Source organism: Salmo trutta, chromosome 1 (genome assembly GCF_901001165.1).
Source record: "Salmo trutta chromosome 1, fSalTru1.1, whole genome shotgun sequence".
NCBI lineage: Eukaryota > Metazoa > Chordata > Actinopteri > Salmoniformes > Salmonidae > Salmo > Salmo trutta.
In genome coordinates, this window is record NC_042957.1 from 51,373,863 (window position 1) to 51,512,325 (window position 138,463).

The 138,463-nt window shown below is 42.2% G+C and overlaps 15 protein-coding genes, 1 long non-coding RNA gene and 2 pseudogenes across 21 annotated transcripts in view; 8 read left to right on the forward strand and 10 right to left on the reverse strand.

Moving 5' to 3' along the window:
* Nucleotides 1-7,689: 7,689 nt before the first annotated feature.
* LOC115198952 (hemoglobin subunit beta-1-like) lies at nt 7,690-8,602 on the reverse strand. Its single transcript, XM_029761395.1, has 3 exons — nt 8,436-8,602; nt 7,995-8,217; nt 7,690-7,887 (listed from the first exon to the last, which is right to left on the reverse strand). The coding sequence occupies exons 1-3, from the start codon at nt 8,525-8,527 to the stop codon at nt 7,759-7,761; spliced, it is 444 nt and encodes a 147-aa protein (XP_029617255.1). The 5' UTR covers nt 8,528-8,602; the 3' UTR covers nt 7,690-7,758.
* Nucleotides 8,603-9,873: 1,271 nt separating this feature from the next.
* On the forward strand, nt 9,874-10,767 carry LOC115198961 (hemoglobin subunit alpha). The gene is made up of 3 exons (XM_029761407.1): nt 9,874-10,044; nt 10,257-10,464; nt 10,576-10,767. The coding sequence occupies exons 1-3, from the start codon at nt 9,950-9,952 to the stop codon at nt 10,702-10,704; spliced, it is 432 nt and encodes a 143-aa protein (XP_029617267.1). The 5' UTR covers nt 9,874-9,949; the 3' UTR covers nt 10,705-10,767.
* A 2,835-nt stretch (nt 10,768-13,602) lies between these two features.
* Nucleotides 13,603-14,556, reverse strand: LOC115198944 (hemoglobin subunit beta). Its single transcript, XM_029761384.1, has 3 exons — nt 14,389-14,556; nt 13,990-14,212; nt 13,603-13,852 (listed from the first exon to the last, which is right to left on the reverse strand). The coding sequence occupies exons 1-3, from the start codon at nt 14,478-14,480 to the stop codon at nt 13,721-13,723; spliced, it is 447 nt and encodes a 148-aa protein (XP_029617244.1). The 5' UTR covers nt 14,481-14,556; the 3' UTR covers nt 13,603-13,720.
* Nucleotides 14,557-16,383: 1,827 nt separating this feature from the next.
* Nucleotides 16,384-17,299, forward strand: LOC115198968 (hemoglobin subunit alpha-4). Its single transcript, XM_029761416.1, has 3 exons — nt 16,384-16,554; nt 16,752-16,959; nt 17,051-17,299. Exons 1-3 carry the CDS (start codon nt 16,460-16,462, stop codon nt 17,177-17,179), a joined length of 432 nt encoding a protein of 143 aa, XP_029617276.1. The 5' UTR covers nt 16,384-16,459; the 3' UTR covers nt 17,180-17,299.
* A 23,351-nt stretch (nt 17,300-40,650) lies between these two features.
* Nucleotides 40,651-41,615, reverse strand: LOC115198982 (hemoglobin subunit beta-1). Its single transcript, XM_029761456.1, has 3 exons — nt 41,449-41,615; nt 41,002-41,224; nt 40,651-40,848 (listed from the first exon to the last, which is right to left on the reverse strand). The coding sequence occupies exons 1-3, from the start codon at nt 41,538-41,540 to the stop codon at nt 40,720-40,722; spliced, it is 444 nt and encodes a 147-aa protein (XP_029617316.1). The 5' UTR covers nt 41,541-41,615; the 3' UTR covers nt 40,651-40,719.
* Nucleotides 41,616-43,452: 1,837 nt separating this feature from the next.
* On the forward strand, nt 43,453-44,345 carry LOC115198975 (hemoglobin subunit alpha). The gene is made up of 3 exons (XM_029761445.1): nt 43,453-43,624; nt 43,825-44,032; nt 44,142-44,345. The coding sequence occupies exons 1-3, from the start codon at nt 43,530-43,532 to the stop codon at nt 44,268-44,270; spliced, it is 432 nt and encodes a 143-aa protein (XP_029617305.1). The 5' UTR covers nt 43,453-43,529; the 3' UTR covers nt 44,271-44,345.
* A 1,366-nt stretch (nt 44,346-45,711) lies between these two features.
* On the reverse strand, nt 45,712-46,723 carry LOC115198993 (hemoglobin subunit beta). The gene is made up of 3 exons (XM_029761477.1): nt 46,552-46,723; nt 46,154-46,376; nt 45,712-45,961 (listed from the first exon to the last, which is right to left on the reverse strand). Exons 1-3 carry the CDS (start codon nt 46,641-46,643, stop codon nt 45,830-45,832), a joined length of 447 nt encoding a protein of 148 aa, XP_029617337.1. The 5' UTR covers nt 46,644-46,723; the 3' UTR covers nt 45,712-45,829.
* Nucleotides 46,724-47,879: 1,156 nt separating this feature from the next.
* LOC115199010 (hemoglobin subunit alpha-4) lies at nt 47,880-49,031 on the forward strand. The gene is made up of 3 exons (XM_029761498.1): nt 47,880-48,050; nt 48,522-48,729; nt 48,818-49,031. Exons 1-3 carry the CDS (start codon nt 47,956-47,958, stop codon nt 48,944-48,946), a joined length of 432 nt encoding a protein of 143 aa, XP_029617358.1. The 5' UTR covers nt 47,880-47,955; the 3' UTR covers nt 48,947-49,031.
* Nucleotides 49,032-58,674: 9,643 nt separating this feature from the next.
* Nucleotides 58,675-59,922, forward strand: LOC115194294 (hemoglobin subunit beta-like). The gene is made up of 3 exons (XM_029753939.1): nt 58,675-58,798; nt 58,952-59,166; nt 59,270-59,922. The coding sequence occupies exons 1-3, from the start codon at nt 58,708-58,710 to the stop codon at nt 59,396-59,398; spliced, it is 435 nt and encodes a 144-aa protein (XP_029609799.1). The 5' UTR covers nt 58,675-58,707; the 3' UTR covers nt 59,399-59,922.
* Nucleotides 59,923-61,434: 1,512 nt separating this feature from the next.
* Nucleotides 61,435-62,280, reverse strand: LOC115199016 (hemoglobin subunit alpha-1). Its single transcript, XM_029761512.1, has 3 exons — nt 62,170-62,280; nt 61,854-62,061; nt 61,435-61,667 (listed from the first exon to the last, which is right to left on the reverse strand). The coding sequence occupies exons 1-3, from the start codon at nt 62,262-62,264 to the stop codon at nt 61,539-61,541; spliced, it is 432 nt and encodes a 143-aa protein (XP_029617372.1). The 5' UTR covers nt 62,265-62,280; the 3' UTR covers nt 61,435-61,538.
* A 1,238-nt stretch (nt 62,281-63,518) lies between these two features.
* On the forward strand, nt 63,519-64,393 carry LOC115199003 (hemoglobin subunit beta). Its single transcript, XM_029761487.1, has 3 exons — nt 63,519-63,660; nt 63,850-64,072; nt 64,176-64,393. The coding sequence occupies exons 1-3, from the start codon at nt 63,569-63,571 to the stop codon at nt 64,302-64,304; spliced, it is 444 nt and encodes a 147-aa protein (XP_029617347.1). The 5' UTR covers nt 63,519-63,568; the 3' UTR covers nt 64,305-64,393.
* Nucleotides 64,394-66,500: 2,107 nt separating this feature from the next.
* Nucleotides 66,501-67,397, reverse strand: LOC115199023 (hemoglobin embryonic subunit alpha-like; annotated as a pseudogene).
* A 1,769-nt stretch (nt 67,398-69,166) lies between these two features.
* On the forward strand, nt 69,167-69,680 carry LOC115199028 (uncharacterized). The gene is made up of 2 exons (XR_003879338.1): nt 69,167-69,330; nt 69,486-69,680. It is a non-coding gene; the product is annotated as an uncharacterized LOC115199028 (long non-coding RNA).
* A 4,380-nt stretch (nt 69,681-74,060) lies between these two features.
* Nucleotides 74,061-74,928, forward strand: LOC115198988 (hemoglobin embryonic subunit alpha). Its single transcript, XM_029761467.1, has 3 exons — nt 74,061-74,194; nt 74,299-74,506; nt 74,704-74,928. Exons 1-3 carry the CDS (start codon nt 74,061-74,063, stop codon nt 74,830-74,832), a joined length of 471 nt encoding a protein of 156 aa, XP_029617327.1. The 3' UTR covers nt 74,833-74,928.
* A 2,143-nt stretch (nt 74,929-77,071) lies between these two features.
* Nucleotides 77,072-77,880, reverse strand: LOC115199033 (hemoglobin subunit beta). The gene is made up of 3 exons (XM_029761545.1): nt 77,748-77,880; nt 77,416-77,638; nt 77,072-77,313 (listed from the first exon to the last, which is right to left on the reverse strand). The coding sequence occupies exons 1-3, from the start codon at nt 77,837-77,839 to the stop codon at nt 77,185-77,187; spliced, it is 444 nt and encodes a 147-aa protein (XP_029617405.1). The 5' UTR covers nt 77,840-77,880; the 3' UTR covers nt 77,072-77,184.
* A 933-nt stretch (nt 77,881-78,813) lies between these two features.
* Nucleotides 78,814-80,120, reverse strand: LOC115199038 (hemoglobin embryonic subunit alpha-like; annotated as a pseudogene).
* A 7,495-nt stretch (nt 80,121-87,615) lies between these two features.
* On the reverse strand, nt 87,616-117,794 carry LOC115199047 (KN motif and ankyrin repeat domain-containing protein 2). 2 transcript variants are annotated; one of them, XM_029761576.1, is made up of 13 exons: nt 117,619-117,794; nt 107,174-107,270; nt 95,542-95,611; nt 93,645-95,090; nt 93,122-93,334; nt 92,913-93,027; nt 92,044-92,802; nt 91,829-91,916; nt 91,336-91,555; nt 90,934-91,076; nt 90,351-90,551; nt 89,937-90,035; nt 87,616-89,819 (listed from the first exon to the last, which is right to left on the reverse strand). In XM_029761576.1, exons 3-13 carry the CDS (start codon nt 95,579-95,581, stop codon nt 89,763-89,765), a joined length of 3,381 nt encoding a protein of 1,126 aa, XP_029617436.1. In that variant the 5' UTR covers nt 95,582-95,611; nt 107,174-107,270; nt 117,619-117,794; the 3' UTR covers nt 87,616-89,762. The 2 variants fall into 2 exon arrangements, with proteins under 2 accessions (XP_029617436.1, XP_029617427.1); XM_029761567.1 differs by lacking the exon at nt 117,619-117,794 and adding an exon at nt 107,708-107,843.
* Nucleotides 117,795-120,110: 2,316 nt separating this feature from the next.
* LOC115199061 (dedicator of cytokinesis protein 7-like) overlaps nt 120,111-138,463 on the reverse strand; it is a 48,159-nt gene continuing 29,806 nt past the window's right edge. For 2 of the 5 annotated variants that reach the window (XM_029761618.1, XM_029761601.1), the window contains exons 20-45: nt 138,113-138,277; nt 137,441-137,616; nt 135,617-135,703; nt 134,928-135,023; nt 134,535-134,675; nt 134,190-134,303; nt 133,630-133,800; nt 133,326-133,465; nt 133,034-133,203; nt 132,409-132,557; nt 131,803-131,985; nt 131,535-131,661; nt 131,355-131,436; nt 130,963-131,194; nt 130,712-130,864; nt 130,077-130,336; nt 129,452-129,644; nt 127,585-127,728; nt 127,210-127,356; nt 124,108-124,233; nt 123,874-123,963; nt 123,469-123,705; nt 123,145-123,288; nt 122,937-123,043; nt 122,578-122,757; nt 120,111-121,641 (exon numbers count right to left, since the gene is read on the reverse strand). In XM_029761618.1, the coding sequence (XP_029617478.1) occupies nt 121,599-121,641; nt 122,578-122,757; nt 122,937-123,043; nt 123,145-123,288; nt 123,469-123,705; nt 123,874-123,963; nt 124,108-124,233; nt 127,210-127,356; nt 127,585-127,728; nt 129,452-129,644; nt 130,077-130,336; nt 130,712-130,864; nt 130,963-131,194; nt 131,355-131,436; nt 131,535-131,661; nt 131,803-131,985; nt 132,409-132,557; nt 133,034-133,203; nt 133,326-133,465; nt 133,630-133,800; nt 134,190-134,303; nt 134,535-134,675; nt 134,928-135,023; nt 135,617-135,703; nt 137,441-137,616; nt 138,113-138,277 (3,857 nt within the window). In that variant the 3' untranslated portion in view covers nt 120,111-121,598. Of the gene's footprint in view, nt 121,642-122,577; nt 122,758-122,936; nt 123,044-123,144; nt 123,289-123,468; nt 123,706-123,873; nt 123,964-124,107; nt 124,234-127,209; nt 127,357-127,584; nt 127,729-129,451; nt 129,645-130,076; nt 130,337-130,711; nt 130,865-130,962; nt 131,195-131,354; nt 131,437-131,534; nt 131,662-131,802; nt 131,986-132,408; nt 132,558-133,033; nt 133,204-133,325; nt 133,466-133,629; nt 133,801-134,189; nt 134,304-134,534; nt 134,676-134,927; nt 135,024-135,616; nt 135,704-136,337; nt 136,440-137,440; nt 137,617-138,112; nt 138,278-138,463 lie in introns of all 5 variants that reach the window. The other 3 variants (XM_029761594.1, XM_029761585.1, XM_029761607.1) reach the window with 2 other exon arrangements.

Sequence of the window (138,463 nt, forward strand, 5' to 3'; positions counted from 1 at the left end):
GTGGCAGTGTTTACATTCTGTTACAATGTCTAAAATCTAGGGAATGGAGGGTAAGTGTGTGGGGGGGGTATTGAGTTATTGTCATTCAGTAAGAGCCTGGTAATGTATAGTCGCGTTAAGTACAGAAGACTTCTGTGTCTTTAAAACAAATATTTAATCTACAGATATGTGCTGAGTTTCATCGCTTAACTAATCAGAACCGGAAGCGATTGTTCTTTGCTGCACTAGACCATTACACTGAACGCTTGCTGGCTTTATCCCGGGAGGTGCATGTGTAACCGATGTGAAATGGCTAGTTAGTTAGCGGTGATTCGCGCTAATAGTGTTTCAATCGGTGACGTCACTCGCTCTGAGACCTGAAGTAGGGTTTCCCCTTGCGTTGCAAGGGCCGTGGCTCTTGTGGCGCGATGGGTAACGATGCTTCGGTGGGTGTCAGTTGTTGATGTGTGCAAGGGTCCCTGGTTCGAGCCCGGGTTGGGGTGAAGAGAGGGACGGAACCTACACTGTTACACATGGGGAGCTTTGGACTTTAGCTTTCTGCCATTCTGAAGATGTATGATGAAATGGTTTGTTACATTCTAATTTACATATTTGGTCAGTTTCCTTGGTTCTGTGCGGGCACTCCCCCTATTTAAAAAAAATTTACCACCTGCAGTGTACATAAAATTGGTTTGGGGTGAAATGGTAGTCAAAGGGGTGTTGTCTCGATTAGTGATTGAGCCTATGGATAGCCATATTGGTTTAAAGTCACAGTGCCTATATACTTTTCCCATTTGTCCTCTGCAAGTTGATTTATTAATATTCTGTCTGTGTCCTTTTAGCAATCAAGGCATGTGAATGTCAGGCGAACGGCTGCCCTTCATTGTCTTCCAGCACTACTTCGTGAAAGCGACTCGGAGGTGTTCAAAACCTACAAGGTTGGTTAATATACTTAAGGGTTATTACAGAGTTTAAGACTACCCCTTTTAATATTGACTTGCCTTGCCCAGAAATCACAACACGTCTCCCGCATTGGTTGATCTGTATTTCACACTCTTCCGGTTGTCATACTGTAGGAACGTGAGTCAAGAAATCCTGGTGTCCTCATTGGTCCAGTCTGCGTACTTGCTATCATCTCTGATGATGAAGATGCAGACTCCCTTCAGCCACACCAAGTCTCCATCATCCACGAAGATAGAGTGGTGATGCACAGTTTCCAATCCTGGCCAGATGCTCTTCTTGCTCTTTTTGGCCTGGTTTATGCTCTACATCTGGATTACCCAAAACCCATGTCCAGCTCATTTCTATTCATTCAGCAAGTGTTCCTTAACGTTGATTGCGAAAAGCTCAAATCAAGTTTTGGCCTTGAAAAATAAACTGTAACCTAATTATAACCTGTTTTCAGGTCAAATGTGCCTGTGGTAAGACAGATGTTTTTTCTCTTTTTTTTCTTCAACCTTAGAAAAGAGAACTTGGTGATTTGTTGGAACAAAACAAAGTTGGTGTATGTTTTTTTTTGTTATTTCCTTTCATGTGGGTTCTCTTGAAATGTAACCAGAGGAACAAAAATTGACTGACAACTGTGAATCTCATGTGTTTGAAATGTTGTTGTGGTATTCTCCAATAATAAATAATATTAATTTGTACAGTCCAACATGAATTGTTGTGGTATTCTCCAATAATAAATCATATTCATTTGTACAGTTCAACATGACATTTACACCTGAACCTAAATTATCTACATGGAAGCACGCTGGGAGGGATTGGCTTGTGTGTTGTTGTCTTAGCAAGGAGGTAGGCCTAGTAAACTATGACTGTGCTTTTGCAGACTTTGTAAAAAATAAATGTAATGTGTACTTTTGAAGGAGTTAAATTTGTTTTACACAATAATACTTCAGCTATTATGTTTGTTCTAGGTTATATTGCCTAGCCAACAAATATTCACAATCATTATTTGAATTATCAGACGTCAATACTCTTAATTAACTTGAAGTCATTAGACGTTTACAAAGCAAAGCATGATGAACCGCTAAAGGGCTTGGCTTTGAACTTTGCTCCCTGGTTTGCTTTGAGAGAACATGCCATCATGATAACCTCTACGTAGAGTTCTAATACTGAGCACATTCATATAGCAGTCTATACACTAATATACTCAGTCATCTGTCTGTGTTATAATATTGTGGTGTTGAGGGAGCTCACCGTCTCCGGGTACTACTTCAGGCAGTGTTAACAGCAGAGCTCCAACGAGAATTGATTTTGGCATGTTGTGTGGCATCTGCCTGTTCGTTGCACAGCATAAAATTGGTTTCCACAGCAGGGTTAACTGGTGCATCTGAATATCACTGTTAGTAGGCGCAACTTCTAAGACACACCATACACATCATTTTGAAACTAGGGAAATGGAACAGTTAGGAAAGAGGTGGCTAGTGAGGTCTAAGTTAGTCTCTCTTCCTGCCTATCGTTCATTCTCCTCTTATGCCTTGTCATCTTACTTGCCTCCTATTGTCTCCTCCCACAACACACATCAGCCACATGTGCATACAGCCAGATAAGGAATTGAAAGGGTGTCGAAAATGGTTGGTGAGATCTTCTCATGCCCTCTACTCTTTTGTCAATTTTTTATGCCTTACACAATTTGTCCTCCCTATAGTCTGCCATCAGACAGAGTAAATTGTGCTGATGTACTGTCCTCTGCAATGACTTGCGTGCTGATCCTAGTCTGGCCCTGTATAACATTGTACTGTCAGTGCTTGTGGTGTATAGCTGGTGGACATGCTTACTCTCTGGCATGATCTAGGTAGAATTATGTAGGCACCTTAAAGCCTAACGATGAGAATAATACAGATTGCTAAATGTAGTAATGCCCCAATTGTTTAGGGCCAAACCTATTGGAACGGTGACAGGGTGAGGATGGAGGCCAACTCTAAATGTTGTCAGGATGCCTATATTCCCCAAATTATGGCGCAATTACATTACAGTTCAATGTGTCCAGGACATGGTCCTTAAGCTCCTGGTGTCCAATTCAATTTAGATTTTAAAACTGTTTTGCATCTGATCAAGGAAGTGGTCTAGTGTTGATTAAATGTAGCTTGCACCTGGGCCTAAAAGTGATAAACCTGGTGTTAATTGGTCATTGGTAATTATTAGATTAGTTGTGCGTAAAGTGTCACTTTGGATGTCTGTCTGTCTAACGGGAAAATGTGGCGTATGAAGCCCTGAATTTAGAGTAATGTTTATATTCAAGTTATATAACCTCTAAAGAGCTAGCTGCATGTCATAAAAAAGACGGTTAATTTGACATTTTGGGCGGGCATCTGGAAGGATGTATTCTTTTAAACTGAAGCCCGCTCATCGGCCAAAGGCAACATCTCTTCTGTGATCATACTGCACTTTCTCCAAGTGCGTGTGCAGTAGTATACGTCACACACAGGCGGCTTACTTCCCGCCAAGGTTTGTACGATTAAGTATAAATAATTTAAATCTACATTGCAATTGAGAGCTAATTGTGAGCACGGAAATCTAATGTAGTCTCATTATTTAAGTTAGGGAGGAAATTTCCGGAGCCTGACGATGTAGCGTAGGTAACGTTAACATTAGATGGAGTTGGTTACCTTTTCAGCAGTTCATGTTAGCCAATTACTTTAAGGAGAAGTGCTGCTGGTTTTCATGATCTAGCCTAGTTAAATACAAAATTACCCAAATGGTAAATCTTTTTTTTTTAAAGAAAGTTATGCGTAATATATTACATGATTGTTATAATGTTAGTTGCTGAACATTGTGAAAACTCTGTGGCTAGCTTTAGCAAGCATGACTAACGGGTAACGTTAGCTAGCTAGCCAACTCTGACTGATCAATGCACGTGTAACAGGCTGACTACACCGCTCGCGTCGCCTGCGCGAGAGTTGCAAAATAAATTTAGAAATCAATGTTATTCAATTATTGCACCCACACTGCTGGAGCTCGCCAACGAGCGTCTGCGTTGCAAAGGGCTAAAATATAAGTAATTTCTATTTCTGACGCAGATCACGCTGCAAGTCCTGCCTCTCCCATCTCCTCATTGGTTTATAGAAGCAGGTACCCATGTGCCATCTCCTCATTGGTTATACCCACGTTGGTGATTGAAAGATGGACGTAATGCACCTAATTTAGGAAAGTTGCCAATCACAATATAAAGTCAAGAGAAGAAAAAGCCTGGAAGGAGGAGAGATGACTAGAAACGATTCGGTTGACTGTTTTATGTGTGGATTAATTGTCGGAGTAGAGGGCCTTGTGCATTTCAGGTAAAATAACAACTCAATATTTATATCCCAGGACAAATTAGCTAGCAACAGTAAGCTAGCTAAAAAGGACAAATTAGCTAGCAAATGCAAGCTAGCTAGCTAAATTGCCATAAATGTTTAATGCTTTTCGACCTGTCCCCAAATTAATATAATTGGTTCAGAGTTTGTTTTGAGATATTTTAACCTGTGTGTTGTGATCGCGTTTGGTGTGGGGGGACAAAAATACATTTATGGGTTCCGTGTAACGTTAACGCTGATAATTTGATGTTACAATCCATCTGCCGTGACATGTGCATATTTATTTGATGTTTTACTGGTTGTCAGCCCGTCTCAACAATTAGCTAGCCTAGCTAACGTTAGTTTGTAGAACAGAGATGCCTCTAATGCATGTCAAATGCATTACTTGTCCACAGAGCTATGGGGACAATGTAAATGGTGTTTTGGCTAATGTGTCAAATGCATTGCCTTTGAGAGTTAATGTTAAGCCTGCTCTGGGATTCGTTTTATTCCATGTTGGACCAACACACAGAACGCTTGCTAGCCGTATCCAGAGAATCAGGGAGAGACGGGAAGAAATGGACAGAAGATAGCTGCCATTCTGAATTTGTACAGCCAGGTATAGAAATTAAATCAGTAAGCAAAATGTAAAGCAAATTAATTGATTTAAATGTTACATTTTAAGATCAGTGATACCCTTACACAAATATATAGTTCATGTTTGTCATGTCCCGTGTGGCTCAGTTGGTAGAGCATGGTGTTTGCAACACCAGGGTTGTGGGTTCGATTCGAATGGGGGACCAGTACAGAGAAAAATGTATGAAATGTATGCATTCACTACTGTAAGTCGCTCTGGATAAGAGCGTCTGCTAAATGACTAAAATGTAATGTAAATGTTTCTCTGTAGCAACCATGTGATGTGAACACAGATTGAACTGTTGTCCTCAGATGCCTTCCAGCAATACTCCAAGAGGATGACTCTGGAGTGTTCATAACTTGCACTGTGGGTTGTTTGTGTGTGAGGTTATTAAAATATTCTTTGACCCAAAATGTATGAGGGGAGAAACTACTTGTGTGTCTTCATAAGAGTTTATTGTGACATGAGAATTACATTTTCATGTTCTTTCTCATGAGGGAACATCCCAAGACCCAGCAGCCATCATCTCAGTCATTGATGACGATGGAGATGTAGCTGCTGTGCCAGTCCATCCAGGAAGAGTCTACGTGGTCCTTGAGGAGAACGTGGTTATGAAGGATTTCCGGTGTTGGCCTGATGCATTTGTATGGTTGTACGGGCTAATGTACTCACTCCAACCTGGATACCCGAATTGCACGAAGAACACGTTTGGGTTTATACAAAAAGTGTTGTTAAACTTGGAGACAGAATGATGCCAAAGGTCCTTGCTTTGAAAAACCAACTGTAAAATACCAATACCAAAAAACATTTATGGTGCTAAACAATTGTAAATAGCTACGTTATCCTATAAGGAAAAGAGATTTAGGGATAACAATTTTAAAAAAAACTGAAGACTAAATGTTTTGTAGACAAATGGCAAGTAAAATGTCTGCCTGCATTTGATTTGATCTGTGCCTGTAGTCAAACTGATCACAAAAATGAGAAAGTCATGCAATGCTATTGGCCTTTAATCTTAACACGTACAGAGATGCAAGAGTAACTTGACTTCAGTTGGTGTAGAGTTTAATTGAAAGTGGTACTGTTTGGGAAAACTGAACATTGACATTGTGAAGTTAACTTACAAATCCTTGTATATAGGAAGCTTTAGAGGCATTGGCCACAAATCTCACATTGCTGACGTCATCATATGAAAAATGGCCGGTCCCAGAGGATGAAAATGGAAAGGGGATCTTCATGGAGTTGTAAGGAGTGGTCGTTTGCATACCTGTGTAGTGTTGTTGACCGGTACATATAAGAACGTTGGGGAAACAACGTTCACACACTGTCTACTTGCATTTAGAACCTTAGTCAGGAATGAAGGTTTAGGACCGAAACATTGCGTGCTTAAGTACATTTTATAATCTGTAAGTATTACTTTGTTTTGTAAACATAATGGAGTGAAAATCGTCGTGGAGGAAGAAATGTAAATTGTCAACATTAATCTTCATTTTAAACAGTTGAATGTAGACAAGTTGTTAGACTGAAATGGATGTCGGCACATCACTACCTCGTTATTTACATTTTAAATCCTTCCGCGCAGCTTTTAGTTGAGTGGAAGCTACCACTTCAGTTGAACGTGTTAATTAGAGAAGGAAGGGTCATTATACTGTGTTTATGTTTTAATAGTTAAGTTATTGATGGGGAATGTTGCAGTGTTACACAATATTGAATCGATTGAAAGTTGGAGGTTTGTTATCTGAGTATTTTAAATGTTCTGTTCAAATGAGTCATGCTGTACAGAAATGGCGTTCATCTATTGACGGATGCTAAAATAGATGAATCATGTTTGGTGCATTCATGTAATTAGAGATGTGTGTTTCTGAAGACGCAGTGTTAAAATATTGTTTTATGTTTAATTTACTCAAAAGTTGTTTGCAAACTTGAACATGTTGATTCGGTATTTGTTGAATGCACTCCAAAGAATAGAATAACTAAAGTCATTAATTACAGTGATACAACATGAATGATTTAAGTTATTAATCAAGTGATATTAACATATACAATAGTAATATTACTTGGAATTGTAAGTTAGTTCCGCCAAAGTTACACAGTTTGGATATTTAAACAATTTAATTCACTGTGACATGATAGAACCAAGTTAAGTGACAAGTTGTTATGGCTTTAATGTTTTGAGTACAAACATAACTTTACAACTAAAGTTATTGTAGGGAGTAAAAGTAAGTTAATGGACAGACATATTTTAAGTATTCTGTACTCAAAAAAATATACTTCAACATGTTGCCCAGACTCCAAATATTTAGTAGATCTAGGTCAAACTACTATGTTTAGGTAACTCTAAAATGACCATTAGTGGACAGAAATGATTTAAGTGTGTGTTACACTACTAATCTACTTCATTAGCAAACTATGTTGAGTACAATGTACTTAAAAGACTTCTCTACTTACTAAAACGTTTTGTGTTTAATCAACTTTAAATTGTGGCCCATTTGGGATCATGTGATACTTTTAGTTTGAGGAAAGCCAGCTCTAACGTTGTAATGAACTGTACTCTAGAATACTAGTGCAGCGGGTTTCCACAAAACTGTAGGGTAATGATAACTAATATGGGTTTACAGTGCAGCCGCCCTTCATTCACACAATAGTCCATGATCCTAAACCATCCGTTCCCCATCGGTCAATGCCCATCTCTACATAGCCTAAATATTGATGTTAAGAATTTTGTGGTGGAACTGTCCCTGCCCCCCCCCCCCCCCCCCCCCCATAAAAAAAACAATTTGTATAGATACAAAAACAATAGTTTGTTTCGATGTCTTTATTTTCACTCAGGCAGGGATGTCAGAACATAATCACTTGTCTGGAAGGCATTTAGAAGTACCGACTGCCCATGGCTGCGACAACCACTTTCATGAACTTCTGCCAGGTTGCTTGGATTTCAGGAGTGAAAGAGGCTCCGAACTTGGCGGCAATGACAATTGTGAGGACGTCAGCCAACACCTGTGGACAAAAGACAAAGAAGGAAGATGTTAAATTAGACTGCCGTTTTTGTTTTACCCTTGTTATACGTGTAGCCTAAAACATATTGCGCAAGACAAAAGGCCTACCCTGAAATTTTCAGGGTCGACGAAGAGTTTGTTGGCGTGGGTCTCGCTCAGTGACTTGTATGTGGCCAAGATGTTTCCCATGTTCTTCACAGCTTTGTCCAGAGCTCCACACACGACCTTGCCGTGAGCAGCAACTTTGGGGTTGCCCATGATTGCTGCGGGAGTGGACACATCTCCGAAAGAGCCGAAATAACGCTGAGTCCAGGGGTAGACGATCAGGACTCTGTTATTGCAAGAACACCGAAATATGTGGATTATTTTCAAATGTATTTCAATGATGCCTAGTTAATACTCTAACATGCTCCATTCAAACTTAACAATATCAACTCAATAGTAATAAGATAACAGGACAAGTATAATAGTGTTATAATTACTCATGATCATCTCCACTATAAACTATTTTAGATAATATATTTGAATGAGGCTGAAGCCATGACCTACCTTGCCAGAGCCAGTGGTCCGACCTCATTGATATCTACTTTGCCCCAGACAGCACTGATGGTGCTCTTCTCAGCGTCTGTCCATTCAGCCATGTTGTCAGTGTTTGTTTTCAGGTTTTGCAACAAAATAAAACAAATTAATGTATTGTGTAGGGAGACACTTTGTCTGCAACTTATATTTATGAGTGCACTCCGCCCACTGGAGGCGGCGCATGTGATTGGCTCTGGAAAAGATCAGTATTGGCCAAGTGTTTCATGAGCGCTTCACCTCTTGTACTTGATGTTATTGAGAATTCAGTTTCAAAATCCAATAATTGATCTCTAAAAAACAACCGTAAATGCTAATGTATTAGTTGTTACAGAATCAAGTCTGTAGGTTAGATGCTAAAATCTGAAATCACATGTAAGTAGGCCTATACAGTTTTATCTAGATTACCAACGTTTAAAAATTCGTATGATCAATAGCTGAACAGTTTTGTTGATCCAACTGATGCAAAATTATGGCAAAACTATTCAAAATGTATTCATTGCACTGTATAAGGCTATTTAAATAAACGTTTTTAAAGGGACGCAATTACTTTATTAATTTTTTTAATGAATTTTGATAAGTTTGATAATTCAAGCTAATTCCGGCCTACAATTTGGCACAGTTTCTTATCTACGACAAAATGATGGCTTCCTTTTTTATCGGGGTATTCAGACCGTTCCGCCCATTTTAAGTGATTAATTTCAAGACATTAAAAATGATAAGCAGGAATGTCCTGTATTATTTGCAGATAGGTGGGTACCCATATCTTCGCATGACTTCTGACTTTTTTTTCGATCATCATTCGAAGTCCAATCAACCTTTTAATTGGGGATCATATCCAACTTTAATTGAACAAATGTCAAATATGTCACCTTGAATAAACATTTTCCAATTGAATGCAGGTCTTTGAAGGTGGATTTGATTTGTACAATTTAATTTACTAAGGTGCATCGTAATTTTAAATAGCTAATGAACTAGCAATGAAATATTTTGGCAAAAGCAGCTTTAGAATTAGCCTATTGGAAATATATGATTGATTATACAGAAACATTTCGTTTTATGCAACGAAATAAATAAATTATTATTATGCATTATTATTGTTATATTTATCAATCAAACAAATTGTAAAATTGTTGACAGCTCTGGTCCAATTTATTGTTTCACAGTACAGTCAGAAGACGAAAACATAGGCAAAAATGTTTCAGAAAAACGTTAATGATGTATATTATTACAAACATAGACCTCTGACATCTTATGGGAGGGCCTAATATAGAAATTCTAACTTAACATTTGATAAAAGCCAAGATAACGTTTCTTCCTCTTGGATTTTGATCAAGATGGTTGCAGTGTAGGGGGGGTGGGTGTACCATAGTAGCTGGGCGTGTCTGCCGCTCTACTGTAATATAAAGGGTCCTAGTTGTATAGGCAGTCATCTTGTTAGGTTAAATTCTTGTAGATTTAATACAGGTCAATCAAAAAGGAGCAAAATGAGTCTGACAGCAAGGGACAAATCTGTGGTCAAGGCCTTCTGGGGCAAGATTAGTGGAAAGGCAGATGTCGTCGGCGCTGAGGCTTTGGGAAGGTAAGTCTTCTTAATGAAAGACTGATGAGAATGGTTGTGTTTAACCTGCTGACAGCGGCCTATGTGCCGACCCCAAATGAGCCTTTTAACATACAATAAGTCAACTACTTTCATTACATTGTAGACAGACGATGGGAGGAGTAAGATACGCATAATGCTTAAAAGTTAAGGCGTCTAAATACGCCTAAAATGGTATACAAACTCATTTGCAGGATGCTGACCGCCTACCCCCAGACTAAGACCTACTTCTCCCACTGGGCTGACCTGAGCCCCGGCTCTGCCCCAGTCAAGAAACATGGAAGTACCATCATGGGTGCAATTGGTAATGCTGTCGGACTGATCGACGACCTCGTCGGAGGACTGAGTGCTCTCAGCGATCTGCACGCCTTCAAGCTGCGCGTTGACCCTGGAAACTTCAAGGTTGGCGCCCAGATAACTTATTATCTTTATATTTATCACTCTCGACTTCAACTCTAAGTCTGTTGCTATGGCTTAATTCGTCAATATTAACTTTTAAAATGTACTTTTCAGATTCTGTCCCACAACATCCTTGTGACCCTGGCTATTCACTTCCCTGCGGATTTCACTCCCGAAGTGCACATTGCTGTGGATAAATTCCTTGCAGCCTTGTCCGCTGCCCTGGCTGACAAATACAGATAAATTATAGTTCAGTTCCTGCGCTGTTGTTATCACAATACAATAAACGGGCAATGAATTAAGTTATGTTCTGTGTTTGTGTCCTTATTCCGCCACATTTCACCATCAAGGTCATATTTGAATGTTAGCAATACAACAGACTAAATACAGTAGATTCACACATAAAAAAAATTGAATGACAAAGGAATGAAGACATTATAAAAAAATGGTGTTTTAGGCCCGCCATGCGCTATCTCAGTATGTTGTTTCCCATCATTTTGCCGAGCCTATCTAATACGTGTAACATTTATTTTGATGAATGTGGAGTAGTTGCTGAAAAGGATACTACTAGAGACAGCATAGGCACAATGAAAACCTCGAGATGGATAATATTTATTTCACATGAATTTAAAATATTCAATTAGGATTGTTTTGAGTATTTTGTCACTTGTATTGGGGTAAAATCAAGTGTAACTTGTAACAAGATACTTCAGAGAATGGTATTTAGTATTTTCAATGCAGTGAATTTGGTCCAAAATTGGGAAGTGGACTATACATTGAAAGCGAACACGTAATTTACGGTCATTCTGAAAGTCCTGCGCACCCTAAAAGATTACGTGTTGTTTGGTTGGCAAAACTGCTGGGCTGCTGGCGTTTGGTTACTTAGTTAGGTTGTTTTCTTTAAAAAGAGCAGTGTTGGGTTGTTGATGCTGGGTTATTGGTGCTGGGTTATTGAGATGTATAAAATGGGTGGTTCGAGCCCTGAATGCTGATTGGCTAAGAGCCGTGGTATATCAGACCCTATACCACGTCTATGGAAAAAATATGTATTTTTACTGCTCTAATTACGTTGGTAACCAGTTTATAATAGCAATAAGGCACCTCGGGGTTTGTGGTATATGGCCAATACACCACGGCTAAAGGCTGTATCCAGGCACTCCGCAATGCATCAGAACAGCCCTTAGCCGTTGTACAGTTGAAGTCAGAAGTTTACATACACTAAGGTTGGAGTCATTAAAACTCGTTTTTCAACCACTCTACAAATTTCTTGTTAACAAACTATAGTTTTTGCAAGTCGCTTAAGACATCTACTTCGTGCATGTCATGTGTCACAAGTCATTTTTCCAACAATTGTTTACAGACAGATTGTTTCACTTATAATTCACTGTATCACAATTCCAGTGGGTCAGAAGTTTACATACACTAAGTTGACTGTGCCTTTAAACAGCTTGGAAAATTCAAGAAAATGATGTCATGGCTTTAGAAGCTTCTGATAGGATAATTGATATTATTTGAGTCAACTGGAGGTGTACCTGTGGATGTATTTTAAGGCCTATCTTCAAACTCAGTGCCTCTTTGCTTGACATCATGGGAAAATCAAAAGAAATCAGCCAAGACCTCAGAGAAAAAATCATCCTTGGGAGCAATTTCCAAATGCCTGAAGGTACCACGTTCATCTGTACAAACAATAGTACGCAAGTGTAAACACCATGGGAACACGCAGCCATCATGCCGCTCAGGAAGGAGACGTGTTCTGTCTCCTAGAGATTAACATACTTTGAGGCGAAAAGTGCAAATCAATCCCAGAACAACAGCAAAGGACCTTGTGAAAATGCTGGAGGAAACAGGTACAAAAATATCTATATCCACATTAAAACATGTCCTATATCGACATAACCTGAAATGCCGCTCAGCAAGGAAGAAGCCACTGCTCCAAAACCGCCATAAAAAAGCCAGACTACGGTTTGCAACTGCACATGGGGACAAAGATCATACTTTTTAGAGAAATATCCTCTGGTCTGATGAAACAAAAATGGAACTGTTTGGCCATAATGACCATTGTTATGTTTGGAGGAAAAAGGGGGAGGCTTGCAAGCCGAAGAACACCATCCCAACCGTGAAGCACGGGGGTGGCAGTGCTTTGCTGCAGGAGGGACTGGTGCACTTCACAAAATTTAATGACATCATGAGAAAGGAAAATTATGTGGATATATTGAAGCAACATCTCAAGACATCAGTCAGGAAGTTAAAGCTTGGTCGCAAATGGGTATTCCAAATGGACAATGACCCCAAGCATACTTCCAAAGTTGTGGCAAAATGGCTTAAGGACAACAAAGTCAAGGTTTTGGAGTGGCCATCACAAAGCCCTGACCTCAATCACATAAAAAACTTGTGGGCAGAACTGAAAAAGCGTGTGGGAGCAAGGAGGCCTACCAACCTGACTCAGTTACACCAGCTCTGTCAGGAGGAATGGTCCAAAATTCACCCAACTTATTGTTGGAAGCTTGTGGAAGGCTACCTGAAATGTTTGACCCAAGTTAAACAATTTAAGGCAATGCTACCAAATACTAATTGAGTGTATGTAAACTTCTGACCCACTGGGAATGTGATGAAAGAAATAAAAGCTGAAATAAATCATTCTCTCTACTATTATTCTGACATTTCACATTCTTAAAATAAAGGGCTGATCCTAACTGACCTAAGACAGGGCATTTTTACTAGGACTAAACGTCACGAATTGTGAAAACTGAGTTGAAATGTATTTGGCTAAGGTGTATGTGAACTTCCGACTTCAACTGTATATTGGCCAAATACCACACCCCCTCGGGCCTTATTGCTTAAATTACCCAGTGGGTCAGATCATCAGCTAGCCCAGTGGTTAAGAGTGTTGTTAACCGAAAGGTCGTTATGCTTGAGTACTTAACACTAATTAGGCAGACTCTCTGGATAAGAGCGTCTGCTAAATGTAAAATATGTGATCGTTTGTCCACGTTTTAGGAAATCATTTATTTTTCAAACTTGAAAATGTGTAGACTAGGTATCGCTTAGTTGAATCCACTGAAGGCCTAACTAGAACCCATTTGCCATCAATACAATTGCAGGAGAGTGTTTTTCATTAAAAAACAATACTTCAAAAAGATAAATGCTTTTACATGTATTTTATTATTTTCAATATGTGTAGCTATGGCACAGCTTCCAGCCTAACAGACTGGAGTTGGAGTGTCGTCTCTCTTCCATATTGATGCTGTCGAGTGATGCTCTAGTGGTACTGTCTGCCAAGAGCGGACACAACGACAGCCAGGAACTTCTGGAAGGCTTCCTGAATATCAGCACTGAAAACGGCTGGACCGAGCTTGGCGGCCACGCACACGGTGATGCAGTCGGCGAGGAGCTGTGGAGAGGGGACGTAAAGGAACCAGATGGAGAATGTAATATTAGAATAAGCTTTACATCGGCTCATAACGCTATTTAATTCATAAGACTATTTATTTTGTATTTTGTTTCAGTTTGCTAAAGTGTAATACTCACCCTGAAGTTATCGGGATCCACGTGCAGTTTCTCGGAGTGCATCACGCTCAGTGCTGAATAGGCGTTCTTGATGTCATCCAGGTTCTGCACAGCTCTGTCCAGTCCGTGCATCACGGTCTTTCCGTGCTTGGCCACGGCGGGGTTACCCATGATGGCAGCGGGTGTGGACAGATTGCCGAAGGTGCTGAAGTGTCTCTGAGTCCATGGAGACACGATCAGAAGTCTAAAAAGAAATAAAACAGGCTGCCATTACAATTATACTTCACAATCAATATGGTCTGTATCGCACCAAAGGTGAACACCGCGATTTCCTACTACGCAATTAGTGCTAAATATTCTAGGTAGCCTATTATCGTGTTATTATTTAATGATGTCTACATAAATGTTATAAGAATGTACCTGGCCAGGGCCTGTGGTCCGATCTCATCCACGCTGATCTTTCCCCACAGGCCTACGATGGCACTGCGCTCAGCATCTGTCCAGTCGACCATGTTGACGTTTGTTTGTTGATTTCCGTTGGTACTTGCAAAATGTTACAAGGGATCCCTGAGCTTTTTGTCTCCCGGGACGTCCAATTTATTGATGTTCAGTATCTCCGCCCTGAACAGGACACAGAAAATGATTGGATGAATGTCTTGAGGGGGCAAGGTCCTCGAGTGTGGCACATATCGGCATTGTGCCAACTTCATCCCACCTTTAAAGATAATGCTTGGTCATTTAGGCGTTGCCAAATTCAAATGATTATGGATGGAATAAACAAGTCATGATTAGCCTTCATCGGCATTTTTGTCAAAATGTAGTTATTGACATAGCCTTGTTCTGTTCAATGTTCTCTACATACTACATATAGTACTTAATACCCCAATTCATATAGTTAAGTTCAAAATAATATCTAACTCAACCCAATGAAGTTTCAGAACTTTAATGCCAATTATCTCAGCATAGAACCTTTTTTAGCACTAAATTCTCTTTTCATTTATCGTTGTAATATTCACATTGAATTGCAATATTATCTATATGAAAAATTCTTATTATTGATGTAAGTGTTTATTTAGGGTCTCGTTTAAAAAAAAGAAAAGCCTAGATTGGGAGTAAACTATTAAAGAAAGAGCATGACTCAAAATGTGTTTTATCTTCATATTCAGACGGCCCCACCCATTTGAAAGTTCCATATTTCTGGTCTTTTTGAATGATTGATCGAAATGTCAGTTGGTGACAAGTCGTTTTCTAGGCCTTCATCAGGGGAATTGATAAGTTCTAACTGGACACTATTCAATGTGGATATTAGCCTATTTCATTCAATGAAACTACAGCTTTTTGTTTAACTCCACTGAAATACAATGCATGTAGCCTATATATTGTTACAATGTTTAGTGATAGGCCTAGGCTACACTTTGCAACCAAAACAAAACCTTTCCGATTATCAGGTCTATAATTTGTCTCAGTATTTATGTGTTAACTGTGAATATTGACTACATATGCCAAATTGGATATAAGCCAACACGTCTTGATTTGGTTGCTAGTTGCCAATCCAATCAGTTGCAAATATTTGTCAGTGTTGTGGAAGCTACTCTGAAAATAAAATTTACCAAGTTAGCAGTTACTTCACACTGGAAGAAATGAAGCTACATTAAAGCTACCCCTAAGAAAAATATAAAGTTACTATGGCAAAGAAGTTCACTATCCAAACTACTTCGTAAAAAATTATCATATGTAAATCTGAAATGTCATAGAGTAAAAATTGAAAGTCAGAGAACTTTGAGGAAAAATGTTGACAGTGTGTATTTTAGCCTATTAACACAAACACGATGTTTCAAGTCAGACTTAGGCAGGTCTAACGCACCAAAAAAGTAAATGATTGCATACTTCATATTTTATTTTATTTAGCAAAAAAAGTGTGTGTAGTTCCAGTAGTTAGCTGCTACATGGGGGGAAAAAGTAGTTAACTACTGCAAACCCTAACTAGATTTCAATGTAGTTCATCTCTCACCAAGCTCATGCAAAATGTAGTTTCCTTACTAGTTGAACTACATGCAGTCCACTACTCCCCAACACTGCCTTGTGTACAGAATCACATAGCCTAAACTAACCAATGAGTATAGGCAATATTAGACCGTACGTCTGAACCTTAACTGTAAAGAAAACATTCAGGTATTAAGTGTTTCAAAAATGTGTTATTCAATCTATATAAAATAAATACATGCAATGTTATGACAGCATTTTTACAAACGAAATCGATTATGTGCAATTGTCATATTTTAGGCATTACACGAATTGGCTCAGGTCCATAACATATATAAAAAAACATGAATCATGTCTTGGAAAAATGCCCAATCAGAGGAGGAGCCGAGATAATATCGGGGTGTGCCTTTTCTTGTGCCTCAATAAAAACAGCCTCTGAGTTTTCTACGCTCACAAGCTTCTTTTCTCAACATCTTCATTTAAGTGGATAAACGGACAAGACGCAGCTATGAGTCTCTCAGCCAAGGACAAAGCCAACGTGAAGGCCATCTGGGGCAAGATCCTCCCTAAATCCGATGAGATTGGAGAACAGGCTCTTTCCAGGTAATTACATAACGATGTATGATCAATTCTAGACTTTAACATGTATTCAAATTATTAACACATAACTCCTCAATCAATTATATGGAAGCTATGAATGCGTATAGCTATCTCAACAAAAATATGGACGGGATCCCCGACCGTGTGAATGATTATTTCAAATGAATTTTGGCTCACCTGATTTCTAATATCCACGACAGGATGCTCGTCGTCTACCCCCAGACCAAGGCCTACTTCTCCCACTGGGCTTCCGTGGCCCCCGGTTCCGCTCCAGTGAAGAAGCACGGCATCACCATCATGAATCAGATCGATGAATGTGTTGGCAACTTGGACGACCTTTTTGGTTTCTTGACCAAGCTCAGTGAACTGCACGCCACCAAGCTGAGGGTGGACCCCACCAACTTCAAGGTAAAAGAAAAAGACACTAAAAAAACACTAAAAAAATCTGACTTTTTACCTGTGTGAAGGTGAAATAATCTATTTCCATTATCCTTTGCAGATCCTGGCTCACAACCTGATTGTGGTCGTTGCCGCCTACTTCCCTGCCGAATTCACCCCCGAGATCCACCTGTCCGTGGACAAGTTCCTGCAGCAACTGGCTCTGGCCCTGGCGGAGAAGTACCGCTAAACCGGAGTTCAGCTGTCAAGCTGTCACAGTCTTACATCAGAATTAGACATTCATCCATGTTTCTCAAACGTAATGTCCTTCCGATATTGACACACTGACAATAAACCTAAATGAAACTCATACTGAGGTGTTTGTTTTTCATTTTCTTTGTCTCACATTCAGTGGGGCCATACCCCCTCAGATTTGTCCTCTTAAAAAACGAAATAATGATGATAATAATAACAATAATTTCTCTGTAATACTACCAGCCATTTAGCAATGGTATGAAGTTGGCTTTAGCTAGCTCAGATCGGTTCCCAATCTCCCAAACTCCTAACTATCTACCAATAAGCCATTTCAGGCTATCAATCAAGTTAGAGAAGCAAGTTTGTCAAAATTCTCCAATTTAGGGACCACCCCACAGCCATCCTCACTTACTTTGTGTCCCCTCAGATTTTTGCGGTGCATGAAGCCCCTGCTCACATTGTCTTGTGATTTACAGTGCATTCGGAAAGAATTCAGACCTTTTCCACATTTTGTTACTTACAGATTTATTTGAACATTTATTAAATCGTTTTCCTGTCACGTCCTGACCAGTAAAAGGGGTTATTTGTCATTGTAGTTTGGTCAGGGCGTGGGACCTTTTACTGGTATGTTTTGTGTGTTTTGAGGTTTTTGGTTTAGGTTCTATGTTTTCTATTTCTATGTTTAAATCTAGTTTTCTATTTCTATGTTGTTGTTTTTGGTAGGACCTCCATTTAGAGGCAGCTGGTTGTTGTTGTCTCTAATTGGAGGTGAGGTTTTTTTCACTTGTGTTTTGTGGGTGGTTATTTTCTGTATAGCCTGTGTGCCTTACGGAACAGTTTTTCGTCGTACGTTTATTTTGTTTAAGTGTTTTCATCAAATAAATTAAGTATGAGCACTTTACCTGCTTGGTCCAATCCTCAAGACGGTTATGACATTTCCCTCATAAATCTACACACAATACCCCATAATGACAAATCAAAAACTGTTTTTTAGAAATGTTTGCAAATGTATTAAAAAAACTAAAACTGGAGGAGTCATGTGGGACCGCCAAGAAAGATGGCAGCATTTTAGAGAGCTCCTACCAGCATGTAAATATTGAAATTCAACCACATACACTTTCATTTTTGTCTTAATATATTGACTTGAAGTACAGTTTAATATAAAGATCATTTACATTTTGAAACATCTCGCTAAAGTGGCGTTATTGGAATGTCGACACACGCTAAAAACGTATTCAAGCCTAACACACGGTATTCACAGAAGGCCACATCCGCTAGCAAACAAACAGCAAGTCTTCCCGAACACCCCCACCAAGACATGGAAAAACACGTAAACCCCGAGAAATCGGTAAACTTTAGGATCTATTTGAGCAAATGGGAAATTGAACACGATTTTGTTGGATGTTGCATCCGATTTCTCCACGATAAACACAAGCAACACTGTCTCACATTCAATTCGTGCACATATGTACATAATGCATTACAGCAAATTTCGTGCGTTTAAATTTCGTGCGTTTTTGTGTGGCTTAATTCGTGAGAAAAGACACGAATTTATGTGCTTCTTAATTCGTGCAAAAAGACAAATTTAACCAGTAGGCTACACACAAGCAATTGCAACAACCATATAGACGCGATAGTCTATATTTCATTTTTGTTCTTCTTTATGGCTAATTCAACGTTATGAATATACAAAAATGTTGTCTTTGTTTAACCATGTTTTAAAAAATGCCGTTGTATGCCAATATGTACTGTTTTAGACTTGCTGAACAGACATTTTGAGAAAACACATTTACGTGCGACTTAATTCCTGGGATTTTTAAATTATTAATGCCAATGCTGTTTTCTATGCTTGATTTCACTTAATACTTTGGCATACTGGTGCATTTGTAATCAGAAAGGCCCATTTTTTCGTGTAGGCAACACTACACGATTTTCTTCATAACCCATTTCATATTTCGTCGAGCCTAAATTACACAATTTTCTTCATAATGCATTTATTACATGTTAAACAGGTTAATGTAAAATAATGAATCATGTTATATACTTGGGATACTGTAACGCGTTCAACCAGTTAGCAAGTCAGAAATATCAGTTTCATAGTACCGACTAGCACTTGAATGCAGTATTATGCTGGCTTCAAATTCTCGTGGGAAATGGGAAAATGGGAAGTTGTAGCTCCAACATGATTGTGTTCAAGTGCTTTTGAAGTCGCAACAATTCGTAAACCAATAAGATTGGCAACATCATTTTCTAACTTCCCACTTGTAATTCCTATTTGGAGGGTCATTCAAGAGAAGTTAGTATGTGTAATAGACAACAGTAGGGTCTGGGTCGCGACGTGTCCAGCCCTCATACCCATTCACGACCACCGCGGACTGAATGTCAGTATCCTACTATGTGTCCGTTCAGTTAACTAGTATAATTATTGTTTGTGAAGTAAGTATGGTGATTATCATTAAGGTTCTGGTTGTCTGAGATACAGGCTATACAACAAACAATATAACTATAGAATTAAGAAACTAAAGTAAATAAAGTAATAATGAAATAAATGCAAAAACTAAAATATAACATGAACAAATGTTTGGTTGCTTTAAGACTAATAAGTCATGTCTACACAATAATATTGGAGCAGTTCCAATGTTTAGCCTACATCCAATGTTTAGCCTACATCCAGTGTTTAGCCTACATCCAATGTTTAGCCGACATCCAGTGTTTAGCCTACATCCAATGTTTAGCCTACATCCAATGTTTAGCCTACATCCAATGTTTAGCCTACATCCAATGTTTAGCCGACATCCAGTGTTTAGCCTACATCCAATGTTTAGCCTACATCCAATGTTTAGCCGACATCCAGTGTTTAGCCTACATCCAATGTTTAGCCGACATCCAGTGTTTAGTCTACATCCAGGGTTTAGCCTACATCCAATGTTTAGCCGACATCCAGTGTTTAGCCTACATCCAATGTTTAGCCTACATCCAATGTTTAGCCTACATCCACTGTTTAGCCTACATCCAATGTTTAGCCGACATCCAGTGTTTAGCCTACATCCAATGTTTAGCCTACATCCAATGTTTAGTCTACATCCAATGTTTAGCCTACATCCAATGTTTAGCCTACATCCAGTGTTTAGCCTACATCCAATGTTCAGCCGACATCCAGTGTTTAGCCTACATCCAATGTTTAGTCTACATCCAATGTTTAGCCTACATCCAATGTTTAGCCTACATCCAGTGTTTAGCCTACATCCAGTGTTTAGCCTACATCCAGTGTTTAGCCTACATCCAATGTTTAGCCTACATCCAATGTTTAGCCAACATCCAATGTTTAGCCTACATACGTTATCAATGGCAAATACTGTTTTCTATGCTTGATTTCACTTCAAATGTGTGGGTGTTGTTGCGCTCATTGCAGTCAGAAAACATATGTTGGCCGATCAAAACCCCTGTGGGTGATGTTGCTTTCTCTCCCCAATGTAATGTTTCTGGTTAACATCTACACACCTGATTAAACTAGTTTGAGTGGTTAATTACTTTAATCCACATGTGTCAAACTCCTACCATGGGAGGTTCCGAGTGTCTGCAGGTTTTTGCTCCATCCTTGATTGATAAATGAAGGTCAGAAATGACTAAGGAACTCCCCTCACCTGGTTAGGTTGTCCAGGTGTTCATTGAAATGAAAAAAGATCTCAGATCTTTCTCTCTCTCTCTCTCTCTCTCTCTCTCTCTCTCTCTCTCTGTCTCTCTCTCTCTCTCTCTCTCTCTCTCTCTCTCTCTCTCTCTCTCCCTCCCCCCCCCATCCTCTTGATACAGATCTCTTGATCCATCCTCTGGCTGCATTTTAAGTAAGTGGAGACTTTCTCTCTTTTAATTCAGCTTTCTTCCCATTTCTTGTGTTTTCAAAACCAAACCAGGTTGTAGTTTAAAAATACAAACCAACTGGAGGAGATTATTACAAATTTGTAGCTTAAAATAAGTAACCAAATCTCATTGGCCCAGGTAGTGTTTCATCTGTCAACCAACGACACACTATGCTCCTGAAGCTATGGCAGGTAGCCTATATCTAGGTTACAATAGTAGTCAACAGTTAGTATGACACATTTTTACGTTACAGTGTGGCATGTAGGGTAATGTTAAAGCCTCAGGTTTAGCTTTAGTACCAGGCGAGGTCCATTATCGGATCTGACCCATATGATTGCGTCATTGAAACCTATATCACCTTCGAACACACACATAGCACTGCCTTAATGGGTTTGAGAAGGGTCAGGGCTTGACGTTTAATGTGAACTCAACGTCAGCTCCTTAGTTGGCCAAACAAATTCCATCAGTCAAAGTTATGTGTATAGGGCTATTTTTTCGGACACTTTCATATCCACCTTTCATGCAGAATGGCTCCTGTCTCCAGCCGTAAGCTGTGTCCTAGTTGTAACACATCAATAGGAGGAGCATCAAAGAAGTGCAAGTTCTGTGGTGCCAAAACACAGCTAAATGTAAAATTAGAGGCCCAAGAAATGAAGGCAACAGATGAATGGGCAAATAAGACAATGAAACATGGAAGATATGCAACCTTGGTTAATGAAGCAAACAAGCCAGGTAAGCTTTATTACGTTTTCCTCTAAAAAGATTTCTGTATTTCTAGCTTAGGGAAATGATAGGCCCTATGCACTTATTTGTTGTTGTCTCATTGTTGTTATCTCATTTAAGACTGTAAATCTAAATGTCATTATTTGACTGATATTTGTTATGTTTCTGGAAGTTATTTTGTCATTAATGATTCCAGGTACATAGGTTCCACAAGGTAGGAGTGTACCCGCTGCTACTCCTCAGCAAGAGGAGTAGCAGTTATTCCACTTACGCAAATTCGCCAAAGTCAGCCCCTCCCTCTCTTGTCCTGCCGGCTGAAACTCTCATCCATGCTTTCATCTTCTCTCAAATACACTATTGCAATTCACTACTCCCCGCCACTAACCTCCAAACTCACACAAACTCCCTCGATAAGCTCCAAATGGTTCAAAACTCAGCAGCCCATCTTCTAACCCACACTAAATCATCCTGGCAGCATACCACCCCCATCCTCTGTGAACTCCGCTGACTCCCTGTCTCCCACCACATTAACTATAAGATCCTCCTGACCTATAAAGCTCTCCTCCACCTTGCTACCCCTTACCTCTCTGACCTTCTTCTCTCCTACAGTACCAGCCCTCATGCTCTCTCCGCTCAACCACAGTTGGCCACATTGTCATCCCCAGGTCCAAGCCCCAGAGTTTCAGTGACAGGGCCTTCTCCAGGGTTGCTCCTAGGCTCTGGAACTCCCTCCCTCCAGCTATCCGTGACTCTGAGTCCATCATCTTTCAGTCCCGCCTAAAAACCCACCTCTTCACCATGGCCTACCCTTACCTCCCCCTCCACCATTCCCACACACACCTCTTCTGTTTCACACAGTCGCACACACGCTCACACATACGTGCAACACCTGCTCGCTCACTCACCTGCTGTCTCAATCACATACTCACACATCACACCCTTTCCTTGAGCCCTTCTTACCTCTATTTAGCCCCGTTTATACCTGGTTCTAACATGCATTATATGTCCTGATCTTGTCCACAGTCTGATTGTGCCCACATTTTCAGACGGGTGTAGAGGATTAAAAGAAGCGTTGTGATCAGATCTTCCTGATCACGTCTGGAGTTGACAGTGAAACCCTTTCAATCATCCTGCCTTCTAAAATCATTGACAGGTGCCACCATTGACTTATGGAAGATATATGTGTCTTAAAATAAATAAATAAGTATTATTTTGAAAGAATATCTGTCAAAGAATTAGTATACAAGGACGCATGTTCGCGCCAAAGTATTTTGTTTAATGTTTTTCTTCCTTTTGTTTAGTCTGCTGTTGTTTAGTTAGATTGTTCATTGTTTGTTAGTTTCTACAATTTTAAAGCTATGTATGTTTCATGTATAATTAATGTTATTATTAAAGTAGAGGAGGAAGTTCAGGCAAGCAACATTTCAACACATTCGTTTCACATATCCTGTGTAGAAGTTTATTTATAAACTGGGTGGTTCCAGCCCTGAATGCTGATTGTCTGAAAGCCTTGGTATATCAGACCGTATACCACGTGTATGACAAAACGTTTATTTTTACTGCTCTAATTACGTTGGTAACCAGTTTATAATAGCAATAAGGCACCTCTGGGGTTTGTGGTATATGGCCAATTTACCACGGCTAAGGGCTGTGTCCAGGCACTCCACGTTGCTTGGTGCATAAGAACAGCCCTTAGCCGTGGTATATTGGCCATATACCACACCTCCTCAAGCCTTATTGCTTAAATATACATGCTCACCTCTGCCAATTGGAAACTGTTGTCCACTTGTCTGTCCCATTTCCTTAATATGTTATAGGCCCCCACACTACAACCCTCCAACCCTCCTCCTGTTGCTGCCCAAGAACTGTCTGATACAGTTGACCCCCAGGAGAACAGCTACACCTGGATCCCCAATCAGGTTGAACCCCCAATATCCCCCACGGCCCAGGAGACCAGCTACACCTGGATCCCCAATCAGGTTGAACCCCCGATATCCCCCACGGCCCAGGAGACCAGCTACACCCCCATCCCCAATCAGGTTGAACCCCCGATATCCCCCACGGCCCAGGAGACCAGCTACACCCAGATCCCCAATCAGGTTGAACCCCCGATATCCCCCATGGCCCAGGAGACCAGCTACACCCCCATCCCCAACCAGGTTGAACCCCCAATATCCCCCACGGCCCAGGAGACCAGCTACACCCCCATCCCCAATCAGGTTGAACCCCCGATATCCCCCACGGCCCAGGAGACCAGCTACACCTGGATCCCCAATCAGGTTGAACCCCCGATATCCCCCACGGCCCAGGAGACCAGCTACACCCCCATCCCCAATCAGGTTGAACCCCCGATATCCCCCACGGCCCAGGAGACCAGCTACACCCAGATCCCCAACCAGGTTGAACCCCCGATATCCCCCACGGCCCAGGAGACCAGCTACACCCCCATCCCCAACCAGGTTGAACCCCCGATATCCCCCACGGCCCAGGAGACCAGCTACACCCCCATCCCCAATCAGGTTGAACCCCCGATATCCCCCACCGCCCAGGAGACCAGCTACACCCGGATCCCCAACCAGGTTAAACCCCCAATATCTCCCACCGCCCAGGAGACCAGCTACACCCAAACCAAACCAAAGAAGATGGGGAGAAAGTCCTGTCACCCTCAAGAAACCCTCCAACCCGCTGAGCATGACACAGTCAACCCCATCCAACCCTATCCAACTCCGACCAAGGAAGAGGAAATATGACTACATGCAAAAAGGTAAATTAGTATCTAACTTATATTGTTTATTCATAAATGTTAATGATGTCGATAACTTCAATTATGGTTTTAATAAATTAATAAAACAATTCCAGTGATTGATGGTCCCCTACTTTTCAGGAGGGAGGCATACTGTACGGTCTTAGAAAAAAGGGTTCCAAAGGTAGAACCCTTTTTTGTTCCAGGTAGAACTCTATTGGGTTCCATGTAGAACCCTGTGTCTTAAGGGTTCTACATGGAACCAAAAGGGTTCTACCTGGAACCAAAAAGGTTCTACCCAGAACAAAAAAAGGGTTCTCCTATAGTGACAGCCAAATAACCATTTCTAAGAGTGTAGTCTAAGGCTAGGCATAGATGTAAAATGAATAATGCAAATGACTGTCCGCTAACTTTATTAGTGTTCTGGTGGATGGAAATTAAATAAATACATGGATGTATTGTTTCAGAGTGTCCAGTGCATCTGGGACAAACGATTTTCCCTTTTCTCAAAATTCTTGCCAATAGAACTTCAAAGGAGGTAAATCTGCAGAACATTGAAATTCCTGTGACTGTATTTACAGGCTAATCCTAGTGCAACACCAATTGTAGTTAACTTGCAGTGCATAGACCTTGTAGTTAAAGTGGCAATATGTAACTTTTTGGGTGGCCCGACCAAATTCACATAGAAATGTTAGTTACAGATCATCATTCTACTTGAAGCAAGTCTAAGAAGCAGTAGATCTGTTCTACAGTGTGTGTTATTTCTATGCTTCCTGTTCCTAAGTTTTGTTATTGAGTCTTTCACGTTGGTTTTCTACAACAGCTTTGAACAGCTGATATTAGCGACCATGACATTGCGGTGCGATTTCAGCATAGTGCAGCTTTAAAATAAAACAGACATTTGTATTTGTTGCATAATAAAGGGTCAGGAGCAGAAAGTGAGGTGGAAGCCATGCTCTGGATGGTGAGTTTACTTCAACTAATCTCCTAGAATGAATTGAGGATATACTGTACACTCAACACCATATGTATTTTGACAGTGAAGCTAAAATGTACAATTTGACCCTAAACTCCAGCATTTTGGATTTGAGATCAAATGTTTCATATAAGGCGATAGTAAAGAAGGTCACCTTTTTACAATTTAGAAATGAAATCACTTTATGTATATAGTCTCCCCAATTTGAAGAAGCCATACGTATTTGGACAAATTCACTTAAAGTGTATTAAAGTTATACTACATGAAACCTTTTATTTAAAATACTAAATTCTGGAGTATAGATCCAAATTTCACATTTTAGCTTCACTCTCCAAATACATATGGTTTTGGCTGTACCTTGGTATTGGACATTACAGAGCCTTGCAAAAGTAGTCATACCCCTTGGAAACTCCTTTGACAGTGATTACAGCTGTGAGTCTTCTCGGGTAAGTCTTTTAGAGCTTAACACACCAGGATTGTGCAAAATTAGCCCATTATTCCTTTCATAATTCTTCAAGCTCTGTCAATATGTTTGGGATCATGTCTAGACAACAATTTAAAAGTCTTGCAATAGATTTCCAATCAGATTTAAGTCCAAACTTTAACCTGGCAACTCAGGAACATTCCCTGTAGATTTGTCTGAAAGGTGAATTCCTCTCCCAGTGTCTGGTGGAAAACAGGCTTTGCATTTAGGCAAAAAAGTATATTCCTTTGCAGCTTTTTTCAGTATTAACTTCAGGGCCTTGATGCATACAAGATGCATGATTAGATTGTTTTAAATTCTGTATATTTGTATTCTTCTTTTCACTGTAGTTTAAGTCATTATTGTGGCGTTACTACAATGATGTTGATCCATCCTCAGTTTTTCTACCATGACAGACTGTAACTGTAAAATCACCAGTGGCCTCATGGTAACACCCCTGAGCAGTTGCATTCATGTCCTGCAGCTCAGTTCAGAAGGACGACTATCTTTGATGTGTCTGGGTGCTTTAATACATAATTCACACCATAATTATTAACTTGACCATGCTTAACGAGATATTCAATGTCTGATTTGTTATTGTTACCCATCTACCAATCACTGCCCTTCTTCATGAGGCTTTCGAAAAGCTCCCTGGTCTTTGTAGTTGAATCTGTGCTTGAAATTCAATACCTGACTGAGGGACCTTACAGATGTTCTATGTATGGGGTACAGAGGTATGGGTAGCTATTCAAAAACAATGTTAACCCCGATTGAGTCCATATAACATTATGTGATTTGTTAAGCCAAATTTAACTCGTGAACTAATTTAGGCATGCCTTTATAAAAATAAATCAAAATTTTCTTCCACTTTGACATTAGAGTACACCATTTTGAGTTACTTGTTGACCAAAAAATCTAAATTGAATCAATTTCAATCCAACGTTGCAACACAATAAAATGTGAAGAAATCCAAGGGGTATGAATACTTTTGCAAGGTACTTTATGTAGTTTAAATATTATATTTGAGAGGAGAAGAAGGCACTTGACCAACGTGAGATTAGGTGCAACCAAAAAGTAATAAAACCCTTTGAAAGGAATAGGTGCAACCCTTGCTCGCGATTATATATTGAATTATTTATTTTCTATTTCTGCTGAGAAACACTTCATTCATTTTCATGTTTTCTTTCTTGTCTTACAGTGGCAAGAAATTGGACGATGACTGGATCAAGGCCGAGGACCGGGTTTCTCCAGTTTAAACTACTTTATGCACAAATGTATTCCTCATTCTCCCTTCACATGTATCACTGTCAATCATAAATGGTTGGCCAAATTGATTTACCATTGAAACATTCATTGAGCATCAGCATGCCAACCATTTGATCTCAATCAGTTTCATGAGAATATGCATTTAGATATTCTTCATATAAAGTGAGCTACAAAAGTATTGCAACAGTGACACATTTTTTGTTGTTTTGGATCTGTACTCCAGCACTTTGTATTTGAAAGTATACAATGATTATAAGGTTGAAGTGCAGACTATCAGCTTTAATGTGAGGGTATTTTCATCCATATCTGATGAACCGTTTAGAAATTACAGCACGTTTTGTACATACCCCCACCCCCATTTTAGGGGACCAAAAGTATTGTGATAAATTCAGTTATATGTGTATTAAAGTAGTCAGAAGTTTAGTATTTTTGTATTTTATGTTTGCATTGATTCATTTTACTATGTTATTAAATATATACGTTTAATTTCTCTCTATGTTCACGTTTTACCATCAGTCTATGCCTATTTCTATAACACAATGCACATAGCTGATTATCTTATGGAGTAGGTACAATTATATTTACTAAAGAGACAGTTCATTTACAAGTTTAATAGTCTATGGGCTCCAGATCAAACGTGTTGGTCTTTCAGCCAAAGCTCCCCATACAGAAGCAATCAGTTGATATAATAATGAACAAACATTAAAAAAAGATCAGGCTATATGAATCAGACAGTAGTAGGTCAGATGGTAGAAAATCACAGATTCATATCGTGATTTGAAATTGCAATGTTTACAGTAGGCAAAAATCATCTTGTGGTCTTCGTATTTGTTGTTAGTGACGCTCTCCAGTCTCCGCTGCCGTGGTTCTGAACTCGCCACGGCATGCCTTGCGTTTCTCCTGCACGAGCTAACAGTAGCTGTCCGTGGTCCTGAAATAAAACGCCGGCGCGCTATTAGAAAAGGCGTACAGGTTAAAATACACGGTTCTTCATGTTACCTGGGTCTTTTCCAATATAGTAAAGCCACAACATTCTGTTTGGAACAAATTAATGCAAATCTGAGACTTAAAGGTCACTTGTTTCTACTAAGAATGTTAGTTCAATGGATAAAGGTACTGGATCATGTCTTTCCGAATGCCACCCTATTCCCTTGAAAGTGCACTACTTTTGACCAGAGGCCTAGGCACGTACTACAACGTTGATACATTAGTTATGAGCAGTGGATTGGGCTGAACAACTTTAGTACTTAGTGAATGTGTCAGTAATGAGAAAAGAATCATCAAAAGTGATGAGAACGTTACATTTTGGCCGACTGACCTTGAACTTCTCAATTCATATCTAAGTTTATTATAGGTCTATAGGCTAGGCTTAGCCTTTGAAAAGAATAGGTGCAACCTTTGTCACGCTATATATTATAATACATAGGCCTACGTGTATATCAACATAGGTTACATATATATATATATACAGTATATATAAAGCTATTACATATATTACTCTACCTGCATTTTTTTCTGTTGGATATAGGCCTACCCCAGAGTAATATTGACATGCAGCATGTTTAGCGCATAGAGGCAGACCATCTATCTGCTTGGTCTCTAGACTAGTTGTCGGTGGGAAAATATTTAATGAAGGTGAAAGCCAAATCCTTCCACAACTGCTTTTTTTGAATAGGCAGTGAGAATGAATTTTCATCATTGTTGCTTATCAGGAATATGATGTGCCGAGGACCATGGCAATAGAGGTGCGGTTATAAAGCCATGTGGGTCATGGCCATAGGGGTTGAAAGGCCACATATAGACTGTTGAATGTCTATTTTTGAACTTCTAGAAGTGTCAATATCGATGTAACAACGTTTATATAAGCATTTCTATACATACACTTGTTTTCTGCCATGAACCTTTATACACCCCTAGGTGACCTTTGTAAGAGTTCAACTCTGGTCATAGAATCCCCAAAAATATGTTTTTATTGTTTTTTTTGTAGCTCAGTCTTATGGCTTGGCACAAATTATCCTTTGCATGAATTAGACATACTTATGCAATCCCATACCCCTGGTGGCCATGGGGTGCTCAGCAGCGCCACCAACAGTTGACTTTTCCCCAAACATTGATGATTTTTTTATCAAGAATAGATTAACATATCTGAACGTTATTTGACATGAAGGTTTAGTAAGGAGACCTTATTAAATCAAAATAATCACACGTCTAACTTAAATAGTGATGACGAAAAACACATTTCAAAAAGTGCACTACTTAAGACATTGAATTGGCATGTGGTGATGCAGTACAGCCTTGTGTATGTCCTAATGAATGTACACATCCTTCTACACATCAATTAGAATGATATTGGCGAATATATTGATAAAGAACAAACCGGTTAGCGTTAGGAAAAAACTACAAAATAGCGCCACATTTGTAGTTCACAACTTTTCCGGTTTCTGTAACATAATAATGTATTTGTTACATCAATTACTTAATAGAATCGGACAATGTATTCGACATTCAAATGAAAGTAACATTGCGCAATAATTGTTTATGAAAAGTTTAAAAATCTAATCAGAAAATTCAGAAACATAGTCTATCACGGCACGGGCATTGCGACGCACATAACCAAAACAAACTCTGACCGAATGACCAAACCAAAGACGTGGCCAAACGCTGTGACAACACAGATATATATACGTGCATGTTCACAATTCTCCCACTGTGTCAGACCTGCCTGCATAAATGCCATTTTTTCATCTAATTAAAAAAATAACGAACAAACGCGAACTTGCTCCGCTGTTGTTAATAGTCGCAGTAAGAGTATGTCACTTGCAACTGGCCTGTTCAGGATGGGACAATGCATTTCAATATGAACATTTCCAAGTTTGCAGTTTAACACACAAGGGCTATGCATTAATCTTCCCAAAATATGTCATGGGTCATCATAATTGGGTCAGCATAATAAAATACAATAATCACTTCAATCATTCTGTGTCCATACTTTTGATGATTCAGTGTGAGTGCCTGTAGATTCTAGGAAACATTATTCAACTAACCTGTTTCATCTGCAGCTGATGGGAGTCAGTTCTTGTACTCACGTACAAGTAAAGTAGCCCTCTCGAAAACTACTTGAGCGAGAGTAAAGTAGTAACTGGTCAAAGTACTCAGTACTAGTTAAGCATTTGTACATCTCATACATACATAAGGAATTGTTGACTTAAAAGCCCATGACTAATGTACTGATGTAGCTCCATCAGGTTGCAAATGATTACTTGAAGACAAGGATAACCTTTTTTTGTTTTTTATTAACTAAACTAATAAGCACACACAAGCACAGGAGCACATTACAGTTTAACAATGTTTAAATCGGCAATCACCAGGTGAAACAATAAATCGTTCTCCCCGCCAATGGTTCTGTAAAAAGCAGAGGGATGGGGCTGGAGAAATGGAACCATAGTTTAAACCATGTTTCCAGGCTATAGTCCAGTGGTTCTGTAAAAAGCAGAGGGATGGGGCTGGAGAAATGGAACCATAGTTTAAACCATGTTTCCAGGCTATAGTTCAGTGGTTCTGTAAAAAGCAGAGGGATGGTGCTGGAAAAATGTAACCATAGTTTAAACCATGTTTCCAGGCTATAGTCCAGTGGTTCTGTAAAAAGCAGAGGGATGGGGCTGGAGAAATGGAACCATAGTTTAAACCATGTTTCCAGGCTATAGTCCAGTGGTTCTGTAAAAAGCAGAGGGATGGGGCTGGAGAAATGGAACCATAGTTTAAACCATGTTTCCAGGCTATAGTCCAGTGGTTCTGTAAAAAGCAGAGGGATGGGGCTGGAGAAATGGAACCATAGTTTAAACCATGTTTCCAGGCTATAGTCCAGTGGTTCTGTAAAAAGCAGAGGGATGGTGCTGGAGAAATGTGCAAGACCTTACTTCACATGTGGCACTTGACCTAAGCAGGAAAAGTAGGGGAACTTTCATTAATATGTACAATTGATGTTGGCATCCTGTAATTGCTATTGTATTTAAGGAATACTTCATTGTATTTACCCTACACATTACGATTGTTGGTGTTAGGCTGGCAATTGAATCAGTTGGAAGCTGGGAGCAGAGGTCTCTTCTCCATGCTTCAGAGGAGAGTCAGCCGCCTCAGAAGACACCAGGACTCTTGTCAAATGGATATACAGCAAAGCTATGGGCCAAGACACCTCCCTCCTAGAAAATAACTTCATAGATGACCTCCTGGAAGAGGACCTAGATGACATCTATGACAGCATCCACTACACCTCTGATGACGAGGAATCTATCACAGACTGACGGTGTTCGTTTGGGTGGGCGCAGTTTGCACTGGGTGAAAAGTGATTCCATTCGTTTTGCATATGTGCTTTATCTGCCTTTCTAAGGAAAAATAGTGTGAACATTTTATGGAAATTAAACTTTTATGTTTCTTCCTTGTTGACAATGTGATCATGTGGCACAGATTTGAGAAGGGCGCTCGTCTGTTACTGCTTTTGCCCGGTTACATGACCAGGTCTGATGCACCCCTTTAAATGGCCAATCTGCAGTTGCTATATCCACTTTTGGATTCTTGAAGAACATCATTTATAAATGCCTCATGAACATAGTTTAACAGCCGTACCCCATCAGAACCCCAAATATAAGCTTTTTCTACTCCAATGTTTGTAAACAAAGTAAATGTCAACATACGCTCTATAGCATGTGTCAAACTCATTCTACGGGTGAGCCGAGTGTCTGCGGGTTTTCGCACCTCCCTTGTACTAATTACTAAGGAACTCCTCTCACCTGGTTGTCTAGATCTTAATTGAAAGGGAAAAACTAAAACCAGCAGACACTAGGCTCTCCATGGAATGAGATTGACACCACTGGACTATAGCCTGGAAACATGGTTTAAACTATGGTTCCATTTCTCCAGCACCATCCCTCTGCTTTTTACAGAACCACTGGACTATAGCCTGGAAACATGGTTTAAACTATGGTTCCATTTCTCCAGCCCCATCCCTCTGCTTTTTACAGAACCACTGGACTATAGCCTGGAAACATGGTTTAAACTATGGTTCCATTTCTCCAGCCCCATCCCTCTGCTTTTTACAGAACCACTGGACTATAGCCTGGAAACATGGTTTAAACTATGGTTCCATTTCTCCAGCCCCATCCCTCTGCTTTTTACAGAACCACTGGACTATAGCCTGGAAACATGGTTTAAACTATGGTTCCATTTCTCCAGCCCCATCCCAAAATTGTTGTCAGGGGCACAGGAGCAAGGGGTTTAGCCTAGATAAAGAAGACAAGGTAAAATACAAGTTGAATTGTATGCCGTTTACTATTCAAATGAAGGTAGCCTATGTGTTTGCAGGACTCTGGGGAGTGTTACTAATTTAGCCTTTCAAGCTCATCTTTGACCATAAGGAAATTTGAGTTGAGACTGCAGGTTATTTTCTGCAGCATCAAAGACAGTTCTGTGATGATTGACTCATCGAGAAGCAACGTTACGTTCCTAGTTGCTTTGTTTTATTTTGGGATTGGTTTTCTACGTTTATTTACGCTGTTTTATTGTACAGCTAGAGCATATTGTGAAATGTTATATCATGATGTTCATTAGAGTTGTCACGTGTGTTAAATGGGACACTAAACGCTCACAGACTATAATTACTCAGCACAAATATGGTTATGTAAACACAATCTCATGGAGTATAAATGGTTGTGGTAACCAAGTGAAGAGGAAAAAGATGTTGACAGGTGGATATTGTGTTTATACAGGAATCACATTTAACAGACACAGAGGCACTGAAATTTAGAGGAGGCTGGGTTGCAGAAATGCATCATAGCTCATTTAATTCCAAACAAAATGGGGTGATTATTCTGATAAGCAAAATACTTAATTTTGTAATGTTGAGGCAACACTCTGATGAGTTTAGCAGGCTTATCTGCATTGAAGCTTTTATAAATGGGATTAAGGTAGTGTTATGCAACATATATGCTCCCAACAAGGAGGACCCTGATTTTAATCATGAGGTCAAAGTCATACTGGGAAATATGGAGGGGCAGATTGTTCTTGCTGGAGACATCATATGATTGATAGAAGTACATTTACAGGTAACTCCACACCACGGGATAGACTTGCAATACGTATGCTAGCAGAAGATATGGGCCTTACAGATATATGGAGATTAGTCCATCCTAATGATAGAGAATATACTTTTTTCTCCCACTGTTATAAGACACACTCCAGAATAGATTTCTTCTTGATATCTAATTTCATGGTTAATAATGTGATTGATTGCAAGATTGGGCCCATTGCCCTCACAGATCATGCTGTAGTAGAGTTACATATTGATATAAACTCCAACATTTGAGGAAGGGTAGATTTAGTCTCAACACCATCACAAGATGTGATATTTATCCACTCACTAGCAGATGATCTTAGATCCTTTTTTGAGATCAACATCAACTGAAAATATTTCCACAGTATGAGAAACCTCTAAAGCATATATTAGAGGGAAAATAATAGCACAAGCATCCAAAAAGAAGAGTGAAGGGGCTGAAGCAGTAAAAAGATTAGAAACCAAGATATGTGGTTTGGAAAGGGATTTGGCAAGACATTTCACAGAAAGCACATTTTAGAAATTAAAATTAAAATTTCAGTTGCATGAAATGTATAACAAAAAGGCAGAATATGCACTATTTAGACTTAGAAACAGTTTTTATGAGGGTGTTGAAGACAGGCAGGCTACTAGCAAGACAACTAATAATGCAGAACACTTCTAACGTAATTTCAGAAATTAAGAAGGGCAATAAGATGGTGAGCTCATCCAAAGAGATAAACAGTGTGTTTCAATGTTTTTATGAAGATTTATATACATCCTCCTGTTCAGCGAGCCCCATAGATATGGATACTTTTTTGTCTGGTATAGGATTATCAAATAGCCAGGTAGAGGACCTGGACTGTAATATAACAGAAGAGGAGGTTAGAGAAGCCATTTTATCTATGAAAGCAGGGAAATCACCTGGTCTGGACGGCCTTCCTGTAGAATATTATAAAAAGTATATTGAGATAGTTGTATTGTCAGTTGTTTACCAGGAGGTATTTAAAAATGCCGGACACCTTTAATGAGGCTTTGATATCGCTGAATCCTAAAAACGATAGAGATACTACAGAACCTGGGAATTTTTGAGCTGTCAGCCTCCTTGCGATACACTTACCTTATAATGAAAGGAATTCATACATGGTGACCAAGTAGGATTTATTAAGAACAAGACCTAAACTGATAATGCATCTCATGTGGTTAAACCTCTCAAATATAGTTTCTATCGCTGCTGTCTCCTTAGATGCCGAGAAGGCATTTGATAGGGTAGAGTGGGCTTTCTCTTAAGAACCCTAGAAAAATTTGGTTTTGGACCTGACTTTTATAAATAAATAGGGGACCTTTTTCCAATCCTGATGTAACAGTAATTACGACTGGAATTATGTCTCCTTTTTTTGTCTTTCTAGAAGCACAAGACAGGGTTGCTCGCTCTCCCATCTCCTGTTCACCGTAGCTTTAGAGCCTCTTGCAACAATGATAAGAACAGTTCCAGATATTAGGGATGTACAGTGAGGGAAAAAAGTATTTGATCCCCTGCTGATTTTGTACGTTTGCCTGCTGACAAAGAAATGATCAGTCTATAATTTTAATGGTAGGTTTATTTGAACAGTGAGAGACAGAATAACAACAAAAAAATCCAGAAAAATGCATGTAAAAAATGTTATTGATTGGTTTGCATTTTAATGAGGGAAATAAGTATTTGACCCCCTCTCAATCAGAAAGATTTCTGGCTCCCAGGTGTCTTTTATACAGGTAACGAGCTGAGATTAGGAGCACACTCTTAAAGGGAGTGCTCCTAATCTCATTTTGTTACCTGTATAAAAGACACCTGTCCACCGAAGCAATCAATCAATCAGATTCCAAACTCTCCACCATGGCCAAGACCAAAGAGCTCTCCAAGGATGTCAGAGACAAAATTGTAGACCTACACAAGGCTGGAATGGGCTACAAGACCATCGCCAAGCAGCTTGGTGAGAAGGTGACAACAATTGGTGCGATTATTCGCAAATGGAAGAAACACAAAAGAACTGTCAATCTCCCTCGGCCTGGGGCTCCATGCAAGATCTCACCTCGTGGAGTTGCAATGATCATGAGAATGGTGAGGAATCAGCCCAGGATCAAGCCCAGGATCTTGTCAATGATCTCAAGGCAGCTGGGACCATAGTCACCAAGAAAACAATTGGTAACACACTACACCGTGAAGGACTGAAATCCTGCAGATTCCGCAAGGTCCCCCTGCTCAAGAAAGCACGTATACATGCCTGTCTGAAGTTTGCCAATGAATATCTGAATGATTCAGAGGACAACTGGGTGAAAGTGTTCTGGTCAGATGAGATCAAAATGGAGCTCTTTGGCACCAACTCAAGTCGCCGTGTTTGGAGGAGGAGGAATGCTGCCTATGACCCCAAGAACACCATCCCCACCGTCAAACATGGAGGTGGAAACATTATGCTTTGGGGGTGGTTTTCTGCTAAGGGAACAGGACAACTTCACCGCATCAAAGGGACGATGGACGGGGCCATGTACTGTCAAATCTTGGGTGAGAACCTCCTTCCCTCAGCCAGGGCATTGAAAATGGGTCGTGGATGGGTATTCCAGCATGACAACGGCCAAGGCAACAAAGGAGTGGCTCAAGAAGAAGCACATTAAGGTCCTGGAGTGGCCTAGCCAGTCTCCAGACCTTAATCCCATAGAAAATCTGTGGAGGGAGCTGAAGGTTCGAGTTGCCAAACGTCAGCCTCGAAACCTTAATGACTTGGAGAAGATCTGCAAAGAGGAGTGAGACAAAATCCCTCCTGAGATGTGTGCAAACCTGGTGGCCAACTACAAGAAACGTCTGACCTCTGTGATTGCCAACAAGGGTTTTGCCACCAAGTACTAAGTCATGTTTTGCCGAGGGGTCAAATACTTATTTCCCTCACTGTACATGGAGGAAAAGAACACAAGCTGCTTATGTATGCAGATGATATTCTACTGCTGGTCTCTGATCCTCTTCAGTCTGTACCATGATTACTTACTTGTATTGAATCATATTTTAGTATGTCAGGCTACAAAATGAATTGGAATAAGTCGGAAGCAATGCCAATTAATACCATATGTTACTCTGGAACTGTTACCCCCATTTAATTTCAAATGGGTTCCTAATGGGATGAAATATTTGGGTATTAAATTGAGCTCAAATTTGGAGGAAGTGATTTTGATTTGATCCACTACTAGTCAAGATTAAAACCAATGTAGAAAAATTGGAAAAGATAAAACTTTCTTTATGGGGAAAGATCATCGTGATTAAAATGGTTGTAGTCCCACCATTTAATTATATCTCTGCAATGTTACCTATGAATAATCCAGACCAGTATGTTAAACAATATGACAAATTAACTAAATACTTTTTGTCGGATAGGAAAAAACCCAAGATTAATATGAAGAAAATGTGCTCACCAAGGGATGTAGGAGGGTTGGCTTTACCAGATGTTAAATTGTACAATTTATCATTTGAAATGGTTAAATTGGTGAAGCATTGGGGCAAAAGGGATGCTGGCTTGGATAACAATAGAACTGGAACTACGTTATCCTTTCACCCCTGTTGATACTCTGTCACGTAGTCTTACAGGGCAGAGGTCTGTTGAAACTCCCAACCCAATTTTGTTACACTCAAAATAGGTGTGGAGAACAGTACACAACATATGTGGAATTTCACATCTAAAACAAGGATACTCATCATAGTGGCACAATCCTAGGCTACGGATAGGAAAGAAGTCTGTGTACTGGAACAGTGGCCAATGAAAGGAATTCCTACTATAGGTGATTTGTACAATGAAGATGTTTTAATGTCATACTCAGATTTGGAACAAAAATATGATGCGGGAGACAAGGGACATTTCTGTAAATATTTAGGCTATCAACAATATTCGGGAAAGAACCCAATAGCTGAGTATTTGGAATTACCCAAACGTAAAGCAGCCATTTTATACTCAATATTTAGTCATTTGCAGAGTAAAGACTGTAAAAACCTCAGAACAATATGGCATATTGACCTAAAGTGTGAAATTGAGGATGATACCTGGTTGAAGATCTTGTCCAGCTCAGGGAGGAACATAAGGGAAGCCAGGGGGAAACTTACTCAAAATAAGATATACATAGGTTTTATTGGACCCCAGCAAGGCTTCATAAGAGGGGGCTGACCAACAATTCTCTGTGTCTGAAATGCCAAAAAGACACTGGGACATCTTTACACGCAATATGGAAATGTATATTAGTGCTACTTTTCTGGAAGGATGTTTTGAAATACCTGGAGGAATGGTGGGGCTTAACAACTCCAGTTTCACCGAAAATATGTCTCTTGTGCGATAGAACAGTTACCTAATGTAACAAATTAGGAATTTGCACTGATCACTGTTGGTGTGGTTACAGCAGCTAGAGTAATCCTTAGAGTTTGTAAGGGTCATTCCACTCCTACTCTGAAACAGTGGATAGAAGCAATGTTGGAGGCAGCATCTATGAACAAATGCTTGCTAGGATCACTGGTAGAAACGAAAATTCTAGAAGCTGGACACATTTTATTTGTCATGTTTCTAAGACTGGGAGGTGATTACTTGTGCTTGTCCATTTAGTTCTGTATTGTAACCTGTGAAATACTATTTTACTGTGTATATGTGCTATGTTGGAGGATATGTCTTGATGTCATGCTCAATGTTTTTATGCCGTACAATGTTTTATTTTTATGTTTAATAAATACAACTTTAACAAAAAAACTGGAAATATCACATTTACATAAGTATTCAGAACCTTTACTCAGTACTTTGTTGAAGCACCTTTGGCAGTGATTACAGCCTCGAGTCTTCTTGGGTATGACGCTACAGGCTTGGCAGACCTGTATTTGGGGAGTTTCTCCAATTCTTCTCTGCAGATCCTTTCAAGCGCTTGTCAGGTTGGATGGGGAGCGTCGCTGCGGCACAGCTATTTTCAGGTCTCTCCAGAAATGTTTGACCGGGTTCAAGTCTCTGGCTGGGCCACTCAAGGACAATCAGAGACTTGTCCCGAAGCCACTCCTGCATTTGAATTTTTTTTATTTAACATTTATTTAACTAGGCAAGTCAGTTAAGAACAAAATATTATTTACAGTGACGGTCAACACCGGACGACACTGGGCCAATTGTGTGCCACCCTATGGGACTCCCATTCACGGCCGGTTGTGATACAGCCTAGATTCGAACCAGGGTGTCTGTAGTAATGCATCTTCAAGACCGCTGTGCCACTCGGGCTGTGTCTTGGCTTGTCTTGGCTGTGTGCTTAAGGTCTTTTTCCTGTTGGAAGGTGAACCTTCGCCCCAGTCTGAGGTCGAGAGCGCTCTGGAGCAGGTTTTCATCAAGAATCTCTCTGTACTTTCCTCCTTTCATCTTTCCCTCAATCCTGACTAGTCTCCCAGTACCTCCCGCTGAAAAACATCCACCCAGCATGATGCTGCCACCACCATGCTTCGCTGTAGGGATGGTGCCAGCTTTCCTTCCGATGTGATGCTTGGCATTCAGGCCAAAGAGTTCAATCTTGGTTTCATCAGACCAGATAATCTTGTTTGATCTTGGCAACTCCAAGTGGGCTGTAATGTTCCTTTTACTGAGGAGTGGCTTCCGTCTGGCCACTCTACCATAAACGCCTGATTGGTGGAGTGCTGCAGAAATGGTTGTCCTTCTGGAAGGTTCTCCCATCTCCCCAGAGGAACTGTCAAAGTGCCCATTGGGTTCTTGGTCACCTCCCTGACCCGAGGCCCCTTTCCGCCGATTGCTCAGTTTGGCCAGGCGGTCAGCTCTAGGAAGAGTCTTGGTGGTTCCAAACTTCTTCCATTTAAGAATGATGGAGGCCGCTTTGTACTTGGGGACCTTCAATGCTGCTGAAATAAGACAGATGTGTGCCTTTCCAAATGTCCAGTCTATTGAATTTACCACAGGTAAAGGATGATCAATGGAAACAGGGTGCAGCTGAGCTCAATTTGGAGTATCATAGCAAAGGGTCTGAATACTTATGTAAATAAGGTATTTCCGTTTTTATACATTTGCAAACATTTCAAAAAAATTGTTTTCGCTTTGTCATTATGGGGTACTGTGTGTAGATTGAGGAAAAACAATTTAATTGTTTTTAGAATAAGTCTGTAATATCACAATGTGGAAAAAGTCAAAGGGTCTGAATACTTTCCGAATGACCTGTATGTTGTGGCCAGACATTGTTCTGTATTGTCATATAGCCTACACGCAGGATCACGTGATTGATGTCCCTGCTGTAACTGGCCAGATAACTGTTATGGGTGTAACATTCAAACAATAACCACACAAGGCCATTTATGGATCTATTGTGAAATGGGGCGATCTCGGGAACTTTCCCCCCAGTTGACTGCAGCATACCAACCTTATTTGCTATCTTGGGTCAGACTCGGATCATAGCCTACAGCGCACATCTTTGTATAATTTAAAAAAATTTAAGAAACAGGACTCAAACAACCTTGTTTAACATGAAAATATGATGTAAGATGTCTTCAAGATGTACGATGACAACACGGTGTAACATTTTACATTTCAGATTTGAAGGCAATTCATTATCAGTGAGAGAAGGCTACGTTTGCTATGCAGAGGTCAGGAGCTTGTTGGTATTCCAATAGGCCTGTGTTGTAGCGGCCTATACCAACAATGTTATTACAATAATGTTGATTTAGTGATAATTAACCAGATTTGTAATCGACAATGGTCAAGAGCTCATAAATGACTTAATTAATAAGATTTGACTGCTTATTTGACCAAGTCAGACTTGACTACAGGTAAAACTAGGTTGTGTAGGCAATCACTTTGACTATGTCTGCAAATAGCCTATTGAGGCGACTTATTATGCTTTACGCAATAATAATGGACTAAATCACAAATTGAGCACATCAATGCGCACATGTCACACATCATGAAAACATTGAGGCAAAAAGTACACAGCCTATTGGCAAAATAACTCGATTGAACATGAAATTGAGGCTAATTTAATATTATTATGTAGGCTGTTTTAATACAGTCATCTCGGTTTTCATTTGAAGCATCATTTTATCCTTCACTTGTTAATAACAATTGCAGATATTTAGGCAACATTTTTTGAAGTCAGCTTCTTTCTGATGTTATCCGCACTTCGTTCTGATATCGCAGACTAAACATCTTGATTCCATGTTTAGCAGAGATCTTCTGTAAATGAAGTGACGCGGAAGGGCAAAAAAAGCATCTAACCATGCACGTTGGCCGCTCTATTACTGGTCTGTTGATGTTAAGAATTGTCGTGGAACTGACCCCCCCCTTAAAAAATAAGCACTTTTTATGAATACAATAGTTTGTTTCGATGTCTTTATTTTCACTCAGGCAGGGATGTCAGAACATAATCACTTGTCTGGAAGGCATTTAGAAGTACCGACTGCCCATGGCTGCGACAACCACTTTCATGAACTTCTGCCAGGTTGCTTGGATTTCAGGAGTGAAAGAAGCTCCGAACTTGGCGGCAATGACAATTGTGAGGACGTCAGCCAACACCTGTGGACAAAAGACAAAGAAGGAAGATGTTAAATTAGACTGTCGTTTTTGTTTTACCTTTGGAATTATACGTGTTGCTCTGATTGTTATATGTGTAGGCTTACATCAGGAAAGCCTAAAATATAAGCCTATTTCTCAAGACAAAAGGCCTACCCTGAAATTGTCAGGGTCGACGAAGAGTTTGTTGGCGTGGGTCTCGCTCAGTGACTTGTATGTGGCCAAGATGTTTCCCATGTTCTTCACAGCTTTGTCCAGAGCTCCACACACGACCTTGCCGTGAGCAGCAACTTTGGGGTTGCCCATGATTGCTGCGGGAGTGGACACATCTCCGAAAGAGCCGAAATAACGCTGAGTCCAGGGGTAGACGATCAGGACTCTGTTATTGCAAGAACACCGAAATATGTGGATTATTTTCAAATGTATTTCAATGATGCCTAGTTAATACTCTAACATGCTCCATTCAAACTTAACAATATCAACTCAATATTAATAGTAATAAGATAACAGGACAAGTATAATAGTGTTATAAATACTCATGATCATCTCCACTATAAACTATTTTAGATAATATATTTGAATGAGGCTGAAGCCATGACCTACCTTGCCAGAGCCAGTGGTCCGACCTCATTGATATCTACTTTGCCCCAGACAGCACTGATGGTGCTCTTCTCAGCGTCTGTCCAGTCAACCATGTTGTCAGTGTTTGATCTCCGGTTTTGCAACAAGATTAAACAAATCAATGTATTGTGTAGGGAGACACTTTGTCTGCAACTTATATTTATGAGTGCACTCCGCCCACTGGAGGCGGCGCATATGATTGGCTCTGGTAAAGATTAGTATTGGCCAAGTGAGCGCTACAGCTCTCGAACTTGACAAATTATAATCATTTATCTGTTAAACAGTAAATGTTAATTTATTAGTTGTTACAGAATCAAGTCTGTAGGTTACATCTTAAAACCTGGAAGCATATGTAAATAGGCCTATATCGTTTTATCTAGGTTACCAACGTTTCAAAATTCGCATGATCATTATCTAAAACAGTTTTAATTTATCCAACTGATGCAAGAATAAAAGCAAGGTTATGTCAAAAATCTTCCGTAGATTACATTTCCTTCATTGCAGTGTATAAGGCTACACAAATGAAAAAAGAGAAAGTGATGCAATCACTAAACATTTTTATGAATTTGGAAAATGTGATAATTTCAGCCAATTCCGGCCTACAATTTGGCAGTTTCTTATCTACGACAAAATGATGCCTTCCTTTTTTATCGGGGTATTCAGACCGTTCCGCCCATTTGAAGTTATTCATGTCAAGACATTAAAAATGATAAGCAGGAATGTCCTGTATTATTTGCAGATAGGTGGGTACCCATGTCCTCGCCTGACCTGTCTGTCTCTGACATTTTCTTCTTCCAATCATCATTCGAAGTCCAATCAACCTTATAATTGGGGATCATATCCAACTTCCAACCCCAGAGTAGGAATATCACAGATACATACAGGCCGTCATTGTAAATAACAATTTGTTCTTAACTGACTTGCCTAGTTAAATATAGGTTAAATAAGAAATAAATGTGAAACACGTCACTTTGAAGAAATATTTTCCAATTGAATGCAGGTCTTTGAAGGTGGATTTGATTTTTGCAATTTCATTTACCAATGTAAGATCTATTATAGAACTCTACAATGAAATATATATAGTCCACCTTTAATTATTTAACATTATGTAGGATAGAACGACATTTGCGTCATAATCTAGGCCTATACAATTTCAAATAGCCAATGAACTATTAATGAAATATTTGTCTATTTTGGCAAAAGAAGCTTTATCTTTTGAATTAACTTATTGGAAATATATGCTCGGTTAGGCTACTCTGAAAGACTTCGTTTTATGCAACGAAAAAATAAAATAATGGTAATAGTTATCTTTATCAAAACATTTGTAAAATTGTTGACATCTGTTTCATCTGGTGCAATTGATTTAAATGCATTGTGTTACACTACAGTCATTAAATTGTAGACTACAAAAAGAAACAAAGTTAATTAGGCCTAATGATGGATATTATTATTAACATAGCCATATGACATCTTATTGAAGGGTTTAATATGGAAATTCAAACTTAATATTTCATAAAAGCCAAAATAACGGTTCTTACTCTTTCATTATTTAACGTTAATTGGCAAAATTTCATTTTATATCCTAAATAACTATAAATGAAATATTTGGCTATTTTGGCAAAAGCAGCTGAACCTATTGGAAATATGCTTGATCACACTGAAATAATTCGTTTTATGCAACAAAATAATCTTTATCAATCAAACTGTACATTTGTTGCATCTGGTAGGCCTACAATTCATGTATTTACATTGCGCAAAATAACAAAATTAATGATGGATATTAGAAACAGACCTCTGACATGTTATTGAAGTTTAATATAAAAACGCTAACTAAAGCTTTATGGGGGGCTTTTATCAAATATGAATATTTGATTAAAAAAAACAGATCTTACTATTGGATTTTGACCAAGATGGTTGCAGTGTGGGGGGGGGGGGGGGTGTACCCTAGTAGCTGGGCGTGTCTGCCGCTCTACTGTAATATAAAGGGTCCTAGTTGTATAGGCAGTCATCTTCTTCAGTTCATTTCTCGTAGATTTAATACAGGTCAATCAAAAAGGAGCAAAATGAGTCTGACAGCAAGGGACAAATCTGTGGTCAATGCCTTCTGGAGCAAGATTAAAGGAAAGGCAGATGTCGTCGGCGCTGAGGCTTTGGGAAGGTAAGTCTTCTTAATGAAAGAATGATGAGAATGGTTGTGTTTAACCTGCTGACAGCGGCCTATGTGCCGACCCCAAATAAGCATTTTAACATACAATAAGTTAACTACTTTCATTACATTGTAGACACAGACGATGGGAGGAATCTGATACAGTAGCATCTAATACAATAGTACGAACTATTCTGTACCTTCCTTTGCAGGATGCTGACTGCTTACCCCCAGACTAAGACCTACTTCTCCCACTGGGCTGACCTGAGCCCCGGCTCTGCCCCAGTCAAGAAGCATGGAGCCGTCATCATGGGTGCAATTGGTAATGCTGTCGGACTGATGGACAATCTCGTGGGTGGACTGAGTGCTCTCAGCGATCTGCACGCCTTCAAGCTGCGCGTTGACCCTGGAAACTTCAAGGTTTGCCCCCAGATAAGCTATTGTCTGTTTATTGATCACTCTCGACATCAACTCTGTTTGTTGCTATCGCTTAATCCTTCAATATGAACTTTTAAAATATACTTTTCAGATTCTGTCCCACAACATCCTTGTGACCCTGGCTATTCACTTCCCTGCGGATTTCACTCCCGAAGTGCACATTGCTGTGGATAAATTCCTTGCAGCCTTGTCCGCTGCCCTGGCTGACAAATACAGATAAGACCATCATGAAGTCCAAAATTGGACTCCAGTTCCTGCTCTGTTGTTATCACAAAATAAACAGCCAATGAATGAAGTTATGTCCTCTGTGTCCTTATTCCACCACAGTTCACCATCAAAGTCCTGTTTGAATTTCATCACTATCACATCTAGATTGAATTGAGAAAGGAAGGGATTAAGTACTAAATATTGCTTTAGGCGCACCATCCACTGGCTCACTATGTTCTCCATAACTTTGGTTAGCCTATCTAATACGTGTAACATGAATTTTGATAACCTCATTTAATATGTGATGAATATGGAGTAGTTCCAGATAGGGCTTGGTAAACTGAATGGACTGTATGAAGACGGTAGAGGCACAATGAAAACCTATTCAGAGATAAACAAATGTATTTTAGACCTATATGAATTCAATATTTTAATAACTTTGGAAAATGACCATGTATTTTGCAGCAAGATACTTAATTTGCAGCAAGATACTTACTAGAATAGGCTATTTTGTATTTTCAACGCAGAGAATTTGGTGGGGGAACTGAAATCGACTCTGAAAAACGAACACAAACACTCATTCTGGAAGTTCCATGCCTCGAATTTCTTTCAACCAAAACACCTTTCGGCACCGTGGCATTTTGTAGTTTATTTTGATACATGAGTATTTTTTTAATTTTGTAATAAAGTTTCCTTGCGCATCTCCGAACCTAAATGTCTGTAAGTTAAATGGTTTTACTATTTCGTACAAACGTGTATTGTTTAATACATTTGTTGATATTTAGTCTAGTAGGCTTACTACTAGACTTTTCTGGATTTATGGTGGGAACTCGGGAAAAACAGCCACTCCATTGAATAACAGGCTAACGTTAGTGGTTTCTTTGCAACGCTTGCAGTTATCCACTGATTCCTTTCAAACGACTCATTGTTGAATTTGCGATTTCCAACTTGTTGTGTAATGTTTATGTCCAACGGCCGATAAGCACCGAAACGTTTTATCTATGATTTCTCTTCGTTATTTATCTTCATATGACAAGGATTAAAAAGGATTTGCCAGTAGATTGTCAACTTGATGACAATTGATGATGACTGATGATCAGTCCAATCAAAGCTATTGTAGATATAACGTGATTTGATGTCGTTCTATCTGTGGCCAATGACCTTGAGCCTTCTTGGATGGGCACTTCTAATATAACTCCATGGCAGAACCCAAGGGCTAAAAAGATGTTTGTATGCGGCTTTATTAACTCAATTACATTTTGTGCCATCCTCTTTCCTTACCTCAATGCATATCCCATAGGCCTCTACATTATGGACAGAGTACGTGTATGAAAACCATCATCAAAACAGTTTTTTTCATTCACATTCCCCAATCATTAGAGTGTAGAAACCTTGTGCCATCAGTACAATTGCAGGAGAACGTTTTCCATAAAAAACAATACTTCAAAAAGATAAATGCTTTTACATGTATTTTATTATTTTCAATATGTGTAGCTATGGCACAGCTTCCAGCCTAACAGACTGGAGTTGGAGTGTCGTCTCTCTTCCATATTGATGCTGTCGAGTGATGCTCTAGTGGTACTGTCTGCCAAGAGCGGACACAACGACAGCCAGGAACTTCTGGAAGGCTTCCTGAATATCAGCACTGAAAACGGCGGGACCGAGCTTGGCGGCCACGCACACGGTGATGCATTCAGCGAGGAGCTGTGGAGAGGGGACAGTAAAAGAATATTGGCATAAACTTTACATCGACTCACACCGCTATTTAATGCATAAGACTATTTTCTCCTAAGTGTCTCGTAGGCTAATTGGTCATATCTTTTAAAAAATTATAACAATTGTATGAAGAACAAAATAGTAGGCTATATGTATTTTCTGATAACGTTTAGTACTCACCCTGAAGTTATCGGGATCCACGTGCAGTTTCTCGGAGTGCATCACACTCAGTGCTGAATAGGCGTTCTTGATGTCATCCAGGTTCTGCACAGCTCTGTCCAGTCCGTGCATCACGGTCTTTCCGTGCTTGGCCACGGCGGGGTTACCCATGATGGCAGCGGGTGTGGACAGGTTGCCGAAGGTGCTGAAGTGTCTCTGAGTCCATGGAAACACGATCAGAAGTCTAAAAAGAAATAAAACAGGCTGCCATTACAATTATACTTAACAATCAATATGGTCTGTATGCACCAAAGGTGAACACCGCGATTTCCTACTACGCAATTAGTGCTAAATATTCTAGGTAGCCTATTATCGTGTTATTATTTAATGATGTCTACATAAATGTTATACGAATGTACCTGGCCAGGGCTTGTGGTCCGATCTCATCCACGCTGATCTTTCCCCACAGGCCTAAGATGGCACTGCGCTCAGCATCTGTCCAGTCGACCATGTTGACGTTTGTTTGTTGATTTCCGTTGGTACTTGCAAAATGTTACAAGGGATCCCTGAGCTTTTTGTCTCCCGGGACGTCCAATTTATTGATGTTCAGTATCTCCGCCCTGAATAGGACACAGAAAATGATTGGATGAATGTCTTGAGGGGGCAAGGTCCTCGAGTGTGGCACATATCGGCATTGTGCCAACTTCATCCCACCTTTAAAGATAAAGGTTGGTCATTTAGGCGTTACCAAATTCTAATTAATACGGATGAAATAAACAAGTCATGATGAGCCTTCAATAACATATGCATACTTAATGAATCAATCGAACATAATTTCAAAAAGTAAAATGTACAGACCTTTAAAGGATTTTGGTTCCTTTAGCCATAAATGCTCTTTTAATTGATCGTTGTAATATTGACATTGAATTGTAATATTATCTTTATAGAATGCTAATTCATGATGTAAGTGTTTATTTCGGGAAAAGCGTAGATTGGGAGTAAACTATTAAAGAAAGAGCATGACTCAAAATGTGTTTTATCTTCATATTCAGACGGCCCCACCCATTTGAAAGTTCCATATTTCTGGTCTTTTTGAATGATTGATCGAAATGTCAGTTGGTGACAAGTCGTTTTCTAGGCCTTCATCAGGGGAATTGATAAGTTCTAACTGGACACTATTCAATGTGGATATTAGCCTATTTCATTCAATGAAACTACAGCTTTTTGTTTAACTCCACTGAAATACAATGCATGGAGCCTATATATTGTTACAATTGATTGTGAGACTGTGTTGGATAGGCATCGGCAACGTTTTGCTACCAGAACAAAACCTTTCCATCGATTTTTCCATCGAACCTTTTGAAGGTTACAGAATCACATAGACTATACTCACTCACCAATGAGTGCTGCAAAATTAGACCTTAATAGACCTTAATATTAGACCTTAATATTAGACCTTAATATTAGACTTAACTTTAATTGTAAAGAAAAATATTAAGGTATTAAGTGTTTCAAAAACCCTTTGTTGTTCAATCTATATGAAATAAATGCATGCATTGTTATGGCAACATTTTTACAAACGAAAGTATTATGTGCTAAGGTCATATGTTGGACATTACACAAATTGGCTCGGTTGCATAATTATAAAGTATAAAAAACATGAATCATGTCTTGGACAAATTCCCAATCAGAGGAGGAGCCGAGATAATATCGGGGTGTGCCGTCTCTCATGCCTCAATAAAAACAGCCTCTGAGTTTTCTATGCTCACAAGCTTCTTTTCTCAGCATCTTAATTTAAGTGGATAAACGGACAAGACGCAGCTATGAGTCTCTCAGCCAAGGACAAAGCCAACGTGAAGGCCATCTGGGGCAAGATCCTCCCTAAATCCGATGAGATTGGAGAACAGGCTCTTTCCAGGTAATTACATAACGATATAAATTCTAGACTAAGTACATGTAGGCTGTTGAAATTATTAGTGCAAAATGACTCAGTCAATTTGGAAGCTATAAACGCGTAGCCTTCACTCTTAGAAAAACAGGTGCTATCTGGAACCTAAAAGGGTTGTTCAGCTGTCTCCATAAGATAACCCTTTGAAGAACCCTTCTTGGTTTCAAGTAGAGACCCCTTTTGGTTCCAGGTAGAACCCATATTAGTTCCATGTGGAACCCTTTTCCCAGAGGCTTCTACCTGAAACACAAAGGGTTCTACTTGGAACAATAAAAGGCTCTAAGTGGAAACAAAAAGGGTTATCCTGTAGGACAGCCGAAGAACCCATTTGGATCCACTTTTTCTATGAGTGTATGTAGGCGAAAATAAGGTGCGGGAGCCCTGAACGAATGATTATTTAAGATTCATTTTGGCTCACCTGATTTCTAATGTCCACGACAGGATGCTCGTCGTCTACCCCCAGACCAAGGCCTACTTCTCCCACTGGACTTCCGTTGCCCCCGGTTCCGATCCAGTGAAGAAGCACGGCATCACCATCATGAATCAGATCGATGACTCTGTTGGACACTTGGACGACCTTTTTGGTTTCTTGACCAAGCTCAGTGAACTGCACGCCACCAAGCTGAGGGTGGACCCCACCAACTTCAAGGTAAGATCATTTAAAAAAATAACACTAAAAATATCTGAGTTTTTACCTGTGTAAATGTGAAATAATCTACTTCCCTTTTTCTTTGCAGATCCTGGCTCACAACCTGATTGTGGTCTTTGCCGCATACTTCCCTGCCGAATTCACCCCCGAGATCCACCTGTCCGTGGACAAGTTCCTGCAGCAACTGGCTCTGGCCCTGGCGGAGAAGTACCGCTAAACCGGAGTTCAGCTGTCAAGCTGTCATCCGAGGAATAATGTCCATCCAATATTGGCACACTGACAATAAACCTAACTGAAACTCATACCGAGGTGTTTGTTGTTTGTCATTTTAATTGTCTTACATTGTCTTGTGATTTATACTGTAGGCTATATTTGGATTATCTTGTAGAATGTATTTGTCAAGTCAAGTATAAAATAAAGTTAATAGCCTATTTCACAGTATTTCAAAGGCATCTCATAAAAATGATGCACTTCACAATAAATGTATATTCTTACTCCACCTTTGCATACACCTTGACCTTAATAAGTCCTAAATGAATGTGCCTGAGACCAATATGTTGTGCCCAGACATTACGGTCCATCATGGACGTTACCAGGACCTGGCTTTCAGGGCTTTAGCCCGCTATGAATTTGGGTCAGCCTTGAATCTTTTGCGCTGCTGCCATGGTTTAAAAAAGAGTGTAGTCAGCAGAATGCGCCACTTAGTTCATGGAGCTGTGGTTACTCGAAACCCTCGACGTCATCCAACAGTTATAATCAGGAGTGTAGTGCTGCGGGTGTACAGCGGAGCGACGCTCTGCCACTTCTTAAAATGGTGACGTGTCTCGCAAGATCACTTCATGATTAATTAGTATTCTACATAACAAACCGACAATAATAGCATGATAATGTCAGGCTACTGTTATACCAAAAACACCATGTCATTTCTTATGATAATTTAGGATGATTGTGCTGAAATGTTTTATTTTTTTTAATTCTCATGTGGTGGCTGTGTTGATTTACTCCGTATGTCCTAAAATGTGATTAGTTAGGCCGGTTAGCCACCCTTACATCGTTCAAGAAAGTCGAAATGCACTTTCCCATGAAACTGATTGGGATCAAATGGTTGGCATGCATGCAGCATGGACGTTTCACCTGTGCAACGTGAAGAATGATCATTATCATTGACAGTGATGATGGCCTAATTTATAATAAGGTAGGCCTAATTTGGTGTTTTAGCCACTTACAGTATGTGTAGGCATAGGCAATCATGCAGTTTGGATGATGCGTTGTATGTAGCCTACATTCTAGAATTATTTTATCCAATGATGGTATGTGTGGTTAACTGATAATTCCAGCACCGTTTTGATTGGACAGCATCACTGCGCTGCTTTGAGAGAAGGAACTCAGCTTGATAAATCAAGAAATCAATCAATGTCAGATTTTTGTTTTCACTGGATCTCCGTTTGGATATTTAGTTACAATTAGTCTGGGAAATGTTCTCATGGTCATTAGTCTAGTAACTGAAAGCAACGCAGATCTTCTATACGCACATACATTAGGCCTACTGTATAGCCTACCTGATGAGATTCCCTGATGTTTTCCTGAACTTTTCAATACCTTTCTGATGCATTTCAGTCATTTAGCCTACTGATGCGAATACACATTTTTACACTTTTCTCATAGGTTAGTCATTTGACGTATTTTTTACTGTTTAGAAATGTCATAAGGCCTACATCATTTCAACAACAATATAGCTGAAACCCCTATTGGCTTCATTGATTTACTGAGGCAACTTGCTGATAGATTATTTCAAATATTATTGTAACAGTAGGCCAACCTACACAATAACCTCATATGGCGTTACTGACCACAATCCATTGAATTATTAAGAAGTGTTAATTAATTGATTTGGCCTTGGGGAGAGCACAGCGCATGGAGGAAAACATAGCGCTACAGAAAGGGAAACTGGAAGTGATGCAGAGAAATTTGAATACATTTGCCAAATTATATAATTAGGTTGAGTATTTGTAAAATGTGAAACTTTCTGAAAATGTTTTTTGCAGAACACCTTACAGAATCCTCTCATTGTCTTAACCCCTGACACGATACCATTTTAAATAGCTTACAAACTCTTCTACACTATACAAAAGAAAAAATGAAGGGACCACATTTTTTAAGTCGATACTGGCAAATTGGGACACCTCGATTGGCAAAGTGGGACACTTAATTCGTTATTGTAAAGAAGGATAAATTAAAGAGTATGAGTAATTTCAACATTTTAATGATAAACTTCAATTATTCATACAAATTAAAAGATTATTTATTTATTTATTTTTGGGGATATTTTATTATGGATACGAATATAGCTAGGATTTTTTATGTTGGTGAGGTAATATCTTTCTAAGTAAAATGCAGCTATGCAATATTTTTCTAGCAAGCTAGCTGATAGCAGATTTGAGGAAATTTATGTTGTACATTTGATCCTATTTAAAAAAATGATTTCTGTTAAGAAATTCTGTATTTCATAATCCCCAGAAAAAAAATTCGGCATTAAAATGGCCTAGAGGAGGTTCCCAGTTTTACAGTAATAGTGTGTCCCAGTTTTACAGTAATAGTGTGTCCCAGTTTGACAGTATATATATAGGCGATTAGAATACTGCAACACTCCAAATGTCAATATTCTAAAAAGGTTGGGATAGAAACAAAACCATACACAGAGATACATACAAAGCTCTCCCTCGCCCTCCATTTGGCAAATCTGACCATAATTCTATCCTCCTGATTCCTGCTTACAAGCAACAATTAAGCAGGAATACCAGTGACTCGGTCAATATAAAGTGGTCAGATGAAGCAGATGCTAAACTACAGGACTGTTTTGCTAGCACAGACTGTAAAATGTTCTGGGATTCCTCCAATGGCATTGAGGAGTGCACCACATCAGTCACTGGCTTCATCAATAAGTGTATTGATGATGTCATCCCCACAGTGACTGTACGTACATACCCCAACCAGAAGCCATGGATTACAGGCAACATCCGCATTGAGCTAAAGGGTAGAGATGACGCTTTCAAGGAGCGGGACTCTAACCCAGAAGCTTATAAGAAATCCCGCTCTGACCTGCAACGAACCATAAAACAGGCAAAGAGTCAATACAGGACTAAGATCAAATCGTAATACACCGGCTCCGACGCACGTCAGACGTGGCAGGGCTTGCAAACTATTACAGACAACAAAGGGAAGCACAGCCGAGAGCTGCCCAGTGACACGAGCCTACCAGAAGAGCTAAATAACTTCTATGCTTGCTTCGAGGCAAGTAACACTGAAACATGCATGAGAGCATCAGCTCTTCCGGACGACTGTGTGATCACACTCTCCGCAGCTGATGTGAGTAAGACCTATAAACAAGTCAACATTCACAAGGCCTCAGGGCCAGACGTATTACTAGGATGTGTACTCTGAGCATGCGCTGACCAACTGGCAACTGTCTTCACTGACATTTTCAACCTCTATGTCTGAGTCTGTAATACCAACATATTTCAAGCAGACCCCCATAGTCCCTGTGCCCAAGAACACTAAGGTAACCAGCCTAAATGACTACCAACCCATAGTCCTCACGTCTGTAGCCATGAAGTGCTTTGAAAGGCTGGTCATGGCTCACATCAACACCATCATCCCAGAAACCCTAGACCCACTCCAATTTGCATACCGCACCAACAGATCCACAGATGATGCAATCTCTATTGCTCTCCACACTGCCCTTTCACACCTGGACCAAAGGGACACCTATGTGAGAATGCTATTCATTGACTACAGCTCAGCCTTCAACACCATAGTGCCCTCAAAGCTCATCACTAAGCGAAGGTCCCTGGGACTAAACACCTCCCTCTGCAACTGGATCCTGGACTTCCTGATGGGCCGCCCCCAGGTGGTAAGGGTAGGTAACAACACATCCGCCATGCTGATCCTCAAAACAAGGGCCCCTCAGGGGTGCATGCTCAGTCCCCTCCTGTACTCCCTGTTCACTAATGACTGCACGGCCAGGCACGTCTCCAACACCATCCTTAAGTTTGCTGATGACACAACAGTGGTAGGCCTGATCACCGACAACGACGAGACAGCCTATAGGGAGGAGATCAGAGACTTAGCCGTGTGGTGCAAGGACACCAACCTCTCCCTCAACGTGATCAAGACAAAGGAGATGATTGTGGACTACAGGAAAAGGAGGACTGAGCATGCCCCCATTCCCTGTAGGGGAGCAGGTTGAGAGCTTCAAGTTCCTTGGTGTCCACATCACCAACAAACAATCATGGTCCAAGCACACCAAGACAGTTATGAAGAAGGCATGACAAAACCTATTCTGCCTTAGGAGACTGGAAAGATTTGGCATGTGTCCTCAGATCCTCAAAAGGTTCTACATCTGCACCATCGAGAGCATCCTGACGGCTTGCATCACTGCCTGGTACGGCAACTGCTCAGCCTTCGACCGCAAGGGACTACAGAGAGAAGTGAGTACGGCCCAGTACATCACCGGGCCAAGCTTCCTGCCACCCAGGACCTCTATACCAGGCAGTATCAGAAGAAAGCCCTAAAAATGGTCAAAGACTCCAGATACCCTAGTCATAGACTGTTCTCTCTGCTACCGCACGGCAAGCGGTACCGGAGCTCCAACTCTAGGTCCAAGAGGCTTCTAAACAGCTTCCACCCCCAAGCCATAAGACTCCTGAACATCTAATTAAATGGCTGCTCAGACATTTACATTTTAGTCATTTAGCAGATGCTCTTATCCAGAGCGACTTACAGTAGTGAATGCATACATTGTTTTCCGTACTGGTCCCCCGTGGGAAACGAACCCAAAACGCTGGCGTTGCAAACACCATGCTCTACCAACTGAGCCTCACGGGTTGACCAAAGTTACCTCCTAACTCAAACTTTGGTGTTATGTAGGCCACACGGGTGGCTCAGTTGCATACTATTTGCATTGCCCCTCCCCCCTCCCTCTTCTATGCTGCTGCTACTCTCTGTTATCGTCTATGCATAGTCACTTTAATTGCCACACATTGACTCTGTACCGGTACCCCCTGTATATAGCCTCGCTATTGTTATTTTACTGCTGCTCTTTAATTATTTGTTACTTTTATTTCACACTTTAAGGTATTTTCTTAAAACTGCATTGTTGGTTAAGGGCTTGTAAGTAAGCATTTCACTATAATGTCTACACCTGTTGTATTCGGCGCATGTGACAAATAGAATTTGATTTGATTTGCAATCACTTTGATTTACAATTACATCCCATTACTAAATATGTTGTAATGAGACACTGAATATCCTTTCTTAGTTTTTATAACTTCAACATTATTTACCTCATGCCACACATTTTTAGCAAAAAAAAAAAGACACACCATCGGCCTCCATAATCCCACGACCTCAACTAAAGTGAGATGGTTTGGGATGAGTCGAACCGCAGAGTGAAGGTAAAGCAGTCAACGAGTGCTCAGCATATGTGGGAACTCCTTCAAGACAGTTGGAAAAGCATTCCAGGTGAAGCTGGTTCAGAGAATGCCAAGAGTGTGCAAAGCTGTCATCAAGGCAAAGGGTGGCTACTTTGAAGAATATGAAATATATTTTGATTTGTTTAACACTTTTTTGGTTACTACATGATACCATATGTGTTATTTGCTAGTTTTGATGTCTTCACTATTATCCTACAATGTAGAAAATAGTAAAAATAACAAAAATCCTTGAATGAGTACGTGTGTCCAAACTTTGAATTAATATTAGAGCTAATCATTCCAAGTCCACATAACTAATAACAACCTAATGGAAAATTACGTCCCTTAGATTTCAATGTGATAATTTGAGGTTAGTTAATTTATTGTATTTACAAAACACTTTTCATGTCCTTTTTTAAATGTTGAGGTGCCGGTTTTTGTTCAATAGTCTAGGTAACCATGTTGCTGGTAGCCTGTGTGATGAAATGATCCTTCACTTGATTGCAACTTGTGCATATGAACATCTTTGAGACAAGTCCAAAGGCTCTATTGAACAAGGACAACCATATCTACTAGAGTGATTGTGTGATCTGCAATCGGCTAAACACAAAGGCCACAATAATTGCTACAAAACATTGCTCCATTCATTTTTAGATCAGACAGCAGGCTCAAACAACCAATGACATCATTGGTTGAACTCTCCCAGGTTCAAAAATGAAATAAATACATAATTATGTAGTTTCCCTTTAAGGACAGACGTTCCGCTAGCGGAATCCCTAGCCAACAGCCAATGGCATCGCACGGCGCGAAATACAAAACCAACTAAAATACCACAATTCAATTTTCTCAAACAATCAACTATTTTACACCATTTTAAAGAGAAGACTCTCGTTAATCTAACCACATTGTCCGATTTCAAAAAGGCTTTACAGTGAAAGCAAAACATTAGATTATGTCAGGAAAGTACCCAAATAATCACACAGCCATTTTCAAAGCAAGCATATATGTCACAAAAACCAAAACCACAGCTAAATGCAGCACTAACCTTTGATGATCTTTATCAGACGACACTGCTAGGACATTATGTTATACAATACATGCATGTTTTGTTCAATCAAGTTCATATTTATATCAAAAACCAGCTTTATACATTAGCATGTGATGTTCAGAACTAGCATACCCACCGCAAACTTCCGGTGAATTTACTAAATTACTCACAATAAACGTTCACAAAAAACATAACAATTACTTTAAGAATTATAGATACAGAACTCCTTTATGCAATCGCGGTGTCAGATTTTAAAATATATTTTCGGCGAAAGCACATTTTGCAATATTCTGAGTAGATAGCTCGGCCATCACAGGCTAGCTAATTTGACACCCACCAAGTTTGGTTCTCACTAAACTCAGAATTACTATAAGAAAAATTGGATTACCTTTGCTGTTCTTCGTCAGAATGCACTCCCAGGACTTCTACTTCAACAACAAATGCTGTTTTGGTTCGAAATAATCCATAGTTATATTAAAATAGCTCCGTTTTGTTCGTGCGTTGAGGTCACTATCCGAAGGGTGACGCGCGAGCGCATTTCGTGACAAAAAAAATCCAAATATTCCATTACCGTACTTCGAAGCATGTCAAACGCTGTTTAAAATAAATTTTTATGCTATTTTTCTCGTAAAATAGTGATAATATTCCAACCGGGCGACGTTGTATTCATTCAAAGACTGAAAGAAAAAATGGAGTAGTCTCGTGGACATGCATCTCCAGTGTCACTGTCCCCAGGCAGGCCAGTAACAAACAGAGCTGCTGTACTTAGCCCAGAGACTGCAGACCTCTCATTCCACTTTCTGGTGCCTTCTGAGAGCCAATGGAAGCCTTAGACAATGTCATGTTACAGCACAGATGCTGTATTTTCGATAGAGAGTCTACAGAAGGACAATAAATTGTCAGACAGGGCACTTCCTGTATGGAATCTTCTCAGGTTTTGGCCTGCCATATGAGTTCTGTTATACTCACAGACACCATTCAAACAGTTTTAGAAACTTTTGAGTGTTTTCTATCCAAATCTACAAATTATATGCATATTCTCGTTTCTGGGCAGGAGTAGTAACCAGATTAAATCGGGTACGTTTTTTATCCAGCCGTGAAAATACTGCCCCCTATCCCAAACAGGTTAAAAACAAACACTATAGATTAATAATATTACATTGTATTGTATTGTATTACACACTCTAAACTTATTCCACGGATCCCTTGGACAAAATTAGTTTAATCTGTTGTTAGAAATACTGATTTTGAGATATGTCTGCGGAACCCCGCAGTACCTCCATGGACCACACTGGTTTGGCTTGATCCTCTGTTCCATATCTGGCCTACAGAAGCTCCGCGACATGAACGTGAGCTCTCATGCAGTAAGTTCTGAGTTCTCTGGTGTGCCCATAGAGAATGATAGAGGCCTCTAGTTGCCAAAAGGATGTTTAAGTATGGGCAGCGCCGTTGAGGGCTTCCACCATGCTTCTGCCATTTTAAAGTAGGCCTAGTCAAAGTAGGCAACTGGGTGGGGATTCCTATGGGCTGTAGGCTCAATGGCGCTGCTGTCACAGAGGCTAAAATGGCACAGATATAAAGAGTCCTCTATCTATATCTATGAGTGTGCCTCTTTGATAACTCCATGGTGTGCTTAGGTATCTGTTATATGAAAGGTTGAGAGTGCCCTCTGCTGGAGATTTGATTGAGGGGGGAAATTATCCAGGAACTGCTACCAATAAAAAGAAAGCTCCACAAAGTTCCCGTATTGTACACATTTCTGACCATATTTCAACTCTACTAATATGGAACTTATTAGGCCTATGAGAAACATGAAACGTGTCGTATTGGCTATTGAGGATCATTATTGTCAGTTTGCACTTGCCCACGAACTTACTTTAGTATCCTGTAATCGTCCTTTATTGAAATTAGAGTGTTCTTAAATATCCATAGGCCTATACCCTACAGGCCCAATAGGCACAATCAATAAAGGAAGAGAATATGTCTAACTCCAAATCCTCCTTGCCAGTTTCCGGTCTATAACGATATGTTGCTATGAGTTAAATCATATTCAAGTGAGTGTGGTACTTGGGGCCCTTGATAAAGTCATCGGCACTATGGACTTTACCAAGTACCAAGACATTTTAGCCAAAACCCTGGTTGCCTCTGCCAAGAGGTTGACATTTGGCCACAAGTGGATCTTACAGCAAGACAATAACCCCAAGCACACATCAAAATCCATAAAGAAATGGTAAATTGACCACAAAATCAATATCAGTCTCGGGACTTGAACCCCATTGAAAACCTGTGGTTTGAATTAAAGAGGGCAGTCCATATGTGCAGATGAAGGAGATCAATGATCTGGAAATATTCTATATGGAGGAACGGTCTAAGCTAAGAGGACCAATGTGTTCTCCAATCTCATTAAACATTTGAGAAAAAGGCTAATTGTCGCTATCCTCGGAAGGGGAGGGTGCTGGGGTACTGAAAACGGGGATGCCAATCATTTTGACCCCTAGATTTTTATATGTTTTATTACTTGTATACTCTTTCTCTGAGCAATTATATTAGTAGGCCTATAAGATGAGGGAAAAAAGAAGAAACCGCATACTGCTCTTGCTAATATCACTGCTCTTTATTAAGCTTTACCTCTCGGCCTCAAGGCCTTGGTGAACTAGAGATAGCTCAGATGTGAACTAGAGATAGCTCAGATGTGAACAAGAGATAGCTCAGATGTGAACTAGAGATAGCTCAGATGTGAACTAGAGATAGCTCAGATGTGAACAAGAGATAGCTCAGATGTGAACTAGAGATAGCTCAGATGTGAACTAGAGATAGCTCAGATGTGAACTAGAGATAGCTCAGATGTGAACTAGAGATAGCTCAGATGTGAACTAGAGATAGCTCAGATGTGAACTAGAGATAGCTCAGATGTGAACTAGAGATAGCTCAGATGTGAACTAGAGATAGCTCAGATGTGAACTAGAGATAGCTCAGATGTGCGAGTGCCTGATCAATTTGGAATATTAGTAGGCCTATAAAATAATATAATTGTCCCATTTTAGCATACAATGTAGCTCAGTATTTGTATTATTTATTTTATACAGTATTTTGTGCACATCTTTATCAAATCAAATTGTATTTGTCACATGCGCAGAATACAACAGGTGTTAACTTTACCGAGAAATGCTTACTTACGAGCCCTTTCCCAACAATGCAGAGAAAAATGTAAGAAAATGTAAGAAAAATGTAAGAAAAATGGGTGCCAATCACTTGGTCAAAAGTAAACCTTTCCATTCACATTATATTATCTCAGTAAAATCTGTGACGCTTGGCTTTACAGCCTACTAACATGACCCCACCCATCGCTGTCTTTAGGGAGGAGTGTACTTTAAAAACGCTGCTCAAACAAAGTCTACGTGCACAGGATTCCTTAACCTCCATTAAGAACCCTGTCAAAGGAACCTCATAGCCAGCAACATGGTTGAGTGGACAGACTTTGAGCGCGCCACAATCCAAAGCATCTTCTCAAAGATGGACTACGATGACGTGGGCCCCGCGGCTCTTTCCAGTTAGGCTACCGTTTATACCCTATTTGATGTAAGCGTTATTGTGCCTTAAACACGGTGGCTTACAAATTATTGGAATTAGTCATGTTGTTAACGGTTTTCAAGACGGGTTATTATTTGACATAAGCGCGTAATTTACGCGTAATACACATCTCCAAACGACAAAATCATTTATTTCTGTACGTTGAGTGTATGCATATATCACAACGCCGCTGCCATCCAGGGAAACACAATGGTCGCCGTTCACGGAAAGACCGTCCTGCACGGACTGGACCGGGCTGTCAAGAACATGGATGACATCAAGGCCACCTACGCAGAGCTGAGCGTGCTGCACTCCGAGAAACTACACGTGGATCCCGACAACTTCCGGGTAAAGTTAAATGTTCGACTTCACACAAGGTACTTGCCTATCTATTAAAATAGTGTGCTAGAATACGTTTTCTTACATGTCCATTTGCTCCTTTCTTTTGCAGCTGCTGGCTGACTGCCTTACTATTGTTGTTGCTGCGAGAATGGGTGCTGAGTTCACCGCTGATGTCCAGGGTGCTTTCCAGAAGTTCCTGGCTGTCGTGGTGAGCTCCCTGGGCAAACAGTACCACTAGAGCCCCTCCACTCAGAGACGGACGACCATCAGAGGACCAACAAGCTCAGAGGACCAACAAGCTCAGAGGACCAATAAGCTCAGAGGACCAACAAGCTCAGAGGACCAACACACTCAGAGGACCAATAAGCTCAGAGGACCAACAAGCTCAGAGGACCAACAAGCTCAGAGGACCAACAAGCTCAGAGGACCAACAAGCTCAGAGGACCAACACACTCAGAGGACCAATAAGCTCAGAGGACCAACAAGCTCAGAGGACCAACAAGCTAAGAGGACCAACAAGCTAAGAGGACCAACAAGTTCAGAGGACCAACAAGCTCAGAGGACCAACAAGCTCAGAGGACCAACAAGCTCAGAGGACCAACAAGCTAAGAGGACCAACAAGTTCAGAGGACCAACAAGCTAAGAGGACCAACAAGCTCAGAGGACCAACAAGCTCAGAGGACCAACACGCGCTGATTATTTGTTTAGAGGCACATGTTGTTCCTTCTACTAAAGCAAATAAAATCAGCAAATTAATATTTTTTATCTGTGCCTTATTTTTCTTGCATGAACATCAATATGGTGGCACATATGGTAGACTACTGCATTATGAACTAAGTGTGTAAATATTTCCACCTTGTTAATCAGATATTGATAATGTGCAATATATACAAATATATAGCAAATAACTAAAATATTGTCCAATTAATCACACGGACATGCTACATTAGCCGTGCATGAACTAACCAAATGCAACTAATAAATACAACCTTGTGTTTAATGGTGTAGAATTGATACAATACGTTTAAATGATATCAGGATTGCAATGATTAATTCCTGTTCAAACTCACAATCATCTAATTCATAAAAGTTGAAGAGAACTTTTCAGAACAGATCTGGTATTCAATGTTAGGTTCATGTATTAGTGTGGCAAGAAATTGTTGAGTGATCGAGAGTTTAAACCCAGACTCCCTAGTTGCTACATCGATTTGGGGAATGAATAATATATACCCATTGATTCTTAAAGAATATAACTTGTAAATGTCTCATGAGCTCAGTTCAACTGTCGTACCCCATCAGAACCCAACATATAAGCTTGTTTTACTCTTTTACTCAGTTTGCAAACAAATTAAATGTAAACAGACACTGTATAGCCTCATAACATGGTTAAAACTATCATTTTTGATATCATGGATAGTCAGTCCTTGCATCCATAGCTCTGTCTATGATTTTGAGAGTGGTCACATTTCTCCAGGCCCATCCCTCAGCTGTTTACCTAAACAGACCATGCTTTGTTATTGTTTCAATTAAGGATTCTAGCTTTAACCAGATCAACATGAGATACATTTTTATTTATTAATAACAATAAATCAGTTAGTCAAAAGAACCCTATAAAATACAAAATATATTTATTAGAGGAACCTCCTGTCCTTGACGACTTTGAGTTTAGGAAATTGTATTAATAAATACTAACAATTCATTCCTAAAATTTGTTTTATAATAATAATAAAAATTATATATATATATATATCATTTTTATTTTTATAATTGTTTTATAATATATTTTAGCCCTTAATTAGCCTACTTATATAATATATACTATTCTGTTATATTATATTATTCTGTTAAATATATTATTCTGTTATAATAAATACTATCAATATATAATTAGCCTACTTATATAATATATATTATTCTGTTATATCAAATCGTTTTTTCCATTTTGTTTATGTGGTCCTATGTCAAATAGTTTGTTCAATCTTGTTTATCAGTAGCAAGTTCTAAGCGAGCCGTTTGATTAATCTATAGGCTACTATTTAAACTTTGTTCCCCTTCTCTGATTTAGTTTTTTTACTTTTTAAACTTTTACTGCTAAGTTCTCTGAGGACCGCTTTTTGTGTAAATGTTTTGCATGTAGTCTCCATTTTCTATATGAATACCTTTTTGCGTTTCGATGTCTTTCAGACTTGCAAACAGCAACATATTCAATCACATCAGGTCATGTGCTCTACAACACAACTCATTAAAAACCCAAGTAAAGACCAAAAAACGTAATTATGCGCGTTTGAACATTTAATAATATTTTAGAACAATACAGAGCTGAGCACAGTGCTGATCAATGCTGCAATCCGTCTGGTCTGATGCCTTCTGTCCACATCTTATCGGTACTTCTCAGACAGAGCCCGGCCCACCGCGGCCAGGAACTTGTCCATGGCCACATGAGCTTCCGGGTTGAATTCATTGGGGAACAAGACAGCCAGCACCACCAAGATGTTGTGGGACAGGATCTACAGGACGAAAGGAATGGAAATTAGTACGCTACATGTTTTAATAGGCTATTTTATTTAATAATCTACGTTGTCCATTTTACTGTAAAGAGTACCCGACATATTTGAAATGCATTTTAACTATACATTTTGATTTGGTGTCAACGGTAAACAAATGATTATAAATAATGCTGTGACTGTCCTGACCTTGAAGTTGGCGGGATCGACACGCAGCTGGAAGGCGTGCAGCTCGCTGAGGGCGAGGAGACCGGCGCTGAGGTCGTCGATGTTGGCCACGGCTAAACTGATGCCTCCCATGATGGTCCCACCGTGCTTCCTGACTGGGGCAGAGCCGGGGCTCAGGTCCTTCCAGTGGGAGAAGTAGGTCTTGGTCTGGGGGTACACAACCAGCATCCTGCACCGGAAGAAAAAGACACGTCAAGAAAGATGAAACGCTAACACCAAACAGTCTACATTTTTACTTCAAAAACAGCTATAAGATTAGCAGCACGACAGCCATTACCGAGACAGAGCATCGCAGCCGATGTCCTCAGCCTTGCCGGACACCTTGGCCCAGAAGGCCTTGACCATTTTCTTGTCCTTAGCGGTGAGACTCATGGTTGTCGTTTAAGACGATGCTGGAGTAGAAGTTCAGTGATGAGCTCTTACAAACCAAGGCTTTTTATATTAGCCGCGAGCCCCACCCAAAGCAGACCCACCTCCAAGATAAACAAGACACAACATCTCTTTTGTTAATGTTCAATAGGCACAATCCCTCACAAGTTATTTCATTGATTTGCTTATTGTACTGGACAAAAACACAAGTTGGTACAATCCTCCATACAAGACTTACAAAGACATTGTTAGCACCTTCTGAGCAACACACAATATCAAACATAAAACACACAGGGTAGAGATGGATAAAAAAACATGAAAAAATACATGATTATCACAGTCATTGAAGTCTACAAAGTTATTTAGTATTAGAGATGTGTTGAGTTTTTTTAATGCTGGTAGTTTTTACAAGGGACTCAGTCATTTCCATATTTTATTTCAATACAAAATAATTCAATATTCGTTTATTTATTTATTTCTCACTCTGGCTTTATGGTATTCACCCATTAAAGAGAAAAGTCTAATTGTATTGTCAATAGCTGAATTGCCTGTATCATAAGTAAGGAATAGAAGCCTGTATTCAGAAATATGGAAAAGTTGACCGTAGAGATGCATTATTCCAAAATAGATTGGAATAGTGCAAATCTAAAAATAAATATTAAATGGGTCGACCTTACTAGCACAGAATGAACATAGAGCTGAAATATCAATTCATTTGATTAGAAATGTATTACAAGGATAAAAAATAAGAAATATCTTAGTAGACTATTTAATATATCTTAGTAATATATTAATATCGTAGTTATATCTTACTAATATCTGACTATAGGCGTACACAGAGATAGTTGAAAAATGTTTCTCAGACAAAGTAATTGAATCCCCACCAAGTGTAATTAATGTGCAATAGACCTATAACTTCAGATAGTAGGCATATTACACATGTATTTGCATGTGTTGAGAATTGTATATTTCCCCACTATTTTGGGCTTATTTTTGTTCATATTTCTAATAATGTTAATGTAATAATTGTTATGGAACTTAATACTTAAATGAATGATTTCATAATTGATTTTAGGACAGTATGTTATTGTCAAATTGTTTTTAAACATATATGTTAAATAGTCAACCTTCACGTTATTATCTGAGTAAAATCTGTGAGTCTTGGCTTATACAGCCCACTACCATGACCCCACCCATGACTGTCTTTAGGGAGGAGTGTTCCGATCCTTTTAAAAACGCTGCTCAAACGAAGACCAAGTGTATACGATTCGTTAGCCTCTGTGAAAGAAACTTCAACAGCTCCCAACATGGTTCAGTGGACAGACTTTGAGCGCGCCACCATTCAGAGCGTCTTCGAGAAGATGGACTACGATGTCGTAGGCCCCGCGGCTCTTTCCAGGTAGTGCGTTTAAAACTGTGGTCTACAAATTATTGGAATTATTCATGTTATTATATTGTTATTATATTAGCATGCGCTTGTTATTATGATTTTCAAGATGAATTCGTATTTCATCATTGATTTCCATAAGATATGTGTGTATGCAGATATCACGTTTCTGTCATTCTTGACTGTTTATTATTTCTACAGGTGTCTGGTCGTGTACCCCTGGACCCAGAGGTATTTCGGTAACTTTGGAAACCTGTACAACGCCGCTGCCATCCAGGGAAACCCAATGGTCGCCGCTCACGGAAAGACCGTCCTGCACGGACTGGACCGGGCTGTCAAGAACATGGATGACATCAAGGCCACCTACGCAGAGCTGAGCGTGCTGCACTCCGAGAAACTACACGTGGATCCCGACAACTTCCGGGTAAAGTTAAATGTTCGACTTCACACAAGGTACTTGCCTATCTATTAAAATAGCGTGCTAGAATGCGTTTTCTTACATGTCCATTTGCTCCTTTCCTTTGCAGCTGCTGGCTGACTGCCTTACTATTGTTGTTGCTGCGAGAATGGGTGCTGAGTTCACCGCTGATGTCCAGGGTGCTTTCCAGAAGTTCCTGGCTGTCGTGGTGAGCTCCCTGGGCAAACAGTACCACTAGAGCCCCTCCACTCAGAGACGGACGACCATCAGAGAACCAACAAGCTCAGAGGACCAACCAGCTCAGAGGACCAACAAGCTCAGAGGACCAACAAGCGCTGATCATTTGTTTAGAGGCACATGTTGTTCCTTCTACTAAAGCAAATAAAATCAGCAAATTAATATTTTTTATCTGCGCCTTTTTTTTCATACATGAACATCAATACGGTGGCACATATAGCAGACTAATAGGTCTAATATGGTAATATGATAGGCTGGGGGTGTGAATATCGCAAAAACCTTGTTAACCAGATATGGATAATGTGCAATATATATACAAATATTTAGCAAATGAAAACATTTTTTTTGCAATTAATAGACTGACATGACATTAGCTGTGCATGAGCGAACCATATAATGAAGACAAACGTGTGTCCAATGATGCAGCATTGAGTCAAATAAGAGCAGAGCTGCAATGATAAATTCCTGTTCAATTACACACAATCGTCATTCATAAAGGTTCAACATAACTTTTCAGAACATATCTGTTATTCAATGTTTGGTTGATGTATTAGTGTGGCAAGGGATTGTTGAATGGTCGAGAGGTTAACCAGATCAAAATGATATACATTTTCACCTTTATTTAACTACGCAAGTCCGTTAAGAACACATTTTTGTTTTCAATGACGGCCTAGGAACAGTGGGTTAACTGTCTTGTTCAGGGGCAGAACAACAGATTTTTACTTTGTCAGCTCGGGGATTCGAAGTTGCAACCTTTTGGTCACTAGTCCAACGCTCTAACCACTAGGCTACCCTGCCACACCATTTACGAATAATAATAAATCAATTGGTCTATAGAACCCTATAAAATACTAAATACATTTATGAGAGGCACCTCCTGTCATGGCCAGCTTTGGAGCCATGATAACCGTACAAAAAGTGTTCAGATAGGAATCTATTAAAGTCATTAATAATAGATTATTCAATCAATGGATTAATCAACCAATAATCTTAAGAAATTCAACAAGATATACTGTCTGTGTATTTCATTTGACATCATGTATAAATGCAACATGTAACTTTTCACATTTTATGAAAACTTAACCACATTGGTTTATAAAAATGCATTAACAATATGTTACAATTCTAGCATGATCAGCAAAACTACTAGGTTATGTTTTACACGTTATATACGTTGTGATGTGTATAGGAAATGTTCTTAGGAAATATTAAGTGTATAGGAAATGTAATTAAGAAATAATATCAAGCCATTCATAATATATATATATATTTATACGTCCTTAATTAGCCTAATCATCTAATATATATTATTTTTGTATATCAAATAGTTTTTGTTTATGTGGTCCTATGTCAAATAGTTTGTTCAATCTTGTTTATCAATAGCAAGTCCTAAGCGAGCCATTTGATTAATCTATGGGCTACTATTTAAACTTTTTAAACTTTTACTGCTCACTTCTCATGAATAATAGACTGATGAATCAATTAATTAATCAACCAATATTGCTAAGAAATTAAACAAGATATACTGTGTATTTCATTTCAAATAGTGTAAAATTCGACGTTTAACTGTTGACATTTTATGGAAACTGAACCACATTGGTTCATAAAAATAAATGAATAATATGTTACAAATATAGCATGATCAGCCAATCAAAATCATTAGGCTGTTTTACGTTTTAGTATTATAGATCATATCTGCTTATAATCTATTCATAATATTTACAAATAATATGTTGGTAGTCTATCAAATCCTTTTTCGATGGTGTTTACAAGCATTTCGCTACACACGAAATAACATCTGCTAAACATGTGTATGTGACAAATATCATTTGATTTGTTTGTATGTCAAATTGTTTGTTCAATCTTGTTTTTCAATAGCAAGTTCGAAGAGGGCTATTTAATTATTCTATAGGCTACTGCCGGTATTTGTACTTTGAATTTATCGTTACCCCTTTTATATTATTAGACTACCTACGAAACTGTTTTGCGTTGCCTAAGTTTTCTTTAAGAATGCGTTTTAGCATTTCGTCACGATTTTGAGAAATAGTTATTTCAGACTTAAAAATAGCAACGCATTTCATCATATCAAGTTCAGACGCTACAACACGACTCATTAAAAAGCAAAGTAAAGACCAGATAACGTGGTTATGTGCGTTTGAACATTTATTCATAATTTAGAACAAGACAGATCATCGACCACATGCTGCCATATGTCTGATCTGATCATGCCCCACAGTTTATCTGTACTTTTCGGCCAGAGCCAGGGCCAGGGCGGCCAGGAACTTGTCCACGGACACATGAACCTCTGGGGTGAAGTCGCGGCGAACAAAATGGCCAGCACCACCAATATGTTGTGGGACAGGATCTACAAGAGGAAATACATGGAAATGAGTTCGTATGCATCTTTAATGTAGGCTATTTTAGCCTATGTTGTCTATTTTACTGTAAAACGTAGCCGATTGAAATGTTAAAAAATATTTGGCTGGATCTATACGCAGCTGGAAGGCGTGCAGCTCGCTGAGGGTGAGGAGACCTGCGGTGAGGTCGTCGATCTTGGCCACGGCTTCACCGACGCCTCCCATGATGGTCTTACCATGCTTCCTGACCAGGGCAGAACCGGGGCACAGGTCCGGCCAGTGGGAGAAGTATGTCTTGGTCTGGGGGTACACCACCAGCATTCTGCACGGGAGGAAAAATACATCTCCAGATTTAAGGCTAGCTAACACCAAATTGTATATTCTAAAAGAACAATATAGCAGTTGGATAATTCCATTACCTAGAAAGAGCATCGCATCCGACGTCCTCAGCCTTGCCGGACACCTTGGCCCAGAAGGCCCTGACCACCGCCTTGTCCTTGCCTACATAGGCCCATGCAGTCATCTCGGTTTTATCCTTCACTTGATTGTAACAATTGCAAATACTTTGGCAACTTCGTATTTTTTGTCGACTTCGTTCTGAAGTTATCGGCAGTCACAGTCAGACAGATGAAACAAGACCCTGCTTAGTAAAATATCGTATTTTGGTATTGGCAGATTGGGTGAAAAAAAGAGAAAATACTATAATTTGACCCATTTACTTGGATAACATAATAGTTATCGAATATGAGTTCATCAGGTTTTTTGCTCAAAAGTAATAGTCTAAGTGAACCAATATAAAAGGAAGTATCTAAAAACGATATCTGGAAATATACTGTACAGTATCCATTAATGTGTTTTCAAAATGATTAAATTACTTTTCTAACCTCGTCGTTAGGTCGTAAATAAAGTAATACATAGGTTGTGGAGATGAGGATAGGAGGCTCATGACTTTGCAGATCTTGAATAACTTACATCAAGATCAAGATTTTTTTTTTCTCCGTACTGGTCCCCCGTGGGAATCAAACCCATAACGCCAGGGTTGTGGGTTTGATTCCCACGGGGGACCAGTACGGAGAAAAAAATGTATGAAATGTATGCATTCACTACTGTAAGTCGCTCTGGATAAGAGCGTCTGCTAAATGACTAAAATGTAAATGTAAATGTATCACTCAATAAACGTATTTCTTTAGCTACTATCTATAGAATGGCTTTTGCGTAAAATTACATGAATGGAGAGAACGTAATTGAATTTAAAATATACTTTGCGACGTATTAAGTATAATTAGTCAAATAAATATATATATATATTTTTTTTTACTGATGGTGTAGTTATTTATTTGGCCATATTGGGGGACAGGCTTGTGGGGCCAACATATGACAGAGGTTTCGTTTGGTATATGTCATATATATTTGATGCGTAATTATCGTGAACAATGGGTTATAATTGGAATAATCATTTTGTATGATTTTATATGAGCGAGACTGATTTAGATTGACTGAAGTGAATAAATTGATTTCTAATCCTGACCCCGCAATTGATTAATGTCAAAAAAATGATTTACTTATCAGTTAATACCATGTTGACAAATACATTCAACGTAAGGAGATGATTGTTGCCAAGAAAAGGGTGTTTCTAATGGCTTATCAGAACAAGGCAACCAAATGGAGCTTTTACGCAGAGGGTGGAACTCATTCAGAACGGAAAGATAAAACGTGAGCCTATACTTCCCTGATAAGCAGCCCTTTAGCTCGGTCCCTTTCAAGAAAGTCAACATCTTTCTGTCTACCACATTTTGCAGTGACTGGTGGTCATTTCCAATCTTTGTTATAGTAATTCACGAAGCAAGCAATGAATAATATAAACCTACTGTTAACTACACTTTACGTCTTCATGGTGCTTTTATAAGGTACTAATAAAACAGCCACATATTACCGGTGTGAAACTTTTCCATAAGTCGACCTCCGTTGCCGTTTGGGCATTTGGCAGAACTATGAATATATGGTGTTGGTCGATAAGACCAGCTGACTGGCAAGGAATGATAGATTACCATTAACGTTTTGCGGACCTTTGATGTCGTTTTTGGAATGAATCCTCTACATTGTATTCGTCCATTGGGTCGGAGGGATTCAATATAAATGAAAAAGCTCCAGTGACCGACACTGACAGATCTCACAGATCAGACACACAACACCTTCAACATGGATGACTGGACAGTTGAAAAGCGGAAGCTCATCATAGAGACCTGGGGAAAAATCAACGTCAAAAGTGGTCGGACCCCATGCTTTGAGAAGGACGGCGAATAATAATGAAAGGAAATAAAATATATTGATAATATATCATTTTACTTTTCTAGTCTTGTTTTATATGTGTGCGCAATTCTATGGATTCATTGGATTAAATTGATTAATTTATATTATGTATCTTATAATGTAATTTGTATTTTGCAGGTGTCTTATTGTATATCCATGGACTCAGAGGTACTTTGGAACCTTTGGAGACTTAAACAGCGCAGCGGCTATCGTGGGCAATAAAAGGTTGCCAAACATGGCATCACTGTGCTGAACGGCCTGGATTGAGCTGTGCAGAATATGGATGACATCAAGAACACCTACGCCGAGCTGAGCGTTCTGCACTCTGAGAAACTTCATGTGGATCCCGACAACTTCAGGGTAAGATTTTGGAGTTGAAAAGACGTGTAAATATGAGTACTAATGGACGTGCCTAAAACAAATTAACAATACGTTTTTCCTCATTGATTTACATCCAAGATAATATTGTTCTTGCAAATAAATGACTAACGTTTCAATCGTTTCCTTTTCCTAAGTGCTGGGCGACTGTCTCACCATTGTTCTGGCCTGCCAGATGGGGCGCGCCTTCACGCCAGACGTCCAAGCCGCCTGGCAGAAGTTCCTGACCGTGGTCGTCTCTGCGCTGGGCAGACTGTACCACGAGAGACCTGTTCTATTATTTTATTATAGAAGACATTTTGTATGAACAATAAAATATATTGTTAAGTACACGTCCATGCTCTTCACTTTACTCTGTTTGAGGGGGCAGTAAAATAGGAGCCATTACAAAATGTAGCCAAGCCTACTTTAACTCTTATGCCGTTGGCCTAAGTGAGATTGAGAAACCTCTCTTTGACGCTGAGGTCACGAGAGAGAGATTTGGTAAAACATCACATGCAGCAACGAGCTCTTATCAACGGAATAATCAATATATTCCTCAGTATTATGTTATTATAGTAATTATATCAAAACATTCCTTGTTTTCTAATACACTACCGTAGGAAAAGTAAGGTAGTCTGTCATGTTGCCCAGGTTAACTTTTACCTGCCTCAGGTAGGCGGAATTTGCATATACAGTAGCTTTCAAATATTTTGACACACCTACTCATTCAAGGGTTTTACTTAAAAAAATATATTTTCTACATCAAAATTATGAATTAACACACATGGAATCATGTAGTAACAAAAAAGTGTTAAACAAATCAAAATATATTTTAGATTTTAGATTCTTCAAAGAGCCACCGTTTGCCTTGATGACAGGTTTCAACACACTTCGCTTTTCCAACAGTCTTGAAGGAGTTCCCACATATGCTGAGCACTTGTTGGCTGCTTTTCATTCACTCTGCGATCCAACTCATCCCAAAACATCTCAATTGGGTTGAGGTTGGATGATTGTGGAGGCCAGGTCATCTGACGCAGCACTCCATCACTCTCCTTCTTGGTCAAATAGCCCTTACACAGCCTGGAGGTGTGTTGGGTCATTGTACTGTTGAAAAACAAATGGTACTCCCACTAAGCGCAAAACACATGGGATGGAGTATCGCTGCAGAATGCTGTAGTAGCCATGCTGGTTAAGTGTGCCTTGAATTCTAAATAAATCACTGACAGTGTCACCAGCAAAGCACCCCCACACCCTCACACCTCCTCCTCCATGCTTCACGGTGGAAACCACAGATGTAGAGATCATGCGTTCACCTACTCTGCATCTCAGAAAGACACGGCGGTTGGAACCAAAAATCTCACATTTGGACTCATCAGACCAAAGGACAGATTTCCACCAGTCTAATGTCCATTGCTCGTGTTTCTTGGCCCAATCATGTCTCTTCTTCTTATTGGTGTCCTTTAGTAGTGGTTTCTTTGCAGCAATTCAACCATGAAGGCCTGATTCACACAGTGTCTTCTGAACAGTTAATGTTGAGATGTCTGTTGATTTGTTTAACACGTTTTTGGTTACTACATGATTCCATTTGTGTTATTTCGTAGTTTTGATGTCTCCACTATTATTTTACAACTGTCACTCCCTGATTTGTTTCACCTGTCCTTGTGATTGTCTCCACCTCCTCCAGGTGTCGCTTATTTTCCCCAGTGTATTTATCCCCGTGTTTCCTGTCTCTCTGTGCCAGTTCGTCTTGTATGTTTTCAAGTCAACCAGCGTGTTTTTCCCTGTGCTCCTGTTTTCTATTCTCTTTTTCTAGTCTTCCCGGTTTTGATTCTTGCCTGTTTTTTCTGGACTCCGTACCTGCCTGCCTGACCCTTCTGCTTGCCCTGACATCGAGCCTGTCTGCCACTCTGTACCTCTTGGACTCAGAATCTGGTTTTGACCTTTTGCCTGTCCACGACCATTCTGTTGCCTACTCCTTTTGGATAGAAATAAACTACAAAGACTCTAACTATCTGCCTCCTGTGTCTGCATCTGGGTCTCGCCTTGTGCCCTTTATAACAACGTAAAAAAATAAAGAAAAACCCTGGAATGAGTAGGTGTGTCCAAACCTTTTACTGGTACTGTAGCTGAACGTTGGCATTCCAAATGGGTTTGAAGAGCAACGTGCTTAATGTTCGGAAAAGCACCTGAATTACTCAACGGCACTATTTAAACAAGACGACCCAAGAGGACTTTAACATTATTATAACATATCATTACAACACATTAGGAAGTGTGTAGCGTTATCATTAGGCATGGTGCTGGATTCATGCAAATCCTGTAAGTAGGCCTATCATGTTTTCAATAAAAATGCAGATATAGGCTATTTTACTGGTTGCATTTGGTGACGAAATAGGCTAATCGCGTTATGCTATGGGATAGGAAATAAAAAGGCAAAAGAAATCTTGTGAACATAATAATCATTGGCTCACCTTTCCTCTATCTCTCTGGTCGAGAGAAGTGGAGGTGCCGAGGTCAGAGTAGCCTACACAGTAGCTTGACCAGCGCCACCCTTTGAGTTTGAGTTTATTTATTTTATTTTTACAGGGACAGTGCACATTAATCAACGTTTCAGTAAAAGTGCCGGTTTTAGCCAGCCGGCTAATTTTCAACCCCAGTCCCTGGGCAGGTTATTAAAAACAATTACAATATAGACAATCATAGAACAGTGAGAACACGCAGAATAACATAGGACAAGCAAGACATAGCATAAAGACAGAGCAACATAGGACAAGCAAGACATAGCATACAGACAGAGCAACATAGAACAAGCAAGATGTAGCATACAGACAGAGTAACATAGGACAAGCAAGATGTAGCATACAGACAGAGCAACATAGGACAAGCAAGATGTAGCATACAGACAGAGCAACATAGAACAAAAAGCAACAAGACAAAATCCATAAAAACAACAAAGTGTTTCCACACCTCACAAGCTACAGACAACAGACAACATGGAAAATGGTAATACACAGCTAGTGGTTATGTTCACAAATCTGATTGAACTTTAGCCATGTCTTCATGCATTTTGTGAAAGTGTGATATGTGGTGCAGTTATGTGTGTCTGATGGCAGTGTATTCCAGACATGGGACGCTCTCACAGAGAAAGCGGATTTACTAAAGGTGCTTTTCCGTAAGGGAACTATACAGTCACCTCTCATGGCAGACCTTGTGGATCTGCTGCCATATGTTTGGGTTTTCTGTTTAACAAAAATACTGAGTGGAGGGGGAGCCGGGCCATTTAGGATCTTGAATACAAGACATGCGTCGGTGTATTGCACCAGATTTTCCCAACTCAGGAGCTCATGCTTTCTGAGGATGTAACAGTGATGATGGCTATTGGGCTTCCTATCAAGCACTTTGAGAGCCTGTTTGTAGACAGACTGAATGGGTTTTAATGTTGTATAGCAAGCTTGGGTCCAACTAGTCAAGCAGTATGTTAAGTGGGGGAGTATCATCGATTTGAAGTACAGTCTTGCTACCTCTGTGGTCAAACAAATTTCGTATAAATCGGAAATTAGCTAGGTTGAATTTGGTTATTTGAATTACCTTTTTCACATGCTTTGAAAAGCAAGTGAGATATACTTCAATTATACATGTATCATGCAGGGTGTATTAGCTTACCCAAACAATCAACATTCTTCTTGACAAAACGTATTACTCCGATTTTGTCCACGCACCTGACAAACCGTGACATGCTCTCTATAAGCTGCTACTGCGACATCAGACTAGATATTGGTGAACAAAGCGTATGCCGGATATACCCTCATGCAAAGCACACACATATGCATTTACCTCTTTTTAGGGAAACTGAGTGACATCGCACGACGTGGTGAGGACTATAGAGGTTCAGCAGCATGACAGCAGCATGTGAAAAATTTATGAAATGTATGCATTCACTACTGTAAGTCGCTCTGGATAAGAGCGTCTGCTAAATGACTCAAATGTAAATGTGAATGTGACTTAAACAATAGACCTGGCCTAACCATAACTATTGACCTACTGAGAAAATGTATATCAATCAACCTTCAACACACCTTACCGGAAGGGGGTGCGGTGTCATTCTTGCCTTGCTGTTGCAGAGATAAGACAGCAATCTTGGCACTCAACCTTTGCCAACGAGATGTCTATCATCATTTGTTTGGTACCACCCTCGACAAAACATGGTCAGATTAATGAGAAATACCTTCCAGGATGACTTCGGTCATTGTAGTAGGCATATTTACTGAATGAATGAATGTATTATCCAATGAATTCATTAATGATTACATCAACGAATGAATCAATGGATGAGTCAATAAAACAAATGATCGCCTAAATAGCCAAAAGAATAGCAATCAGACATATTCCAAAGACCATTCCTTGTGCATGAAACGTCCAGCTTACAGTATTCATTATATTAGAAGAAGAATAAAATACATTCTTGCATCATGCATAATGTAGCCTTTAGATTCAGAACAATTTGAAGCATGATTGTTCCGTTTTTCAGCACTATCGTCATAACAAGTATATCCGTGCGTAAAGGGGAACATTTGTGATTGATCATAATCAAATAGCAATATATTGATGGTACATAACTAATGGTTATCACCAAACTCTATCTTGTGTACATCCAATGACTTCCAGTTGAAGGCGGAGCTAAGCCAAAGAGATCTTTAGAGACCACATAAATACTCCCAGTGTCCACTCTTATGGCACCAGCAGTATCTTATGTCATAGAAACCGCTAGAATGAGTCTCACAGCCAAGGACAAAAAGATCGTGAAAGCCTTTTTTGGAAAGGTGGCTGGAAAAGCAGAGGACATCGGGAATGAGGCTCTCTCTAGGTAAAGACATCATTATATATTGAACGAATTGTTTTGTAACAGAGTTATGCGGTGCATTTACCCACGTTAAATCATAATACATAATCACATGTTTTTATTTCTAGGACCCTGGTGGTGTACCCCCAGACCAAGACCTACTTCTCCCACTGGACGGACCTGAGACCCGGCTCTGCTCCCGTCAAGAAGCACGGTCTGACCGTCATGGGAGGCGTCCTGGATGCCGTGACCAAGATCGACGACCTGACTGGTGGTCTTCTGGCCCTCAGCGAGCTGCACGCCTTCACGCTGCGTGTGGATCCCGCCAACTTCAAGGTGACTAAATAACTTACCGAGTCAATAAAACGATTCTCCCTTTCTCAAAATATCACAGCGGCAACCGTGTCCAAATGTGAGTCCTATGTATGTATTTTGTGAAGGTTCCAATTGAATCTTCAGAAAAACTATCTTTCGCATATGGACTAGGCCTAAAACGCTTGATAATAATAACTATATTCCCTCTACATCTACAGATCATCAACCACAACATCCTGGTGGTGCTGGCCATGATGTTCCCTGACGACTTTACCCCTGAGGTGCACGTGTCTGTGGACAAGTTCCTCGCCAAGTTGGCCCTGGCGCTTTCCGAGAAGTATCGTTAAAAGGCGAGAAGATAAATACTCTCGGTTTTCTGTGTTGATCATAAATGTGCACGTGTTGTATGATATGAATCATGGAATAAAAATACCGACATCATCTACTGTTTATCGTGATCGTTTTTATTTAAAGGGACAGCGGGTTTTGCAATGTGAGCAACTGTGTGGCGAAAACAGCCAGGCTTAGCACTGTGCATGAATTAAACATGACGCAAAGGAACATGGTTGGAGAGCGCTGTTATAACACGCATCTTCCAATTGCAACGTCTGCTTATGCCCACACATATTGTCTCAAGAACATTTTATATTTGTAATACCCTCAAACACAAAGTTAGGCATACCTCATCACTGTCAATCGTGAATGATAGTTATTCATGTTTTAACGGCGAAACTGCGTGTGTATTCCCCATAATGTGATAGATCTCAAGCAGTTTCATGGGAATGGTCTATGCATTTCGATCTTGTTGAATGACTGTTTAGAGCAGATGGTGTAAACAGACTATTAGCCTTCCTTGTGTAACAGTGTAGGTTCCGTCCCTCTCTTCGCCCCAACCCGGTCTCGAACCAGGGACCCTTGCACGCATCAACAACTGACACCCACCGAAGCATCGTTAGCCATCGCGCCACAAGAGCCACGGCCCTTGCAACGCAAGGGGAAACCCTACTTCAAGTCTCAGAGCGAGTGACGTCACCGATTGAAACGCTATTAGCGCGAATCACCGCTAACTAACTAGCCATTTCACATCGGTTACACTTGTATTTTGTTTCAATCAAAGCATATATGCTGTTGAGTTTTTGGCGCACGATGCTTTTTTTTATTAACAATTATAACATCTCATTAGAAATGATGAGGTGTTTTTGGTGGAACAGTAACATTAGCCTATAGGCCTATTATGCTATGCTATTATAGTCGCTTCTGTTATGTAAACTAATAATGAATCGTTATGTGATCTTACGAGACATTGATTCAGTTTCGATCTAACTTTACTAAACGAGCACCATTGTGAGAAGTGATGATGTTCTATTTGTAATAATAATAATAAGTGATTATTAAGACTATTAGGCTTAGACAATAGATCTTGATGAGTGTTATTGTAAACGATTGGAGTGCCCTTCATGGTTCCAAAAGGACAGCGCTAAATAAACTTTGTATTTGATTAGCTTGAACACATGGTTACAATATACCCTATTACAGAATAAAATAAAACAGAGGGGTAAATAATCAATTCATATCATTTATTTGCAAAGATTGAATCAATTAATCAATTGATCAAACAGTGATCATAAATCATTACTATGTAGAATTGCACGAAGTTCGTTTTAAAACAGCCATAAAATCATGCTTTTGGTGTGGTGTATTTATGCATCTCAAATAATCTAAATGCATTATTACTTCCAACTTGGCCCAATATACATTCCAATTTCCCCACCACGACATAGCCTACCAAGTTAGAACATTTAACCTTTATTTAACTAGGCAAGTCAGTTAATAACAAATTATTATTTTACAATGACGGCCTACCCCGGCCAAACCCTCCCCTAACCCGGACGACGCTGGGCCAATTGTGCGCCACCCTATGCCCTGCGTCCAAACCAATAGCCAATACAGGCTAAATATCTTAAGCAGGGCTACGGCAACTTCCAGGGAGGGTCAGGCTCCTGGGCTTTGCGGTGGCCGCTCTGGTTTGGGTGTCCTCGGCGTTGCTGTGACCAAGTGTTCACATATCGTTCTGGGTTCCAATGCGCAATAGCAGTTCGGTGGAGTTTTATGAACATCAATTAACATCAGTTAATTTAGATGTTATTTTATATACGTTCTGATGCTCTTAACTTCTCAAGCCTCCAAGCGGCCTCCCCAGTGCACACATGTAGCCTACAGTTCTTCATCATGAGCCAGAGAGAAGACAGGGAAGAAACATCCAATCCTCCCTCTAGGCTGCTGTAACCTACATATTTATTTGTTTTGTCATTCTAACGTTATTTATGGAATTTACCCCTCATGTATGTTGTCACAGTTCATATGTGTGAAATGTATTTTAGGACAATATTTGTGCTTTTGGTTGGACAGAGAATTGGGTGCTTTGGAGGCGTACCAGTAGAAATAAGTTGCACAACTTCTAGACTTATATTAAACCACAGAAAAGATGTAGGCCTATTGACGTGGACCTTTCGTTTGTTGAAAATAGATGTTAATGTAGGCTATACATGTTGACAAACGAACACATAATGAAAGCGATGAAAAATATATTTTCGATTTAGCACTTTATTTTTCCTTCAGAATTGATACATCTGTTTTGATACATGCAATGAAGGGCGCCGGATGTTGCTCTGTTTATGTTGACGCAGGCAACGAACGCTCTAGTGGTACTGTCTGCACAGGGAGCACACCACGATGGCAAGGAACTTCTGGAAAGCACCTTGGACGTCGGCGGTGAACTCAGCACCCATTCTTGCAGCAACGACAATAGTCAAGCAGTCAGCCAGCAGCTGCAAAAGAAAAAAGAAAATGGACATGTAAAAAAATGCATTCTGGCACACTATTGAGAGTAGAATATGACCTTGTGAAGTATAAAATGATAACTAATTTACCCGGAAATTGTCGGGATCCACGCGCAATTTCTCGGAGTGCAGCACGCTAAGCTCTGTGAAGGTGGCCTTGATGTCATCCATGTTCTTGACAGCCAGGACCAGTCCTTGCAGGACGGTCTTTCCGTGAGCGGCGACCTTGGGGTTTCCCTGGATGGCAGCGGCGTTGGACAGGTTTCCGAAGTTACCAAAATACCTCTGGGTCCAGGGGTACACGATCAGACACCTGTAAGTGAATAATGGGATTATGAGTGACTGCATTAATCATATAATATGCACGAGGTTCAATGTAAATGTAGGCCTATTTTTAAGGAGGTATGAAAAAGAGCAAAGACCTGGAAAGAGCCGCGGGGCCCACGTCATCGTAGTCCATCTTCCCGAAGATGCTCTGGATTGTTTGGCGCTCGAAGTCTGTCCACTGAACCATATTGACGTTTGTGAGGTATCACTCAATATGACATGTACTGTTCATGCTACTGAAGGGACAGCTTATATACGCGTTTTGTCTCCACACCAAAAGCCAACTATTGGTTTAGCTGTTTTGAGAGGGCTGGGTTAACAATGTTTTGTAGAAATTCATTGCAGTACCACGCCAGGCCATTCATAGTCTCCTGTAAATTACAACGACCGAAAGGAACAAATCACCAAGACAGTGACGATAGTTCTCATGTGCCTTATATGCTCATTCATTAATGACCATCATTATTTATTACCAATTCATATTTGAAATGATTTAAGTGGCGTTGGTGGAAATGTGGACAGTTTAATGTCCCTGTGACTGCCGATGTATAGATAAATAATTCATACTTTTTATTTCAATAAGTCAAATTAAGAAAAAAGTTCTGCTAAAAGCCGAAAAAGAAAATATGTTGCCTGCCTTTTGTTTTATTTTATTTAGGCCTAATAAAACATTGATTATTATTATTTTTTTGTAATAATTTATTTTCCTTTTATTAATCTACATTTTATGATGATAAATAATGTTTTCATTCACAATACATTTTTTTTATTATAGTCTTCTATTGAATAATATGACAATTACGATATCATGATGTGTGTGCCTATGTTTTTTCAAGCAAGTGCAAGTTTGAGCAATTATTTAAATAATGATTGGTGTATGAAGTCGTATAATATGAAATGGTGCAAACAAACTTATAAATGACCTACTGCAGTCATCTCTATAAGAGCTGGGCCATTCTCATGTAAAGTTCGGGTGAGAAATCTGATCCAAGACCAGTGCTTCTGGCCTATTGATTATTTCATGAAATAATAAACTGGTCTAAATACTGGTAATGTAGGCATCGAGAAGACAAACAGTAATGACTTATATCATATCAGGATGTAAGGTCATATCATTTATTTTATTTTATTTTCATTTCACCTTCATTTAACCAGGTAGGCCGACAAAAACAACAACACAGAGTTACACATAAACAAACGTACAGTCATAATGATTGTGATATAATAATGGTAGCCTAATAATTATAATGATGATCATGATGATGATAATAATGATAATGAAGGTGGTGGTTACCTATTACTATAATAATTGCTATTACTATTAATGGCAATGTGGACCCAGAGTGGAGTAGCGGAAGTTTTCAACTTTGTGGACAGTGGATATATTTGTGTAATTATCAATAATCTAGGTCCATCAATTGTAACTAAACATTAAAACACATATAGCCTACGATTAATCAGGACAACAGGACAACAACGTTTCACATTCGATCGGCAGGATTCATTTATTGCATATTTTCATTTAAATTTGCACTCTACAAAGATTGTCAAGTGGAAGTCTGGCTCATTGCTTAACGGTACTTCTCAGACAGAGCCAGGGCCAGCTGGGCCACAAACTTGTCCGTGGACACGTGCACCTCAGGGGTGAAGTCATCAGGGAACATCATGGCCAGCGTCACCAGCATGTTGTAGTTGAAGATCTGGGGATGTGAAGAGAGAGCGGAAACATTATTAGAAGCATATTTCACGAGTATGTTTCTGAAGATTGAAATCCATACATTAAGCTATTACAGTATTCAAATTTCAACGGATGCTAATGGGAAAAAGCTACTAGTGAGAAAGAAAACAAGTGCATTTTTACTATTTACTAATCTTGGAGTTGGCAGGATCCACTCACAACATGAAGGGGTGCACCTCGCTGAGGCTAAGAAGACCAGCACTAAGGTAGTCAATCTTCTCAATGGCATCCAGGACGCCTCCCATGACGGTCCCACCGTGCTTCCTGACCGGGGCAGAGCCGAGGCTCAGGTCCTTCCAGTGGGAGAAATATGTCTTGGTCTGGGGGTACACCACCAGCGTCCTGGGAGGTTGAAAACATACGTCGGTTATGCGGGCATGTTTATCGTTGTACTATATGACCCTACTATTTTAACTTGATATGAATTGGAAAAAGAGAGTTCCATTTACGCGCGAGTACCATTTTTACGCACGTGTATGGTAAGGAATTTTCAACCATTCACAAGTAATTCAAAGGTCTTAAATACTTGTATTTATCAATTCCTTGTAGTAAATAATTCAATAATTGTAATTACCTGGAAAGTGCCTCGTTGCCAACATCCTCTGCCCTGCCGGCAACCTTGCCAAAAAAGGCCTGGACAATTGCCTTGTCCTTAGCGGAGAGACTCATTCATTGTTGCTTCAACTTCTTGACTTGCTGCCAACCAACTCAATAGAGCTCACTGTTTCGGGGCCCTTTTAATGTATTGTCTGATCTGCCCAAGCACAATGCTGCTGCCCAGAAACCACCTCCAAAACGGGGTGTTGGTTATCTCTTGTCATAGCGTGTCATCTTAGTTGTTTACAACTCATGGCACACAGCCAAGTATAGATAAAATAAGTCATGGGCGCATGGCAGAGTTATTCAGCCATTATTTTCTTCTTTCTTTTGGTGGATTTGTTATTATTTTATTTTGAATGTTATGAATATCGCTGGCAAAAACAGAATAAACTAATGTTGAATGACTAAACGACAGTAGAAAGAGGAGCATATCTTCTTTTTAACGATGTCAACTTTATTTCTCAACTCCTAATATTGAGCCAATAACACTTACTGGAGTATGTGACCTATGCTTTGAAAAAGGACCTGCTAATAGCCAACCTTTGTTTATCCAGCTAAACAGCTGCTTTTAGTGAAAATGTGTTTGGAGTTTACACTTCCTCTTCCACCTCATTCCCAGATCATGGGCATTAGTATGGAGTTTGTTCCCCCTTTGCTGCAATAACAGCCTCCACTCTTCTGGGAAGGCTTTTCACTAGATGGAACATTGCTGTATGGACTTGCTTCCATTCAGCCACAAGAGCATTAGTGAGGTCGGGCACTGATTTGGGCTATAAGGCCTGGCTCGCATTCGGCATTTCAATTCATCCCATAGGTGTTCAGTGGGGTTGAGGTCAGGGCTCTGTGCAGGCCAGTCAAGTTCTTCCACACCGATCTCGATAAACCATTTCTGTATGGACCTCACTTTGTGCATGGGGGCAATATCATGCTGAAACAGGAAAGGGCCTTCCCCAAACTGTTGCCCGAATATTGGAAGCACAGAATTGTCTAGGTCACTAAGGGGCCTAGCCCAAACCATGAAAAACAACCCCAGACCATTATTCCTCCTCTACCAAACTGTACAGTTTATGCATTGGGACAGGTAGCGTTCTCCTGGCATCTGCCAAACCCAAATTAGTCTGACGGACTGCCAGATGGTGAAGCGTGATTCATCACTCCAGAGAACGCGTTTCCACTGCTCCAGAGTCGGCAAGCTTTACACCACTCCAGCCTAAGCTTGGCATTGCGCATGGTGATCTTAGGCTTGTGTGCGGCTGCTCGGCCATGGAAACCCATTTCATGAAACTCCTGACGAATAGTTATTGTGCTAACGTTGCTTCCAGAGGCAGTTTGGAATTCCAGAGTGAGTGTTGCAACCAAGGACAGACGATTTTTACGCGTTATGCGCTTCAGCACTAGGTGGTCCCGTTCTGTGAGCTTGTGTGGCCTACCACTTCGCGGCTGAGCCGTTGTTGCTCCTAGACTTTTCCACTTTACAATAAACAGCACTTACAGTTGACCAGGGCAGCTTTAGCAGAGCAGAAATTTGACGAACTGACCTGTTGAAAAGGTGGCATCCTATGACTGTGCCACTTTGGAAGTCACTGAGCTCTTCAGTAAGACCATTCTACTGCCAATGTTTGTCTATGGAGGTTGCATGGCGGTGTGCTCGATTTCAAACACCTGTCAGTAACGGGTGTGGCTGAAATAGCCGAACCCACTCATTTGAAGGACTGTCCACATACTTTTGGCCATGTAGTGTACTTTTGTATATACAGTATAGTGTATCATTCACTTGATAATAAGACAAGATGTGGATTTTTCCCCCGCTAACTTACTGTGGGGGTCCTTGGGCCGCCGGTTTACCTGGGACAGGGTCCCTGGGCAAGAACATTTTGAAGACCCCTGGCTCCTGGAGATATGGATATTGAATGAAAATGGGTGAACTCCCATTGAAAAGCAGCAGTCCACAAAACTTCAGAGCTGGACGCATAGTCAGTAGGGTCAAAGCCTGTGTCACAATTTAAGCTTGTACTTTGTCAACATTTGGCCATACCACGACAACACAAGGATTCTCTTTAGACTGTGAAAATGGGGTGCTGAAAGGACAGCTCCGCTAATCGGTCAGGTAGAAGCATAGAGACAGCAATGCTCAGGGTGAACTTGGTGGTGTTGAAGAACAGCTCCGTCAGTTAGAGAAATCTCACTAATGATGAGGGCACACTTTGTCTCAGCAGCTACTAAACATTAGCTACTGTAATATTTTTTGTACTGTCATCCTAATAGCTATATTTATATGGATTCATTGAACTAAATTGATTAGTTTATATTATGTATCTTATAATGCAATTTGTATTTTCCAGGTGTCTTATTGTATATCCATGGACTCAGAGGTACTTTGGAACCTTTGGAGACTTAAAACAGCGCAGCGGCTATCGTGGGCAATAAAAAGTTGCCAAACATGGCATCACTGTGCTGAATGGCCTGGATTGAGCTGTGCAGAATATGGATGACATCAAGAACACCTACGTTGAGCTGAGCGTTCTGCACTCCGAGAAACTTCATGTGGATCCCGACAACTTCAGGGTAAGATTTTGGAGTTGAAAAGACCTGTAAATATGAGTACTAATGGGCGTGCCTAAAACAAATGAACAATACATTTTTCCTCATTGATTTACATCCAAGAGAATACTGTTCTTGCAAATCAATGACTAACGTTTCAGTCGTTTCCTTTTCCTAAGTGCTGGGCGACTGCCTCACCATTGTTCTGGCCTGCCAGATGGGGCGCGCCTTCACGCCAGACGTCCAAGCCGCCTTGCAGAAGTTCCTGACCGTGGTCGTCTCTGTGCCAGACAGACAGTACTGCTAAAGACATGTTCTATAGTGAAATACACACACACGCACGCACGCACGCACGCACACACACACACACACACACACACACACACACACACACACACACACACACACAAAGGGAACACTTAAACAACACATCCTAGATCTGAATGAAAGAAATTATCTTATTAAATACTTTTTTCTTTACATAGTTGAATGTGCTGACAACAAAAATCACAAAAAATAATCAATGGAAATCCAATTTATCAACCCATGGAGGTCTGGATTTGGAATCACACTCAAAATTAAAGTGGAAAACCACACCACAGGCTGATCCAACTTTGATGTAATGTCCTTAAAACAAGTCAAAATGAGGCTCAGTAGTGTGTGTGGCCTCCACGTGCCTGTATGACCTCCCTACAACGCCTGGGCATGCTCCTGATGAGGTGGCGGATGGTCTCCTGAGGGATCTCCTCCCAGACCTGGACTAAAGCATCCGCCAACTCCTGGACAGTCTGTGGTGCAACGTGGCGTTGGTGGACGGAGCGAGACATGATGTCCCAGATGTGCTCAATTGGATTCAGGTCTGGGGAACAGGCGGGCCAGTCCATAGCATCAATGCCTTCCTCTTGCAGGAACTGCTGGCACACTCCAGACACATGAGGTCTAGCATTGTCTTGCATTAGGAGGAACCCAGGGCCAACCGCACCAGCATATGGTCTCACAAGGGGTCTGAGGATCTCATCTCGGTACCTAATGGCAGTCAGGCTACCTCTGGCGAGCACATGGAGGGCTGTGCGGCCCCCCAAAGTAATGCCACCCCACACCATGACTGACCCACCGCCAAACCGGTCTGTCTCCTGGTAGCGCCTCCATGCTCTGCACACTACGCTGACAGACACAGCAAACCTTCTTGCCACAGCTCGCATTGATGTGCCATCCTGGATGAGCTGCACTACCTGAGCCACTTGTGTGGGTTGTAGACTCCGTCTCATGCTACCACTAGAGTGAAAGCACCGCCAGCATTCAAAAGTGACCAAAACATCAGCCAGGAAGCATAGGAACTGAGAAGTGGTCTGTGGTCCCCACCTGCAGAACCACTCCTTTATTTGGAGCCTATAATTTCCACCTGTTGTCTATTCCATTTGCACAACAGCATGTGAAATTTATTGTCAATCAGTGTTGCTTCCTAAGTGGACAGTTTGATTTCACAGAAGTGTGATTGACTTGGAGTTACATTGTGTTGTTTAAGTGTTCCCTTTATTTTTTTGAGCAGTGTATATATATATATATATATATATATATATATATATATATATATATATATATATATATATATATATATTATTATAGAAGACATTTTGTATGAATAATAAAATATATTGTTAAGTACACGTCCATGCTCTTCACTTTACTCTGTTTGATGGGCAGTAAAATAGGAGCCATTACAAAATGTAGCTAAGCCTACTTTAACTTGCCCTTATGCCGTTGGCCTAAGTGAGATTGAGAAACCTCTCTTTGACGCTGGGGTCACGAGAGAGATATTTGGTAAAACGTCACATGCAGCAACAAATTCTAAACAAAGGAATAATCATTATATTCATCAGTATTATGCTATTATAGTAATTATATCAAAACAGTCCTTGTTTTCTAATACACGACCGTAGGAAAAGTAAGGTAGTCTATCATGTTGCCCAGGTTAACTTTTACCTGCCTCAGGTAGGTGCAATTTGCATATACAGTTTCAGGCAAAAGTTTGGACACACCTACTCATTCAAGGGTTTTTCTATATTTTTTTTACTATTTTCTACATTGTAGAATAATAGTGAAGACATCACAACTATGAAATAACACATATGGAATCATGTAGTAACCAAAAAAGTTAAACAAATCAAAATATATTTTATATTTGAGATTCTTCAAATAGCCACCCTTTGCTTTGATGACAGCTTTGCACAATCTTGGCATTGTTTTATTGAACCTTTATTTAACTAGGCAAGTAATTTAAGAACAAATTATTATTTACAATGACGGTCTACCGGGGAACAGTGGGTTAACTGCCTTGTTCAGGGGCAGAACGACAGATCAGGGATTCGATCCAGCAACCTTTCGGTTACTGGCTCGACACTCTAACCACAACGCTACCTGCCGCATTCACTCAACCAGCTTCACCTGGAATGCTTTTCTAACGGTCTTGAAGGAGTTCTCATACATGCTGAGCACTTGTTGGCTGCTTTTCCTTCACTCTGCGGTCCAACTCATCTCAATCCATCTCAATTTGTTGGAGGCCAGGTCATCTGATGCAGCACTCCATCACTCTCCTTCTTGGAAAAATAGCCTTTACACAGCCTGGTGGTGTGTTGGGTCATCGTCCTGTTGAAAAACATATGATAGTCCCACTAAGCCCAAACCATATGGGATGGCGTATTGCTGCAGAATGCTGTGGTAGCCATGCTGGTTAAGTGTGCCTTGAATTTCAAAATAAATCACAAACAGTGTCACCAGCAAAGCACCTCCTCCTCCATGCTTCATGTTGGGAACCACACATGCAGAGATCATCCGTTCACCTAGTCTGCGTCTCACAAAGACCAACGGACAGATTTCCACCAGTCTAATGTCCATTGCTCATGCTTCTTGGCCCAAGCAAGTCTCTTCTTCTTCTTGATGTCCTTTAGTAGTGGTTTCTTTGCAGCAATTCGACCATGAAGGCCTGATTCACGCAGTCTCCTCTGAACAGTTAATGTTGAGATGTGTCTGTTACTTGAACTCTGTGAAGCATTTATTTGGGCTGCAATTTCTGAGGCTAGTAATTCTAATGAACTTATTTTCTGCAACAGAGGTAACTCGGGTCTTCCATTCCTGTGGCAGTCCTCATGAGAGCTAGTTTCATCATAGCGCTTGATGGTTTTTGCGACTGCACTTGAAGAAACTTTCAAAGTTCTTGAAATTTTCCACATTGACTGAGCTTCATGTCTTAAAGTTTGAGTTGTTCTTGCCTTAATATGGGCTTGATCTTTTACCAAATAGGGCTATCTTCAGTATATCACCCCAACCTTGCCACAACACAAGTGATTGGCTCGAACACATTAATAAGGAAAGGAATTCCACAAATTCACTTTTAACAAGGCACACCTTTTAATTGAAATGCATTCCGGGTGACTACCACATGAAGCTGGTTGAGAGAATGCCAAGAGTGTGCAAAGCTGTCATCAAGGCCAAGGGTGGCTACTATGAAGAATCTCAAATATAAAATATATTTAGATTTGTTTAACACTTTTTTGGTTATTAGATGATTCCATATGTGTTATTTCATAGTTTTGATGTCTTCACTAGTATTCTACAATGTTGAAAATATTAAAAATAAAGAAAAACCCTTGAATGAGTAGGTGTGACTGGTAACGTGTATAGGTTTGACTGGTAACGTGTAACGTGGTTTGACTGGTAACGTGTATAGGCCTATAAAACGAACACACAATTACAAAGGAATTGAATGTGAATTTCAACGTGTCTAGCAATGATCTCATATTTGGACGAGTTGGTGCTCTAACAAGAGGTGGGGTGCACATTGATAAGGGCATCTATCTCTGTCTCTGCTTATCTCAAAGGAAACATGCGTCGGTTTTATCTCAGTGTTTTGGTTCCACCCTAGTCGCTCAGTTATCGTGGCGCTGGCATTGTACGTATGTACTTCGATTCAGATAATATTTCCGTGATAGTATGCCCTAAGACATCAGAGTCACTTTCCTTGTTTGACGTTATTGGCTATTCATAGCATATATAGGCACATTCTGAACATTTTAGCTTTTTGTAAGAAAGTCATGCTGATTGTGATTAACCTGTTCGTACCATGAGCCATACAATCTAAATTTCATCAATGCTTTACTGTTTCACTTATTTATTTAACATTTTTGTATCACAATGAAGGTACATTTCGTAATTTCACAAAACTCTTTAAAAATCGACATATCAATAGACCAGCAAATCAATCAAAACGAATCATTCAATGGGGTCAACTGTGTCAAAATGTAAAATATGATTGATTCTTCTGAGGCAAAATCTATATTCTTCGGTGACATAGCTGAAGTAAGAACATGTTAACAACTTACAACTTTAGTTTAGAATAGGCCTATGTGTCCCATACAATTGGAAATCGTGATGGAACATGTTTAATGCACGAGGTAATGATTAATAGACCAGATTCAAGTGTTTAGAATGTTGATGGCATTGGCAGCAGGCGATTTGATTTTGAGAAGGGGTTTATAGGCAGCCTAAGCATTGCATTGCGCAGTGGATTTGGGTTATTTGCCAAAGTGGAAGTCTGCTTTTTTGATGGTTTTGTTTTTGTTGTTTTTGACGGAAATTGGGATAACAATATTTTGGACTCCAACACAAATTCAGTCTACAAGTGTCCTCTGCTGGTCTGCTGCAGACATGACAGCGTGCGCAGCGGGCCCAAGAAATCTACGACTACACTAAATGCAACAGCGCGCTCTGTTGGTCAAATCATCCACAATTAGGCTACAGCTGGCTCGAGAAACGCTCTATTCAAACACCTTGCCAAACGTTAATTGCGTGCAAGGTCCTGTTCAATACCCTCTGCAGAGTAGGCTAATAGTCTGCTCTTATTATTATAATTATTAGTTTCACGGATTAGTCTAATAGCCTACGTAAGGGCAGAGGAACATTGTTTTGGAATTTATTATACTTACATTATCATCCACGATGTATTGAAGATTCAAGAAGGCCTTACTTAGCATAATCAGAGAGATTGGTCCAGTTTCTACTGTTACTAGAAACACACACAGAGACGATTTACGATGAAGGCTGATTTATTATTTTCTTCCAAAAACCCATAAAACCAAATGGGGAAAAATACAAAGGGAGCATTTTACAGAAGTCAAAAAACAAAAACAAATGTGCGAGTAGGTAAACCTATAGTTGTGAACAAGTAATACAAATATAAATGTATAAAAAAGAAAGTAAAACAAATATAAAACGTTATCAAATCCAATTGCTCAGGAAATCCTAAATTAAAGGTGGGGGGAAAAAATTGACGTAAAAAGAGAAATCCAAATTGAGACACCAATGAGCATACAAAAGATTAGGAACACCTGCTCTTTCCATGATAGACTGGCCAGGTGGATCCTGCTGAAAGCTATGATCCCTTACTGACATCACTTGTAAAACCACTTCAATCAATGTAGATGAAGGGGAGGAGACAGGTTAAGGAAGGATTTTTAGGCCTTGAGACAACTGAGACGTGGATTGTGTATGTGTGCCTTTCAGAGGGTGAGGCAACTCCACATTAGGAAGGTGTCCTTAATGTTTGGTATGCTCAGTGTATTTTTGTATTCTGGACTTCAATCATTTTTAAATTATAATTTTATGCATCACTACTACTGTAGAATCATGTCATATATTATTATAATTTTGGTATACCTATATTACAATGCAAATTCTTCATTAGATCCATAGTCCATTCTGTCACTTTCTAGTTACCAACCAATCCAAAAAGGATGACCACTGAACAGGAATTCTAACCTTGCCTACCACCTTACACACCCTAGACAGTACCCAAACACCCCATGTCTCTCCTTCCCTCAGTAAAACCACTCATAAAACCTTTATTCAAGAAAATAAACAATCTTTCATTTCAGAAATGTAGTACCTTTATCAGAGAGTTAGAGAAGCTATCATTTCTAGTTGCCTTCTCATGAACATTACAACTGATTGACCTCAACGATAATGTTGCCGTTACCAAATCTTTTGTTGGGAATTATCTGTCTGGTCAATACATATTATTTTTACACTCAAACTGAGTCACCACAACATACAGTGTAACAAAAGAGTTGTTATGAGGGGAAGATCTTTGGATAAAAATTCAGAAAAAATTGTTAACTGTTACCATGACTAAAAATGTGGTTGGAAGTTAGCCACTAAGACCATCATTTCAAACAACATTAGGCCTCGTCACAGCTAGGTGTCTGACATCTAAAGTAGCAATGCTGTGTGTAAAGTCTGTCATCTGTTAACAATGTTGGAGATCCATACCGTTACCTCTGTGAAATTTGGATTGAATAAAAAGACTATCAAAAATACTCTAGGGTAAATAAAGGTTGTGTAGAAATCTCGACGTATTGTGCTGAATTAAACTGGAGTCCTGTATCAGAATTGTTTTAGCACCAATCAGCTGACTGATACAATCGATAAAGGACACTTCAGAGAGATATGTGTATTTCAGAATGAAATGGGTGATTTGGTAGTTTTAGAATGATATGGGTGAATTCATAATTCTACAGTGATATGGGTGACTTTATACATTTCATAAATGATTGGGATGAGACAACATATTCCTACTGTGTCATTGCAACTAATCGATTATCAATGATATATAGAATGACATATAGAATGACATATATTGCTTGTACAGTAATAAGTAAGAAATGCATATGAACAAAAATAAGCTACAATAATGAACTACAGTAAAGTAATACAATATTGCTTATCTAGTGGCAATAAAAAAACAACATGAATGTAAGTGGGATTATTGCTGAGTTGAGATTGTGTGTTGAGCTGGGAATAGCTTATTCTGTCATGTGAATATTTTCTGAGATTGATTTCAACCAACACTGTAACAAAAAAAACAGACGCTTGTGCTTAAAGAATAGCATCACAATGAATTCCTTTTTGTTTAAAGAAAAGATGCGTTAGGATTGTGTCAAGTGCTGGGTTTCATGCCGACGTGCACATACAGTACATACAGAGAGAACAGACAGAGAGAAGAGGAAAAAGACCATTACAATCACTCTCTCACACACCAATACACACAGACAGACTCACACACACATACACCAACACACACACATATATACACAGGTATCAACACTTGTGGTGGAATGGTTGAGGAGCTGGTTGAAGCGGTGCTGCTAAATTCGCCAAAAGGTATCTAACAGCGTGGTCACTTTGTTTCGCCAGAGGGGGGAGAGGATCCCAAAAGAGGAGACTTTGGTGATACCTTGAGGGTAAAACAATATTGTAAATCACCACCTGATGCACCCACAAGTGAGTGTGTGTGTTGTGTGTTTGTTTTTGTTCAAATGTTAACGGAAATTCTCTGTTTGACAACACTTACAGGGGAAGGAGGCTTGGCGAAGTTGAGGTGAGCGTAGAGAAGCACAGCGATGTCATTCTGACTGGCCTCCAGGGCTATGGACAGGGCTGAACTGCCATCCTAGTGGAGAGAGAGATAATAACCATAGGTTGGTTGCCAAAGAGAGACAGGGTGAGAAAGACAAGACAAAGTAGGTCAGGCTGAGGGAAGGATGAGAGACAGGGTTGGGAGCTGGTTCACAGAGCTGCACCGCCGAGAGCAAAATAGAGAGACAGAAGAGAAAGTAAAAAACAAACGGTCAAAGACACTGTATTGACGTGGGAGACAAACTCACAGATACTGTTAGACAGAGAGTAGGGAAAACGGGGTGGGAAAACAACAAAGTAAAATGCTATGTAAAATCCTAGAAGTTTGGGAGTAGGTTTGTTGACTCACGTTATCAGTGAGGGTGACATCACAGCCTGGCACAGACAGCAGCTGACGAACGATGTCGACGTGGCCGTGCTCGCAGGCACACATGAGCGCCGTGGAGCCGTCGTCGTCGCGGATGTTGACCTGTGCCCCGCAGGAGAGCAGCGCCCTGACCATGTCCCCTCGCCCGTGACTCACTGCCAGCATCAACGCCGTCTGACCCGCCTAACAACATACAACAGTTACCCGTTAGGAAGGCCACTGGTTTTACCAGTCTCCTGACCGTGTGACCTTCTGACCTGGAAAAACTCCAGGCAGTAGTTATAAGAGCTGGCCTAACACCAACAGTCAGCTTTTCTTTCACAAAATTACAAAACCATTGGAGGCAAGAAAGACATGTCCTGGTCCAACATAACCAATTGAGAATTTTAATTCCATCAGAACATAGATACAATGTGGAGCTATCAGCAACATACACGCAAAGGAGCCATCTAACTGAAGCAGCTGAAATAGCCATTTTGTCAGGGGCTTGGGAGGGACGTCATTGGTCTGCCTGAGCTTGGCTGTGTGCAGGGAGGCCTGCTGTCCAGCAGGGGGCATAGTGTACCTGGCTGGCTTTGGCGTTCACGTCCCCTGTGCGCAGCAGCTGCAGGACGGTGTGAAGGTCACTGTCAGAGTGGAAGGCAGCCAGAGCTGTCAGCATGATGGCTGTGTACCCGGCCTTGTTCTGCTTGTCAGCGTTGCACAGGCCTGACAGGGAGAGAGAGACCAGGACACGTTTATTATGGGAATTATATTCCTAAGCCATTCCACTAACAGTCATGCAGTACATAAAGGTTATACAGACAGTCAATTGTATCAATGGCAGACCACAAGTCTGTGTTAGATATACACATTCATACAGTGCTGATCCATGTACTGTACAAACAAACCAAACACTTACTTGTCCACCATAAAAGTAAACCACTATTCTCTTGTCTGTAAACACACACAGCCCCCAGTCACTCACCAGTGTCCAGCAGCAGCTTGACCACAGGGAAGTTGGAGTGGGAGACGGTGTAGTGCAGGGCCGTGTTGCCGTTGCCGTCGGCCATATTAACCACAAACTTCAGCAGCTGTGGGGAGACGGAGGAGAAGGTATCCATATAGGCCCTGACCATGGCAGTGTCAGCTGCCTTGTGACAGGACACACGAAGCCACTCCTGGAGCACCGTGGTGTAGGCTGTCCTCTGGGGAGGGAAAACACAGACACCGGTCTCAGACTGACAACCAGACAGGACTGGTCAAAGTAACTCACACTGTTTATGATACACAGATGAATGTAGGCCTAATAGCCTTAGCTTAATGGGATAACCCAGTATTGTAAAGTGCAGGAGACCCGAGTTCAAATCCCCGTCGGTTACATGAACACAATCATGTAGAAAGTGACTATATGAAATGACAAGTCACAGATGAAGTCATGTAAACTGGCACGGTGGGCAGAGTAAAAGAGAATAGCATACCGCTGCTTGCTGGCTGAAAGCATTGGGTTCACCCAGGGCTTTCTGCAGGGCATGGAGAGATGACATCAGGCTCTCACTGAACTCCAGTCTGACAGAGATGAAAGAAAACACAGCAAATTCAAACACATACATACACAATATCATACTGCACTTGAGATCATTCATGGAATGACAGATCTACTGATTTGAGTTTTTAAATGGTTGTGCTGGTTTACCTGGTTTCTTGATTGGCTGCTCCGGTAGCACTTGGGGCGTTTCCAGGTGCTGGTGTCGAGGCTGATGATTGGACTATCCTCTGCTGGGAGCTTTGTTCAGTAGCTGACGATTGGGTGGCCCAATGCTGAGGGGCGTGGTCAGTAGTTTGTGATTTGATGGCATTTAGCTGAACAGTGACATCGGTGGTATTTGATTGGGTGACACCCTGCTTTACTTCCGGGTTAGTGGCTTCTGGTTGGCATCTGGGTGGCTTGGGGGGTGCAGAACAGGTAGCTGCTGATTGGATGGGGCACTGCTCAGGTGTAGTGGGTTCAGTGCTAGTATTTATGGAGGTACACTCCTGAGGGATGGGGTCTGGGACCGATGATTGGACAATACTCCCCTGACGGACACAGTCATTGGCTGGAGACGGGTAGGTAGTCTCAGTGGGGGCAGAGTCAGAGGCACATTGCTGCACGGCAGTGTTCAAGGCTGGTGATGAGGTGGCTGCATGCTGCAGTCCTATGCTGATGGTTGCTGACTGGCTGGTGCTCCGCTCAGAGGCAGGTTCGCAGGCTGGTGGTTGGACGGTAGTGGCTGGGAGCGGGGTGGCATGCTCTAGCCCTGTGGAAGAGACTGGGACTGCTGCTGCTCGCTGGTGCTGTCCCGCTGCAGACTCTGGTGCTTCTGGGAGTTTCTCTGTGGTCTCATGATATTCACTGGCATCACTCTCCTCTGAACTCTCGCTGCTACTGTCGTCTGAGGAGGTGGACTCATACCTGCAGGACAGGACTGATCTATCACACATGTCAACTCACGATCTCTGTAGTGTAACATGAATACACTGTTACACATAAGCAATGTCATAGACTATCAATAACACACGTACCCTCCATTGACTCCAGTGAACTGCAGGTTCTTCTTGGTGGATGGAGAGCCAGGTTCTCCTTCAGCCTTTTGTTTCATAATGGACCTCAGGGCGGTCTGGGGAGAGGCTGCCGCAGCTGGAGAGAACACCCAATGTTGCCACAATGTTATGTTACGTCAGGGACAGTTAGCGGGAGGGTTAAGGTAAGGAGTCGTACGATCCATAGCTACCTGGCTTTGATGGGTGTTCTTGATAATGGATGGTGTTTATGGCAGCGTGCTGGGGTGTCTCTCCTTCCTTCAAATACAGCAAAGCCATCTGATTACCAATGGTATCAATGGCGATGGCAGGATTAGTGACAGGCACAGAGGTGGACAGCTCACTTCTTAGGACCTCTCTGACCTGTTTGGAGGAGATGGCGATGGGCAGCTCAACAGCTGCATCTGGAGGAATGGAAAGGAAGAGGACAAAAAAATGGAAGGGATCAACAATCAAAGAAAACACATGGTTTTTCAACCTAACAACTCATTGTTATAGAAAACATTGGTACATTTTACAGGAGCATATAGGGGTAAGTGCCTTGCTCAGGGGCACATCGACATCATCTTTCACCTAGTGGGCTCGGGGATTTGAACCAGTGACCTTTAGGTTACTGACCCAACGCTCTTAACCACTAGACTACCTGCCGCCCCATTTAAACCTACTTCATTTAATTTGATATCACTTGTAACTTATCACTGAAGTCAGACCTACCCTCTGGGCCCAGGGCCTGTGCATGTCCTCTGTGGGTTCCCTCCAGGACTGTACCACCTGGAGGGAGGGAGGGGGAGCTGCACCCCTCTGCTCGGAGCAACGTGCCCACCCCCACCACAGTGGCTGGTTGCTCCAGCGTGTACACCTGGATTCCCACAGTTCTCTGCGCCCGGAGATGGGGCTGCTGGGTAAAGCTGACTACCGTTTGCAGGCTGCGTCCCTGCTGCTCCTGCCAGCTCAGACTGGTGGCCCTGACCGAGGGGTTTGCCTGGGGGGCCAGAGCCTGCCTCTCCCTCTGAGCTGCCTGCCCCTGCTGCTGGGCAGCCTGCAGCTCCTGCATCATCCTCTTCAGCTGGCCCTCCAGCTGGCCCACCTGGCTCTTCAGGGCCTCTGTCTCCGGCACCAGCCCCAGGTCCTGCTCCTTCACCCCAATGCCCACATCCACCTGCTGGCTGCCCCTCGCCTCCTCTGGTCCCACCCCAATGGTACGCACTTCCCTCTGCCCAGCCGGCCGCGCTCCACCCACGATCACCGTGTCCTCAATCTCACAGCCTGAGTCTGCCTGCGGCCTGGAGCCCTCAGGACTGGTGGGGGTGGTGGGGGACAGAGGCCCTGCTGCAACCCTGGTGGTGGCTCCAGCTCCAGAGCTCACCTCCTCTTCTGGGATGTCGATGTAGAGCTCCCCTCGGGGCCGGCCCACTCTGCCGAAGCCAAGCGTGTGTCCCAGAAACTTCTGGCTCTTCAGCTGGACGCTTAGCTGCCTCTTCTCCTCCTGCAGCACAGAGATCTTCACCTGGAGCACGGGGATGGTCTTCACCTGCTCCTCCAGCTCCCGGATCTTCCTGAGAGCCACCGCCATCTGCTCTCTCACATGCTGCAGGTGGGCCGGGGTGGGCGATACGGGCGTGGACAGGCCGGAACTCATGGGGGTGAAGGAGCCCGTTCCTCCTCCATGGGTGCGGTTGTAGCTGTGGGCGCTGCTCAGGGAGGTGGTGGATCCGGCCATGCTGTTGTGCATGCTACCCAGTGTGCTGGAGAACCTCCTGGGGGCCCCTTCTTTCTCTTCCTCCAACTTCCTGCGGGCGTCCAGCAGGGTCTTCTCCACCCGGGCCATACTGAAGCTGGGCCTCTGGGAGTGGGAGCTGTGTGGGTGGTAGCCCGGGGCGCAGTAGGAGAAGGATGATTGGCGGCTGTCCTGGCTGGTGTTGGAGCACAGGGACTCTGTGGAGGTCCACCAGGAGCCTGTGTAGCCGTACCCCCGGGGGAGAGACCCGTAGCGGGGCCGGCGCTGACCGGGCACCTTCTTGATGGTGTTGCCCTTCTCAATGTCGTTGACATACTTGAGGAAGTCTAGGTCCAGACGGTAGCCGTAGGGGGTCTCCACAGAGTAGGGCGCCTCCTGCTCCTTCCCGTGCAGGGAGGGGGGAGCGGCCGGGGTAAGCTTCCCTGCAGGGAACAGGAAATAGAGTTAAAACAAGCGGAAATCTACCATCTAATCTCGGACTCAGACTTCAGAAAATAGCATTATCTCTCGGGGATACTGAGTGCTTGGGTATGCACTCTAATAGTAGCTACACAAATTAGGTAGAAACAAAGTTTGATAAATAAAGTAGTAGGTTATAGCCAGACCTTGATTGGTTTAAGATATCTAAAGACCTTAGGTTGATCTAAGTTATTATGGATGTTAAACACTTTAGGCCAAGGCCGATTAAGTTAAATCCTGGACTGAGAAGCATGCCCAATGGAGAAACTCCATTGAAATGACTTTTTAGTCTTAATCTGTGTCTGGGAAACAGTCCCTACATGAGAAATAGATGATTCACTCACATGATAGTTTGTGGGAGATGATTCAGTATTATGATGTTAAGAAATAGAAAGAGTGGAGTTAGGACCATACCTCCTGGGAAGCTGGGGTCCATGTGCAGCACCTGAGCCATGATGTCACACGTTTACCCACAACACTTCACCTGGGGAGAGAGAAAGACACAGTCATACAAACCTATCAAACACTTCCACAACACAGTCAGAAGAACTACTCCTAATGGAGCAACCCACTGTAAGATATTTGACAATACATTGTACACAAAGGGGGATACCATAGATACACCAGCAGGGGAAAGGCCAGTGAAACAAAGGTGAAATCTAGAACATTAAAGGGTTCTTCGGTTGTCCCCATAGGGCAGTGCTTCTCAATTATTTTCTGTTACGCCCCCCCTAGGAAGAAGTAAACATTTCGCGCCCCCCCCCAACTCTCCGCCGCGACTGTAAATAGTATCATTTGTCTATAAAATTGTTATAAGTACACCTCTGCATAACATTGTATCCTTATTAACATTAAAGAAAAATAAAAAAGAAAGAAATATAGATCAACTTACAACAAAGAATAACTTTATTAACATTGTTTTTTTTTGTTTGTAACAGAAAAGACTTCAAGTGCATCAATTTGCCTGAATTTTTTTTTTTAATTAAACCCTTATTTAAACTGTAAACATTTTTTGACCATTTGATACTGAAAAATAAAATTAAATATAATCAATAAATAATAATAAATTCAAATTGATCAGCAACATTAACTCAGGAGCACAATATATGAAACATTTTGACCTATAAAAGAAAAATGAATAAAACAATGTGCTGTTTTTTTTTTTTTTTATCAAAATGAGGAAGTCAGGATTAATGGCTACAATGAGCACGTTTTGCAGAGCACAGCTTTTCGAAGCGGGGTTTGAAGCATGATACTGCAACTCTCAGCTCCTGCTCAATGTTTAGCTGGGACCTGTACTTGGTCTTCAGTGCAGCAACAGCAGAGAAGCCAGTCTCACAAAGATAAGATGTTGCAAAAGAAAGAAGAATGCCCATGGCCCTCTGCCCTAAGAGTGGATACTGCCTCTCTACACTCAGCCAGAATTCACCCAGTGTCTGTGATGTGAACCTCAGTCTCAATGTGGAGTCAGACGTCATATCAATGAACTGGTCCTCCTCTGCAGAGCTGAAACCAGTTGGAGCTGGTGCATTGAAAGGATCTCTCACCCAGTCATATTGGGAACTGTTTTCAGGGAAGTACTTTTTAAAGAATCCCATCAGTGATGAAATATGCTCCTTAATATATGGAATCACTGAGGTGGCATCATAGTCAGTAGTGTCAACAAATTCATGCAGGTTCTCGAATGAATCAGTATTTCCTTCATCAAGTCGCCTGCCCCACATTGCAAGCTTTCAAGTGAAAGAGCTGATCTTGTCTGTGACCTGAGGGAGGTGTTTATCTTTCCCTTGAAGCTGTAGATTTAGTTCATTTAGCTTTCCAAATATGTCACTCAGGTAGGCCAGTTTTGCCAGGAAGTTCTCATCACTACATTTTTCTGTGATGTCATACTTGTGCTCCTGCTCCAAAAACATTCTTATCTGCTCTCTGAGCTCAAAAACTCGGGACAAGACTTTTCCTCGTGACAGCCACCTTGCTTCACTGTGAAACAGCACAGCTTGATGTTCAGCTCCCATCTCCTCACAGATAGCAGAGAAGACTCTTGTTTTTAGTGGTCTGGTCTTTATAAAATTGACTACACCTACAATGTCAGTCATAACCTCACTTAATTCAGAGGAAAGGTGCCTTGATGCCAGTGCTTCTCTGTGTATAACACAGTGTGTCCACTCAGCATTAGGTGAGGCCTTCTTGATGAGTGCCCGAAGTCCTTTTCTCATCCCTGCCATGGTCTGTGCACCATCACTGCAAACACCAATGCAGTTCTCCCACTTTAGCCAATTCTCAGTCAGGAAGCAGTCCAGCATTTTGAATAGCTCTTCAGCTGTGGCTCTGTCTCTGACATATTTACAAAAAAGTAGATCCTCACACAGGGAGTTTGTCATGTCAAAACGTACATAAGCGATAAACAAACAGTCTTTGTTGCTGTCAGTTGCTTCATCGAACTGTAAGGCAAAACGTTTGTCTTTGAGTTTATCTACCAGCTGTTCTTTAATATCGTTAGCAATGTCATTTATACGTCTGGCGACAGTGTCATTGGACAGAGGGATAGTTTTTATTTTTGCAGCACTTGAGTCATCCAGCATGACAGAGACCATGTCTAATGCTGCAGGCAGTATCAGCTCCTCTGCTATGGAGTGGGGGTTTTGCACTGACCAATTTGGTACGCAACCTTATATGATGCTAACAGTGCTCGCTGGTTTACTGAAGTAGCATTCACAAAGCGGGACGATTGTTGACAATATTCGGCACGTTTTCGCTGAAAAAACTCAAGCGGCTTATCAGCGTGATTGGGGTGTAATGTCTTTAAGTGACGCCTTAATTTATTTGGCTTCATGCTGTCCGCTGCCAACATTTTTAGACACAGTAAACATACCGGTCTTTCCGTCTCCCACCGTAGTCACAGTGAAGCCAAGCGCTACATACGCTTCGTCATATTTCCTCGTCTTAGCTTTCGGGAGACTTACGTTTGTCTCATTATCGCCGTCTCTCTCCGCCTTTCTTTTCATCCCTGTTAAATATTTTTACATGGTGTCTCTTAAGGGTTTGTTATCTGCACTTCATATCTCCTGCTCTGTGCTGTGTGCTCTTGTTCGGTAAAAAAAAAAAAAACTACTCCCGCTGCAAGAAAAAGCATGTTCCCCGGGGTCACGCGCCCCCCCTGGCATCGCTCCGAGCCCCCCCAGGGGGGCGCGCCCCACTATTTGAGAAGGACTGCCATAGGGAAACCCGTTGAAGAACCATTTTTGGCTACAGGTAGAACCCTTTTCATTCCAGGCAGAACCCTTTCCACAGAGGGTTCTACATGGAACCCAAAAGGGTTATACCTGGAAGCAAAAAGGATTCTACCTGGAACCAAAAAGGATTCTACCTGGAACCAAAAAAGGTTCTCCTATGTGGACAGCCGAAGAACCCCTTTGGAACCCTTGTTTCTAAGAGTGTAGGGTCACAATGACAACCCTTGTAGTTGAAGAGTCTCTCTTTCTCACAAGGGCAGAGTAGCATAAGCTGGGTTTGTATTGGTCAATATACTGCTTCTTTGTTGGGATGGCCTGAGAGTTTAATTGGTCATACTGTAGGATGGTCATATGGTGGGTTGGCTATATCTAACATCTTGTGTATGTCCCTAAGAATCTCTCTGTGTAATATATTTAGCCTCAATTAGCCATTTCTCTGCTTTTCTGCCTGCTTATGTCCTTTCTGCTCGATAGTACATCTTTCTGCTCGATAGTACATATTTCTGCTCGATAGTACATCTTTCTGCCCGATAGTACATCTTTTGTTTGTTTCTGGTTCTAATATTCCGAGGAGGAGAAGAGTTAGAAGGGGAAAGTTTCCTGGCAGCTTATTCCAGGAGAGAAAGTTTGGAGGCTGCCAGTTACAGCCTTATTAGGAATCGTTTGTGAACACTAACAGAGGTTCTCGATTTAGGGTTTACAGACACTCTCGCCCTTTCTTTCTCTCCCACTCTTTTTCCATTTATTTTCCCCTCTCTGTTCCCTCTCTCTGTCTCTCCCTCCCTCCTCTTTCATTCTTTCTCTCCCCCTCTACTCGTCAGCTGACGATAAAGAGATTTCAGCTGACCACTGTCTCCCCTCATCCCCCTTCCCCCTCCTCTTGCTCCCATACACTCAACCCAGGATAGTACATTCACCACATTAAACACAATCAAAGCAATGACCAAATGCACACTGGGATCGACACTGAGAAAACCAATGCATATTTCATGTTGTTGTGATCTTTCTTTCTATTCGCCAACAAGACGTCTTGCTATTGGTGTACTAACATTTCTGTTTAGAAGTTAATAGTGAGGGCCGAGCTATTTTTCTGACACCCTTTGCAGTTTCTGTTTGCTTGTGGTAAGAGGAAAGTGACATGCTGCCAGCGATGACATACTGCCCACAATGAGGGGTCTCTGATTCCGTGTGTCTCCCCGTCTGCTAAATCTTTACTTTCTAGGTCATTCATTTGTGGGAACTGGGGATGAACTTTTTCAGCATTACATCTCTTGCATTAGCCACTGGAGCCTCACCAGCTGAATCTGTAAAAACAAACATCAAAAGTTTGGACCTGAATTGATTTTGTTCTCAGGGCATACTTAGTTCATGCCCAGTTTTCTGTTCTGTTCCATCAGCAAGAAAGGAGTCTCTCTCTGCTCATTTCAATTTCTGTCTCTCCCCTCGCTCGTCCTCTCCCTCCCTCTAATCTCATGACTCTCGTCAGCGCCTGTTTATGCTCTTGCCCGTTTCAGGGAAAGTAGGGCACTTGGAAACATTGACTAAATTGACTTGGTATTTTTGAAGCCTGAATTTCTCGGTATACTGTAGCTCTCCCTATCTCTGTCTTTCTCACACTGATATGGCAACACACACAGACATGCACGCCCATGCAAACACACACACACACAGATACGCACACACGTACGTGCCCACACAACCCCCCCCCACACACACAAACAAAGAAGGCAAACAATTTGATATGATAAAAAAAACGTTGGTAAGATCAAATGTGACATCTGCAAAATGATGACAGGACATGTAGTGTTAGTATCAAAGTAGTCGCAACAAATCAAATGAGATTTATTGTTTAATGTGTATTTCCTGGTATGAGTACAATATAAATGCTTATGTGAGCGTATCTGGAATGTGGAATGTGAGTGTGTCAGATGTCTCTGTGTGTGTGTGTGTGTGTGTGTGTGTGTGTCTATGAGAAAGAACAGGAAGGTGGCGTGTGTGTGGCATTGAGAGAGTACAGGAAGGTGGAGGTCTGGTTGACAGGGGCACAGTTGATGAGATATAATTAGAGTGTTCAGTTCAGCTACACAGCGTGACAAACATCCCGGCCCTCAGCAATGACCACGGCCAAAACTCTCCTCTACACGCTCCTTCTCTCTCGCTTTCTCCTTCTCATACTAACTCTCACTTTAGTTGAATATTCCTTTCCTTTCCTGCTCACGTCAAGTGAACACGTACTCTGTTATGGGCCGCTTTCTTCTCTCTCCCCTCTCTCTATTTAACGCTTTGCCTGGTGATCCAATTCCTCCCCCAAACCTTCTGCATCTGCCTCTACGACAGTGCCTCGTTGGGTGTTTGTGTGTTTGTGTGCACTTATGCGTGTGTGTGTGTTTGTGTGCACTTATGCATGCGTGTGTGTGTGTGTGTGTGTGTGTGTGAGTGAGTGAGTGTGTGTGTGTTTGCGTGTGAGTGAGTGTGTGTGTGTGTGTGTGTGAGTGAGTGTGTGTGTGTTTGCGTGTGAGTGAGTGTGTGTGTGTGTGTGTGTGAGTGAGTGTGTGTGTGTTTGCATGTGTGTTTGTGTGTGTGTGTGTGTGTGTGTGTGTGTGTGTTTGCGTGTGTGTTTGTGTGTGAGTGTGTGTGTGTGTGTGAGTGAGTGTGTGTGTGTTTGCGTGTGAGTGAGTGTGTGTGTGTTTGCGTGTGAGTGAGTGTGTGTGTGTGTGTGTGTGTGTGTGTGTGTGTGTTTGCGTGTGTGTTTGTGTGTGTGTGTGTGTGTGTGTGTGAGTGAGTGTGTGTGTGTGTTTGCGTGTGTGTGTGTGTGTGTGTGTGTGTGAGTGAGTGTGTGTGTGTGTCCGTGATGTGTTTGTACGTGCGTGTCCACCCGTAAGTGTGTGTCTGCCGTGTGTGTGCTCCACCATGTATGTGGGTGACCTTACTCCCTCTCTCTGGGCTGTAAACAGTGTTCCATTGAGATGACAGTGAACAGAGTCCAGTGTACCCCCCCACTCCTCCTCAGCAGCACCAGCACAGCCAGCCAACCATTCTTCAGTGATACACTCCCAGACCTTAACCTCCTCCTCTTCTCCTCCAGCCATTCTCTACCCTCCTCCAGGAGGAATGAGTTGCCACAGACTGATGCCCCCCTCCCCTCCTCCCCTCGTTCCAGACCAGAGGAAGTTAACATTGCTCGCCTCCAGGGTCCCCCACTCTGACTATTAAGATTAGAAATCAAGGGGAGAAAAACTCAGATCCTTCAAGCACAAAATAGGATCTGTCTCTGAGACGGCTGATGTCCTGTTGGATGCCAGAGTGTGCTACTTTTAATCATTGTGACTTGTTGCAACATTGATACACCGAAGCTGTTTCAGAATGTGCTAATATACCGCTACATTGTTATTACACAGTCCCTCAATAAAAGGTACAGATGTCCCTCACCTGTATCAAAATGACATACCACATTTCTTACCACACAAACACAATGCACATATCTTTGTGATCAGAGGAGGGTGACCATCATGGTTAGTAGGTAAGATACAGTAGGTTTAGTTCTGGAAGAAAACGCTCAGGGCTAGTATTTCAGTCAGGTCCAGAAGTATTGGCACCCTTGATAAAGATGAGCAAAAAAGACTATCAAATAAATAATACAAATACTGAGCTATATTGTATGCAGATGTTTTTTGGGGAAAATTATATTTTATACTAATACAATTGCTCAGAGAATGAGAGGGGGCAAAATTGTTGGCACCCCTGTTTTCAATTGCTTTCAATACCTCACCTTGTGAGGATAATGTCACTGAGTCTTTTTCTAAAACGTTTTATGAGTTCAGAGAGCACATTGGGAGGGATCTTAGACCATTCTTCCATAACACATTTCTACAGATCATTCATCTGCTCCTATGGACTGCCCTCTACAATTCAAACCACAGGTTTTCAATGGGGTCCAAGTCTGGAGACAGAGATGGCCATTGCAAACTGTTGATTTTGTGGTCAATTAACTATTTCTTTGTGGCTTCTGGTGTGTGCTTGGGATTACTGTTTTGCTGGAAGATCAACTTGTGACCAAGTTTCAGCCTCCTGGCAGAGGCAACCAGTTTTTTGGCCAAAATGTCCTGGTACTGGGTAAAGTTATTTTGGATCTCAGTGCTGAGTTTGATACCATTGATCATAACATCCTTGTTGACCAGCTGGATAGGTGGGGGAATCTCCGGCGTTGCCCTCGACTGGTTCAGGTCATATCTATGTGGTAGATGCTTCTCAGTGCACATGGGTGCTTCAGTATCATCCCTAGCACCTATTCACTATGGTGTCCCTCAAGGGTCAATTCTGGGCGCCATCCTTTTTTCCCTGTACATGCTTCCCCTTGGTGACATCATCCGAAATAATAACATTCAGTTTCACTGCTATGTAGGTGACCCAAAGCTTTATTTACCAATCAGACCCAGTGACCAAGCTTGCGTAGCTACCCTTCACAAGTGTCTTGCTGACATCAAATGTTTGATGTCTGACAATTTTCTCCAGCTCAATGATACGATATCAGAGAGGTTGTTTTATTTGGTCCCCACCTCGCTAGATCCCAGATTGTAAATAACCTTGGTAATTTGTCGACCAAAGTAAAGCCTACGGCCAGAAACCTTGGCGTCTTCTTTGACCCTGACCTAAACCTCGAGCTGCATGTAAAGAAAGTTGTCCAGTCCTGCCTTTATCATCTAAGAAATATAGCTAAAGTCAAGTCTTTTATTTCAGTCAGTGATCTGGAGAAAGTTATACATGATTTAATTTCCTCACGCCTAGATTACAGTAACTCTTTGTATAAATGTCTCAGTCAGAAATCACTCCATCGTCTACAGTTAGTTCAAAATGCTACAGCTTGGATTTTAACAAGGACTTACCAGTCACTTTCAGAATAGATGTATTTAATCACGTTTAAAGGAAATATTCACCCATTTTGAATGTTAAATCATTTTTGTGTATCTCTGAGCGATGTTCTATCGATTCCTGGGGTTATTTCATGTTTTCATGTGTATTTGATGTCTTGCCGTTCACGCAGGCAGAAAGACAGCTGATATGACATGGCATTGTGACCGGCACTCTCACTACACTGGAAGCTAAGAGGAAAATGACTTGTATGTTTGAGGTTTTCGCAATCTAAATGTCAGTTTTCAATACTGGGTGGCTAACTAGCTAACAAGCTAGGTAGCTATCCAGCCAACCCATAGAGAGATCATTGCATTGTGGGTTTTGTAGTCGACTTGAGATGCAACAGATTTCCAAAACGATTTTCACATTTCATGTTGCTACCAATCTTATTATAACGACAAAATGAAAGAAAAAAAATCACAACAAATATTGTTATCACATATTAGTGTTATTTAACACGGTAAATTATAGGAATTAGTGGTTTTGGGAGGATTTTTCCTTTAAGACTAGACTTGGTTTTGCCCAATCCTATATCTCAGTGTCACGCTCTGACCTAGGAGAGCTGTGTTTTTCTGTTTAGTTAGGTCAGGGTGTGATAGATGGGTGGGCATTCTATGTTTTTGTTTTCTAAGTTTTGGCCAGGTATGGTTTCCAATCAGAAGCAGCTGTCTATCGTTGCCTCTGATTGGAAGCCATACTTAGGCAGCCTGTTTTTCCTGTGTTGGTGTGGGTAGTTGTTTTCCGTTTTGTGAGTATCACCTGATGGAACTGTTGGCTGTCATTTTGTTGTTTTGTTTAAGTGTCATCATTAAAGTAATTATGAGCACTCTACACGCTGTGCCTTGGTCCCCTTTATACGACCCACATTACAGAACTACCCACCATGATTGGATCAAGCGGCGTGCCCGGGCAGAAATGGACACCTGGTCAAGTGAGGAGTGGATAGAAAGGAGAAACTGGACTTGGGGGCAAGTAATAGAGAGATATCGGAGCCTACCGGGGAAGAACGGGAGGCAGCCCCAAATTTCTTTTTGGGGGGGGCACACGGGTAGTTTGGCTGGGCCAGGACTGAGACCTGAGCCAACTCCCCGTGCTTATTGTGGTGAGCATGTGCCTGCCTCTCGCACTCTCTCTCCAGTGCGCCTCCATAGCACAGTACGCCCTGTGCCTGCTCCTCGCGCTCTCCCTCCAGTGCGCCTCCAGAATCCAGTAAGTCCTGTGCCTGCCCCTCAAACTCTCCCTCCAGTTCGCCTCCATAGCCCAGTACGGCCGGTGCCTGCTTTGAGCACTCGGTCCTCAGTGCGTCTTCCTAGTCCGGTGAGACCGGTTTCAGCTCCACGATCTAAGCCTCCAGTGATAAGCGATGGTCTGAAGCCTATAGAGATGATCCATGGCACGAAGCCTCTAGTGATGATCCATGGCCCAGAGCCTGTAGGGATGTTCCATGGCACGAAGCCTCTAGAGGTAATCCATGGCCCGGAGCCTGTAGAAATAATCCTTGGCAAAAAGCCTGGAGGGATTATAAATGGTCCGGAGCCTGTAGGGATGAACCCTGGCACGAAGCCTGTAGGAATAATCCATGGCCAAGCATCTGTAGAGATCATCCATGGTATGAAGCTTCCTGTGATGATCCATGGCGCAGAACCTGTAGAGATGATCCATGGCATGGAGCCAGCAGCAACGGTCACTAGTCTGGAACCGATAATGACGCTTCCCAGTCCGGAGCCTCCGGCGACGCTCCTCCGTCCAGAGCCTCCAGCGACGCTCCTCCGTCCGGAGCCTCCAGCAACGCTCACCAGTACGGAGCCTCCAGCGACGCTCCTCAGTCCGGAGCCTCCAGCGACGCTCCTCAGTCCGGAGCCTCCAGCGACGCTCCTCAGTCCGGAGCCTCCAGCGACGCTCCCCAGTCCGGAGCCTCCAGCGACGCTCCCCAGTCCGGAGCCTCCAGCGACGCTCCCCAGTCCGGAGCCTCCAGCGACGCTCCCCAGTCCGGAGCCTCCAGCGACGCTCTCCAGTCCGGAGCCTCCAGCGACACTCCCCAGTCCGGAGCCTCCAGCGACAGATCCGCAGTCCGAAGTCTTCAGCGGCGGTCTGCAGCCCAGAGTTTTCAGCGGCGGTCTGCAGCCCAGAGTCTTCAGCGGCGGTCTGCAGCCCAGAGTCTTCAGCGGCGGTCTGCAGCCCAGAGTCTTCAGCGGCGGTCTGCAGCCCAGAGTCTTCAGCGGCGGTCTGCAGCCCAGAGTCTTCAGCGGCGGTCTGCAGCCCAGAGTCTTCAGCGGCGGTCTGCAGCCCAGAGTCTTCAGCGGCGGTCTGCAGCCCAGAGTCTTCAGCGGCGGTCTGCAGCCCAGAGTCTTCAGCGGCGGCCTTCAGCTCAGAGTCTTCAGCGGCGTTGGCATTTCAGAGCCTCCGGCGATGACCCACGGTCTGGTTCCTCCGGACGCACAGAAGCAGGGGGATCAGTGGGCGGGGGGGTTCTACGCCCGGAACCAGAGCCGCCGCCAAATATGGATGCCCACCCGGACCCTCCCCAATAGGTTCAGGTTTGCGGCTGGGAGTCCGCACCTTTGGGGGGGGGGGGTTACTGTCACGCTCTGACCTAGGAGGGCTGTGTTTTTCTGTTTAGTTAGGTCAGGGTGTGATAGATGGGTGGGCATTCTATGTTTTTGTTTTCTATGTTTTGGCCAGGTAGGGTTTCCAATCAAAGGCAGCTGTCTATCGTTGTCTCTGATTGGAAGCCATACTTAGGCAGCCTGTTTTTCCTGTGTTGGTGTGGGTAGTTGTTTTCCATTTTGTGAGTATCACCTGATGGAACTGTTGGCTGTCGTTTTGTTGTTTTGTTTAAGTGTTATCATTAAAGTAAAGTATGAGCACTCTACACGCCGCACCTTGGTCCCGTCTATACGACACCCGTTACACTCAGATATTTTATCTCCCTACGAGCCAGGACACAGCCTGAGATCCTCTGGCAGGGCACTGTTGGCCATTCCAAAGTCTAGAGTAGATCCGGCTTGCAGATTCTGTGCCTCTTTTTAAATCGCTGCTAAAGACACACTTTTATAAAGATGTATGATTTTAATGTATGATTTCAACAGTGGCCAAAGAGCCACTGGATTGGAACCAGTGCTATGTTCAGATGACATAAAAATAGAGCTCTTTGGCAACGCACACCAGTGCTGGGTTTTACATCTAAAGAAAGATGCATATGCAGAAAAGAACCGCATAACTACTGTAAAATATGCTGTTGGATCGTTGATGTTATGAGGCTATTTTGCTTCCACTGGTCCTGGGGCCCTTAAGGTCAACGGCATTATGAATTTTACCCAGTACCAGGTCTTGTGGTTTGAATTGAAGAGGGCGCAGACAAAGAATATCAAAGATCTGGAAGGATTATGTGTGGAGGAATGGTCTAAGATCCCTTTCAATGTGTTCTCCAATTATATATATATTTGCAAGGTGAGGTATTGAAAGGTATTGAAAACAGGGGTGCCAAACATTTTGAACCCTATCTTTCTGAGAAAAATTGCTTTACTTGTTAAACAAAATCTCTTTCTCTGAGCAATTGTATTAGTATAATAATAATAATATAATCTCCCAATTTCTTTGAGCATACAATATGTCTCAGTATTTGTATTATGTATTTTATAGTCTGTTTTGCTAATCTTTATCAAGGGTGCCAATAATTTTGGACCTGACTGTATGTCCAACACATTGTCTTTATCCACTGTCTTACCTCATTCACTGTCTTACCGCAAAGTAAGAAATACCTTGAATCCCACTACCCAGATAAAATCATGGAATCTTCCACCCACGTCTTAAATAGCTGCCTTTTGTGTGATTGCTATTCTGCACAAGTTTGGGAATGGTTTATGAATTAGGAAAAGAGGGATTTCTTTTCTGCTCCATACCAGCTGCTCAGAGTGCTGCAGGGTTGGTCTCTCCTCCTCACTCTGGCTTCTCTTCTCTCCACTTTTTCTTCCCTCCCCTCTTTCTCACGGTCAGCACCTGAGCACAGCATGGAGGAAGATAATGGAAAGATATTAACATTTATATTAAGAAATCATAACATCCATTTCATAATCCTACTGAGATAGAGATCAGAAAACAGAAAAGACCAGAAAGACCCACAAAATAAACTTGGGATAAATGCAACCAAGTTCCAAATGAAGCACATCATTGAGGTATCCGGTGAATCTTTAACCAGCCATCAAATCTCAAAACGTCCATGACAACTCTAACAGGTCCATCCCAGCCTCTCCAGAGGGCTACAAACAGGCCTCTCTTACAAAACAGGGATTACCCAATGTTTAGGCAGGGTAAGACTAAAACACCCAGGTCTGCAGTAGAAAACAAACCCCAGAAACACATTCCGCTGCCTCAGTGACAGCTCCTCACATGAAAACATCCTTTCCATCTCACCACAAAATGCCAATCAAACTCACAAGTCGATGGACCTAATTTCAGAGCAGCAACAGACCTCCATGCAGCTAGTGCCTTGAGAAAAGTTCTCATCCGTCTGAGTCTGAACCACAACAACACAGACTGCTGTATGGCTAATCAACCGAGGCTGGCTGGGAACCTCCCTGTCATGACATTGAGCAATGTTTTCATGCACTTCCTGACTCACACTCTTGAACCCAGTGCCATGTAACACACCCCTCTGGTTTCACAGAAACGCCCAAATCAAATCATCAAATCAAGTTTTATTGGTCACACACAAATGGTTAGCAGATGTTAATGCGAGTGTAGCGAAATGCTTGTGCTTCTAGTTCCGACCGTGCAATAATATCTAACAAGTAATCTAACAATTTCACAACTACCTTATGCACACGAGTGTAAAGGAATGACTAAGAATATGTACATATAAATATATGGATGAGCGATGTCCGAAACGGCATAGGCAAGATGCAGTAGATGGTATAGAGTACAGTATATACATATGAGATGAGTAATGTAGGGTATGTAAACATTATATAAAGTGGCATTGTTTAAGTGACTAGTGATACATTTATTACATCCAAATGTTAATTATAAAAGTGGCTAGAGATTGAGTAGGTATGTTGGCAGCAGCCACTCAATGTTAGTGATGGCTGTTTAACAGTCTGATGGCCTTGAGATAGAAGATGTTTTTCAGTCTCTCGGTCCCCGCTTTGAAGCGCCTGTACTGACCTCGCCTTCTGGATGATAGCGGGGTGAACAGGCAGTGGCTCGGGTGGTTGTTGTCCTTGATGATCTTTTTGACCTTCCTGTGACATCGGGTGGTGTAGGTGTCCTGGAGGGCAGGTAGTTTGCACCCGGTGATGCGTTGTGCAGACCTCACTACCCTCTGGAGAGCCTTTTGGTTGTGGGCGGAGCCGTTGCCGACAGGATGCTCTCGATTGTGCATCTGTAAAAGTTTGTGAGTGTTTTTGGTGATAAGACAAATTTATTCAGCCTCCTGAGGTCGAAGAGGCGCTGTTGTGCCTTCTTCACCATGCTGTCTGTGTGGATGGACCATTTCAGTTTGTCTGTGATGTGTACACCGAGGAACAATTTTTGCTTCCACCTTCTCCACTACTGTCCCGTCGATGTGGATAGGGGGGTGCTCCCTCTGCTGTTTCCTGAAGTCCATGATCATCTCCTTTGTTTTGTTGACGTTGAGTGTGAGGTTATTTTCCTGACACCACACTCCGAGGGCCCTCACCTCCTCCCTGTAGGTCATCTCGTCGTTGTTGGTAATCAAGCCTACCACTGCAGTGTCGTCTGCAAACTTGATGATTGAGTTGGAGGCGTGCATGGTCACGCAGTCATGGGTGAACAGGGAGTACAGGAGAGGGCTGAGAACACACCCTTGTGGTGCCCCAGTGTTGAGGATCAGTGGTGTGGAGATGTTGTTTCCTACCCTCACCACCTGGGGACGGCCCGTCAGAAAGTCCAGGACCCAGTTGCACAGGGCGGGGTCGAGACCCAGGGTCTCGAGCTTAATGACGGGTTTGGAGGGTTCTATGGTGTTAAATGCTGAGCTGTAATCCATGAACAGCATTCTAACATAGGTATTCCTCTTGTCCAGTTGGGTTCGGGCAGTGTGCAGTGTGGTTGCGATTGCGTCGTCTGTGGACCTATTGGGGCGGTAAGCAAATTGGAGTGGGTCTAGGGTGTCAGGTAGGGTGGAGGTGATATGATCCTTGACTAGACTCTCAAAGCACTTCGTGATGACGGAAGTGAGTGCAATGGGGGGAAGTCATTTAGTTCAGTTATCTTTGCTTTCTTGGGAACAGGAACAATGGTGGCCCTCTTGAAGCATGTGGGGACAGCAGACTGGGATAGGGATTGATTGAATATGTCCGTAAACACACCAGCCAGCTGGTCTGCGCATGCTCTGAGGACGCGGCTAGGGATGCCGTCTGGGCCGACCCAGATAATGTTACCCCAGGATCTTGCCAAGGCATCGCCACGACATTACCTATACTTACGCGTGATTTGCAAGGAATACAGCCAATATTCCCTATCTGCAAATCCATGTGATTTCAGATTCGTCTTGTCACAAATACGTGCAAGTTCCAGGAGATAAGCTGCGTGATAATGGAGGTTCTTTCTTTTTCTCATACCTTGGCTTTCACTGCAAATTCTGGGACTTAACTTGTACATTTCATTGTGGAGTTGTGGCCAAATGACGTCAGTGATTTCCATTTAAAGAATGTCACATTATGAACTTTTATCTTACTCAGTCCATTGTTGAATACTTTTATCATGGGACAGAGGGAGGGAAGGAGAGAGTGAGAGAAACAGAGCCTTATAGAGGAACGACAGCCAAATCACAATGAGCCATTCATTCAGCCCCTAGTTCCACAGCTGGTTCTAATATAGAGCTAGGAGGGGCAGAGAGAGAGAAAGAGAGAGAGAGAGACACACACACGATCAACCCATATTTACATACATAAATAAAAGAAAGAGAGGGAGGGAGACAGAGAGACACACATAGATAGATAGATAGATAGATAGATAGATAGATAGATAGATAGAGAGAGAGAGGAGAAACTGTTACAGCCAAGAAAATAAGCCTCAAAACAAACGTAATGGTGTCTGAGGCTGTTGTCTGTTGTGGATCCAGACACTGTCAGAGAGCGGAAATACAAACAGGCCCAGTGATGACGAGCAACCAATGTCTGGGAGGTCTGTGTACATGTCTTAGAGTCCTACTCTTATCAGTCATCACAAATCAATACAAATGTGATTCTATCATACTAGAAAGCATCAGTAAATATCACAATAGAGTATAATAACAGTGGAATAACTAGTCTATACAGACTATAAAATGTCATAACTAAACTAAAACTACATACGCAGTATATACCAACACACACAGTATATACCAACACACACAGTATATACCAACACACGCAGTATATACCAACACACGCAGTATATACCAACACACGCAGTATATGCCAACACACGCAGTATATGCCAACACACGCAGTATATGCCAACACACGCAGTATATGCCAACACACGCAGTATATGCCAACACACGCAGTATATACCAACACACGCAGTATATACCAACACACGCAGTATAAACCAACACACACAGTATATACCAACACACACAGTATATACCAACATACACAGTATATACCAACACACACAGTATATACCAACACACACAGTATATACCAACACACACAGTATATACCAACATACACAGTATATACCAACACACACAGTATATACCAACACACAGTATATACCAACATACACAGTATATACCAACACACACAGTATATACCAACACACACAGTATATACCAACACACACAGTATATACCAACACACACAGTATATACCAATGTGTATGCGGTGCCCAGTGTTATGAGGTGGGAGGTAGGCTCTGCAAACTTTTGTACATTCTTGTTTTTGTGAAAGAGTCAAACAGTTCTGAAGAGATAGGTTAACACACACTCCCACGTCTGCACCCACTACCCTTTCATCACACAGCTGAAAACACACACACACACACACACACACACACACACACACACACACACACACACACACACTCCAGGATCCTTTGAACCCATGGGACTCCCACAGACCCACAAACACAGCTGAATCATTTCAGTTCATTGTTTCAGGTATACGCTCTGAAGAAACAAATACAGTAACTTTGTTCTCATCTTCCATCTAAACACGCTGGTAAATTGTAGTGGTGAGTATCAAATCCACCATGACAGTAGTAGCCTTTCAACAGCAGCAGTGAGATGACGACATATATACAGTACACCCACTCAAAAGATATCACCATGCACAGGCACTCAGCACCACAAGCCCTCAACACCAGACCCCAGACTGGAAGAGGGCACATCGTGGGTAACCCTTTCTCACTGTTCATTATAAAGGATATATATCATTGATGTGCCATTAAAGTAGCTTATTGTGTGATTGCCTGAGGTCTGATGAAGAAAGGGTTACAGGAAAAGGAGCTCCATCTCTGTATTCCCCCAGGACCCAGAAACAACCCAGTCACTTCCTCCAAGCCCAGGAGAAAAAGTAACAAGGAGAGGGAGAGGGAAAATGAGACGGAGAGGGAGAAAGAATGAGGGAGTAAAGTAAAGAGAGAGCAGGAGAGTGGAGGTACAGTATGTGAGTGAAAGACTGAGAAAAGAAAGAGGGGTGTGGGTGAACAACAAGAGGGGCGAGACTGGAGTGGGGGAGAGAAAGAAAATAGGGAGGGAGAAGAGAATAACTTTTAAATGGAAACTTCTAGAATGAGAACACCATGACTGTTCTAAGATTTCGAATCCACCAGTATGAGTCATTGAAACTCCCAGCGGCCACACCATAATGTTGTGTCCTCTGCTCTTACCAAAACAGGGCAGACATCACCGGGATTCAAGAGGGTTTAAGAGGAACTCTTGACCAAGGGTGAATTACGTTTCAAAAGATCTTTCTTCGTCATCTGAACTCGTTCGGCCTGTAAGATTACGATCATATTTTGAACATTCCACTACTGGTTTAAGGAGAAAAGGAGACTCACAATAGAAACCCAGCACACAAAGAGGCAGCACTTCAAGTTCCTAAATGAAGCTGAATGTTATTTTGTCAGCACCCAGGCTACTTATGATTGACCTGTCCAATGAGTATAATACCATGTTAAAAAAACTGGAACAATACATGGGAAAATTGGAACTATTATGAAAACTATTTTGGAAACCAACAAATACATACATCATGCTGGTATCACATTATTCGCTGGAGGAGAAACCTTCAGTGCTCTTTCTGCATCTGCTGGGGACTGCTGTATGTGACCCTAACTCTCATTCTAACAGATGGCTTCATTTAGCCAACTGGTCATGCATTAATAACCAATGACCAATGAATTGCTGGTCTCTACTCAGAAGTGGCAAGGATGTTAGCCATTTATCATCATGTGGTTCCTTTGCAAGTAAACCACTCTTTTTTGAACAAATGTCGTGCCTCATTCGCATGAAAAACAAGACTTTCACATGTGCATGAGGAGGACAGATGCTCTCAATTGACCAGGATATAACAAATGACTGTGAGGGCGATGTGCTTCTGAGTAACTAATAGTGGGTTTGAACTAGGAACAGAGAACACATATCACATTTTTCAAATCCGATTTTATTTCATCAAATGCTTGGTAAACAACAGGTGTTGATGAACAGTGCAATGCTTTCTTACGGCCACCTCTCAACAATGCCGAGAGAAAATAGAGAAATAATAGAAAAGTAATAGCACATAATAATAAAAGTAATAATAAATACACAAGGATTAGCGATAACTTGGCCATACTATATACACACGGGGTGCCAGTACTGTGTCATTGTGCAGGGGTACGAGGTCATTGAGCTAGTGCATATAACTAGGAATAAAGTTACTAGGCAACAGGATAGATAATAAACAGTAGCAGCAGTGTATGTTATGAGTAAAAAATAAAAAATAAAGGAAATGCAAAAAGGGTTAATGCAGATAGTCTAGGTAGCTATTTGGTTAACTATTTAAGTAAGTATTTAGCAGTCTTATGGCTTGGGGGTAGAATCTGTTCAGGGTCCTATTGTTTCCAGACTTGGTGTATCGGTACCACTTGCCGTGCGGTAGAAGAGAAAACAGTCTATGACTTGTGTGACTGGAGTCTTTGACAATTTTTAGGGCCTTCCTCTGACACCACCTGGTATAGTGGTCCTGGATGGCAGGGAGTTCGGCCCCAGTGATGTACCGGGCCGTCCGCACTACGGCCCAGCTTTGCGATCAGATGCCAAGCAGTTGCCATACCAAGCGGTGATGCAGCCAGTCAAGATGCTCTCAATAGTGCAGCTGTAGAACTTTTTGACGATCTTTTCAGCCTCCTGAGGGGGAAGAGGTGTTGTCGTGCTCTCTTCATGACTGTGTTGATGTTTTTGAACCATGATAGATCCTTAGTGATGTGGATACTGAGGAACTTGAAGCTCTTGATCCGCTCCACAACAGCCCCGTCGATGTGAATGGGGGCGTGCTTGGCCCTCTGTTTCCTGTAGTCTACGATCAGCTCCTTTGCCTTGCTGACGTTGAGGGAGAGGTTGTTGTCCTGGCACCACACTGCTAGGTCTCTGACCTCCTCCCTATAGGCAGTCTCATCGTCGTTGGTGATCAGGCCTACCACCGTGGTGTCGTCAGCAAACTTATTGATGGTGTTGGAGTTGTGCGCGGCTACACAGTCATGGGTGAACAGGGAGTGCAGGAGGGGACTAAGCACACACCCCTGAGGGGCCCCTGTGTTGAGGGTCAGCGTGGCGGATGTGCTGTTGCCTGTCCTTACCACCTGGGGGCAGACCATCCAGGATCCAGATGCAGATGGAGGTGTTAAGTCCCGGGGTCCTTAACTTAGTGATGAGTTTGGAGGGCACTATGGTGTTTTGAATGCAGAGCTGTAGTTAATGAACAGCATTCTCTTATCCAGGTGGGAGAGGGCAGTGTGGAGTACAATAGAGATTTTGTCATCTGTGGATTTGTCGGGGCGGTACGTGAATTGGAGTGGGTCCAGGGTGTCTGGGATGATGGTGTTGAAGTGAGCCATGACCAGCCTTTCAAAGCATTTCGTGGCTACAGATGTGAGTGTTACTGGGCGATAGTCATTTAGACACTTACCATGGCATTCTTGGGCACAGGGACTATGTTGGGCTGCTTGAAACATGTAGGTATTACAGACTGGGTCTGGGAGAGGTTGAAAATGTCAGTGAAGCCTTAACCCAGCCAAGCTATGTAGACTATGCCCTGTTACTGCAAGCAAATAGGACGACTGTTTTTAACATTAAGGAGGAGTAGGGTCTGGAGAGAAAGACGGCATGCTGCAGAAATAGTCTGGCCCATACAGCCAGGGAGCGGCCTTACTGCTTGACCTGGCCTCAGCCCTGCCTGCCTGCTCTCCTGTCTGGAACAGGAGAAGAATAAACATCAGCATCACAGCTGCCATTGGTCATTGTGTTGACTCCTCCAAAAGGAAACTGCCTGGCTAAGGGTGGGGCCCAGGGACAGGAATTGCAACAGAAACAAAAGAAGAAAAACTGTATGCATTCGAGAGAGAGAGGTGGAAGGAATGGGAGAGACAGCGAGTGAGAGACAGAGTGAGAGAAAGAGAGAGAGGGAAAATTCCTGTGCAGAACGGGAGGTAGAGGGATAAGGATTGATGGAGGCCAGAGAGGCAGTGTTCTGGAAGGATTTGGGGAAGGTTCAGGGGAGACAGAGACGGAGACGAAGACCGGAGCAGAGCTGTTAGTCCAGGCAGGGGAAAGCTGGTCAGACTCACAGCAGTTTTGGGCTTAAAACCTCAGGTCAGTGGAGCCAGTCAGTGGTGGTCACATGCAGCACAGTGGGGTAACGGAAGGAAGTAGTCAACCATTGGAGCCCTGATGATGTATCTAAGTGACCCGTTCACCGGGATCCTCATTGATTGTTTCCTGACTAACTCAATGAGGGAAGTAAATTAGATAACAACAAGCAGGACTTGAAACCATACGACAAGGCATTGGGAGGTTGTTGCGAGTCAGTGAATAGAAAGATCCATCTTCCCTTTCAGAACGATTCATGTATTTTAAGAAGGATTACTCCAGGGGTTAGTCCAGCAGATAATGATTCATGCTTCCTTGGACTCTACATGCATGATCAAGGAATATGTTGACTGAAAACTTTAAAGGATTTGTCTCTGGCTGTAGGTCTGAATAAACAAGCAGGGGTATTAACCCTCAACAGCCAAATCCCCCAATCTGGCCCCATTCTAATATCAGAGCTATGTAATCATCCCCTGCTATAGCTAAATACATCTGCACCTCTCCACAGCAATGAGTGATTAGCAGTCATATAAGCAAGGCACTATAGCCTACCGGCTTCACCAAAACAGTTATTAATACTGATGGAGAATTTGGTGATAAGTTACTCTCATATTAAAGTAAAAAATATTGATATTCTATCGATAAAAAGGTGCACAAACTGTGATCCATTTTACCACCAAAACAAGAAACTTATGTTTGTGAAATTTGCAGAAAGCTATACATGATGTCCAAATGTGTATTTGAGCTGTAACCTACTATACACCTTCTATGGCAGTAGTGTAAGGCTCAAGTATGACATGCCTTTCTGTGCAGAAGTAGAAGGCTTTCTGCTCACTGAATCAGTAACAATTGGTCATTGACTGATGTGATAGGACTAGTTTCCAGACTACACAAGAGGACATGAACTGTAAAATGGCAGAGTGAAATATACCTTGACCGCCTACACGCATTAACTCACAGAGCGTCTGTAATTATATTCCACTACCTGATTCAAGGTGGTAGGCAACTCTAAATGAATTGCTCATGTGTGTAACCATGGTTTCAGCTGAACAGAGGGGTGTCAGCAAGGGGACAGTCTGGCCCGCTACGACCTGTCCGCAAATTCTAATAAATCCAGACGATCACAAACATGAAGCTTCATGCAGGTTTATGGCGTAATTCCATTAGTCTAGCTAAATCATTGAAATGCCCAGCGTGTGGTCCACCGCTACAAATGGGCTTTATAACCTTGCATTCCTCCATTTGGAATTCCACTACAGCGCCCCTCGTTCCTAACGGTGTAATCGGGAATGTGGACCTAGTCAGTGAGACAGTTAGGCTACGGATTCCATCCCCGCTGCTGCTGGCACGTGCATGGGATAACTCCAACTGGGCACCTTGCATTCTAGGACACCTATGGAGACCTCTGTCGGTCACCTATAAAGTAGGCCTAGTCTGTGTGAAAGCAGACTGCTAACAAGTGATCAATGATTGATCAAAGGACCCCATATACAATTATATGGGCCTATCTAGACTGTATCCTATTCCCACAAAATGACACTTGGGTTGTATCCATCTTCTCCAAAGTTCAACAGTTTAATAATGACCAATAGACAAACCGTGAAAATCATTAGTAGGCTATTAGGCCTAGAGGCGTTAAATGTTCTTCCAGACACTGCTTCTTCTAGAGAGGAGGAAAACCCGATAGAACGAATTCAACTTTTTGTTGATGCAGCCCTCCCTTAGGCCCAATAGTTTTTTGAGGCAGACATCCGTTCACGGACGGGCGGTTAAACCAGACCAAAGTTAAGGGCAGAGTGGCAATGAGAAAGTGATGCACATCTGGAAGTAGGCTAATGAAAAGTGGAAGAATGGAAGGACCCACCCTCTCCCTGGAGTAACGGCAATCACGGGGTTTTCTTTAAATTAGGGATTCATCTGAAAATATTCAGGAATTCAACTTCAAAACTTTCTTTGATTGAAGAAAGAACCTGATCGAAAAACGTTCTAGTTGAAGTTCCACATTTTTAAAGTTTAGCCAGAAGAGCGAGGGTGGCAAGTTTCCAAAATGTTCCTGAACGCAAATATTAACTAAAGATCTTCTCTCCAATTTGAACAATAACCTCAGTGAAAATGTGAGACCGCTCTCTCAGTTGTCAATAAAATTCAGCCAACATGACCTATTAACACAAAACGTCTCAGAGATAACACACGCGCCAGTGCCCAATGCATTGTGTGCGCTCCCTCGAGGAGCGCATTATCGCCAATGATGTTCAGCCAAATAACCTACTATGCACGAGAACGAAACCACTCATTAGGCCATTAATACTTATAGTAATATTTAGGGGAAAGTGCACACCAATTCATACAAACGTAACGCAGTTAAATAGGTAGAGAATGGGCAATAAGAGACCCGTTACTTCTAGAAGTAAGACACAAACCGGCGAAGGAATAGGACAAAAGAAATCTTACGCAAGACACCATTTTGGACTTAAGAATTAAGCAAATGTTAACATACAGGCTGCTGGGAATTAAGAATTTATGATCTTATCAAAAGGCTGTTGTCCTTACCTCTCCTTATAAATCCGTTCAGACGTCTTGGGCCAGGAGCGCACTGACATGGAGACAAAAACACCGCAGCCAAGCGGTTCAGAACCGCCTCCCTCCGCTCTTAAAGGGCCAGGAGCGCCTTTAGAACAGACTAGTACCTTAGGCTAGAAGCCCCATTCCACTCAGACATCTCTGCATATTCATTCACAATTGTAAAATGTAAGAGTTGGAATAAGCGAGTCGTCGTATTAATGGCTCAGTGTGACTTATAGAAATGTAGCCTAATGCAAGGGTGACCTAAAGTCCGTCAGCATTGCTCTTTCTTTCCATTCTTTAAAAGAAAAATGTATCGGTGACTGCGCATGGGGAATATGGTCCCCGTAACATGACGTCATACTTTAGTCTCCCCTGGAATCTACCCGTGTCTTACAGAATACTAAATAGTCGATTGAGGGACGTAAATGCGGTTACTGTTTTACAGAGAATTGATACACCACAGTTATATCACTGATTGATTAATGCCTAAAAAGGGTGGGTGTGTTTTTATTGTATAGCGTGTTACATATCAATAACACACACTACATCCATACAATGGGCGTTTACTTGGGCAGACAAACATTACGGCTACAATGTCAGGCACACCGACACAGGAAATTAATTGCACGATGAAAAATAACAGAAAGGGGCGCATAGTCCGACTTGAGCCGACATCAGGTTCAAATGGAGATCCGAGGGGTCCGCTCTGCATCGTCTGGCCAATAATTAGGGTGGTTCATGTCTGCAAAGATGCGTCCTGAGGGCCAGATGACTATACCTGTTCAGTTGCTTCAGGATAACCCATCCACAGCCTATTCATAATCCACTCCAAATGGAACGTTTCATCTCTTCTCATTAAAAAAAATACAAATAAAGCAATAATATGCCATATGTCGATACACATAAAAATTAGATACCCATCTGCATTATTAACACAATATACTATAGGCCTATAGCCTATCAATTAATAAACGAAGGTGTTTAATAATTTAGTTGTTTAAATATTTCCCCTGCTGGCTAAATCCAGTCCTGGGACTCATATTCCCAGGGTAGTAAAACCATGTGTCTAGAATGATTAACCCTCTCAAGGTTATATACAGTACAGTGCATTCGGAAAGTATTCAAACCCCTTGGCTTTTTTCACATCTTGTTACATTACAGCCTTATTCTAAAATTGATAAAATAAAATTCCTCATTCATCTACACACAATACCCCCTAATGACAAAGTGAAAACCGGTTTAGAAATGTTCAGAAATGTTTTTTTTTTAAATACCTTATTTACATTAATATTCAGACCCTTTGCTATGAGCTCAGGTGCATCCTGTTTCCATTGATCATCCTTGAGATGTTTCTACAACTTGATTGGAGTCCACCTGTGGTAAATGCAATTGATTGGACATGATTTGGAAAGGCACACCCGTCTATATAAGGTCCCACAGTTGACAGTGCATGTCAGTGCAAAACTGAGCAATCAGGGGAGAAGGGTTTGGTCAGGGAGGTGACCAAGAACCCGATGGTCACTCTGACAGAGCTCCAGAGTTCCTCTGTGGAGATGGGGGAACCTTCCAGAAGGACAACAATCTCTGCAGCACTCCACTAATCAGGCAAGTGGTAGAGTGGCCAGACGGAATCCACTCCTCAGTAAAAAGCACAACAGCCCGCTTGGAGTTTGCCAAAAGGCACCTAAAGACTCTCAGACTATGAGAAACAAGATGCTCTGGTTTGATGAAACCAATATTTTACTCTTTAGCCTGACTATCAAGTGCCACATCTGGAGGAAACCTGGCACCATCCCTACGGTGAAGCACGGTGGTGGCAGCATCATGCTGTGGGGATGTTTTTCAGCGGCAGGGACTGGGAGACTAGTCAGGATCGAGGGAAAGATGAATGGAGAAAAGTACAGAGAGATTCTTGATGAAAACCTGCTTCAGAGCACTCAGGACATCAGACTGGGGCGAGGGTTCACCTTCCAACAGGACAACGCAAGGGTGGCGTCGGGACAAGTCTCAATGTCCTTGAGTGGCCCAGCCAGAGCCCGGATTTGAACCCGATCGAACATCTCTGGAGAGACCTGATAATAGCTGTGCAGCAACGCTCCCCATCCAACCTGACAGAGCTTGAGAGGATCTGCATAGATCTGCAATACAGGTGTGCCAAGCTTATATCGTCATACCCAAGACTTGAGGCTGTAATTGCTGCCAAAGGTGCTTCAACAAAGTACTGAGTAAAGGGTCTGAATACTTTTGTAAATCTCATATTTCCAGGGTTTTTTATTTGATAAATTTGCAAAAATGTATCAAAACCATTTTTTTCTTTGTCATTATGAGGTGTTGTGTGTAGGTTGATAAGGGGGGAAAAAACTATTTAATCTATTTTAGAACAAGGCTGTAACGTAACAAATGGTGGAAAAAGTCAAGGGGTCTGAATACTTTCCCAATACATTGTATATTAAATCAGCACTGATGAAAGCAGACTGTTAAGATTGAGAGAACATTTTAATACAAAGCAGTACAAAAAAAAGAAGAAAAGTGAATAAATAAAAAAAGTAGTTATTTTCCTGACTGGTAAAAACGCAGTTTTAGACAAGCCTCGTGAAAATACAATAAACAGAGGAAATACAGTAGTTACAGACAGTGGTACGTAGGTGCGGCAGTGTGAATACAGTATAGTGCAATACAATAGAGGAGACACAGTCCAATACAGTAGTTAAAAATACCTACATTATGTGTTTCCACCAACCACAAGGTTGAAGATTCATTCCAGAACATGTGGAGTGTTTGTCAGCACAGAGGGAGAGAGAGCGAGAGAGAAGAGAGAGAGAGAGAAGAGAGAGAGAGAGAAGAGAGAGAATGTCACTGGCAGTCTGGCAGTGCTTACCATGTGAACATCAGTGATGCGACAGTGTTTTTGGTCAGTGCAGTAAAAATAACATTTCACAGTGTCACCAGAGACCACATGTAAGGCTCCCTCTCTTCCTAAAGCCCCATCTCTCCAACCTACAATGTGTCCATTGTATGTTCATCTAGAGCAGACGGGCCTCTAATGATCAAAATGTCATACTTCTTCATAATGAATTCCTGTCCTGATACAGGGTGTATGAAAGGGAGAAGTCAGTAGTGAAAGAATGTCAGTTATTTGGTATGAGGATCGTTGGTTACAGAACGACTCCCTGGGAACATTTAATGACTACGTCTGGCAGCAACTGGTCCCCCACCAAAAAAATAATCACACACAAATTCACTAAGGCCACGAAACAGGCCTGCTAAACCACACAGTGTAACCACCCAGGCCCATCCACAGCAAACATGACACATACACAAGCAAATGGAAAGAAGCCTATATCCTGTGCAGTCGGGGCAAGAAACACACTCAAACACAAACTTCCAAGCGCACACATTCAAACGTGGCCCAAAACAAACACACAATTAGGGAAGCGCCTAGGAGCTGTTTTGGATTCTCAAGTTGAGGAAAAGCTACATTTAAACTGAGATGAACAGTGAGGGAGAGGCATCATTCTGGGTCCTCCTCAATGCAGAGAGACTCCTCCTGAAAGCTGGTCTCTGTAAATGCCCAGGACAAAGAGAGATGGTCCAAAAGACTATGTTTACAGTGCAGATAAACTTCCAGTATAAACAGAGGGAGCTTTTCCTATAGGAGTGTGAGAGACAGAGAGAATGGGGGGAGGTAGAGCAGAGCAGGAGAGGAAGACAAGAAATGAGTGAGTGAGGCGGGAGAGAGGTGGTGTTGCCTGACACTGGGGGGGGGGGGGGGGGTGGAATAACAAGCTAGGGAGATGGAGGAGGATTGTGTGAGTGTTGAGGATAGACTGTTGGTGTGTGAAGGGGTGGGGGAGACAGACAGACAGACAGACAGCCAGACAGACAGACAGACAGACAGACCAGTTGAAATCAAGAGAATGTCTCAAGCTCTCGGTTTCTTCTCTGTTGACGAGGTCTGCTGTGCTTCAACAGTCCCCCCGGCGGAGACTGGACCTACTGAAGGAATTCCTGTGAAGACATAAAAAGATCAAAAGACAGATTAAAATGTTGCTATCTGGACGAGGGTTTTTGCAATGTGTGGATGAAGGAGCCTCGTAATTGCTGGTATGGTGTACGTCATTTTGTGTTCTGGCAGGTGTGGCTGTATCTGGCTGTGATTACAAATCCTCCAGCTCTCACATAAGACAAGCAGCTGGCTCCAAAAACACCCAGTCAAAACCAACCAACAATGTGCGGACACTTTCCAAAACAGATGTGCTGAGCTGATTGAAGCAGCAGCTGCATTGTGTGTGGATGAAGGGGTCCTACCAGTGGTACTCAGTGGGGTGTGATGCATGTTCGTGTGACTACGCGTATGTAAAGTGTTGAGTTTCTACGGTGTTTTTCAAAGCAGAGGCTGGCAGTGGGGTGTTCAAATGGATTAGCTCACAGCGTGTGTGTTTGCATCGGTGTGTGTGTGAGAGATGGTGTCGAGTTACTATTGTGTAGGCTGTAGATGTCAGTGCTCTGTAGAGCTGGATGCGCTCATATTGTGTGTGTGTGTGTGTGTGTGTGTGTGTGTGTGTGTGTGTGTGTGTGCGCAGTGTGTCTGTGTATTATGAGTGTGTGTGTCCATGCATGTTCATAAGTGTGTGAATCCAGTTACTTGTACATAGACATGGAATCACTGGCCACTTGAATAATGGAACACTAGTCACTTTAATAATGTTAACATAATGCTTTACTCATTTCATATGTATATACTGTATTCTATTCACTCCGACATTGCTCGTCCTAATATTTACATATTTCTTAATTCCATTCTTTGACTTTTAGACTTGTGTGTATTGTTGTGAATTGTTAGATCCTACTGCACTGTCAGAGCTAGGAACACAAGCATTTCGCTACACCCGCAATAACATCTGCTAAATATGTGCACGTGACCAATAAGATTTGATTTGTAACCTTTGTGTAGCAGACTGAAGCCCTGCAGCCGGCAGTGTTCTGTAGAGCTGGGGGATCTTGCGGGTGATGAGAGGTCCCAGAGACTCTTTCAGCTTATTGTAGTTCCTCTCCATTTCCTTGTGGTACTCTTTCTGGTCTGGACCAATCAGAGTCTTGTTCTTCCTCAGGGCATCCTCACACCTGCAGGAGAGGAAGGAACACACACACACACACACACACACACACACACACACACACACACACACACACACACACACACACACACACACGGGGAGTCAAAGTCTGTTCACTGGGTTATTGAACCGTGTGTGTGTGTCAGACTGTATAGTCCATGTACAGGCTTTGGAAGGTGTCATCACCTCTTAGTGAAGTCTTTAAAGCAGAGGCGTAGCTTGTTGTGATGACGGTACAGCTTGGGGTCATCAGGAATGTCAGAGAGAAAGACCTGGGCCACCTCCAGAGGGCCCTGCACACCAGAGACAGACAGAGAGAGAGAGAGAGTGTTACGTACACACTCCAGCATGTCAAACACACAAAGGGATATTACACAACACACACACACAGTACCTGGTTGACAGTGGTGCCTACAGAGCCCTGCAGCACCATCTGCAGCATCTTGGCGTCGGCAGGCTCCTGGTGGGTAGCGAAGGCCAGCTCCTGGGTCTTCTTCTGCATGTCCTCTATAGCCACCTCCATGGGCACCAGGATGATCTGGAGAGGAGAGGGGACAGCAACATGATCATGAGCACTGCTTCACTGCTAGTGGATTAATGTTATGTACAGTAAAGCTCTATGAGCACCTGGAAAAACACTGCTAAATATAAATCCTTTCACTGTTCACAGTGCTCACCATGTCTCACACTACAGTCAGACATGTACACAGTGACCCACCTCCTCTTTGTGGATGACGTTGACGCGTGTCTTGATGTAGGGGAAAGCGTGGGACGTGGTGAGGATGGACTTGCGTTTGTACTGCTCGTGCAGGTCCCCGTGGGCGCGCCCGTCCAGGGTGAAGGGGGTGCAGTACATGAAGGTGCGCAGGTTGTAGTTCTTGTCGAAGTAGGTGATCCTCTCCTTCAGCTCGTACGTGTCGAAGAAGGGCTCCACGTAGGTGATCTGGAGGTAGGCCTGACAGGCAGACATACAACACATCTATAAGCACTGGAGGTAGGCCTGAGAGCCACGCAGATATACAACACATAGATCAGTACTACGGGGTCATTCCTCACGTCCCCGTGTAAAAACCGCAACACAAACCTTCAGTCGTTTCTCTTTCTGGGACTTTGGGCCTTTTACCTTATTGGGGTCCAGCTTGTTCTTGTCCACATGGTTGGAGTCCTTGATAATCTCCACCACATCATCTCCAAACCGCTCAGCATAGAACTCCTGAACAAGATGTAGAGAGACATTCAAAAGACTGGTATCAGCTTATAACACACAACTCTGCAATGATCCAGCGAGTTACAGAAAGGATCACTGATGTCTTTGGGTGCTATATAAATGATTATTAACATTCTCCTCAGACCGTACCTCTAGTCTGTAGGAGATCTCAGCCAGCTTGGTGATAGAGGGCTCCTTGTACACAAACTCCTGCTCATCCAGGTCCCCAAAGCGACAGCCGTAGAAGCCCACCCGGAAGTAGGTCCCAAACATCCTCTACACACTACAGAGAGAGGGGGGGGGAGGGGGAAGAATAGGAAAACAGAATACAGAGATTACTTTCAGTCACTTAGTCTAAGCTGCCCTAAATTGACATGTTACATTGGTCTAAACTGTCCTAAATTGACATGTTACATTGGTCTAAGTTGTCCTAAATTGACATGTTACATTGGTCTAAGCTGTCCTAAATTGACATGTTACATTGGTCTAAGCTGTCCTAAATTGACATGTTACATTGGTCTAAGCTGTCCTAAATTGACATGTTACATTGGTCTAAGCTGTCCTAAATTGACATGTTACATTGGTCTAAGCTGTCCTAAATTGACATGTTACATTGGTCTAAGCTGTCCTAAATTGACATGTTACATTGGTCTAAGCTGTCCTAAATTGACATGTTACATTGGTCTAAGCTGTCCTAAATTGACATGTTACATTGGTCTAAGCTGTCCTAAATTGACATGTTACATTGGTCTAAGCTGTCCTAAATTGACATGTTACATTGGTCTAAGTTGTCCTAAATTGACATGTTACATTGGTCTAAGCTGCCCTAAATTGACATGTTACATTGGTCTAAACTGTCCTAAATTGACATGTTACATTGGTCTAAACTGTCCTAAATTGACATGTTACATTGGTCTAAGCTGCCCTAAATTGACATGTTACATTGGTCTAAACTGTCCTAAATTGACATGTTACATTGGTCTAAACTGTCCTAAATTGACATGTTACATTGGTCTAAGCTGTCCTAAATTGACATGTTACATTGGTCTAAACTGTCCTAAATTGACATGTTACATTGGTCTAAGTTGTCCTAAATTGACATGTTACATTGGTCTAAGCTGTTCTAAATTGACATGTTACATTGGTCTAAGTTGTCCTAAATTGACATGTTACATTGGTCTAAGTTGTCCTAAATTGACATGTTACATTGGTCTAAACTGTCCTAAATTGACATGTTACATTGGTCTAAGTTGTCCTAAATTGACATGTTACATTGGTCTAAGTTGTCCTAAATTGACATGTTACATTGGTCTAAACTGTCCTAAATTGACATGTTACATTGGTCTAAGTTGTCCTAAATTGACATGTTACATTGGTCTAAGCTGTCCTAAATTGACATGTTACATTGGTCTAAGTTGTCCTAAATTGACATGTTACAACCAGGGCTCCATATGCGACATCATATTTTGCTGTGCGACTTGGAGTTTTAATTTGGGAGTGCCTTCGTAAAGTATTCATACCCCTTAACTTTTTCCACATTTTGTTACGTTACAGCCTTATTCTAAAATTGATTAAATCGTTTTTTCCCCTCAAATCTACATACAATACCCCATAATGACAAAGCAAAAAAAGAGTTTTAGAAATTGTTGCTAAATTATATATATATATATATTATATATATATATATAAAAAATAAAGGAAATATGACATTTACATAAGTATTCAGACCATTTACTCAGTACTTTGTTGAAGCACCTTTGGCAGCGATTACAGCCTTGATACTTCTTGGGTAAGACGTTACAAGATAAGCACAGCTGTATTAGGGGAGTTTCTCCCATTCTTCTTTGCAGATCCTCGCAAGCTCTGTCAGGTTGGATGGGGAATGTCGCTGCACAGTTATTTTCAGGTCTGTCCAGAGATGTTCAATTGGGTTCAAGTCCGAGCTCTGGCTGGGCCACTCAAGGACATTCATAGGCTTGTCCCGAAGCCACTCCTGCGTTGTCTTGGCTGTGTGCTTAGGGTCGTTGTCCTGTTGGAAGGTGAACCTTCACCCCATTCTGAGGTCCTGAGCGCTCTAGAGCAGGTTTTCATCAAGGATCTCTCCCCCAGTCCCTGCAGCTGAAAAACATCCCCACGGCATGATGCTGCCACCACCATACTTCACCATAGGGAGGGTGCCAGGTTTCTCCCAGACGTGATGCTTGGCATTCAGGCCAAAGAGTTCAATCTTGGTTTCATCAGACCATAGAATCTTGTTTCTCATGGCCTGAGAGTCTTTAGGTGCCTTTTGGCAAACTCCAAGTGGGCTGTTATGTGCCTTTTACTGAGGAGTGGCTTCCATCTGGCCACTCTACAATAAAGTGGTGTGCTGCAGAGATGGTTGTCCTTCTGGAAGGTTCTCCCATCTCCACAGAGGAACTCTGTAAGAGTGACCATCGGGTTCTTGGTCACCTCCCTGACCAAGGCCCTTCTCCCCCGATTACTCAGTTTGGCCGGGTGGCCAGCTATAGGAAGAGTCTTGGTGGCTCCAAACTTCTTCCATTTAAGAATGATGGAGCCACTGTGTTCTTTTAGAACTTCAATGCTGGAGAACTTTTTTGGTACCCTTCCCCGGGAACATCAGTGCTACCAATGATTTTTTTTATTTAAAGCCCTAGTCAAAACATTGAAACCATATGCTACCACAGCAACCAGTAAATAGACCTCAGAGAGTTGGAGCCAGTCGATCTTGTGCAACTGTTTTACACAACTATGTGTTGGTTAAGTGTGTGAAAGTGTGAATGCAATACTGTGGTCTGAGTGTTGGGGAGAGTTTTATTACATTTCACTCACCAGTTAGGAAACATCATCCAGAAAGGACAGGAAAGGCAGGGAAACCACGGGAAAGAGAAATCAAATATTATTGTTTAAATGCATTTATAAACTGGGTGGTTTGAGCCCTGAAATGCTGATTGGTTGACAGCCGTGGTATATCAGACCGAATACCATGGCTATGACAAAACATATATTTTTACTGCTTTAATTACATTGGTAACCAGTTTATAATAGCAATAATGCACCTCGGAGTTTGTGGTATATGGCCAATTTACCACGGCTAAGGGCTGTATCCAGGCACTCCGCTTTGCGTCGAGGCTAAGAACAGCCTAGCCGTGGTATATTGACCATATACCACACCCCCGCGTGCATTACTGCTTAAATAAACTCAAAGTCCGTTAAGTTACACAAACAAACAACATATTTAATTTACTTTACCTCCCATCCAGAACTCTGGTTGTAGATTTTGTTAAAGGCGTCCTGCAACTTTCCATGGACAGTAGCCAGCTTCTTGAAGTCTCTGTTGGCCTCGTGGACCGGGAGCAGGATCTTATACACCTCGTTGATGGCCTCGTACATGAAAGCCTGCAGGGGAGATACAGTATGAAACAGTGAGAAGTCTACCTACAGCACACTACAATTCATATATACATTACAAAAACCTGGCTTTCTCTATGTGAACATACAGCTCTGACTATTTACGAGGTGGTAAGGCAATCTGATGCTGTGTAGGGCATCCACTCAAAGAGAGATTAAAAAGTTAGCCATCACGTATTTAAGGAAATCTCAATGTAAAAACAATCTGAGTAATACCATGTGGAAGGAGGTTGCAGCTTGCTCCAGCAGCCCCACCAGCCCCAACTCGCTGAAGTACTTCCCCGCACAGATACCCTCCTCCTCCGGGGACAGGATGTCATCAGACACCGCTGACTCCTCCAGAACATTAGACGAGATGTGCTACAGCAGGTAAGGGACATAGCAGTCAGGAAAAGACTCAGCTAAGGTTTTGAGGTATACTATAACGGACAGGAAAAGACTCAGCTAAGGTTTTGAGGTATACTATAACGGACAGGAAAAGACTCAGCTAAGGTTTTGAGGTATACTATAACGGACAGGAAAAGACTCAGCTAAGGTTTTGAGGTATACTATAACGGACAGGAAAAGACTCAGCTAAGGTTTTGAGGTATACTATAACGGACAGGAAAAGACTCAGCTAAGGTTTTGAGGTATACTATAACGGACAGGAAAAGACTCAGCTAAGGTTTTGAGGTATACTATAACGGACAGGAAAAGACTCAGCTAAGGTTTTGAGGTATACTATAACGGACAGGAAAAGACTCAGCTAAGGTTTTGAGGTATACTATAACGGACAGGAAAAGACTCAGCTAAGGTTTTGAGGTATACTATAACGGACAGGAAAAGACTCAGCTAAGGTTTTGAGGTATACTATAACGGACAGGAAAAGACTCAGCTAAGGTTTTGAGGTATACTATAACGGACAGGAAAAGACTCAGCTAAGGTTTTGAGGTATACTATAACGGACAGGAAAAGACTCAGCTAAGGTTTTGAGGTATACTATAAAGGACAGGAAAAGACTCAGCTAAGGTTTTGAGGTATACTATAACGGACAGGAAAAGACTCAGCTAAGGTTTTGAGGTATACTATAACGGACAGGAAAAGACTCAGCTAAGGTTTTGAGGTATACTATCACGGACAGGAAAAGACTCAGCTAAGGTTTTGAGGTATACTATCACGGACAGGAAAAGACTCAGCTAAGGTTTTGAGGTATACTATAACGGACAGGAAAAGACTCAGCTAAGGTTTTGAGGTATACTATAACGGACAGGAAAAGACTCAGCTAAGGTTTTGAGGTATACTATAACGGACAGGAAAAGACTCAGCTAAGGTTTTGAGGTATACTATAACGGACAGGAAAAGACTCAGCTAAGGTTTTGAGGTATACTATAACGGACAGGAAAAGACTCAGCTAAGGTTTTGAGGTATACTATAACGGACAGGAAAAGACTCAGCTAAGGTTTTGAGGTATACTATAACGGACAGGAAAAGACTCAGCTAAGGTTTTGAGGTATACTATAACGGACAGGAAAAGACTCAGCTAAGGTTTTGAGGTATACTATAACGGACAGGAAAGACTCAGCTAAGGTTTTGAGGTATACTATAACGGACAGGAAAAGACTCAGCTAAGGTTTTGAGGTATACTATAACGGACAGGAAAAGACTCAGCTAAGGTTTTGAGGTATACTATAACGGACAGGAAAAGACTCAGCTAAGGTTTTGAGGTATACTATAACGGACAGGAAAAGACTCAGCTAAGGTTTTGAGGTATACTATAACGGACAGGAAAAGACTCAGCTAAGGTTTTGAGGTATACTATAACGGACAGGAAAGACTCAGCTAAGGTTTTGAGGTATACTATAACGGACAGGAAAAGACTCAGCTAAGGTTTTGAGGTATACTATAACGGACAGGAAAAGACTCAGCTAAGGTTTTGAGGTATACTATAACGGACAGGAAAAGACTCAGCTAAGGTTTTGAGGTATACTATAATGGACAGGAAAAGACTCAGCTAAGGTTTTGAGGTATACTATAACGGACAGGAAAAGACTCAGCTAAGGTTTTGAGGTATACTATAATGGACAGGAAAACACACACTCCTAACCTGGAAGGTGACACAGCCAATGGGCAGGTAGCGGCAGTCCTCCAGCATGTTGAGGTACTCTGCCACCAGGGCGGCGCTGTGCACCAGGCAGTGGGCTGCCTCCGCGTGGTTCCCTCTCTCCGAGTGCTTCCCCGCCATGTTCTGCAGCCACGTCAGACGCAGGTCAGGGGAGTTCTGGTAGCCCTTAGCAATCCTGGGGGGGGGGAGAAAGACAGAAAATCAGGGCGGTACATAGCTAACGCAATCCAAGCCGGGGTGGCAGATAGCCTAGTGGTTAGAGCGTTGGGCCAGTAACCCGAAAGGTTGCTGGGTCGAATCCCCGAGCTGACAAGGTAAAAATCTGTCGTTCTTCCCCTGAGCAAGGCAGTTAACCCACTGTTCCCCACGCGCTGAAGACGTGGATGTCGATTAAGGCAGCCCCCCCGCACCTCTCTGATTCAGAGGGGTTGGGTTAAATGCAGAAGACACATTTCAGTTGAAGGCAATCAGTTGTACAACTGACTAGGTATCCCTCTTCCCCTATGGATTTCTCTTTACTCAGTTTGTGGATGTGAATGTGTGTGGATATGAATGTGTTTGAGAGAAAGCGGTTGTGCCGATGAGACAGCTGTTGTATGTGTAATACCTGTACATGAGATCAATGAGCATCTCAGGGTCCTGCTGGTGCTCCTTCATCTTGACTGTGTCAGTCAGAATCATGTGCAGATTGAAGACCAGATCCTGGACCTGTTCTGGGAACGGGGAGTCCCGTAGCTCCAGGTCCTCCTCTGCGTAGGTCAGGATGGTTTTTAGGGAACGTCGGAGGTGCTCCTCGTTGAAGTTCTGAGATGTCCCCACCAGGGAGGACAGGGACATGGTGACCTGCATCTTCACCCGAGCAAAGTTCTACACCAGAGAGAGGATGAGTCAATACTCAAGACTGCAGAAGGGATGTGACCAATACAGAATTCCACAACATGTCAGTTGATGGTGTTGAGACTGAACTGGAGTCATCTTTATATCTATTCTTATTGTTGTTGTATTGTTGACAGGTGAACCTGCAAGTAAGCATTTCATTATAATATATACACCACGTGTATCCTGCGCATAGGACAAATATACTGGATTTGATTTGTATTATTGTGGGAAGATCTTAGCCTGGAAATCCAAACTGAATTCATGCTTCCTCTCACTATTGTTTCACTTCATAACAGTTAAACGGAGTGTGAATGCAGTTTGTCTTTCCAGGCTATGACAAGCTTCTGTATGAGTGAGACTCACGTTGCCGATCTCAAAGTTCTGCCTCATCAGCAGGTAGAGGGAGGCGGAGGCTTGACTCCGGACAGACCCCACACTGCTGCTGCAGTGGCGAAGCAGACGCAGACACAGGTCAGCACACAGCTCTGTGTCCTCCTCAAACAGCATCTCTGGGAACTACACACACGGGACACACAACACTTAATCCACACACACAAAGACATGTAACTTTGTGTGTAACGAACATACGGGCGCACGCACACGCACACACACACCTTGAAGACCAGTCCCCTCTGTGTAGTGAAGCAGTGCTGCAGGAAGAGGGCACTCTGACTCCCTGCCATGCTGTGGAGGAGGACTCTCAACACCCCGCCCAAAACACTCTCCTTCAGCTCCGACGCCAGCACCGTCTTCACTATGATCTCCAGCGTGTCCAGGACGACCAGAGAGGCTTCAGTGGCCAGGTTTCCATCCACCACGGACTCCTGCTCCGTCTCCGCTTTAGTTCTGCAACGAAACAGGGTTTACAGTCCCTCAGACACACACACACACACACACAACTCCATACAAATTTCACTATACAACGTGCCTACACAAATACTGAACACAGACCGTTGATGACGACGGTCTACCTCGGCATTAATCTGTGCACATGGCGGGGACCTACTTGTCGACTCTGTCTGTGTTCTGTCTCCAGTGAGTGACGTTCTTCCTCCATCTGACGTTCTCATTGCCATACGGACTCCGCTCTGAAAAACAAATAAAAAATACGGACACTTGTAACAACCACAAAGGAACATTGCATGTAGAAAATGTCAAACTATGATGGCCCATCCGGTGCTGGTACCTCTGCAGCGACGGACCATCTCCTGTCGGGCTCCGATGGTTCCCAGTATGGCCTCCTCTAGACGAGCCTTCATGTCCTGAGACTTCTTAAACGTCAGGCTGTTGATACGCTCCAGAGCCTTCTTCCCCTGGGACAACCAATCAGAGATGGAGCAGTCAGAACAGCTATAATAGGACGTATTCAGGTCGGAGAGTCCAACAGGGGTAATAGGTGAAGGACGAGAGGTACAGCGGTCTGATCAGTGAGGGGGGACAGGAGTGGTGCCTACCTTGTACTCGAAGCAGGACACCGAGAGGTGCAGCAGGTCTAGCAGCCTGTTGATCTGCATCACAGAGAGGTCTGACACCCAGCTCTCCAGCAGAGCAGCGTCTGCGTTCTTCAGAACCCACAGGAAAGACACCAGCAGAGTCCTACTGCACTCTGCCGACAGAGAGCTGCACTGACGACCAGCCTGGGAGAGAGATGAACGCCTACATTAGGGCTAGGAGTTTTTCCCTGAAGTCACTTTGAAACTATGTCACTTTCCAAACTATGTCACTTTCCAAACTGTCACTTTCCAAACTATGTGGATGAGAAAGAGAGTCAGAGGAGCTCATGAGCAGTGAGCCATCTACAGGTAGAGAGGGGTCGTTCAATATGGAGGCTGTCATTAGAAGGCATGCTGTACCCCCTCTGGTGTTGTGGATTTGCCCCATGCTGGTACTGTTCCTTAGTGTGGAAGTGGACTACAAAGGATCTTAATAACAGAGGGAGGGGGATAATAAGTTCAATCGTTCCCAGGGTTACTGGAGTTACTAAAAATGCCTGAGATATGAAAGCCTGAGGCAGTAAGCTCCACACAGCAGAGGGGGGCTGATGGTGTCTCATTACTCACCACCGTGGGCATGGTGAAGTTGGGGGCTTTGGCATGCGGCAGCGGGGAGCCAGCAATTGCCATGGCGACAGACTGACTGATAGTTCCGTTGTCTGGGTCCCCGTCGTCTTGCATAGCGGGGGCGTGGCGGCCCCGGGCGGCAGAAGTGTCTGACAAACACAGGAACAAAGCATACTGCTGATTCTATCAACCTAAGCCAGAATAACTGACTAGCATGCAATCTACCACCTCCAATCAGGGTTTAAACACAATGCCACATGGTCAGAGAAGATGATGATACTGGTTAACCTAGAGCAGATGTAGGCAACTAGATCAGGCAGCAGGACGATTTTTGTCGGAGCGGATGGTTGGGGGGGCCATAACATTATTATAATAATTTGTACACTGCAAATTGACCACAACTAAGCCCAAAAACAGATTGTATTTGAGAATAACAATAATTTCATACCTTGATTACATTGAGACATATCTCTTTTTTATTTGTGGGAATAATTGGGAACAGACTTCCTAAATTAATTCCTGATGATTTGACAGTCTTTTTTTACAACCCCAAAAAACTTGCTGTCCGTTTTTGGCACGCGGTCAGCCTGTTGCCGACCCCTGACCTACAGAGTGTCCTTCTCACCTGTGAAGTCATGGAGCTGGGGCAGGGTGTCCATGACGATGGGGATGAGGGGCAGGTAGAGCTGGGCGATGTGGGTTCGCACCTGGGGGTCCGTGTAGCGAGGGTCCGCATCATGACTGCACATCAGAGAGTGGACTGCACTGATGGCCTTCTTATGCAGGAAAAACACCCTGGGGAAGAGTGAATGAGTCAGTACGTGCCGTGTATGTCTAGATGTGTGTGTGTGTGTGTGTGTGTGTGTGTGTGTGTGTGTGTGTGTGTGTGTGTGTGTGTGTGTGAGAAACCTCCTCACCCCTCCCCATCAGGCTCCATAATGAGGGATAGTTCAGTCAGTAGCAGGCCAGACAGGAAGTGTTGCTGTCTGAAGGGGACAGAGAGCTCAAACATACTGGCCACACCCTGGTCCTGGTGCATACTGGAGAACGCTGAACCCTGAGAGACGGAGGGAGACGGATGGGTGGATGGTGAGAGGAGGGAGAGGAAGGACTTTCTAGCAAGAGTATTACTACAGATGTCCGCGGATGACAAAGTTGAACCTTGGTCAAGATCACTGTGTTGCCTAGTAATGAATGGAGCCTCCAGTCCAGTGGAGTTACCTGGGAGGTGGTGGAGGAGGTGGAGGGGGAGGGCGAGGCGGGAGGGCTGAGGGTGGAGCAGGGTAGGTTGAGGGTGACGTAGTGCTCATGGCTGCACACGATGCGGGTGAAGTCCATTCTCAGAGCAGTCAGAGAGCTGGGGTTCTGGGCTGTGTGGAACTTGTTGGCAATCTGACTCACACACACACACACACACACACACACACACACACACACACACACACACACGGTTCAGGTATGTGTAAGACAATGTATTCAGGGACTGGTTGCAGTAAAAGCAAATGATGTCATGTGTGTTTGTCATTTGTGATGACTCCGTTGATGACTGACAGTGGGTGTAAATACTGGCTTGTATTGTGGCAGAATAGTGACACTGTCTGTATGCATGTTCATACGTGCCTGTCTGTAGTACAACCAGACACTCACTGTCTGAGAGTGGGTGAGTGGGTGTCTGTGTTTATCGTTGGAGCAAATAACAGGACCTGTGTGTGTGTGTGTGTGTGTGTGTGTGTGTGTGTGTGTGTGTGTGTGTGTGTGTGTGTGTGTGTGTGTGTGTGTACCTGTTTGTAGTAGGAGCGGATGAGGTTGAAGACAAAGCCACGGTCCATGAGAGACAGCAGGTCATTCAGGAAGAAGGCCAGACTGCTGTTCAACCTCTCCACAAGCTCCACATCCTGAGAGAGAGACAGAGAGGGAGGGAGAGAAAAGGAGGCAGCAAGAACAAGATGGAGCGAGAGAGAGAGAGGGAGGGAGAGGGATAGAGAGAGGAGGGAGAGAAAGTCTGTGATTAGAGAATATGGGAAGGGTTAATAGAAGGTATACTTTGTATTCTCTAAAAAAAGGGAAACGTGACTCCTATGTCCTGCAATTCCGTTCTAATGGCCCTTGGGTTGTGGCCACTGTACCTTGTGGTATCGCCCTGCTACATCAGCACTGATAGCACCCACTAGAGCAGCGATGTCATCCACAAAGCGGTCTGGGAAGCGCTGGCGTCTGGGAAGGTCTATCCGGGAGGACAGGAACAGGTGGTGGGACATGCTCTTCGTCTGGGAGAGGAGGAGAGGGAGGGAGGAAAAGAGGGATCACGGATTGTATCTAATTCTTCAAATGAACACTGGCTATGTAAAACATCATATTCCTTCACGCTTTTCTCTAAATGAGAAATTCGACCAACTGTTTCTCGATTTACGGAAATCCATAAACGGCCTGTGTGATGAGGACGAGTGAGTGAGATCAAGATCTCATGAAAGATGCCATACAGACGCAACCGTCATCATCCTCATCATTCAGATACGTACCATGAGTTGGAAGAAGAACCAGGCCTGTTGCAGTGCTGCCTCCCTCACTGTGCTGGTGCTCACCACCCACTGTAGAGCCAGCTCCTCATGGAGCAGCTACACCAGGAAGTAAACAGGCACAGGGTCAGAGAGAAACACTCTGAGTGCAGTACACCACCGTTAGCAACACAGAGGCTAAGGCAGGAAAAGCTAGCTGAAATACCCAGGTAAAAATGTGAACGTGTGAAAATACCGAGCTAACACTAGTACCATACAATCTCTCATAAAAAGGTCGGGCTGTCTGTCTGCTAACAGACACACCGTGAGAAAAGATACTACTGCGCTAACAACAGGATTATTGTAGAACACTAACGTGATGAATCCTGTCGGTAGCATTAGAGGAACACGAGACTCTAGACAGGTCTTATAATGTAGGCTTATTCTGGGAGATCGCAGATAACAAACTTTACTCATACCTGGCTTTGATGACTGTGTCAACATTCAAAAGCTGATGCATTAAACAATGACTTATCTCACACACACACACACACACACACACACACACACACACACACACACACACACACACACTTACAGTATGAAGTGATAAGCACCTGTGTGTGTGTGTTACACATGCTGACAAACACAGAATGGATGAGGATGGACAAGGGTGTTAATATAGTGCTTTAGACAGTGTATGACAACGGTACCTTCTTGGCAATCTGTCTTGTTGGAGCTGAACAGAAGGTGGCGCTGTCCACAAAGGCAGACATGCGATTGCAGCCACGATCACTTGCCTGACAGAGTGGTGGAGCGATGGAAACACAGTGATGAAGACAAAGAGCGGGAGTGAGGACAAAGAGCAGGAGTGAGCAAGGTGGAAAAAGATGAAGGAAAAATCTAAGAAACGTGATGGATGGCTCGAGGACTTCCTGGACTCAGTTGACTAGCTTGGCTAGAACTGACGTTAGTGCCAGGTGACGTTTAGATTTCCCACGCGGTTGATAGGATGAAATGTGATCCTAGTGAAAAGCAGAATTGTGAATAACGAGGCTGAGTCGAGCTAAGCCAAGGAGGGGAAAAGGAACAGACCAATGACAAGACAGATAGACAGACAGCTGACAAAACGGAGCGTAGACAAACACACAGCCACATAGGAGTGGAGGAGGGCAGGGCAGCGAGGAGGGTGTTGTTGGGTACGGGGTGAACATGGGGTTTGTTCCGGAGGCCAAAACGTTACAGAATGTTCAGATAGAAATGTATCGGGTAGAACAGACGCCGTTGGCTCGTGTAGAATAGGGAACCACGTCCGCTCTAGTCATTATATTTCTCTCTGCAACGTTCTGAACAATTCTCGTTACTGAATGAACCGGCACCCATGGTGGAGGGGTAGGTAGGTAGTTGAAGGTAGGGAAGGAGGGTTGTTGGCACCTGCTTGAGCTCGCAGGTGAAGTTGGTATCCCGGCGTAGCACAGCTCTGGAGCCCCCGGGGGCATAAGCAGAGTTTACCCAGGAGTGGGAGCGGTCTATCCCCTGAACACCATATCACATCAGCCACCACACCAACACACAGGCAGCCACAGGCCATGGGGGGAGAGAGGGAGCGAAGGAAGGTTAGGGAGGGGTGGAGACAAGGGTCAAATTAGACAGGGAGGAGAAGGAAGGAAAAGAGGGAGAGAGAGGGGAGGGGGGAGGAGGGGAATAGCAAGGAATAGAACACAGAGGGACAGACAGACAAAGGCACACCACAAGATTGCATAATTGACAACAGCGGTGGAATCAACCAACCATTGGCACAGACAGACAGGAATCACAGACATGCACATCAAGATACGACACTGGAGCGTCACTACAGGAGGACGAGGGGAGTCTGATTGTATGTTTATTCACAGGAAACACGTCGGACAGACATTCAGCGTACATTTAAACAGCCAGAATGCCATTTAACCCCAATTTGAGTAAGTGTCTATGTTTAGACTGGAAGAGGCAGCAACACTATCATAAGCACACAGATAACATATTCAGGAGTTCGTCACATAGTGCCTTTACTTCCCCAACTAGAGGAGAAACAGAACAGGTTGTATTTACAGTGCCTAGACAGGACAGGATAGGTTGTATTTACAGTGCCTAGACAGGACAGGTTGTATTTACAGTGCCTAGACAGGACAGGTTGTATTTACAGTGCCTAGACAGGACAGGTTGTATTTACAGTGCCTAGACAGGACAGGTTGTATTTACAGTGCCTAGACAGGACAGGTTGTATTTACAGTGCCTAGACAGGACAGGTTGTATTTACAGTGCCTAGACAGGACAGGTTGTATTTACAGTACCTAGACAGGACAGGTTGTATTTACAGTACCTAGACAGGACAGGTTGTATTTACAGTACCTAGACAGGACAGAGGACAGAACAGGTTGTATTTACAGTGCCTAGACAGGAAAGAGGCAATGTCTAAGATAGCTGTATTACCGGAGAGGAACCAATGAGAGATCTCAATTCAATACCATTTGATTTGTATTGGAGGTAGAACTGACCTTGCTGGCGATGATCCTCTGCACTTCCTCGTCAGGTGATGTGGGGGTGCTGGCCAGGTCAGGGTTGGAGTTACTGATGCTCTTGGAGCAGGCCAGGTGCAGGGTGCTGGGGCGGGCCGTTGCCCTGGACAACGTGGCATACTGGATGGGCAGCTCGTAGGCCGGGGTGGCCCCCCCTGGGTCAGGGAGAAGAGGAGGGCACTGATACCAAAAGACACACTTATGCTCATTGTAGTAGTTGAGTGAGAATTCTCTCTTTTTTTGGCTTCCGGGTTGGATGTCAGCGTGCACTGGGCCCGGCCCACTACAGGAGCCGCTAGTGCGCGATGAGACAAGGACATCCCTGCCGGCCAAACCCTCCCTAACCCGGACGACGCTGGGCCAATTGTGCGTCGCCCCATGGACCTCCCGGTCGCGGCCGGCTGCGACAGAGCCTGGGCTCGAACCCAGAATCTCTGGTGGCACAGCAAACACTGCGATGCAGCGTCTTAGACCACTGCGCCACCATGGAGGCCCGAGTGAGAATTCTCCACAAGGTTAAATGAATCACACCCAAGCACATCAGAGACATGGATAGATTCAAATACTCTTCCTTGAAAGCATTAGGACTACATCACTACAGCTGGCGTGGAGATATAGTGAATCTTCAGTGTCTGCTGTTCCATTCCTCACCAGTAGGGGGCATGGCACGCTCGGCAGTGGGCAGGTGGAAGCAGTAGTGGATGTAGGAGGCCAGCAGGTTGTTCCTGCCATGCTGGTCCTGGTTCCCCTCCAGGTTCTTATGGATCTGGTTGACCAGCAGGGACATGGCCTCGAACGCTGCACGGCCCAGGTTCACTGAGAGATGGGAATGGGGATAAAGAGGCAGAGATCACACATGGGTTTGCACTTTTGGGACTGTTCCATTTATTCCATTGTACATGGCAAGCTCAATCGAGCGTAGACGTAAATTATTTGAAAAATGTATCCTAGATCTGGGAGAACTATTTGACCAGGAGTGTTTCTGCGGGAGAGATGAGGATC

Excerpts from the sequence above, each read along its gene's own strand:
- LOC115198952 (XM_029761395.1), bottom strand. The coding sequence starts at position 8,527 with ATGGCTGAATGGACAGACGCTGAGAAGAGCACCATCAGTGCTGTCTGG. Across the intron at positions 8,218-8,435 it reads GGACCACTGGCTCTGGCAAG|AGTCCTGATCGTCTACCCCT; the intron begins GTAGGTCATGGC and ends TTGCAATAACAG. Across the intron at positions 7,888-7,994 it reads TCGACCCTGAAAATTTCAGG|GTGTTGGCTGACGTCCTCAC; the intron begins GTAGGCCTTTTG and ends TTTTGTCCACAG.
- LOC115198968 (XM_029761416.1), top strand. The coding sequence starts at position 16,460 with ATGAGTCTCTCAGCCAAGGACAAAGCCAACGTGAAGGCCATCTGGGGC. Across the intron at positions 16,555-16,751 it reads GGAGAACAGGCTCTTTCCAG|GATGCTCGTCGTCTACCCCC; the intron begins GTAATTACATAA and ends TATCCACGACAG. Across the intron at positions 16,960-17,050 it reads TGGACCCCACCAACTTCAAG|ATCCTGGCTCACAACCTGAT; the intron begins GTAAAAGAAAAA and ends TATCCTTTGCAG.
- LOC115199047 (XM_029761576.1), bottom strand. The coding sequence starts at position 95,581 with ATGGCTCAGGTGCTGCACATGGACCCCAGCTTCCCAGGAG. Across the intron at positions 93,028-93,121 it reads AGAACACCCATCAAAGCCAG|CTGCGGCAGCCTCTCCCCAG; the intron begins GTAGCTATGGAT and ends TGTTCTCTCCAG. Across the intron at positions 89,820-89,936 it reads TCGCCAAGCCTCCTTCCCCT|GTATCACCAAAGTCTCCTCT; the intron begins GTAAGTGTTGTC and ends TTTACCCTCAAG.
- LOC115198988 (XM_029761467.1), top strand. The coding sequence starts at position 74,061 with ATGGCACCAGCAGTATCTTATGTCATAGAAACCGCTAGAATGAGTCTC. Across the intron at positions 74,195-74,298 it reads GGGAATGAGGCTCTCTCTAG|GACCCTGGTGGTGTACCCCC; the intron begins GTAAAGACATCA and ends TTTTATTTCTAG. Across the intron at positions 74,507-74,703 it reads TGGATCCCGCCAACTTCAAG|ATCATCAACCACAACATCCT; the intron begins GTGACTAAATAA and ends CTACATCTACAG.
- LOC115198961 (XM_029761407.1), top strand. The coding sequence starts at position 9,950 with ATGAGTCTGACAGCAAGGGACAAATCTGTGGTCAAGGCCTTCTGGGGC. Across the intron at positions 10,045-10,256 it reads GGCGCTGAGGCTTTGGGAAG|GATGCTGACCGCCTACCCCC; the intron begins GTAAGTCTTCTT and ends ACTCATTTGCAG. Across the intron at positions 10,465-10,575 it reads TTGACCCTGGAAACTTCAAG|ATTCTGTCCCACAACATCCT; the intron begins GTTGGCGCCCAG and ends TGTACTTTTCAG.
- LOC115199033 (XM_029761545.1), bottom strand. The coding sequence starts at position 77,839 with ATGGTTCAGTGGACAGACTTCGAGCGCCAAACAATCCAGAGCATCTTC. Across the intron at positions 77,639-77,747 it reads GGCCCCGCGGCTCTTTCCAG|GTGTCTGATCGTGTACCCCT; the intron begins GTCTTTGCTCTT and ends ATTCACTTACAG. Across the intron at positions 77,314-77,415 it reads TGGATCCCGACAATTTCCGG|CTGCTGGCTGACTGCTTGAC; the intron begins GTAAATTAGTTA and ends TTTCTTTTGCAG.
- LOC115198975 (XM_029761445.1), top strand. The coding sequence starts at position 43,530 with ATGAGTCTGACAGCAAGGGACAAATCTGTGGTCAATGCCTTCTGGAGC. Across the intron at positions 43,625-43,824 it reads GGCGCTGAGGCTTTGGGAAG|GATGCTGACTGCTTACCCCC; the intron begins GTAAGTCTTCTT and ends CTTCCTTTGCAG. Across the intron at positions 44,033-44,141 it reads TTGACCCTGGAAACTTCAAG|ATTCTGTCCCACAACATCCT; the intron begins GTTTGCCCCCAG and ends TATACTTTTCAG.
- LOC115199003 (XM_029761487.1), top strand. The coding sequence starts at position 63,569 with ATGGTTCAGTGGACAGACTTTGAGCGCGCCACCATTCAGAGCGTCTTC. Across the intron at positions 63,661-63,849 it reads GGCCCCGCGGCTCTTTCCAG|GTGTCTGGTCGTGTACCCCT; the intron begins GTAGTGCGTTTA and ends TTATTTCTACAG. Across the intron at positions 64,073-64,175 it reads TGGATCCCGACAACTTCCGG|CTGCTGGCTGACTGCCTTAC; the intron begins GTAAAGTTAAAT and ends TTTCCTTTGCAG.
- LOC115198993 (XM_029761477.1), bottom strand. The coding sequence starts at position 46,643 with ATGGTCGACTGGACAGATGCTGAGCGCAGTGCCATCTTAGGCCTGTGG. Across the intron at positions 46,377-46,551 it reads GGACCACAAGCCCTGGCCAG|ACTTCTGATCGTGTTTCCAT; the intron begins GTACATTCGTAT and ends ATTTCTTTTTAG. Across the intron at positions 45,962-46,153 it reads TGGATCCCGATAACTTCAGG|CTCCTCGCTGAATGCATCAC; the intron begins GTGAGTACTAAA and ends CCCTCTCCACAG.
- LOC115194294 (XM_029753939.1), top strand. The coding sequence starts at position 58,708 with ATGGTTGAGTGGACAGACTTTGAGCGCGCCACAATCCAAAGCATCTTC. Across the intron at positions 58,799-58,951 it reads GGGCCCCGCGGCTCTTTCCA|CAAACGACAAAATCATTTAT; the intron begins GTTAGGCTACCG and ends AATACACATCTC. Across the intron at positions 59,167-59,269 it reads TGGATCCCGACAACTTCCGG|CTGCTGGCTGACTGCCTTAC; the intron begins GTAAAGTTAAAT and ends TTTCTTTTGCAG.
- LOC115199016 (XM_029761512.1), bottom strand. The coding sequence starts at position 62,264 with ATGAGTCTCACCGCTAAGGACAAGAAAATGGTCAAGGCCTTCTGGGCC. Across the intron at positions 62,062-62,169 it reads GGCTGCGATGCTCTGTCTCG|GATGCTGGTTGTGTACCCCC; the intron begins GTAATGGCTGTC and ends CTTCCGGTGCAG. Across the intron at positions 61,668-61,853 it reads TCGATCCCGCCAACTTCAAG|ATCCTGTCCCACAACATCTT; the intron begins GTCAGGACAGTC and ends TTCGTCCTGTAG.
- LOC115199010 (XM_029761498.1), top strand. The coding sequence starts at position 47,956 with ATGAGTCTCTCAGCCAAGGACAAAGCCAACGTGAAGGCCATCTGGGGC. Across the intron at positions 48,051-48,521 it reads GGAGAACAGGCTCTTTCCAG|GATGCTCGTCGTCTACCCCC; the intron begins GTAATTACATAA and ends TGTCCACGACAG. Across the intron at positions 48,730-48,817 it reads TGGACCCCACCAACTTCAAG|ATCCTGGCTCACAACCTGAT; the intron begins GTAAGATCATTT and ends TTTTCTTTGCAG.
- LOC115198944 (XM_029761384.1), bottom strand. The coding sequence starts at position 14,480 with ATGGTCGACTGGACAGATGCTGAGCGCAGTGCCATCGTAGGCCTGTGG. Across the intron at positions 14,213-14,388 it reads GGACCACAGGCCCTGGCCAG|ACTTCTGATCGTGTCTCCAT; the intron begins GTACATTCTTAT and ends ATTTCTTTTTAG. Across the intron at positions 13,853-13,989 it reads TGGATCCCGATAACTTCAGG|CTCCTCGCCGACTGCATCAC; the intron begins GTGAGTATTACA and ends CCCTCTCCACAG.
- LOC115198982 (XM_029761456.1), bottom strand. The coding sequence starts at position 41,540 with ATGGTTGACTGGACAGACGCTGAGAAGAGCACCATCAGTGCTGTCTGG. Across the intron at positions 41,225-41,448 it reads GGACCACTGGCTCTGGCAAG|AGTCCTGATCGTCTACCCCT; the intron begins GTAGGTCATGGC and ends TTGCAATAACAG. Across the intron at positions 40,849-41,001 it reads TCGACCCTGACAATTTCAGG|GTGTTGGCTGACGTCCTCAC; the intron begins GTAGGCCTTTTG and ends TTTTGTCCACAG.